The 144,179-nt window shown below is 40.9% G+C and overlaps 3 protein-coding genes across 8 annotated transcripts; all 3 read right to left on the reverse strand.

Annotated features, from left to right (window-relative positions):
* Positions 1-305: 305 nt before the first annotated feature.
* Positions 306-31,040, reverse strand: INTU (inturned planar cell polarity protein). Of its 4 annotated transcripts, none has more exons than XR_015947758.1 (16): positions 28,874-31,040; positions 23,368-23,954; positions 19,052-19,137; positions 17,944-18,147; positions 16,079-16,197; positions 15,573-15,662; positions 15,208-15,285; positions 13,656-13,845; positions 11,127-11,180; positions 9,953-10,015; positions 8,706-8,924; positions 7,633-8,250; positions 6,703-6,800; positions 4,597-4,786; positions 2,739-2,893; positions 306-2,389 (listed from the first exon to the last, which is right to left on the reverse strand). XR_015947758.1 is itself a non-coding variant. In XM_035112453.3 (16 exons), exons 1-16 carry the CDS (start codon positions 28,996-28,998, stop codon positions 2,278-2,280), a joined length of 2,826 nt encoding a protein of 941 aa, XP_034968344.3. In that variant the 5' UTR covers positions 28,999-31,040; the 3' UTR covers positions 306-2,277. The 4 variants fall into 4 exon arrangements, 2 of the variants coding, with proteins under 2 accessions (XP_034968344.3, XP_088516479.1); XM_035112453.3 differs by having other exon boundaries at positions 7,795-8,250; XR_004692425.3 differs by having other exon boundaries at positions 912-2,389; positions 4,597-4,739; positions 7,795-8,250.
* Positions 31,041-39,712: 8,672 nt separating this feature from the next.
* LOC118084570 (palmitoyltransferase ZDHHC12) lies at positions 39,713-61,011 on the reverse strand. 2 transcript variants are annotated; one of them, XM_088660354.1, is made up of 7 exons: positions 60,879-61,011; positions 60,285-60,451; positions 52,179-52,275; positions 46,767-46,919; positions 45,880-46,052; positions 44,171-44,336; positions 39,713-41,002 (listed from the first exon to the last, which is right to left on the reverse strand). In XM_088660354.1, the coding sequence occupies exons 2-7, from the start codon at positions 60,311-60,313 to the stop codon at positions 40,808-40,810; spliced, it is 813 nt and encodes a 270-aa protein (XP_088516480.1). In that variant the 5' UTR covers positions 60,314-60,451; positions 60,879-61,011; the 3' UTR covers positions 39,713-40,807. The 2 variants fall into 2 exon arrangements, with proteins under 2 accessions (XP_088516480.1, XP_088516481.1); XM_088660355.1 differs by lacking the exon at positions 52,179-52,275.
* Positions 61,012-134,808: 73,797 nt separating this feature from the next.
* LOC148687359 (uncharacterized) lies at positions 134,809-139,609 on the reverse strand. 2 transcript variants are annotated; one of them, XR_015947759.1, is made up of 2 exons: positions 135,142-139,609; positions 134,809-135,054 (listed from the first exon to the last, which is right to left on the reverse strand). XR_015947759.1 is itself a non-coding variant. In XM_088660356.1 (2 exons), the coding sequence occupies exon 2, from the start codon at positions 137,602-137,604 to the stop codon at positions 135,517-135,519; it is 2,088 nt and encodes a 695-aa protein (XP_088516482.1). In that variant the 5' UTR covers positions 137,605-138,835; positions 138,923-139,609; the 3' UTR covers positions 134,809-135,516. The 2 variants fall into 2 exon arrangements, 1 of the variants encoding a protein (XP_088516482.1); XM_088660356.1 differs by having other exon boundaries at positions 134,809-138,835; positions 138,923-139,609.
* Positions 139,610-144,179: the final 4,570 nt, after the last annotated feature.

A 144,179-nucleotide genomic window follows, 5' to 3' on the forward strand; every position in this document is an offset into this window, starting at 1 on the left:
ATCCCTGGCCTAGGAGATATTTCTGCAGTAAGAGAAGTGATGTTTCCAGTTAAGTTGCGTAATAATTAGTAAACATTAAGAATGAATGCAGTAACTGGGAATCTTGCGTGAATGGTGCAAGATTCTTCTGCCAGCCCCATAAGATCAGCCCACAATGTTAAGCAGATGCCCTTAACCCTCTGCAGAGGCTTTTGTGCATATAGGGAGCTTATGGGGAAGTGGAAATGCTGGTTGTGTGACCTTCCTCCTGCTTGTGAAATGTTGTATACAGTCCCATATGAGAGTATAAAAATATACGGGACACATTCTGCAAATATGTGTCTTTATTGTAAAAAAATAAAATAAAAATAGTTTATACAATTTTTTTGAAAGCAAAATGGTTATTTCCTTCTGATGTTTGCCGCAGAGCATCAATAAGGGCAATGTTACTTTATAACAAGTAATGTTTATTCATTCACATAATTATACATAACATCATTTATTGTATAAAATATTATAGCCCTTTAATGTAAGGTAGTCTTCCCCCCCCCCACTGTGTAAGAAAAAAATCAGAAAAAGTTCAGGTGTTGTTTCCCCCTCCCCCACTGATCTTTAATATATTCCATTGCATGTGTAGAATACTGTACACTATGTAATATATTAAGCACTAGCTGGCCCTGCACGCGTTGCTGTGCGTTAGTCTGTGAAATGGAGGGTAATAGCCCCCCTTCAGATCCCCCTGAGCCTCAGAGTCCCCCTGAGTCGAGGCGAGACACTGTGGAGAGGGCAGGTTTCATCCCTGTGTCTCCCTCCCCCCGTTCTGACCCATTACGTATCCCTGCCCTCTATTGCCCCCCACCTCCACTTGGCCTGGTCTGGAAAGCGGCCTAGTCTGCAAAGCCGAGGGGAGATATTGTAAATGGGGTGGGGGGGTGGCCACTGCAAATATCTGAGGACTTAAACTGGGGAGAGAAAGTGCATGGTTGTTGTTGTTTTTTTAAAAAAAGACACAGAGGCTTACAATCAGTTGTTTCTCCTAAAATAAGACATACCCATAAAATAAGCCATAGCAGGATTTCTAAGCATTACACAACGGCCACTAAATTATAAAGCGAAAACCCCTCTCTGTGCCCCCAAGTGTGTGTTAGGAGAAATGATGAACGACTGCCTAATGCTGCCAGGCGTTTATTAATGCAGCCGCCGGGAGAGGCTTTGGGCTTGGGGTGGAATGGCTGTTTCGGTGGCTGTTGGACAGTTGCTCCCCCCAACCTACGTCAGCCCATGTCCTATTTGGGCTTCTCCTCCCCCCACCTCCCACCCAGGGCTCCATTCGGGATAGTATTTAAAGGGCTGTAGAGCTGAGGCCTAGTCTGTAAAATGGAGCCAAGGCCTCCTGTTTTACAGGATCTCGTGGCGGAGGCGGGGTTTGTGGGTTATCTTACCCCCCCCCCAGGCCTAGTGGAGGCCTAGCAGCCTGGCAGGGCCTAGGGGTTTGATAATGGCCGACTTTCAGTTGCTTGGTTGATGATGTCATTTGATTTGTGGGTGTGGCTTAGATTTCACAGAAAGGGAGGGGGTGTACTGTGGGAGGAATTCCACTTGAGGGCGCTGTTTGACTTGGTGGAAAAGCGGGTCAAATCCTGCCAAGGTGTGTGATTTGAGGTTTTTCATGTCCCCTACAACCCTTGGGGAGTGGCCTGGATCGCTGTGTCAAAATTTCAGGACGATCGGTCAAGCGGCTACGGAGAACATAGCGGCCGCCAATTTCAAGATTTTTACATTTATATATATATAGATTACACTCCCTAAGTTGGAAGTCCAGAAGTGTGTGTGTGTGAAACTGAGTTCTTTACGGCTGTTCATTTTCACAAAGTGCCCCACAGATCGCTGCCCCTGCCCAACTGCATTTTTAACCTGAGGAAAGTGTAACAGATGTTTGGAGCTTTTAAACCTTGCAAAAAAAGAAACTCAGCTCTGAGAATGCAGATCTACATATGGTTCATGTGTACAGATTCTTCTTGATCACAGCGCTTATGTGCAAAATTTGTTGCAAGGCAGAAAAGAGAAAATCACAACTTGCTTATATTTTTTTTAAAATAAGTAATTTGAAAAGTCAGTCTACTCAGAATACTGTTGATGACACCAAAGTATTATTATAAACATTTGAAAAGTTATTCATCAAGGAGATTATTCTAGAGGAACACTTCAAAGAGCTTCAGAACAAAACCATAATTTAATTCTTATTTTTGTGCCTTAAGTGTGCTGGAAGGTTTATGATGGTCGTATAAGTAAACAAATTTACAGAGTTAAGCCAAAAGATAGCTTAAAAGCCAGTTCAACAGCAATCTCTGTAACTGAGTCATGAAAACAGACATAAAACTCCCGAGGCTTGGGATCTATGAAGAGTCTCCTGTAAAAAATAAAAAAACCTTTGTGTCAGAACAAGGTCTTTAGGCTATTCTAAAAACAGTCTGTGCTTTTGTAAGGGTTTAATAAAGAACTAAAAATGGAATAACTATACAGCAGTACACGCTGAGCTTTCAAGATGTTCTTTGCTTGGTATATTTATGCACATTGAATTGATCCTCTGCTATGTTTTCAATCCTTTGTGGTACAAAAGTTAAAAATAGATAGCTGCATTAGGGAAGGGACTAAGACCACCCATGTAAAAGTTGCTGAATTACAAACTTTGGAAAACAGAAGTTTTGAGGATTTGGGCAGTCCATAAAACAGGAAAAAAGGTATTATTGCTCACTTACCCCACAACCCAGTACATTATAGTTGGTGGAGGTTTCTTTTGGTCCGTCCAGTTGTCAGGAGAACATTCAAACAACACCCCATGTTCTTTCACTTGATGTAGGCCAGAATTTGCTTTTTTGCGATCTGAACTTCTAGTACCTGCAGTCTTTTTAGCCTGTAATGAAAAACAAGAAAGTAAGTGGGCAGTGAAATCTGAATTAGCATTATGAGCAAGGAATAGAAACCTTGCTTTCACTGTCTGTGATAAAACATAGATCAAATATTTTCTGAAATATTATGACTAAGGACATTTTTACACCTTTTGATAAACAGCTGTCCACACTGGCTGAAGTCACACATCAAATTCAACCATAGCTTGTTTTTAACTAAGGGTTAATGTGACCACACAGTGTTCTTGGTGCACACTCCTGAAAAGTGCTAATGTTGCGATGTCAGGAAACAAACCAGAGTCTGGCTTTTTGAGCTGTCTGAATATGGGCTCATTGTTTGTTTCTCTCCAAACAAACCATGAGCAGTAAGACAAGAACAAACCTTAGTTACTGCTCATGGATTGTTTGGAGAGAGCAACCATGCTCAGTACTACTTTTCTATAAAAGAGGTGCCAGAACTCACCATTACCACTTCCCTTGTTCTCTTATAATGGCAATGGCACCTACTTGAGAAGTGCTGGAACTGAGTTCCGGTAAGTTCCAGCTGAAAAAAGCCCTGACCATGCTGGACATTACAAAAATCCAGATTCTGGCTTGTTTCCTGGCAGTGCAGTACATTTCAGCAGCATGCATCAGCACAATGTGTCTTCACATTAAATCATAGTTTGTTTTAAACTATGGTTTAATGTGATGTGTGAACCAAGAAATAGCTGTCTACTCAGCTACAGCTAGAATTGAAAAGAAATTTTCAGACTTGGGAAGTATAACATTACAGTACTCTGATTTCTCTTCTAAGTTGAATGTTTGCTTCCAAAGCGACGTTGCTGCAGACATAAAGAATAAAACTAGGCATGGTGCCATAGCTAAGGAAATATAAATACTGAAGAAAATGGTCATTAAATATACTTCTCAGCTGGATTTTCTTACTAAAGTTAGCAGCTGAAAGAATTCGCTTAAATCACATTTTATCCACTTTGTTCGGCTCTCATCTTATACCAAAAAAGGTTATATCCGTGTTACATACATATAGTAAAGCTGATTTAATTTTCATACTGACCATTGTGCTAAAGCAGTCCTGATTAAAGAAAGTTGACAATGCAGCAGCCTGGTTCAGATGTAACATCAGACCATAATAATCAAATCCTCTCTTGATTTCATGAATGGTAGAATCAATCTTTCCTGGGAGCTTAAATTCTATGTCTCAACCTAACACAAATACCATAGTTTTTTGTTACAAGAACATGCCATAGCACGCTGCAGACTTAGTGCTCCCCTCTCTTCCTTGCTCCCCTCTCCTTGTACTTATGAACTGTAGAAGGGTGTGTGTAAGCCCAGTACTTGCTACAGCTCATTATTGTAACAAGAAACCATGGTTTGTTGTCATATCTGAATGAGACAGAGTGAATTACTTGGAAGTACTATACAGACTTTATAACTCTGCAAATTCTGGCTCTACCATTATTTAAATTGAGATTAGATTTCATTAATAAACAGTTAATTTTGCCATAGTAATGCGGTTAAGAAGTTAAATTTATTTTTAAAAGTGAATTTATCCCCATTTTAAGAGAAAAGAGTTATGCTGCAATCCTATACTCACTTATCTGGGAGAAAGTCCCATTGAATTCAGTAGGGCTTACTTCTGAGTAGCTATGTATTCCCTTGTTAGGAACAAAAGAGTTTCCCCATAATTAAAGATAATGATGCATACTTCACTTGTTATAGTTTGTTGAAAAATGGAACGGATGGAAAGGCAACAGCGATGGAAATTCTTGATGAGCTGGGGATGGATAGTTCCACTCAGCTGTGCGACTTCAGCATGTGTTGGAGTGATAAAAATTCCATGCATTGTTTCTAGAGAAATATAGTGGAAGAGAGTGTTTTCAGGACCAGATGTCAACCTTCAAGAGCAAAAGAAAATAGTTAATCAACCATCACCTTTTTACAATTAAGAACACAACCCCTACTGTGCAAAGCAAACACATCAGCTACAACATAGTAAGGCGTGGCTTGTTTCTATACAAATTAATTGTGAACATAGATGGTGCTTTATTGAAATAGTCATGGGCAATAGTAAATTAATTAAAAAACTAAATATTCAAGTGATATTTTCTAGATTGATATTCTACATCTAAAAGCTAACCTGTTCAATTAAAAAGTGATAACTGATAGGATATTTCAGTGTGTATGCTTAGAAGTACTCTCCCATCAATCTCTGTACTTATCAGCAGGGAAGAGAGATGGGCACTGTCTTTGGTGGCTTATAAAGACAGAGGAGAGCAGAATCAGCCTTTATAATCATTTTGGCTTGACTTCCATGTACAGTCAAACCTTTGTTCCCGAATGGCTTAGTTGCCAAACAAATAGGCTCCTGAACACCACAAACCCGGAAGCAAGTGTTCTGGTTTGTGAATGTTTTTTGGAAGTGCAGGAAGCTCCTGCAGCCAATTAGAAGCCACACCTTGGTTTTCGAACAGTTCCGGGAGTCGAACGGACTCCTGGAACACATTAAGTTCTAGAATCAAGGTACCACTTAGGTCTGAGATAAATTTTTGCTGCACTGCTGTGAAACACGGGAGGCATTTAGTGAGCTGAGATGAATTTGAGTTTTCATTAGCTGTTATATAATAATATAATATGGAAATGTTCAACACTACGCACCATGAAATATATTACAACATATTGCTATAAAGCACTCTTGCAGAACTATGTAAAAGTTTGTTTTCTTAGCTTGCTGAAGCACTCATTTTGTATGTTCTGTCCTAAGAAGCTGGTGACTTCTCTTAAGATTTCTGTTTAGCTGAAATTAAGTTAGATTTTTGTAGGTTTTGGCATTTGAACCTACCGGTACTTGTAGCAAGGTCACAATTTTATTCCTTACAGTTTCAAGGAATTTATTCGGTCAAATTAAGCAGGGACAATTTTGCTGATAGTCTACCTTCTGACAGTAGAAACAACCAGCTTTTTGGTTGGATTGGCTGTGGAGCAAGAGTGGCTTAAGACAGCAAATGAAATCAGCTGTTTATTCTACCTGTCATTATTAATAGGGGAGCAAAGGATGTCAGTCCATGTGTTGGACAGACCTTTGTGTCCAGACCCTCAAAATCCCTCTTTCTTCTCAGCAAGGCCACTCCTAAGCACATTATGGCCCATGCCCAAGCACAAGATGACAGTAAGAGCCACTTTTCACAACCTTCCACGCTAAGCATAAAAAGTTGCCGCAGCAAAAGTGCAGGGAACTGGGCTTAGCTCAAAAGGATTAGTTAAACAGTCAAGTTATTTAAAGCAAGAGTTTATAAGAAATGTGCAACAACAGCAAGAAACCTGTACCAGTAACAATTAACAAATATTTTGTGTGGGTTTTTTATTTATTTTTTTCAGATTCAGTCCTAAACAAATGTAATGAAATATTGCAATAGTTTGCACAAATAAATATATGCACACCAATGAAAAGCTTGTGTTTTTACACCAGATTCCCAAGGAAAGCCTAGCAAAGAGCTCTTCCTGCTGCCCCACATGGCTTAAGTGGGGAAGGTCAAGAAAGCATGGGGAAGTTCCCTGTGTGGAGGTGCATGGTTAGTGGAAATTCATTCTAAGGAAAAGTGTGTGCACTTGCATAGCACACTGGCTAACCTTAATGCAATTATAAAGATAGGCTTCCAGCCACAGAAGGACATTCAGAGCTTCAAAAACTGACCACTTTCCAATAGGCAGTCTAATAACTGGCATACCAGCCTTATTTTTTTATCTGCATACATCCACACACAAAATATTAATGTAGTCAGAAGCTAAAGAACAAAAGTTAATAACACCTTACTTCATAACATTATACAGCTCAGCTTCCTTATCTGTAAGGTTCTTTTTGAGGGTTCCTAAATTAAAAGGATTTGGAAGAATATTCTTCTTTTTAGCGATCTGAAAAACAAGCATAATTAAAAGCTCACAGTAGGTGTGTGATTCAGATTTTAACATACAAGTACCAAGGCTGTTATTAAAAATATTACGCTAGTTCAGCAATTCACATGCTTTCTGATCCTATGCTGAGCTATCAAGTGACAGGCTACATTATTTTTTGAAAGATTTACAGTTATTTTAAAAAATGTAATTGTTTTTCAAAACCAACTTGAACAAATCTTCTGTTACAAATTGTTTTGTGCTCTTTATTGGAGAGAGATGGAAGGTTGTAGCCAACAAAGTCATACTTTGAGTAAACCCAAAGAAATAATGGACAATACTAATGTGTGTTCACCGATTTCAAAGCGTCTAAATATAATTTAGTTGCATACAACCCATAGCTTTCAGCACAAAGACGTATTATTCAGTTTTAATAAATTATGCGGATCAGACTAAACTGATTTGATGCCAATCAGAATTAAAATTTCATGTTTGATTCTTGTTGTTTAGTTTGGAATTTAGAAGTACTGTACTACCAAATGGGTATTATTTTACACATACTTTTGGTTTAAGAAATGTGGAAAAACCTTTGTAGAAACATGGCTGTGGGGAAGCCATGTGAAAGAAAAAGGAACTCAGCTGGGTATTTATTGAATTCTGGCAAGAGAGAGGAACACTTTAGTAACCTCATCTTGCAATGACGGCATGCAAAGCACCCTTGAAACAGGGTTATACAACTATGACAAAAACCTTCCAATTAGAATACATGGCACACCCATATACATAACTCATTTTTGGCAACTCTCACTTCTCCAAGCTGTGCTTATGGATGGAAAATGATTTAGGAGTTTACCGAAAGGAAATAAGACTGGGAAGCTACATCAGGGACATGAACCACATCCTCCCCTTACACTCAGGAAGTTCTCCTGCAGCTTGCTTCTGCTGTTTGTGCCAACACATTACTATGTAGGAAACATAATTTTAAAAAATTATTTAGGGAAAGCAAGAGCATTACCGTAAACAGACTATTACTTCCATCAAGTCGTCCAGGACCTTTCAGTTGCACAGGATTTGTATTAAGGTTCCCACTTCCTGCTTCAGGGCTGTTGCTATCATTGTCAGGCACCCCACTATTTCTTAAGGGACTAGGCTTACGTGTCCTTAAGGAAGAATCACTAAATGGCACTTTTTTACTTGCGGGAGGGCCTGCTGTGTACTGCAGTTTGTTGAGAAAAGACAAGCTGGTCAAGCTTTCCAGTTTGTCCCGCGATGCAGGGAGGAACCAGTCTACACAGGATAGCAGCGGAGTGGAGGGCGATTCCAAACACTCATCTATGCTGAGATCTATTCCATCCAACTGAAGGATAGTTGCTTTCACCTGATCCACATATATGCAATCTGGCCCTGGATTTCCAATGGCCTTGGAAGCACAACCTCCCGCTTCCAACAAGACACTCAACATAAAGTGCCTCTGAAAGAAAAAGGGAAGAATATGTTTGTTAGTGGGATTCCATTTTTCAATGTCTGTGACATTCAAAAGAATTCGGAAAAGCCAGAACAAGCAAGAGTTAAAATCTCAGAACTCAAATCAGAGGGCAAAGCAACTACCAGACATAAAAAATAATGTAATTTACGATGACAGGGATGGTGGTAACCAAACTTTTCTAGTTGTATAGTACTGCAACTGAGAAGGTATTGTATCGTGTCAATACCCTGCTCAGTGGAGTATGTGTGCATGTGTTGTGGGTTATTTGAAACAGGACCTCCTTTGTTGACCTGACACAAAATATATTTCAAATAACTTGAGCAAAAAGGAAATGCTCATAAATGACATATATAGAACCTTAGCACGTGCTCATTACAGCATGCATTTTAACAGAAAAACAGCTGTAAATGTACCAACACCCCCCCTAAAAAAAAACTTACCAGACCAACTATGAGTAAAAAGTATCTTGCTCTGGGTTCTTCATACCCTTCAGAAGATGCTTCACATGCCTGAAGATGATGTTGTGGAAACACTTCTCGCCATATTACTAACTGACCAATGCGCTGTTCTGCTGCCAAGGGCAAGAGGCAATAATGCCTGCTATATAATGCAATATCAATTAAATCCTCCTTTGGCAAGTGATTACTAATTAAATATCCCTGAATTAAAAACAAAGAGACAGCACAGATTCAAGATATCATGTATAACCAGTTTCTTTATTCAAAGAGTTTTCCGCCTGCAAGGGTTTGGTTTTATTATCTCACCAGAGTGGTGCATGCTCTAGTTACCTCCCGCTTGGACTACTGAAATGCACTCTATGTGAGGTTACCTTTGAAGGTGACCTGGAAACTGCAATTTATCCAGAATGCGGCAGCTAGACTGGTGACTGGGAGTGGCCGCCGGGACCACATAACACCGGTCCTGAGAGATTTGCATAGGCTCCCAGTATGTTTCCGAGCACAATTCCAAGTGTTGGTGCTGACCCTTAAAGCCCTAAATGGCCTCAGCCCAGTATACCTGAAAGAGCGTCTCCAACCTCATTGTTCAGCCCAAACACTGAGGTCCAGCGCCGAGGGCCTTCTGGCAGTTTCCTCATTGTGAGAAGTGAGCTTACAGAGAACCAGGCAAAGGGCCTTCTCGGTAGTGGCGCTTGCCCTGTGGAACGTCCTCCCAGCAGATGTCAAGGAAATAAACAACTATCCAACTTTTAGAATACATCTGAAGGCAGCCCTGTTTAGGGAAGTTTTTAATATTTAATACAGTATTGTTTTTAACACTTGACTGGGAGCCACCCAGAGTGGCTGGGGAAACCCAGCTGGATGGGCTGGGTATAAATAAATTATTATTATTATTATTAGCGAAAGAAATCATAGCAACCAGGGAATGTTGCCACATAGCCTGTAACCAAGCAATGAATCCACTGGATTCCCAAGAAACCCAGCTTTAATTATATTTAAAGACAAAACATTTAACCCCAAAGGCTGCAAAGGTGAACTTTGAAAAGATGAAGCCATTGCTTCATAAAAGCTCTGACACTTTGAGGTCTAGTATAAAGTTTTGCCTTTTCATACCAAATTATTCCCACTTCCATGGACTTAGGGCTGCATTGCACACCATATATTCAAAGTACACGATTTCCCCCAAAGAATCCCAGGGACTGTATGTCGGTAAGGGGTTGATGTCTTACCTTGTAGAAGAGACATGAACCCAAAATTGTATATTGTCGTCTCATGTCATAGTAATCTTCCGACTGTAAAACAAAACAATTAAGGCACCATTTCAAATTTCAGCTGATCCAAGGTAAGCAATTTGAGCATTACACAATACAGTACTTTAATTCCTCAGGATACTTTCTTTAAATGGCCAGCAGATGTCTACATAGACATTGAAGAAATTTGAATCTTCTTTCTAGAAGTTCTAATTTGTTACAAAATTACTAGTTATTTTGCCAAGCTGATTATAACTAATATAATCAATCAATTTAGATTCATTTTCAAAAGCTATCTTTGTCAGAACAGAGTTCTTTTGGTTTCAAAGTTGTAACACTTTGTTAATTGAGCATAGCTCTTGCCACCAGAGGGACTTCTTCCAGCAAAAACAGCAAAACAGCAGAGCCTTTCATATGCATAGTACTGTATTTCTTGAAAACTCGCGAAATCATGTTTAGAATAAAAGCCACAAGGGGAGAAAGTGAGTGAAAGAGCTAGAATAATTGTTTTTTTATGCCTCAGATGTATATATTTACAGTTTACTAAATCAGATCTACTTTAATTAAAATGAGTATTAATCACATATTACATTTACTTCAGAATAACTAAATCACTTTTTGGCACATTCAAGTTCCCTAAAGCAAGTTTTAAAGTTTCCTGGAGAAACTGCAATACAGTACTATATTATTAGACAGAAATAATAAAATATGTCTAGAGCTCAAAAGAACGTATCACAATGATTACAGCAGGTACACACAGCTTCTGTCAGTATACGTAGCACAGGCACATACCGGTACTATTTACTAGTAATCTATTCTGCAGCAACCACTGTACAACAGATAGTTGTAATAATCCTCAGTTTTTAAAATTATATTTTCTTTTTTCTGTACTGTTTATAATGGCTTACAGATAAGTAAACACAGATAGCCTTGAAGTCAGGTTAGGGCCCAGAGGAAAGGGAACAAATGGGAGGTGGCTGGTCCTCCCCTTCTGAGTCAGAGGAAGAAAGCCGCAAGAAAGAACAGCTAGGCCATGGGGCTGCAGATCTTGGGCAGTCTTCCTGCTGTGACAGGGGTTTCAGTGGGCTTCCAGCAGGACTGTGGCCCTGAAAGAGCTAATGAGTTCGTGTAAAAAAAAAAAAAGGTTCCTTACCAGTTCTGCAAAGTCTGCCGCCTCCAACTCACTCAGAGCTGTATCAATTTCTACCTGAAAAACATTAGCAAATGAAAACATTAAAGCATTAAATTCATTCCAAATAACGATGAAGCTTCCTTGGCATCTCTCAGTACTAAGACAATAATACACAGTACACAGAATCACCAACAGATGCATATGACATTTCAGAACCAGAGCAAAATCAGTTTCCAAACTCTTGCAGATTGCTATAATCAGGGTCGAAAGAAAAGCACCCAGTAGTTGCATACTTCCCCCTTCAGAAATGAGAAAAATATTCTCTCTCAGTCTCCTAAACCCACTGTTTAATATAATAGACATGCCAATCTCACTATTTTCATGGATTAAAACAAGGCGCAAAGTTCCCTTGAAATCTGGCAAAGCTTTAGTATCCAGCTGAGTTATTATAAAAAATGTTTTTTACTCAGGATTCAGTTTTTTTGTCTCTATGGAAATTTTCCAAAACATTCTCACACATTACCATTGTTTCACCCAAGAAGTGTTAAACTTCAGCATCTAGTGTGTTACAGTAAGTTTCATTAAAAAAACCTTTTATTTATAGATCTTCGTAATCATTCCATATGGTACCAGCCAAAAATATGTTCCACAGTGAAAAGAGCTTAATTTGTAAGAAAGCACTTCCTGCAGAGTATGTGAACAAGATATCTTAGGGAGAAAAATTAGGTTTAAACCTGTGCTGCCAGAATTGCCAGCTACACAGTTGGTGTTCAAATAGTTAGTTTCTCTGTTCTTCCTAATCTCCAACTGAAAACACTTCCTGTCCCATGTAGGCAATCAATTTTTCTCAGTTTGTGGGTTTTTTTTTGTTTTTTGTTTTGAAACTGCTGCTAGCCTTCCACTTAATAATGGGATAAGTAACTTTTACGGCAAAATTACTCTTTTAACTGAATCTATTAAAAATATAAAACTTCACACTACAATTGTATCACTCCAAAAACTAGAAAAGGGGTATGCTTATAACAGACAGTATTATAGGAACCGAGTTGCGCATAGCAACCTTTTAAATAATTATTAGTGCATTCACTTCACAGGGCTAAGTACTCAGAAACACAAGCCCAAATATCCCCTGAGCTACACATTTATTTAGAGCTGCCCGTTAAACCTCGGATTTACTACTGAAATTCATACATACACTATGCTAGGTTGTGAGAATGAACAGTGCCTGATCTAGACATTTTGCTGTAGTGGGCAAAAGTCTGCCCTGCCACTCCCTCTTATGCAGGTTTGTGCCCCCCTGGCCACTGAGAGAAGCAAGGCTTCATGAACTTCCTTCTCTTGGTTGCTGGGGGGGGCACACCATGAGAGGGACCAAGTATTTCTCCCCTTTGTGTCTTATGCAGGGTTCCTTATCTCAGTGGCACCAGCAGAAGCCTTTATCCCTCCCTTGCTGCTGCAAAAAGGAAGCCTTACGTTCATGTTCCGGCTTCTTACCTTCCTCTTCCTGGGGCAGGGGAGGAGGCAGGCCTTTCTATGGCCACCCACCTATTCTAATAAGCAAAACTGTTCTGCTTATTAGAAGAGGCGGGTGGGCTATAGTCAGGCACACCACATCAGGGCCTGACCTCTCCTTTACGTTCTTGCTGGGCCAGCAGGAAAGTGAAAGAGGAGGAGTTTAATAATAATAATAATAATAATAATAATAATAATAATAATAATAATAAATTGTTTATACCCAGCCCATCCAGCTGGGTTTCCCCAGCCACTCTGGGCGGCTTCCAACTGAATATTAAAAACAATACAGCATCAAACATTAAAAACTCCCCTAAACAGGGCCACCTTCAGTTGTCTTTTAAAAGTAAAATAGTTGCTTATTGCCTTGACATCTGCTGGGAGGGCGTTCCACAGGGCAGGTGCCACTACCGAGAAGGCCCTCTGCCTGGTTCTCTGTAACCTCACTTCTTGCAGCAAGGGAACCACCAGAAGGCCCTCGGCGCTGGACCTCAGTGTTCGGGCTGAATGATGTGGGTGGAGACGCTCCTTCAGGTATACTGGGCTGAGGCCATTTAGGGCTTTAAAGGTCAGCACCAACACTTGGAATTGTGCTCGGAAACGTACTGGGAGCCAATGAAGATCTGATGAGTTGTGCAAGAGAAAGATGTACATGCTCAGAGAGTGATCCCTTACATTCTGGCTAGGTTGTGTTTATTAGAGAAGGTGGGTGGACAACCACACACATCTTATAATAAGCAGAACCTAGTTGGACCATAAGGAATGAATGAGCTTGTGATTCAGCTGTTGCTCCTCTCTACTCTTTCTCCCATGCCGTGGGTTTGTCATGACATGATGCTGTTTTGCCACTCCACTAATCATCCGTCGAAGGCACGTGCACCCTCTTACCCCCCTCACTCAATTTGGGCCTGAGAGTAAGATCACACCATTTTAGGCAAGAGTTGTGCCTTATAATATGTGTAATATATGCACCTTGGGTTCTTCAACCTTGGGTTCTCATCTGTTAATAATTCTCTAAAAAGCTGTGGTCAGGGTTACCTTAATTTCTTGTGGAAGGCACAACCACCGCACTCCTGGAAAGTTGTATAAAAGCAATGCACTGCAGTTATCATAGTGTTGAGAACTAGGGCTGTTATATGAGCTGAGTCTGGCAGGGTGAAGGGCTTGCTGGAAGAACAGGTTGAAAAAGTGATCCAACCGAGAAACATTTCCTATGTGACAAAAAGCACTGAACAAACATAAAGCAAAATTTAGAACAAGAAGAAATGTCCTTCCATAACCTGTGTGCACAGCAGAAATTGTTTTATGGCAGGATACCACAATTTGACTTAACTTTCTGGAAAGCAGAAGGAAGCACAAGACAGCAAACCATATTTCCCCTGTCATGTTATCTCAACTTCAATAGCGTTGTTTGCATGTCATGATAATTCACAGTTAAAACTCTAACTTAGATATATAATATACAGCAAGAAGGAGAAAAGTGGATGGGATAGGGGCATTCATGGCAAACCATTAACTATCCCATTTAGAGCATGAGATTCAAATGGTATAAAAAGGAAAGGAACTGGAACAAATTTCTGTTATGCACATTTCAGCATTTCACACACATTATTTTAGCCTTCATGTAAAATAAACTAAAATAAAACTAAAATTAAATCTTGGAAGACAATGACACATAATGTTTAATAGGAAAAAATACCACTTAAGGAAGTTTGACAATTAAGAGGTATATTAATAGTTGAAATATAAGAAGTGAATAAAATGTTTTCAAAAATTTACTGGTGAACATACTTTACAATGTTTTAGACACTGACTGTGATCCAAAGAACCATACAACAAGTTCTGCACATCTATGATACCTGCCTAGGGGAGGAGGGAGTTAGGCTTGGAAGAGCTCCTGGTTGAAAATATAAACCTCAAGCCCAGAAGCAGGTGATTTTTACCAGCCAAAATATGAAAAATGTGCACTCCTTTGGCCTCACCCCCTGCAGCAGCTTTTCTATGGTTACAGCATCCAACGACTTTGGGACTTGTGTTTCTCTAAGTCTAAGAGCACATCCCTAGGCCACATAGTGAAACATTCAAATTAAGTTTGAGCTATGGAATGGGGATGTACTGTTCAAAGAAAGTACGAACAATGTCACAGGGCATATGCAAGAATTTAAACAAGCATGGAATGTCTTTCATTCCAGTTTATTTATTTATTTATTATTATTAAGTAGCATCTGGAAATTAAAGTGAAATATGAGTAAGTTATTATGCTCAGAACACAAAATTCATCCTGTCACTGAGAACTGAAGTAGGATATCCTTTAGCAAATTATGTCAACGAAACACATAAATTACACATAGCCTGAAACTGCCCAACTAGTTCTGTACACAATAAAGCTTTGAAATTGAGTTTCTCACTATGCTGCTTCAAGGCAAATCAGTTTTGGAATTGCAAGTTTGCAAATAAAGGGACAGGGATTTGTGATCCAAAGGAAAATTCTCCTGAAATCAGGTTTCAAGCAACACAACATCATATCCAAATCCCAAATTTGCAAAAGGATTAGTAATTACAAAACAGTGTATATTTAGGAGTATTTTACCTGTCTAGAGAGCCATACATAAATTTCAAAGTCCGGACAACATCTGCAATCATGTTCCTTAGCTGAGAGAGAGGGACACTGTAAAACCAAAACAACTCCTCTAAGAATTGTGCTAACATAATACAATGAATACAGATATAGCTGAATGACAAAATGAGCACAATCCAGGAAAGGTTAATTAGTTGAAACTAAGTGTCACTGAAAGTAATTGAATGTGAGGTCTGAATTTAGGATTACCAGCTGTTACATAATGTCAGAAACTATCTACATTATCCAGCAACAAGATAAGAGAGCTAGTGGCTTATTTTAGGCATTACCACCACCATTTTAAAATGTCACTTAGAAAAAATATCTCGCAAATTTACCTTTCAGCTGGAAGGCCAATTACAAGGAGATTATCCGATTCCTTCCAGTAAGCGACATGGATCAGTTTTCCACATAAAAACATTGATGAACTACAAAACAAGGGAACACTTTATCATGAAAGCAGCTTATACAGAAATATATAGGCTAGAATACCTTCCCCCATAACTCTGATTAGCTGACCATAGTGGCTGCATAGTAAAGTCGTTAATTCTGTGATTTTGAGCTTATAATTAGAAGGAAGATTGAATAGAGGGGGGTGAACTTTATCATCACCAATAACAATTCAAGTTTCTTCTTCCTGATTGGCAATGCGGATGTTTTTGGCTACAAAGTTATATGATTTATTTTTTCAGTCAGTGTTTTATTATTTCTTTATTTGCAAATTCCACAAGCAGCATAAGTTATGTAAGACAGTTAAACATTACTGATGTGAAACTAGAATATCTATAAAATTTGTGCCCACAAGGCAAAGGAGAGAAAAAGGAAGGAAATAAAGGACTCTTACCTGATTATATGTGTTCCTGTCATGTTTTCCAGTATGTCACACAGCGTTAGAAATATTCCTCTTACACTTTTCATTTTTTGGGAAGCTTCTGATATGGGATATTGGTAAAGAATTTCTTGCTGCCAAAAATGCCAGTTTGTGTATCAGTTAAGAAAGGATATTTTAGCAGGTTTTAGCAGTCTCCCCCCCCCCGGAAATTTCCTATAATGAAAAACTGCAGATAATGTTGCCTTAAAAATATCTTTGTGAGAAAGCATATACTATCAATAGAGAGTTCTATTTTGTTTTCTTACAATCACAATTACTGTATGTATGAGTCGTAATGCTTAATTTTGTGGGCAATATTCAACGCTAGTTTGAAATAAACTGAAATATTATGTCACCTGTTTCAGGATACCATTGCATAATCATCTAAACCTTTTAAAACAAGACTCAAGATTCAGATTTCAGATTTAAAAGTCAATCTTAGGCATATTTACTTGGAAGTTAGTCCCACTGCATCCTAGTAAGCTCATTTAGAACTGCAGCCTTAATTATTAAAAAACTAATTTAACTGTGTCCTGGAGGCTCTTTCTCTTTTTCTTTCTAGGCAGTACCAAAACCCTGTTGGGAATTTTTTCTTTTCAAACTATTAAAAAGGACCTTCAATCTCACAACTGAGAGAACTGGCAAGTCTGTGCCACTTCCATTGAGTTTAATTATCTGTCTTTAAAACGCCCAACTAACAAGGATATTATGCATCAATCTGTCTCAACAAGGGGGGGGGAATGGGCTTGTCTTTTTATCACACTGCACAAAACGGAGAAAAAAACCTTATTCCTTTTTAATGAACAAAAATACTTTTACAAGGTTCATCTATGAAATATCTATATTTTCTATCCCAGGGAAAGAAAAGAAAATGCAAAACAAAGAACTTAGCAGCAGCTTTGCTTCTAAATATTAAGTGTTGGTAAGGTCTAACACGTATTGCTGCACCAGATTAGGCATCTTCAAAACAAACTGAAAGGAGTCTTGGGGTTTAATGGGTACAAAAGCCAGGGATAATGGACTTAATAAAAGAAAAGAAATTGTAGTTGTAAACGCAGCGGGTTTTTTCTAAACAGAGCAGCGTTCTATTAACTAGTTTGACAGTAAATAAATTACATTTTAATTTTGGTTGTTTCTAACGTAATGTACTTTTCCTCCAATCAACAGAGCTTGGGCATTATGAGAGCACTGAATGGAATTCTTGACATAGAACTGTGCAGCTGAAAGGCTGCCAGAGCCTCCAAGAACTGGATTCTTAAAAAGCACCCTTTGTTGAAGAGTGTCTTTTCTCAGGGAAAGGAGATAATAGTCTGCCGCTCTGTGGTAAACAAAAAACCCTAGCCTCTATGAAACTCATTCAAATTCATGGTATTAAATCGGGAGCTATCTTATGAAAACTTCAGAATTTGCATACCAGAAAGAGCTTAATGAAGCCCAAGTCCTTGGTTTAGGTAAGCACTAAAATTCTAATGATGTGGACAGCACTTGCTCTGTTAAGGCACACAGATCATATAAAGATGAAGCAAGCTCAGGTAAACCAAGCTGAAACAATGACATGTAGAAGTCATATTAATAGTGCAAGACAAGATTAAAAATAGCTGCAACAGTGATTTCATTGCAGATTAATTTCCTTCAGCACTTTCCCTGCGTACAAGGTATCAGTTGCCCATTCTAAAACATTTTAAAGCATTTTTTTCACAGCACTAAAGACTAGAAAGTTGCTATTTTAAAAAAAACCACAGCAGAAATTCAGACGGTTATGACTATTATATTTATTTATTGCTACTAGGTTCAGTATTAGTAATGGGTTTCAAAATTCTTACTTTAAGAATACATACCTCATCCTTAGATGTATCAGAATCCAGTTTGAGTGAGAGGTACATAATAATATGTGGTATACTTTGGATGGAGAACTGTGGATCATTGTAATGGTCTCTCCGTAACACTTTGAGCAGGTTATTCATGGAGGATTGTGTCTGCTTACATCTTTGTTGGGATGCATCTTTTGACTCAAAGAATGTTGTTTCAAACGTAAGCTTCACCTATTGTAAGAGTTAAAATAATTTAACAGCTTGTACCTGCTAGGTGAAGACCAGTTCTTTAAACTGCTTTTGAACTTAATTCCAAAGTGTGGCAGTGAGCAGGTTTCACAAAACAAGTGTTTGGCTTATTCAGGAATTTTTAGCATTAGCATTAGTTAATTTATGCTACAGTATAAGAATTAATTTCAATTGCAAAGCATCCAAGTTAAAGTTCTCCAGAGGTTTGCTTTAAGTGATCCTGCTTCTCTTTTGGCTCAGCTTGTTCAGTACATGAGGAACAAGTGAAATATAATGCAGCATTTTGGGAAACCTATGTGAGAAGCAATAAAAACTTTCTATTGAATACTATCCAATAGCTTTAGAAATGCAGGAAGCAATTAATTAATAGCAGCCATCTGCTATGAAAGTTTTATCTGGAATATTTGAGCAACATGCAAATCAATGCTCTACTAATAAATGGACAGGGAATTTACTAAACAAAATTGCCTATTCCTGTTCAAATGCCAGCATACTGCAGTAACTACAGCAACTCTGAGTCTGGCTAAAAGCAGCCAGTGAACTAGATTCTCATTGGATACCATCCAATGTTTAACATTAGTTTTAACTAACAAGTTCAGGCATAATACAATCTCTTATCCAAGGTCAAAAGACAAGGGGTGATATTCAATGTTAGTTAGACAGAATGAAATCAGTGGATTTATGTCTATTGGTTTCAATGGTTTATTCCAAGTATGACTTTGCCCTTGGGGTGCTTCTCCTCCCCCTAACTCCCCCCCACTCCGAAACAAAGGGATATGTTTTGAGGGGAGGCTGCATTTTATAGAGAAATGTACTTGTATAAATTACATGTAAAAACTCAGACTTCAAGTTTGTATGCTTTTCTTAAAACATTAGTATAGCATACCTGCATAGGACCAGGAATGCAAGACAAAACCCTTTCTATATTTTCAGAGTTTACATCAACATCATTTACTGCAACAAGAACATCTCCTGAAAGTTGAAACAAAAAATAAGATTAAAATAGCAGCAGGCAAGCAGAACAATAACAGAACACACTTTTTGATAAGAAAGTATGGCACAGAAGTTTTTCTGTTAAGAATTGGTTAAGCTACTGCTGAATACTGAGGGTTAATTTGGTCCACAGGCCGAAGGTTTCCCACCCCAATGTAAAGTAATTCTTGGAAGGCCCAGCGTAAAAAACAACAACTTCCTGTTCCCCTCAAATAACATTTTCTTATTCTGCCTGCTTAGCAGAAGTTTATATAGAAGTCTGACTGACTCTTGAATTCATCTGTCAATCACATTCCTAATCTAATTACACGGTCATCACTGGAAGCAACAGAGGAATTCTTCAGAACAGTATCTGTCCTAAGACAACTGAGAAGGAAGAGCACTGCCATGTTTGAACGTACCAATTCTAGGTTTCTCAGCAACAAGCAAGTTGCTATATGGCGATAGCAAGTTTCTCATTGAGACTGCATCCAGCTCAGCTTCTGCATTTCTCTATTTGCCCAGCACACACCTATTTTTACTAAATTCAAATCAGAAACCCTGGCCTCCCAAAAACAGCTAGAAGGGAGAGATGGGATTGTAGAGTGTCCCCTTGGGTTTGTTGGAAGATTAGCTCTGTCAGGCTTCTCCCTCATCAGCAGCCATTCTATTAGATGATGATTATAAAATTTCTACACCACCATAAACAGAACACCACCCCACAGTTTAAAAGGCAATAGATTATGTCATTAGCCAAAGGCTAATATAGGAGGGAAAGAGAGCTGGAACTGCAGAACCTCTCCACCTGCTCTGTAGAAAGACCAGCAACTTCTTGATCCTCCCCTCTGAAGAGAAATTACCACTAATCAATCAAACTAATCTCTCAAAAACTAGAGGGGGGGGGATACGGAAATAAAGTTTCCTGTACTCAGCTGTGGGATTCCATCTTTCTTTATTTTGTTCTTGCAGCTATAACATTAAAATTTTCCATTGTGGCTGGATAGAAACTGAATACCTAAAATCTAGCCACCAGGGTATCACCGTTATTACCTTTTCTTTAGGCAATTCCTTCATAATAATGCATTGCAGGAGTAAGCTGCTCAAAAATGTCATGATGACAGAAGTTGTAAGGGATGCCAATTTTCACTGAAAACTCACAATCTCGTTATTGTTAAGGGTCTTGTAGCTCCAAACCTCTTTACCCACCTGGCTAATATGCCAGGTGTCTTACTTGGAATACAGAAAAATTAATGGGGGGGGGGAATGTTGGATGGCAGGCAATAAAACAAAAGGTGAAAAAAGGAGTTTAGAATTTCTTGGCATGCTTTAGAAGTTAGCCAAAGTATAGGCCTGTACTAGCATAAGCTCATTTAAAGAAAGCTGGGCAAGCAAGAATACTTATCCACTTCACACTGTATTGGCAATGATTTAAAACTGCTGTTTTTAGCTCACATATAAAGCCTGAATAAAGAACCTCAATAGTTTTCTTAAAAATAAGGTGTGTGTGTGTGTGTGTGTGTGATACACCTGTTCAAAAATCAGAGAAAGGGAGAACAAAATGTCAATTTCCAGTAATTTAAAAAAAGCTGCACCTGTGGCATTTTTAAAAAATCAGATCAGTTTGAAATCTGGCACTTTCATGGACTTCATCAAGTAGCCCATATATGCCAAGCACAAGAATTTTAAGGCTTACAATTGCAGACCATTGTTTTTCTTACTTAAGTAAAAGGGCACTCCCATGCCCCTTTAATAAGGTACAGAAATAGATTCATAAATAAGGTGCACAACAGAAATATGCCATGCAAATTTCAGACAGCTGTCCTCTCAAAAATTATTTATTTATTTATTTACATACACTGCTTGATAGTAACAAAAGCTCTAAGCAGTTTAGGCCTATGATAAATATTAAAATTATTAAAAAAACAAGTCATTGGAAACATTCAGAAACAATTAAAATCAACAGTAAAGAAACTGAAAACATTTCAACATCAATGTGTTTGAATATGCTGGCCCAAACAAAAACAGTTTAGATGTTGGTTGACTTATGAATTCTACGGTGCTACTTTATATGCTAACAAATCTTACCAGTTACAATGATAGCTGAAGGTAGCTACCAAATATTCTTACTAAAGATGGCTAAACATATACACAGATTTCCATTAAATGAATCAATGTTGTAATTAGTCAATGTCACATTGTGCTTAGGGAATGACTTCCACGAGGTTCACTTGATAGTCTTGAGAAAGTCTTGCCTAGCCCATCTCAGAAAGTTGTATGGAAGCAATAAATGAGAATGATGTAGGCCCTGATCCAGCTAAGTCCCGTTGCTTTCAGCGGAACATAACCACAACTAACTGCATGCCAGGCACTCCTGTCTGCATTAAGGCCAGGAAATATAATTTAACCTACCGTTCAGATAAGGGAGGAAAGAAACAAGAATAAAGAAAAGGAGTAATTCAGGTTACAAATACACGAAATGATTAATTGGCAGAACCCTAGCTAGCAAGATGGGAAATACAATGAAGTGTTGCCATTTCCCAACAAACACTAGGCTAGATTACTGCCACAGGCTAACTCTTTACCCATAGCAGACCAAGTTTCATTATGTTCATAGCTATTTTATTATGGACTCTGGATCATTCCAAGGGTATCTGTCCTGCTGGTAGGTCAGGCAGGATTGGTGTTCCTTTAAGGGTTTTAGCACAGAGGCATACAGCATCCTAACCCCTTAATTTTAAGATGTACATGTATTTCCACTATAGCCTCCTCTGCTGTCCAGTTTCTTAAACAGCTTGCTTCTTTGGCAGTGAAAACTGCTATCGAAAGACACAAAACAAAACACCATCTGGTTGCATGATTTTCTCTTATGTATCCGTGCCTACTTCCATTTTTGGATTCCACTCAGGTCCTATCCTGACTTACGCCTGGAACAACATGGTAGAGAATTTAAAGTTTCAAAGTAAGTGGGGTTTTTGTTTGTTTGCTTGTTTTTATAAAACTTTGTGATCACATCAGTTTCTTAAAATTAAACCAAAGTGTTCATTTTAAAAGCAAGATGTACAGTTTGTTAAAAAAACTTTTCTAGTTCTAAATACACTACAACAACATATATATTTTTGCCCAAAAAGCAAAATTTGATCAAGATATTTGACTAAAAAGCAATGCATTTGTGCTTAATTACAAGTTATTTCTGCCAACTATAACAAAATTTGTAACATACACATTTTGCTGTATGCCACATTTAGATCTAAAAGTACCCAGTGTTCACTGCACATCTATAATTTTAAAGTACTTTATAAGGAAATTATATATCTGGATATGAGTTGGCAGAAGATGCAGCTCACTTACCAGTTCAAAGCCAAAGGACTGAAGTATGACAGAAAGAAAAACACAACATAATATAAAATAGCAGTTGGTAGCTTGGGATACTGCAAATATGCTTTTGTTCAATGCCAATATGCTTTTGAACAAAAATTAGTTTTAATTCTTCACTGCCATTTTCCCAAGTTGCCATATGCCTAAATGAACCTTCCATAAATATAAAGTTCATAACACTCAGTAGTGTTCATAATGGTTTCATTTCTGCTAACATTAATGAGATTAGGTATTACATAATACCAGTATAGCCAGAAGCAGAAGTGCCATTCAAGGAATTAAAAGGATACGTACACAAAAGGAAACCCTAACATTGTGTGTGTTTGCATGTAATTCTTTTTAAAGGAACAGTGTTTACTGGATGAGTATGTGTGCTTGAGAGCTATCACAACATACTTGCTCAGGAAGAAAAATAATATTGGAACCAAGAGAGATATTCTATTGGAGATGTTTCACATTGAAATTAGGAAAAATATTCAAACTGTGACCGACTCCCTAAAACTTACTGCTATGACTATACAGGCAACAACCATTTCAGGTGTGTCCAATTGACACGTGATTGCAGACACGCAGGTCCTTTTAGACGTGGAAGAAGGCAGCTCGGGGTGCGCTTATGCCTGCTCCGCCAGTGCACACAGGGGTCAGTAACGAAACCCTTGCACAATATGGTTGCCACCTGCACATGCCGCAGGGACAAGTCTATTGTCAAAATAGAGCTGAGATTCCTTGACCCATGGCAAGACCCTGAGCATGCCAACCAATTAAAAAGTTGTCACTTGGACTGAAATAAGTAACCCTTTCACCTCCCACAATACTGGGTTGCATGGCCAGAATTGCATAAATTGTGACACTTACCAATCAAGATGTGACCAGAGTTTATTGCTGAGCTGCCTGGTATCAAACCATTTACTACGAGTTTCTCTTCATTGGCACTTCTAGATTCAATACTGTGATTATGTTTTTCAGTTTTTCTCCATGGAGATTGATGGATAATCCCTATTAATGATTCCAGAAGCTTGAACTGCTCTCCTCTCTCAGCATTTGATAGCTTCTTCGGATTTACATAAAGGCAGACATCTTTGTAACATTGCTGGGCCACATCCTCCATCCTCTGACCAGAATGGTGTTTCAGTATGGATGCTGGGCCAGAGGCATGAACATCACATTTGTCACTTGACATCTTCTTACTAGAATGTTTTGATAAAAACCTTTTATATTTTAATATTTTAGTGAACTTTTCCAGCCTGTGTTCACTCTTTCTCTCTTTTTGAGATCGCTCACGAATAACCTCAGCTTCATTTTCACAAAACCTGACACGGTTCACCACAGGCATATCCAGAGAGGTGTCCCGAAGGAGAGTTTCTTCCTCATCTTCACTCAGCTCTAGATAGAATAATTCTCCATTTTTCTGTACACTATCTAACCATTCAGGTTCAAGGTCACTGTGAAAGACAAGAGCAGTTTTAGAATGACAGTGAAGACAGAATGACTTACAATGTGCTTAATTTTGCAGCCCTCTGGAGCTAGTTCATAATGAACATAAAAGCACTTACAAGGAGGGGGATGGGATGAACCACAGACCTCAGTCTAAAGCAGCTGCATTCAACAGAGACCTACTATTCAGACGCGGTGAAAGTATCTATCATAGAAACCAACATTATTGAAGCATTCTTTTTATACCTATGCATCAATAAGCAACCATACATTTCCAAGTGAGAGGTCTCCTTTTGATTAAAAGGACAAGGCAACCTGCCCCATCTCCCATTCAGTCTAAGCACATGGAAAGAAAAGTATTTGCTGTGGCATTATGAGTAGCATGCAAATTAAAACTATATTGCTGGCCTACATTAGAGAAGATTTTTTTGTTGTTACATCTAAAGATGTTCCCCATTTGACACTTCAGACTGATAAAAGCAAATCAAGAAAGCTACTTTTGCGTTTTAAACTTTTTTTTATTAGTTAAGCGATTTAGAAACAATAATGCAGATTCCCTGCAATTGAATTACAGTGGCACAGTTTGCATGTAATGCTAAATAATGGATTAATACAATATTTATGAACTGCAGAAAGCCTTGGGCTTGTGCATTGCCCCCTCTTATACTGTATCCTATGTGGCTGGAACAAAGACTTTGGAAATTTTTACTTTTGACTTCTTTTAAATACATGAGTTTGACTAAATTGCGGGAGGCAGTGGAAGACAGGAGTGCCTGGCGTGCTCTGGTCCATGGGGTCACGAAGAGTCAGACACAACTAAACGACTAAACAACAACAACAACAAATACATACAACCGGGGATCGTGGTTTATCCAATGCTTATTTTCAACAAGCTAGCTTCAGAAACGATGGTTTCACATTGGCTTGTTTTAAAGTTGACTATATTTGTGTTAAATTATCACCCTTGGTTCAGACTCAACAAGCAGCCATGTTTAAAGAAAACCAAAAGTTATTTTCCCAGCAAGTGGAGGAGAAGGGAGTGGACAAGCCCATGGTCTAGTAGGATGTGGCCAGATACGTGGGTGTGAGAGAGAAACTATACAACTCCATCACTATTAACCCCATTATTTCAGAAAGGATGTTACTGACACTCTGACCTTCAGTTGTCTCCCTATGTCTACAATCCACTATAAAATAGGTATGAAGCAAAACACTAACCTGCCCAGCTGTTTGCAAACACTGCATCACAACAACACAGGAGCTTTCTGCTTGTGCTCCTTCATGGACTGATCTTTTTCTCCCTAATATACTGGATACCATTCCCACTTTCTTCAACCAGTACTACAGAACTTTCTCACTTACCAGACAATTCTTAAAATGTTGCTACTCATAGCTTACCCAATTAAGTTGAATGGGTGCCTATCTAAAGTACCGAAACTGATCACTTGCCAAAATGGAAAGTGATAAAGATGGAGCAGGGGTAGGTTGGTGGGTACAATATATCCATCTGGCAGGCACAATTTTTTGTCAGACAGACACTACTCAGAAAGGTCTAACAAAAGCATACTATGACCAGGGGGTCCCAGCAGAAGATTGATACTATAATTTTAAGAAAATGGTGGAGGCAGCCTTTATGGTCAAATTTGAATTAACTTCTCAAAAGAGCTTCTAGCTCAAATTAGGTCCTGCATTTTTTTTAGTGCAGACTTGCAAATTAAGGGTTATAGCCAAATAACTCATACGCAGCACAGACCCATTGAAATCATGACTGAGTATGGGTTATGTGAGGGACAGAGGATATCGCGAAGTCCCTCCCCTCCTGAGTTCAAGCCCATCCCCGAGCACAGGGGAGAGCAGAGAGAGTTCCGATTCCAGTGGGGAAGCAGGAAGTCGTGTCCGAGGCTCAGGCAAGGTAGCGGAGCCAGGGTCCCAGGTGGGACAGGAAGGGGCAAATAAGGGGGGGGAGACCCATCCCCCCAACTCCGGAATTGCGCAGAAAGCGGAGAGGAAAGAGGATGGGTCTACCCAGGCTTTTGTGTTGGAGAAAGACGCGCCAAAAGCCATTCGGAGGTTCTGAACCCGACTGAACACATAGCTCCGTGTAAATAGCAATGACTTCAGCACTGTAAATACGCAGCACCAATAAAAAAATAAAATGCAGCGCTGTGTAGAGTCGTTACTCTGAAGTAGCCCGCTCCGGCCACTGTGACAGGTTAGTTGAATACAACTCTATGATTTGTACATAATTAGGAAATTAAGGCTGCAATCCCAACCCCACAACTGGGAGTAAATCCCAGGAAATTCAATAAGCCAATTTTCAGCAGATATGGTTAGGGTTGTACTGCAAACCAAGGCCTATTCTACCAGCTCCCTTCCAAGTCTTACGTTTCTGATTTTGACATAGTTAGTGGGATATGGTACTGGTCTGAGCACAAAATCAAGTTTCATATTTCCTTGCAATCTACAACTTATTGCATTATCCGACGACTCGTTTGATTTTATTCAGAGTCAGCAACTGAAACATCTGTACAAATTATGTGGTTTAAAATGTTACCAATAAAAAGGTACTGGAATTTAAGAGTTTATAATCTGTGTTCTGTCGCTAAAACCAGATAGAAAACTTCAGATGCATTAGGATGCTTTTCTATTTTTAAGAGCAAGAGCATGTCAGATTACCAGGAAAGGGTGGGAGGGACCTGACAGCAATTAAAATCCTACTCTGAATGGGGGAAAAAAATCACAGGACATCAGGCTGGCAGCCTACAAAAGCAAGTGGTTTTCTATGTGATAGAGAGAAAGAACAGGTTCGAAGGTAATAGCACTATTTAAATGTACACATTGCTTCTGAGAAAGCCAGACTTCTTTTATACACTCTATATGCTAAAAACCCTGGGGTCTAGCACTGCTGCTGGAAGAGCTGTATGCATTAAGTCTTGACATGGGAAGGCAAATAAAGGGAGATTGAATTTATATAAATTGTGATGGGGAAAATGGTTTGTGGGCCAAAGGTGCAGAAAAAGACAAGAGCACAATGGCTAAAAAACTTTCCTGCTACACTTTCCTACTCTTCCCCTATCTCAGACACTTTACAGGTTGAATACAAATAAATCACCATGCTCTAACCCAGGAGAGGCTGCTAACATTGCAAGCATTACTAGTACAGTATTAGTGCTTGTCTGAATGAGGTGCAAAAACTGCTTTGCAACATCAGGGTAGCTGTGTGCATAGAAATGCTGTGTGTATCTGGTACACATCAGAATCTCTATCCAAAGATTTTAGCAAAATAAGGTTGCACAAGTGGGTTTTTTAAACCAGCTAAACGGTCCAAGCAATTAGAAGTATAACTGGAGGAGCTTTCGGGTAAGAGGCAGATTGTACCTAGTATCGGGATCCAGCTGTGAGTGAATTTGGCTGAGGTGGAGGCTGAGGGAATTTAGCTTTCAGTAAAACCACTTAGAAGCTGGTGTCAGCAATAGTGGCTCTTGAGTCCTTAGAAACTGTCCAATACAAGTATGTCCCCAATGTATCAGTATTCCCTTACATACAAAATATTCATTTGATAAATAATCTTAGTTAACAGTTCATCCTATTTCCAGTGTCGGTATCAATCTCAAGCTTAAGCCTACAATACCAAGCTATTAGATGGATTTAAAAGCATTCTAAAGTAATTGGTGGCAGCAACAAAGGGATACACTGAAGAATTCTAAAGTGGCAAGGAGTTCCATAGATCCTGAAATATAAAATTTAAAGAGTCACAAATATCTAAACTTCTATGAAATAACAGCACCCCAATTACAGTACCTAGCTGCTGAAGGGCTTGAGGCTGAAGATGAACAGAGGGAGGACATGTAAACCACAGATGCTACAACTGGGGTAGAACATATTCAAAAACAGGGCCAGTGAGTGAAGGCTTACATTTTATACTTACACCCCAAAGGGAGGAATATCTGAATTTCTTCCCCAGGGTAACTGAACAATCAGCAGCCCTCTTTTCAGTAAGCCTAGCCAAGAATCAACAAAGTGAAGAATTCCCATCTATCCCATTCCAATATACAGTAGTTCATGTATACACCATATTTTTATTTTTTCCAAAAATCATTTTCTTCAAAGAATTGTGGGAACTGCAGTTTGTTAAGGGTGCTGGGAATTGTGGCTTTGTGGTGGGTAAACTACAGTTCCCAGTTGCTCCTTTACGTTCCCTCCCTTATAGTAGCTTTTAACTGTTTGTCCTTGTTTTTATCTTTTTAAGTTATGTATGGTATAATCACATTTTAATTACTCGTTTTTATCCCTTACCTGTTTTAAGTCTTATGTGTTCAGTTTATCTGTGTTTTACCTTATGCTGGCCTGTGACCAAAATAAATTTTGATATGGAGACTGAAATAGAGACAGTTCCCAGGATTCTTTGGGGGGAAGTAAACTGCTTTAAATGTACAGTGTGTACATAGCACTAGGAGGCATGAAGAGTGTCCAAATGAAGAGACAGGAAGCTTACTGCTGTTTAGAAAGGAGGGGCTCAGCGATTGTAAGCAGGTACATCCATCCATCATCAAAGATCCTAGTTCTGCAGTTTGGGAAAGCTCAGTCAGCAGAGCATGAAGATCTTAATCTTAGGGTTGTGGGTTCAAGTTCCAAGCTGGGCCAAAGATTTCTGCATTGCATGGGGTTGGACTAGATGCCCCTCGTGGGTCCTTCCAACTCCACAATTCTATTATCTGATGCGATGATTGAGGGGAGGTTGGGGTGGAAGGAAATATTTTATCTTTTCGGAGTAGCAAAGAATAACACATGGGCAGATTAAAAAACAAAACAAAAACAGCCTGAATCCCAGCATTTGAAAGTAAGAAACAGAAAACGCTGGGATAGCAGCAGGAGGAGGCCCCAATTACCCAGAGCTCCCCTCCCTCCACCCCCTTCTCTTCCTTACTCGGAGCCGCTGGACAGAGATGCAGAGCAAGAGCTTCCGCTGCCAGGCGAGAGGCGGCCTTCGCATTCCTCAGGCTGCTGCGGTTCTCGAGGAACCTCAAAGGGCAACGGCGACGCTTTCTTCATGCCGTCCGGAGAAAGCTTCCCCTCAGGAAGATCTGCAGCAGCCCGCCGCCATGACAGCGAACTCCGGAAGCCCGAGGCGCAGCACGTGACCCACAAGCGGCTCGCCGATTGGCGCAGGCTGCGGAAACCATGGCAACATAAGAAGCTCCCTGAGCCCAAACTCTCCTCGTTGCAAAGAGCTGCTCTGCTCTGGGTGTTAACAGGAAACGTTCTCTTTTATATACCCTTTTCATTCGTCGCCCTGCCTAATGATCTAGGGCCCACTCCGTTCAGTGGGCCAGGTACAGCCCACTTTACCTGCTCCGGGTCATTTGTCAGTAGGTTGCGTTGCAAGGCTACAGTCCTCGCGCTTTATCTGCTCCCAGGTAAGGTGCGAGAACTGTAGCCTTGCAACGCAATCTACTGACAGAGAAATTCAACTGGGTTCAACGGGTTCCCCTCCCTCTTGATGAAGTGGGTTTGGGCGCCCTGCAGCGCAATCCTGCCCACGTGCAAATTCAGTGGGACTTATTCCTAGGTGGAATGTGCTATGGATCATTGGCTTACAGCTCAATCCTACGCACGTTTATTCAAGTGCAAATTCAAATGCGTTCAGTGGGCTTACTCCCTAGTAAGTGAGTTCACAGTTGTGTTAACTCTCTGAGCAAACATGCCTAGGGTTGAACTATTAAGGCTGCAAGTCTTGGAAACCTTTCAGTTGCATCTTATCTGAGGCACTTCATAGGTCTGGATGAGGAGTAGGAAAGGTTCCCTCTCCAGCTTGAAAGCAGAGGAAGAGCCAAGCATAACTTCAATGAGGAGAGATATATTGTAATATCACGAAGAGTCGGACACGACTAAACGACTAAACAACAACATATTGTAATATGCAGTCAGGTGCTATTTGTCAGCAATTTATAGAGGAATTGCCTATCATGCAGGTAGTTCCTCCAAAAACTGCTAGCACGTAGCAGTCACTGGGTGCCATTTCAATTTTTCATTTTAGGTGCCATTCTCATTTTTTTGCACTAGAGATGCACAGCCAATGTTTTGACTAGTAAATATTTATCCCGTTCCTCTCCTGTATGCTACAGTTGGGGCTTACAGCCTCCACCTATACTTATTTACTTAGAAATAAGTCCCTCTTTTGAACTAAGCACATTTTTAAGAAGTAAGAAAGCACACATTAAAAAGAGTGCTCCAATCGTCAGTTTCTTGGATAAATCTCAAAAAGGAGTAAATGTAGATTGTGAGTCATCAGTGAAGAAATGGAGAAACAACGTGTAATTTTAACAACTGCCATTCTTGGCTTTAATTTCTTGTGGTTATGTTAAGCAATAGCAGTAGCCATGCTGAACTACTTGTATAAGCAACATTAAGTCTCCTGTTACAAAGAGGCTACCGTCTGCTCCTCAGCAGTATGTCCAGCACCAGGGTCTATAAATTAAGTTATATGAAAACAGCAGGAGATGATTTCTTTATTGCACAGTCTGTGAGTAAAACTCACTGGAGATATCCTGCAGTATTTTAAAGTCTTTTTTTGTTGTTGTTTTCTGTTCCGTCTAGATTAGGAATTAAAGGCAGGTTATTACAACACTACCATTTGCCATCTCGGTCAGGGAGACAAAGTGATGTGCATATCTTAATCAACAGAGTGAATACTACTCCCACTTATCTTTTGTTTCTGTGTTTGATATAGAAATACTAAACTGTGGAAAAGAAGCAATTATCCTTTACACAGAAATTATATTTACTGAGGCTACAGAAGAGGTAGACAACATGGTGCCCGTGCCCTCCAGATGTTACAGTCACTCTTGACCATTGAACAGACTGGCCAAAGCTGATGGGAGATGCAGTCTAGTAACATGGGACCACGTTGACTACCCATGACCTACAGCAACATTACACCAGTAAAGTGCGAAGGATGGATAGCTATTTTTACAATGTTTAATTTTGTGTATGAAGTAGATGGAGGAAAAGAAAGAGAGTCAACTATGTTTACCTTCAGAAGAATTAATAGTCTGTTAAATGATGCTTTCTCAGTAAGTAAAATAAAGATATATGTGATCATTCAGTCTTACAGATGTCTAGCTGCTGAAAAATAGGTTGATATAGACACAAAACATTTAAACCCAAAGGATATAAAAAATAAATCAATGCATTAAAATAGTTACATCATTCACTTGCAATTAATGCATGCACCACACTTCCCCCAACTTTCTCAGAAAGAGTGTGTATGGGGGGTGGGGGTGGGGACTTCATCTAAGCCGACAATTTTATGTATCTTAATAACGATCATTACCATAGTCACAAGTATTTGTATGTCTCACATTATAATGTGCAATGTGTTGGGCAGGCATAAGGGCAACATTAAGGCCTATGAGACCTGGTCAGTGCCCTATGAAAGCTAAGGGTACACCTTATAATATATCAGACTCCTCTGCTATATGCAGAATTATGACACTGAGCATTTTCTACATGGAAACTACAGTATAGAAGAATGTTTGAGAGCGAACTAAAAATAATAAATAAAATAATTAGAAGGGGTGGGTATGTGTGTGTAACCCCAGCTGTGTGTAGGAAAGAAAGTGAAGGCAACCCTATTTAGGGAAGTTTTTAATGTTTGATCGTGTTTTTAAACTGTTGGGAGCTGCCCAGAGCGGCTGGGGAAACCCAGACAGATGGGCAGGGTATAAATTATCATCACCATGATCAGAGAGGAGAGAAAAAATTGTAACACATCTCACATTCCAAGGGGAAGCATTAACTAAGGATGGGAAATCAGTGTGTGCGCTCCAGATGTTGTTGAACTCCAAGCTCTCATCATTCTTGAGTCTGGCGTGCCCAAACTTAGCCCTCCAGATGTTTCGGGACTACAAATCCCATCATCCCTAGCTAACAGGGCCAGTGGTCAGGGATGATGTGAATTGTAGTCCCAAAACATCTGGAGGGCTAAGTTTGGCCATGCCTGGGACCATTGGCCATGCTGGCTTGGGCAGATGGGAGCTTCAGTTCAGTAACATTTGGAGGGCTCCCGGCTCCTCATATGGCACTTTCCCTTAGTCCACAATGGTTCACACTGACCTGTGCAGGAGGATGCTCTGAACGGAATCCAGATCCTCCAGGTTCCTGGTGACAGGTCTGGGGATTCTGCGCTTGCTAACGCGGAACATGCTGCGGAAAGAGACGGCGCCTTTTCCTCCTCATTGCAGGGGTGCAAAGCCACGTCTGCAGAGTCCACCGGGATTCATGCACAATCTTGCAAAACCGCTCGTCCACTCCAGACAAGGTAAACAGCGCAGAGGAGGAGAGATGAGTCGTCGAAATCTACCAAGCTTAGTAGCCCTTGCGTCCGGGAGTTTACTTCCTAATCTTTGGCGCCTGTAGCACTCGGCGATCTCCACCTCCTTCGAAGATCTCACTTACCCACCTTCTTCCCGTGACCAGCTGCAATCGGGAGAGAGCCCTAACCTGCCGTTGCAACAGCAAACTACTTCTGCAGATGAAACTTCGCGGTTTGCTGCTCTAGCTTAGCAGAGCAGGTGGGACGCCTGTCCGCCCTCCTCCTCCCTTATTCCCCTGGGTCTTAAAGTCCCCTCAAACTCTGAAAATTAGGCAGGGCTCGTGACATTTTAAAATCGAGACACGAAAAAGCTGCAATTTTATGTAAACTTAGCCGGGCATCATCAGTGACACACACTTGGTTCTGAATAAACGTGCCAAAAAACGAGCTCTCTTGTGATATTTGTGTGCTTTGTTTCTGAAGGGTGTTCATGCAACACAGAAAACAGCATTACAAGTGGTTTAAGCAAAATTGATTTACTCCATATTGAAAATATAGCTGCTACCTGCGCTATACACTTGAAGCAGCATCGTACTACTTTTAAACAGACATGACTTCCTCCAAAGATTCCTGGAAACTGTAGTTTGTTAAAGGTGCTCAGAGTTGTTAGGAGGAGACCCCCTATTCCTCTCCCAGAGCTAAAATTCCCAGAGTTCCCTGGGAAGAGGGATTGGTTGTTAAACCACCCTGGGAAATGATACAAACGATAGCTTAAAAGGTAAAGGTACCCCTGACCATTAGGTCCAGTTGTGGACGACTCTGGGGTTGCGGCGCTCAACTCGCTTTACTGTCCGAGGGAGCCGGCGTTTGTCTGCAGACAGCTTCCGGGTCATGTGGCCAGCATGACTAAGCTGCTTCTGGCGAACCAGAGCAGCGCACGGAAACGCCGTTTACCTTCCTACTGGAGCGGTACCTATTTATCTACTAGCACTTTGACATGCTTTCGAACTGCTATATTTCCCAGGATTTTTTGGGGTGGGTGGAAGTTTTCACTCTTTACTGTATTTTTATTCAGTACCAAATGTACATTTGCTGAGATGGGTATCTGATCTCTGAGAGGAAAAGGGTCAGAAATATCATATAATGTTAACAATACCCAGTCCTTTGCACCTGATTGTGAAACAGCTGACAACTGGACTTCTATTGATACACACAGCGTTGGGGGAATACGACTGAAGAGAATTTGTTCACATAAAAAGACCCAGAACACAGCCTTAGGTGTTTTTGTAGGCACCAAAATAAAATAAAATAAAATAAAATAAAATAAAATAATTCAACAATTATCAAACACACTCCAGTTAACCTCAGACTCAGGAAACAGCTGCAAATGCCACTGGAGAAAAATGACTGCAGGTCATTTCAGGAAGCAACATGGAAATACATTTGGCCAAAAGGTCCTGTAAAGAAAATCAGCATAAAATTTTGTACAGCCAGTAAAAAGGTAAAGGTAAAGGACCCCTGGCAGTTAAGTCCAGTTGTGAACGACACTGGGGTTGTGGTGCTCATCTTGCTTTACTGGCCAAAGGAGCTGTTTGCCTGCAGACAGTTTTTCCAGGTCATATGGTCAGCATGACTAAGCCGCTTCTGGCGAAACCAGAGCAGTGCATGGAAACGCTGTTTACCTTCCCTGCCAGAACGGTACCTATTTATCTACTTGCTTGAACTGCTAGGTTGGCAGGAGCAGGGACCGAACAATGGGAGCTCACCCCATCGCGGGGATTTGAACTGCCAACCTTCCAATCGGCAAGCCCAAGGCTCAGTAGTTTAGACCACAGCGCCACCCGCGTCCAGTACTCCACCTCATATAGGTGAAATAAGAGGAGTTTGCTTAAGTGTAAGAGGGTGTGTTTTTACATACCAGAGATAATGAGATTAGTAGAAAGTTTCTACAAGCTAGGGCATTCCTTTTTGAGGGTATGGTGTAGTGTGAATTAACTCAAGGGGTAAAGTACTTGCATACAATGACATTGGATTCTAGGTTGACCTTATCTAATTCCCTTTTTCTCCATGCTGTAGATCTGCCCCCTACCCTGTCCCCATCCGTTCACTCAGACCAACTGAGGTAAATAATAATAATAATAATAATAATAATAATAATAATAATAATATTTATTTATTTCTGCCCCGTCCATCTGGTATTCATTCTTTCTGCAAATATTTAATCATTGCATACTTTTACAATGGAAAGAGTGGGGCATATTTGTGATCAGATCAGTAAAGGACAGATGGGTGGTGGTGCAGCCAAGCAGAGCCCATGGACCAAGCATATCAGCTGGCTGGCACTGCCATGTTAATGATACCAGGCAGGACTTGCACACTATGTGGACCTAGAGCTCCCATCAGCACCAGCACTACCCAACAAGGCCCCATCAGCTGTAGTAATGCCACTGACAGCTCAATGGCAACAGCAGTGGGCCCTGAATTCTCCCACCAATTGCCTGTGTGTGAGAGATTCAATGTTTCCTGAACAGTGGAGTCTCTATTGTTCAGAAGGTTCTGATGCTCACTTTTAAATTCTTGAATGGGTTGGAATAAAGTCACTAGAAAATCTCTTGCCTCCACATCAACATACCTGTATATTCAGACGGTCTCCTCTAGGTGACCCCACCATTTGAGGAGAGGCAGGTAGGAAGAACATCCAGAGCCACCTTAGCGGTAAAATATTCTTTCCAGAAAATATCACCTAGTACCTACTTAGTTATCACAATCATAAGAAACCTTTTTATTGTCCAAGGCCTTTTAATAACTTCTTAATCTGGATGGAATTATGGTAGATTTATGCAGCTTTATCTGCTGTTTTGACTGTTGCTGTTCTTTTTAAAAATTACAACCCATCCTTTCTATTGAATGTAATTCTCTCTCTCTCTCTCTCTCTCTCTCTCTCTCTCTCTCTCTCTCTGTGTGTGTGTAAAGTTTCTCTGTTAACCTTATTAAATCCCTTAATAAATTTATTAGACAAACCCCACAAAGATACGTTCTATGTTTGAATGTATAGCTTACAATCATCAATCTTGTTTGAATACCGATTATTACATATGGATTTCCTATATTAATTTACATGCTTAAGTCAAAATCATATGAGTGTGTGTTTTTTGAGCAGCAGATTTTAATTTATTTTTATTTTTTAAAAAACATCTTTATTCTTTTTAAAAAAGAAAATCATATGAGTGTTTTTATTGTTAATGTTAACTGACAATGTTTCTTTTTATGTTTTAGTTACAGAAATAAAATTAATTTAACCCCTCGACACATATTTCTTAGAAAAGAGTATTGACTTTGCAATGCTTGCAACTGCAATACTCGAACATGTGAAATTGGCTCAAGTTGCAATTAGAGCACTCAGCAGGTAAGAAACAGCAGGCCCCCTGCTTAATTTCTCCCAGAGAGTCTACAACCTGAAACATTTTTATTTAGAGAATCACTCAAAAAACAGTCACACAATATTGGCTGTTTAAGCAGGTGAAATACTTTTAACTCAGTAGGATTTACTTTGGAATAGACGTGACTAGAATTCAGCCAACACATCTGATCATGCTAACTTTGTATCTCTATTATTATTGGTTAAAAAGCAAGCCATTAATATATCCCATTTACAAATGCTTAAATACCCAACCGACCACTTGAAAATGGAATAATTTTGTAGATTCTCGCTTTGTAGATTTACCTTGCAGAAGGCCACCATTTTGCTAGCAAAACACCAATGCATATTTGAGAAGAAATGGCGCATAACATTTTCTTTGCCATGGCCTCATCATCTTCTCCAGAATGTCTATGATGATATAAGGTCTAAGATAGGAGTAGTCAATGTGTTGTCCTCCAGATGTTGTGGGACAACACTTCCCACCAGCCACCACTAGAATGGCTGATGGTCATCGCATTAGCTGCTAAGAGGTTTTCACACACGACATTTAAAATCTTTGTTTTCTTTGTTTGTCGTGTGAATGTGAAACTTATTCTGTTCTGGTACATTTCACAGTAAAAGAGTCTTGTCTGTTTTCTACCCGAAGCTGACTTTTATTTGCAGATGCAGATGTGTGATATAAGAAAGGTTTGAAGATACTTTCAGGGTCAAGTGAAGGTACCCAAATATATTCAAGGCTGGCTCAAGATAGTTTGCTACCTGAGTTGGAATAGCAAATGGTACTTTCCCTCCAAAACAAAACAAAACATGGCAAAACAAAACAAATTTGGGTGCATAGGACCCAAGATTGATCAAATTATTTTGCCACCTAAGGCAGAAAATCCTACAAGCATCTCTTGCCCCCCCCCGACAGTAAAAATACAACATAATTAAATATCTAACAATTTGCTGCCTTTGCATGAAACCCAAAATCAGCTGTTTGGGGCAGCGACCTCCCTGTGCCTAATGGCAGAGCCACATATACCAACCCTCAACTGCTAAAACTCATCTGACTCCCACTCCAGTCATTAGAAAATAGGCTCTTAATTGAGAGCAAGGTGAGATCTTTACTGAGGCAATGTAGAGGTATAGCTCAGCAACAGGTAGTGGGTCACAGCAGCCTTTAGGCTCAGGCTAGATGACAGGAAAGTCAAGACTATCTGGGCTAGAACCAGCAGTTCAAGTTTATGGAGACTGGGGCAAGGAGTTCAGAACTGTGCTGAAGCAACAGAGTTGTCCTAACGGGTTGGCCCGCCTGCCTACCAAGCTTTTAAAGACAGGCAAGGCAAACTTACTTGCAAGACTCTTGTGCCTTGCAATATTGCTGAGCATGTACATGCTCACTACATCAGGGAGGATGAATCTGTCCCCAGCAGTGGGAGTGTTGCTGGGTCCTGGGTGACCAGGCTGTGCCTCCTCTCCTGATTCTGCTTCCTCCACCCCTAGCGGTTGAATGATCCCCTTCCTGGATTATATTGCTTCCCTCTCTGGGAGGGAAGAGGGGAAATGGGAATCCTGTTTTCCCATCCAGAGCAGCCGTATCCTGGGAGAGGGGAGTACCTGCCTCCTCCAGCCTTTATTTCCCTGCCTCAGCTCACCACCATGTCCTCCCCTCGTCCCCCCACCTCATCTGTCTCAGCCTGCCACTCCACTTGGCAACGTCTCAGGGCTCACGACAAAAAACAAACTTAAGGGATTTGCTATGGTTGAGAAGGATTAGAAGAAGTTCGCCAGTACCTTTTCCCACAGATCTGTCTCACAGCTGTTTCCTGCAGACACCAAAATTGAGTACTCTCTTAACAAAAGACCAAACTTAAATATTGCTCAAGAGCAGTTTCATTAAAAACAAGCTTCACCAAAAGCTGTTTATGTTAAAATAATGGAGACAGCATAAAAGAGAGGAGGAAATTGACTGATCGGGGTCCTGGTACAAATACCGAATGCTGCTGATTTCATAAAGGTAAAGGTAAAGGGACCCCTGACAATTAGGTCCAGTCGTGACCGACTCTGGGGTTGCGCGCTCATCTCACATTATTGGCCGAGGGAGCCGGCGTATAGCTTCCAGGTCATGTGGCCAGCATGACAAAGCCACTTCTGGCAAACCAGAGCAGCACATGGAAACGCCGTTTACCTTCCCGCTGTAGCGGTTCCTATTTATCTACTTGCATTTTGACGTGCTTTCGAACTGCTAGGTTGATTTCATAGTATGCAATAATTTTTAGCTCAAATTTTGATGGAGGTTTCAACGGCGCCAGGGGCGCTTAAGACGGCCCTGATTTAAATCATGTTTTATTGGAGGCATTTTGCAAATGTCATGTTTTGAACAGCATTTTGTTAACTAGCTTGAGATCCTGCTTGGACAAATGGTGGTTTAAAAAGTGAAATGAATGAATGAATGAATGAATGAATGGTCTGTGTCTGTACAATTTCCCCAGAGTTATATGAGTCCAATCTCTTTTCTTGCCCAGTGAGCCTGGGACACTGCCCAAGAGCAAATATGATGGTATGTCTCTGTCTTCCTTCAAATCCCTCCTCACACCCTATCTTTTCAGCGAAACCCTATTTTTACATTGGCCAAGCCATGTAAGCTTGGAGCTAAGCATTCTTCCCTCATGGCCTGTGATTTTTCTGACTTCTCCTCCTCTTTATTATTTGTTGCTCCTGTGTCTCCTTTCCTTCTCTCTCATCTTCTCCTACTGTCCAGGTTGTCAGCTCCATGGGGCAGGGAGCTGTCTCTTTTGTTTATAGCTTTTTACAGGCGTGTATGTGTTTGTAGGCCAAGGGCAAAGCAACTGACCACATTCAGCATGTTCACTGAATGTGATTTGAAATGGTTGGAAGATACAATGTTAAAATAGGGTTGCCATTTGTCTGGAATTTCCTGGACATAGCTGGGATTCGGTTGTCAGAAGCAGTGTCCGGGTGGAAATCACTGAAATGTCTGAGAAAACCAGATGCATGGCAAACCATGTCGCAAGTGTAGATTTTGGCGAATTTCCTTAAAAATAGCTCGTTTTTTGTTGTTGAGCAAAAAAAAAAAAAGCTCAATAACTTTTGTGTCTGGATCTTTCATGTTTTGAAAGATGGCAACCCTATGTTAAAATATTCAGGTTCTCCGAAGGAATGTTGGTTGAAAAAGAGAGAGAGAAAAAAAACCAGAAATTGTGAAGCTTAGTCCCACTGCAATGTGGATTCAAAGCCTTAGCTTTACATCTGCACCTAGTGTCTTCTGCTATTTTGCCGAAGAGTAAGGTAAACATTAGGGACTCAGGTGGCGCTGTGGTTAAACCACTGAGCCTAGGGCTTGCTGATCAGAAGGTCGGCGGTTCGAATCCCTGTGACGGGGTGAGCTCTCGTTGCTTGGTCCCAGCTCCTGCCAACCTAGCAGTTCGAAAGCACATCAAAATGCAAGTAGATAAATAGGAACCGCTACAGCGGGAAGGTAAACGGCGTTTCCATGTGCTGCTCTGGTTTGCCAGAAGCGGCTTTGTCATGCTGGCCACATGACCTGGAAGCTATACGCCGGCTCCCTCGGCCAATAATGCGAGATGAGCGCGCAACCCCAGAGTCGGTCACGACTGGACCTAATGGTCAGGGGTTACCTTTTTAAGGTAAACATTAAACATGCTGTTTCTACCTTCAAAGCAGTCCCAAGAACGTACTTTTCCCCTCAGAGGTTTGGGTGTCTTTTTCAAGAATATTGCTGACTTTGTGGCACTGTGCAAAGTCAGAAAGAAATGGATGTGGAGGCTTTAACAGATGTAAATTAGTGAGAAAAGAAAAACATCCCAATGTTTACTCAGAAGTAAGACCCTCTGTGTTCTGTAGAACTGACTTTCCATCTCAATAAGTTCAAAGGTTTGCAGTCTGAACAAAAAAAGGGGGGGCACCATCACCACCTAGTCACATTAATTAACTGACTGATAAATAAATAGTTGAACAAGCACACTCTCAGGTACCCCACCCCTGACTGATAAGATGGGGACAAGTACAAAAAATAGATAACATTTAATACAACAAATGTGATACATAAAAAATATAATTGGTGTCAGGCCCTTTCTTATAAATATGTACAGAATATAAAATCCAGAACAAAAAAGACCAATCTAAAATAACATGGTGAATAGATTGAAGGGGGGGTGCTTTTTATTTTTTCATGCATATGTTTATATATCCCCCAGCTACAGAAAAGTTCATTGGAATGAAATAGAAGAAAGCTTCAAGCAAGTGAAAACAAACCCTCACAAATATTTCTTTCAAATCTTTTAACCTTTTGACACCGAGAAGAATTATATTTGTTGAGTCTTGAACATGCAGGCTTACGGTCACTAAGTCACAGTCAGCAACGGGGTGCTATTTTATTAAATTTGTGCAGGATATAACAGCATGCCTGCCAGCATAAGGGTGAAGGGTGCAGAAGTGCAAAATCTGAACTTGAAATTCAACCAGTTCTGTTGTGTTTGAACATTTACTCTATTAAGACATTCTAAGTCAGCTTCATAGTAAAAAAAGTAAGCCAGCACCATCTAGTGTTGAATAGAAATACAAAACTACAGTATAACACAGTATTTAGATTTTGAATTAAGAACTGCTGGGCAAATTTTATATCCTATGTTAGCTTTGTTGTAACTCCATCAGCATATTTGAATGGATAATAGACAATGAATATATTTAATACTGAATGAGGCAGAATGAAATGTGCACAGTGATTAATAGTGTTTGAAAAGGAAATGTGTATTGTACAATGATAATTTATTGCCCTTTCTCCTGAATTGTGGGTGGGAACAATGACTGAATTATGCAATTTTAAAAACGAACCAGCACAGTGTTGCTGTGCTGTGCTTAAGGTGATGTCCTGCACTTAAGGAGAAAGATCCATTTACTCCATACATATACCCACAATCTATACATGTTCAAAGGTCTGTCACATTCCATGCATATGCAAAGGTTTCTGTCAAGACATTTCTTTTCCCTAGGGAGAGGCCATGCTCAAAACCATACACTACATGCCACCAGTTTTACTGATACAGTAAAGTGATGTGCTGACGTCCTGGTATATTATACAGTACATGACTCTTCTATAATCTTTATACCAAAGTCAGTTCTGCTTTTTTCAGTTCCTCCTCTGTTAGAGGCTTGATGATATGAAGGAATTCCATAAAGTTTAGTACAATTCCTCTATCAAATGGATTGAAGAACTTCCCTTTATGGTCCAGGAGATATGCATACTTCGTTGTTTTGAGACATTCTGCGGTAGTTAAGTTGACTGCTGCCATATAAACCTTTAAAAGTGAAACACATAGAGATGACTTTCAGTTTTACATATAAACTGTTTGCATTGATGCTGTTACTACTCTCAGATGACACCGTACTGCAACTAAGATTCATTACACTACAAGCTGACCAGCTGAACTTTGTGAAATAATTCATCATTATAATAAATGTCTGACATGTACGTACCGTAACACCTGCAATTAAACTGAACTGTGGACACCAGAGGCAATAGACTCTTGGGTGTTTTGGTGTAATGGAGAAAGGATTGCAGCTGAATAATTTGAGTTTACCAACACATATAACAGCTGTTAGTTTACCGCCAAGAAGAGTCCTTGACAGAAAGGTTGTGTCTACACCAAGAAACAATATAGATTATTTCAATGGTCACTGAACTGAGAAAGCAGAGCAAATCTATACTTGAATCTGGACTAGGCTAAATGTCTCAGGAATAGATACAGGGAAAATCTGACAAGTTCTGCAGAAGCCAGTTTGGGACACTAGAAAAACTCTAACAGTAAATCATCTATCAAAAGTAGACAAACGAGAGTGTCAGGCAGGATGACGATAGCAGCCAAAGCTCTAAATTCAGTTCACAGGAAACTATGGTCTAACCCAGCAGTGGGAAACCTGCGGCTGGTAGTGGATGGCACTTACCTGACTTTCCTCCAGCTGAGTCACTGCTGCACACTGGAACAGAGAGGCCAACACAGTGGAAACATGGTTGTAGGACCACCAGATTGACTCTGCTGGTGTGCTTGCACCTGGCCAACCTCACCACTCTGTTGCCTCTCCACCCTGGTATACAGCAGCAACTTGGGCAGAGGAAAGTCACATAAGCAGTGCCACCCTCCCTCTGTGCCGTCTACTACTACCTGTGACCCTCTAGATGCTGTTGGACTTCCATCAGCACCAGCCAGCATGGTTAATGGTCAGGAATGGTGGGAGTTGTATTCCAGCAGTATCTGGAGGGCCACAGAATGACCATTCGTAGTCTAGTCTGTTGGAATCATCTCTACATTCCAGTGCTTATGACTGTGGGTGATGTATTCAAACATAAACAAAACGTATTTGTCCTTTTCCTGTTGGTACAGTAGCAGCCCGAGACCAGTTGCTTATCATACTGGGCAGCAGGATACAATTCTAGAGGGTCTTGGTTTTATCTCTGTTAACTCTACCATCAGTTTTGTGACTGGCTGTTTGGAGAAAGGTCACCAGTGGTTAGTGCCTATTTGGACTGGTAGGAAGACCAACAGCAGGTGATGCCAGAGCCAATGACAGTCAGAACCATCTGATTCTAGTTTTGTCCCCATCCTCCTCCCTCCACAGTTCTACAAGAGCAGACTTTTTTCCAGGGACAGTTCCAGATTTAAAGAAGGCATCTCGGAATGTCCCGCTTTTCCTTAGGATGTCCCTATTTTCATTGGAAAAATGTGGGAGGGGATGGAGTTATGTGACCCCCTGAGCCAAGGAGATAAGTAACTATACAATCTTTAGAATACACCTCAAGGCAACCCTGTATAGGGAAGTTATTTTATGTTGGAAGATGTCCAGAATGTCTGGGGCGGCCCAGTCAGGTCAGGGTATAAATAAAAATTATTGTTATTATGGTGATGATGATGATGAAATAAGACGTCCCTATTTTCATTGGATAAATGTTGGAGGGTATGCAAGAGCAGCACTGAAACTAAGAAGGAGGCCACTGTCAGGCAGTGCCACAAACCTAGGCTGGGTGGAAGTAAGAAAAGCAGGCTGGTCAAGAGCAGACTGAGCTTGATGTGGCAGTGCCCCATTCACCCTAATGGACCATCGTCCACTGGGAAAGGCCCTAGCTCAGTGGCAGAACAAGTCCTTTGCATGTGGAAGTCCAAAATTCAAGCTCTAGCCAAGTGGATCACAACTAGTGGAGATGCTGAGAGTCACTGGTCTGACTCGTATAGGGCAGTTTCCCGTGTTCAAGGAAGCAAGGACCATAAGGAACAAATAGTAGCGTAAGTGAACTACCAAATATTCTCTGCCCGTAATCTTAGTTAATGATTCTTCTTATGAGAGTTCATCCCACAATATCAGACTATCCTGTCATTGGGTAGTAGAAACTCCCAAACAGAAATAATACAAGCATACAATTTAATCATTTCTGTGGCCAGCTGTATTATTTAGGTGGTGTATCAAAACATAAATTATTCTTCAGTACATGTTACGAAGTTAATATCTGCTTATATGCTGATACCAGAACATTAAAAAACCATATATCCAAAGGGATTGGATACAACTTACACCCTTGCAAATTAAATGTATTTCCCATCAAGCATTCTATTGTTTTATTTTCAGTATGATCCCACTTGAAATCAGCCAGTCGAAAATAGTGCAGTTACTTACCGGTAGCATCCTATTTGAGTAAACTTTTTCTCTGTCTCTGGCTTTCAATAAAGAGACACTAGAGGGCATTAACAGTTCTATCTAAACTGAGCTGCTGTTCCCACTATACTATATATAACACACATTAACCTCATCTAGTTTTTCGTAACTTATCGCTCTCCCTCTTTGAGATGACTGTCTTTCTAACATTAGCATCCTGTGTGAATGGCTGAGAGAGAGAAGATTGCCCTTTATGTGACAAAGCTGATCCAGCATTTAAATACTATGAAATACTAAAATGATTGCCTCAGGCAGAATGCAGAAACCAGAAAGTAGGAGATCGGGACCACTTGGACCTCCAGATGTCCCTGAGCTACAACTCTCATCATTCCTGACTACTGACCATGCTGTCTGCAACATGTTTCAGGTTCACACAGTCTTTTCCCTTTGACTTGTCAATATGCAGTCTGGGATAAGAATGAGTGCTGTCTTACCACTCAGAGAGTCAGTGCCTTTTTAAAAATATTTTGGCTATGTGGGAAAATCCGAGCCTTGCCATCTCCGAGGGCAGCAGTGGCTACCCAGGGGCTCATAGCTTGCCCCCGAAGACCCCTCCCCCCAATTTGTCATTTAAAAGCCAACATTTTGGTTTCTATGAGTCCTCTGCTTCAATGCTGTGATGCTAAAAGGTGACCCTTTAAAAAGTTGCCATTTTTTACTTTAATTTTTAAATCCTTTTAATAAAAACAAATGGCTGATCCCATAGTTACCTGTGATGCCAAAAGCATGCTATAAAAATATGCATTCAAGATTATACATACACACAGTGAAGTCATCATTGCTGATGTTGTGGCAATGACGGAAAGAAAGAGAAATCCGATCCCGATGAAAATACTGCGTCCCATTACATTAAACCAATTCCAGCATAGATATATTCCAACAACAGAGTTCAGACACATAGTAGTGAGGAATCCTACAAAATAGGGCCTAGAATGAAGCAAAACAAAAACAAAGCAATGCTTCTACCGGTACTACGTAAAAAGCTAACAAAGCCTTTGCAAAGTTCAGTCAGTATCTAGAACAACCTCTCTCATATGCAGCTGATGTGGTGATTTAATTCATAAGAACATAGAATCAGGCCAATGGCCCATCTAATCCAGCATCCTGTTCTCACAGTGGCCAACCAGATATCCGTGAGCAGCCTAGAAGCAGAAGCTAAGCAAAACTGCACTCTCTTTACCCACAATTCCCAGCAGCTGGAGGTACTGATTACTCTGTGAGTTTAGTCCTCGGATCCTGCTGTGTCACCACTTTTTAAAAATGAAGTTGGATCGCATTAAAAACAAACTCTGGCAGAAAAGAACCTCAAATGGTAGCAGAGTGTGCTCGAGGTCACATTTCATAAATATGCCCTTAAAAGATGATGTGGGGAGATAACTGTGGTAGTGCCTTCTGAGAGCAGCTTATCTGTGAGGAAATGTCTCTTGTGTGACTTGGATGCATATATGATTAAAAATGATCAGCAAAGCAAGCAGTTGATAATACAGGCCATCAACTGGCCTTCAGTGGGTTTTAACATGAGCTTAATTGTCGTGTCTTCAGCACTAAATACTGGTCTCGGTTTCTAAGTATGGCATTGACAATTTTCTCCTTTACAGAAAATCAATTCCCCCATTGTTTCATGGGGTGGAGGAAGGAGCCACGACCATTTTATCAGTTTAAATCTGTTTTGTGTACCACAATTTTGGCTTTGCCAAATAAATAAGTTTATGACTTATTTATCAATTAATTAAATGTATATCTCACACCCTGCTCCAAATGAGTCAAGCACAGCACACATTTCAATACTAAAATAACACAATTAAAAATGATAAAAAAACAGTTAAGAACAACTTTCTAAAAAACAGTTAAAATCTCCTGAAGGCAATAATCTACCCTTAAACCATTACAGTAATTTCAGTGGTATCAGGGACAGAGCTTTCAACCATCAAAACTTTACAATTTTTCTAAGTATCAATAAGTATTTTATTTAAAAAACTATTTTTTCCCTTAAAAATTATAAGGAGGGAGGCTGATGCAGCTCACTAGAAAGGGCATTTCACAAATGGGGAGCCGCTACTGAGAAGGCCCTGACACAAGACACCACCCGCTGGGTATACCCCAAGTAGGGTGACACCAACAGGGTCCACCTGCTGATTGTAGGGCCACAGATGGCTGACAGATACAGTGGTGATCCAAAGACTTATTGTGTCACATGTTAATGTTTCTGATGAGAGATATCAACAGTGCAACATCTGACGGTGTTGTGAAAAGGGGGAAAAAAAGAACGCTTAGTTACTAATGACTTATAGACGAGCAAAAATATCTTGAACAATCTTTCCCAAACCTGTTGCCCTCCAGATGTTGTGGTTCACAACTCCCATCATGTCGCTGGCAATGCTGGCTGGAACTGATGACATATCTGAAAGGTAATGGGTTGCGGAAGGCTATCTTAAATGCTGCAGGAAAAATCTCTTTTCCACATCTGTACCTGTTCCTGTATCCCACGCTGTTGTAGATAAAAGGACAATAATGATCAAAGCCAGAGACACAACGATTGATGATACGACAATGTTTAGCTCGAAGAGGTTTCACAAGGTGGCACACATGACACAGTCTAGGCAACAGGATTTTGCCCTCTTCCCAATAATTAAGATAATCCACCTTAGAAAGAAGAAGATATCCAGGATGGAATCTAAAATGCAATGGGAGAATCTAAGAACCAACTAACCTAATGCTTTTGTATATGTGCTTTAAACAATAGCATCATTTCAGACAACCAGGTGATACAGCTGCTGTTCATGCATTTATGTTCTAATTGAAGGTGGACTTGTGTGAGTTTACCCATCTCCAGGGCAAATGCCTCAGCAAAAAGTGCAATTTCTTCCTTCCAAAGCAGGAAGTATGTAGAACAGTGGTTCTCACACACTTGTGTGACAGGCGAGGATGACAAGTGTGGCAGGAAGATTCAATCCGTATTATATTTTGTGAATGGTTCATATTGTTATGTAGCTGCATTGTTTTATACTATTGGGATGTCCCTTGATCATATTATAAAACATGACTTCTTAGATAGTGGAAAACAAAATCAGTCACCAAAACAGCACAATTCTATACTTGTCTACTCAGAAGTTAAGTCAATGGGACTTAATCCCAGATATGTGCGCAGAAGCACTGAAGCCTTTCTTTGCTAGCTGCCTGCATTAATTGAATTTTCTTATCTTCAACATTTAGGCATCTATAAAAATGATGACAAAAGAAGGATGCTTTCAATTCAGCAACAGCATTTGCTTAATTCCAGAGGTGATTATTGCCAAAGAGAATTATTACTAATGTGCGAGAGATGGTTGCATATGCGAAGGTGTATGGGAGAAATACCTGTCTGATGGCCTGGTAATATTCATCAGTGTGTTGAGGAAGCAAACCTGGGTTCATCATAGAAGCTTTTAAGAAGAGGAACCACATCAGAGCATTGCCAAGGAGAAAGGTAGCATGGGCATTCCACAGGGTGTTAAAAGACAACGGCATAATCTGTGCAATGAAAATAGACAAATGTCTTAACACTTTGATACACAAAACTAATCTGGCACACTGGCACACAAACCGAAACATCATGCAAATCATTGTACAAAAGCAGCAGTCATATACTTGACCTCTGGCTGGCTGGCTGCCTAGGTATGTATACTGTTTACATGAAATCTCTCTCTGCTTCCCCAACCTCTCTGCTATCTACGCTATCCCACTCTTCTAGTGCCCATGTACTACTCAAGGTGGCTTTAAACAGTTAGGGACTGACAAATCCATAACTGGGGATAAAGAAACGAGAATTGGATGGAAATGGAGGAGCAGATCTTGAGAGATTGGATGGAATTGGAATTGGAGTAGCAGTTTTTGAGAGATTTCTCAACATGAGAGGTGAAAGAGACACAGAATATTATAGGCAAGCAGTATGAGGGGACATGGGTGGCCCTGTGGGTTAAACCACTGAGCCTAGGGCTTGCTGATCAGAAGGTTGGCAGTTTGAATCCCCGCGGTGGGGTGAGCTCCTGTTGCTCAGTCCCTGCTCCTGCCAACCTAGCAGTTCGAAAGCACATAGTGCAAGTAGATAAATAGGTACCACTCCGGCGGGAAGGTAAATGGCGTTTCTGTACACTGCTCTGGTTCACCAGAAAGCGGCTTAGTCATGCTGGCCACATGACCCAGAAGCTGTACGCTGGCTCCCTCGGCCAATAACGCGAGATGAGCACCGCAACCCCAGAGTCGGTCACGACTGGACCTAACGGTAAGGGGTCCCTTTACCTTTATGAGCAAGCAGAAGGAGCTAACAGTAGGCAAGCTTATTGAGAAGAGATAACACAAGGAGGTGTGTAAGAAGGGAAGCCAACTTGGCATGGCCAAGTTTAAGGCTTCTGTGGGCCACAGGCAAGAAACCTGCTGTGGGTTTTCCAAATACACACATGACTCTCTCCTCAGAGACACAGACGCACACAACACCTGGCCTGTTGACCACCAAGCTTCTTGTGGATGGGTGGGGTGGTTGAAAGCTGTAATAAATGCTACTGCATAGCTGGCAGTCTTGCCTGGAGCTCACTTCTTCTCAGGCCTCCCTGCCCTTGCCCATGCAGGTGGTAGGGAGCAGCAGCAGGCTGGGAGGACTTATGGCTTCTGTTGGGGCAGCTGCTGCATAGTTCACACTGCATGTCCTCCCCACTAGGGGTAAGAACACTGATGGGACTGATATTGCAATTGAAATACCACCACCATTCCTGTGTCACCAGGCTTATGAGAAATAAGCAGTGTTAGGGTTTGAGGGCATGAGGTAACTTGCACCCGATTCATATTGGCTGCCTGTTGGCTTCTGGGGCAACTAATAAACTGTTGTTGTTGTTGTTGTTAAATAATGGAGCTTTGTGTCTAAACATATGCAGGTGGCCTAACAAAGATGGAGGTGCTTGGAGTGGTGCTTTGCAATGGGCCTTTTGCTAGGTCAGAGAATCCAGCACCTGCTCAACTATGCCAACTCCTGACATTGGGCCTATAGATAGGAGTCACAGACACCCTCAAAATGAGGGCTTAGTCATTAGCAACCTTTTTCAGCTGTGGCCGATCCACTGTCCCTCAGCCCATGTGGTGGGCCGGACTATATTTTTTTTGGGAGAATGAACGAATTCCTATGCCCCACAAATAACCCAGAGATGCATTTTAAATAAAAGGACACATTCTACTCATGTAAAAACATGCTGATTCCCAGACCGTCCGTGGGCCAGATTGAAAAGGCGATTGGGCTGCATCCGGCCCACGGGCCTTAGGTTGACTACCCCTGGCTTAGTCTAACCCATCAGTTTTCCAAATGACAAAGTGAAAATTCATATGTTATGGAATTGCATATTTTCCTGCATTGCAGGGGGTTGGACTACATGATCCCCAGGGTCCCTTCCGACTCTACGGTTCTATGATTCTATGTGTGCGCTGCTTACATGTAGATTTTCCATTAAAGTCTTTAGGAAGGAACCATATGGGTTGGGCAGATTATATGTTTCCTTCCCGGGTCAGTATTGTCCACTGATAAGTAATCCACCTGTTCCATCTTATTCCTTCTACAGATATTGCCAAAGCAACATGAGGTCCAGACATAAGAAACTGGCTCCCATGTTTCTACATGAATCATTGCTTAGGCTTCATTACAAACTGAGTGTAAAAGCATCTTGGGACTTCAAATAATGTTAATCAGGCAATTGCTTAGTTGAGAGGAGCAGTGGAGATCTTTAAATAGTAAGGACCAGAAATATGGCCATGCCAGGAAGTCAGTTTAATTATACATAGCCACTATAATGAGCTATGGAGATGCATTTATAATCCCATAAATACGTGGTCCTGTGTCATTATTCCGCTCGGGGCTGCCCTGGGGACCGGAGGGGGGGGGGACTCCGCCTGACTGTGCAATGACCGCTTCCCCAACATAAAGGGGAGGCGCATTTTGCGCAGCCGCGTGCAGCCCCCCCTGGGATCCCTGAGGCAGTCCTGGAAGTTTGGAGGCTGGCACTGCCTTCCTGAGGCTGGAGGCTGGAGTCACCGCCCACTCAGTCAGCCGACCAATCCGGCCGAAGGGAGGCGTGCCAGGGGGATCAGCCAGGTAGGATCAGGTAGGCTTACCTGCACACAAAGAAGAGGAGCCATTCTTTGGAAGCAGCCGACGGATTCAGAGCTTTCCCACCCTCCACTCCCTAACTTTATTCTTGCTTTACAGGTTATTTACTTCCACAGGTTTCTTGCTTTTCAGGTTTTTTCTTCCACAGGCGTACACGCATGCAGACGCTGCTACGACCGGTCGCTGTTAAAGGGCTGGAAAGGAATTTCCCTGCATTGGCAGGTTTCGCCTTTCCCGTAGCAATTCGTCACAACTTTGGCGGATGCAGGCCTTGGGCGGAATCCTTTAGTCATTTACATAAAGAGGAGGGGCGTGGGGGCGGTGACCCCCACCCTATTGCTGCGGCGATTACAGGGTTCCCGTAAACGGGCCTCAAGGGGGGTGCATTTGGCGATGCCACTTGGCTGTTTATTGCCCTCCCCTTCCAGCGGCGGCGATCGGGGGGGGGGGCGGGCTATCTGCTTGAACATATGTTCTCCAGAGTTAGCCCAACCCCCACTCATGCTGGACAACCCTGAAGATAACCCCACCCCCGGCTGGGGGCTGGGAGGGATATACGCCCAATGCCTGCGCCAAGGTCTTCCTACATCTGAATTTTAATAAAGTTGTGGCTAATTTTTAATCCCATAAATACGTGGTCCTGTGTCATTATTCCGCTTGGTGCTGCCCTGGGGACCGGGGGGGGGGACTCCGCCTGACTGCGCAAAGGCGTCTTGCAGAGATGCTTTGAATCATTAGGCAGAGAAACCACTGTAGCAGGAGAAGCAAACAAAGGGGAGATTACTGTTGAATTCCTGCTTTTCTTTCCCCCCTTGCCTTGGAAAGAAACTGTTTTAAAACTTCACTTCTCATGAAAATATGATTATTTCATTTTGTAAATGTAGGTATCAAAGCCTAGAGATTGTAAAAGCCACTCTGAAAATCGATCCTGTGACAACTGTATTCATCTATTCACATAAATGCAAAGATATTTCCCCTTTCTCCTTTCATGAAATATAATAAAGTGAAAGATGCTAGTAAATTACAGCTAAGTACTGTTCTAGAATATATTTCTGATCTTTGTTTTCAATTTAGCTTGGCAATTTAGCTCTGTATAGATAAAATACTACCATTTGTTCCATAATGCTCCCGCCAGCTGACTGAAGAATTATGCTCAGATTAAGGAATTAAAGATGCAATCCTGATCCAATGAAGTCAATGACAGAAGTGCCTTTGACTTAAACTGAGCCAAGGATTGCACACTAAAGCTTTGGGAAAAGTTCCAGCCTCCCATAAAAAGAGCAATGGGGAATATAAACAGAATAATGTATTAGTACTGTATTGTATAGATTAAAGTCCAGAAAATGCAGAGCCTTCCACCTTCTCAGGTCAGTGAGAAACAGATATCCATATGATATGGCATGTCTATCATTTATTTAAATAAAAGCATATTGATGGAATGCAACAGTTTGATATCACACTAGATAACAAGTACCATAAACTTTCTAATATTGGCTGCATTTCATGGAGTCAGTTGAGATAAACTCTTTTCAGGATTTCTTTTTGTCTATTCCTTTCTTCTCTGTAAACCAAGGGGAATTGCCTAGAATCTGGGATCTTGGCCAAGTAATAATAGACATATATTGGCCTGAAATAACCATTTGTACATTATTATTCAGCATTGATGTGAATAATATGAATCAACTGCATCATTATCATACTGTTAAGAGCAGTTGCTTGGATGTAATTCCAAAGAAATTTGTTCTTAATAACAGTTTCAGGATCAGAGTGTAATGGTTTATCAATTCTTACCTTTATTTTCCAGAAATATTGGTAGCCCTGGATTATATTGGTACCAACTACTCTTCTTCTAACTCCGTATTACAATGATATTTTATATAATCTAGTTTGGCAAGGTGTCCTAGTTTACAGAGGCTAGTCCTCTATTTGTGGGTCTGCCAAATTCAAGTTCAGTTTAAAGAAAGTAACATAAAAAGGAGAGCCAGGGTAGGGGGCTTGTAGTTGTCCACCAGCAGTTAGAAGCTGGGCAGCAGACTGATCAAGGTCGCCTGATCACAATATTCACAATATTCCCATCTATAGTGAGATACATTTCTATTCAACTTACAGAAATTATTTCTAAATCTGCATCTATACATATAAAGTGTCATTTGCATAAGATGTGCACATCTGTGCCCCCTTTCATCTTGATGTATTATGTGTGTGATGCATTTCCTCTTTTTTGGCTTTGTGTAAGTGGCCATCCTAATGCAATTCTTAGCATGCTACTACTAATATATTCCTCCAGTCTGAAAGCAGGAGGTCAACGACACTACCAAAATGGTTTGCTCAATCATGAGACATAAGAATAAGCCTTTGCAGGATTGAATTCTAATTCTGATTCAATAAATTATATCTCTATCTCTATCTCTATCTAATCTATATCTATATCCATATCTATAAAATGATTAGAGTTCTTCATTTTACCACCTCTCTTGTAGGGAAAATTCAGTCCCTTAAATAGAGAGCATTGGTATATGTGGGGCTAATTGCCATATGATACCAAGGCTTTCATGGAAAGCAACTCTTTTCCTTTTCACTACTATTCTATACAACGGGCACAAGGAAGAGCCATATTTTGAACAAGACCATGATTGCCTTACCCAAAACAGGTAAGTTGGGTAACCCCACAGAAATGTGCAACTATAAAAGAAAAGGACGGCCACTTTTGATTCACCAGGAGAGCTAAACTTCCATGATCTGAAAATAAAACACAATGACAAATATGATAATGGTCACAGTATCTCAATCACATAGCAATAGTGTTGTGTCCAATGCTGCTGTTACACAAGCAGAAAGTTCTAGTATAAATAAAGCCATGAAGGGCCCTGGAACCTTAACACCCATGACTGAAAACCTTAGAAAGACATCCTTATGGATCCTGAGACTGCAGCACAAACTTTCATGCATATCTTCAATGCCTTAAGAAGTGGAAACTTTTTTTTTAAATGAAAAATGGCACTAATGAAGTATTTCCTCCTGATGAAATAACAGTGAGGTATAGTAAGGTGGGGAGGTTTAAACTCTTCTGTCATGACTCAGAGACCATGCACTGTGCAATGGACTCAGAGCAGGATGACCTTCAATGGGGGAAAAGCTACCAGGACCATCTTCAAGGCTCTCTTCACTTGATAACACAGCCTTGCCGCCTTACTTTGATTCAGAGGAGGAGTCTCCCAGGGTGCTTTTGTCTCCTCAGCCCTACAGGAAACTGACTGCAGTATAAGGCAAGGCCCTCTAAAAGCCAGCTCCTCTGTGGAGGTGGAGTTTACTGCACCACAGTTCAGCCAATGTATACAAGTGTCAGGAGCTGGCAGGACAACAGGGAGGAGGAAAAGGATCTCAGCGAGGGACTGGGACATATGGGCGCAAGCAGAGGATGGGGAAGGAAGTACTCACAGGGTAACAGAGGGTGGCAAGGAGATTGGGGTCAATGCACAGGAACAAGGGCAGCAGGACCCATCACCAGAGCCAGAGGGGCCCCTGTCTCCATGATCACGATGGGCTCTGAGGCATAGGGAGCAGCAGGAAGGACGCTCCAGAAGGCAGAGGCAGGCAAGGGCCCACAGCCCAGCTCCCTAGCTGGTCAGGTGGGGCTTGCTAGCTCTGGGAGGAGGTGTGTGATTCCTCAGCTGGAGTAGGCTTAGAACAGGTGAGGGTCCCATGCCTCATCAAGCCCAGATGCTGCAATCAGCATGCAAAGTACAAAAGGGAAGCTGAGTTGAGGTGCTTTGTCTATGCCAGTGTTTCCCAAACCTGGGCCTCCAGCTGTTTTTGAACTACAACTCCCATCATCCCTAACTAGCAAGACCAGTGGCCAGGGATGATGGGAATTGTAGTCCAAAAACAGCTGGAGAACCAAGGTTGGGAAACACTGGTCTATGCAACTGTCTATGTCAGGCATGGCCAAACTTGGCCCTCCAGATGTTTTGGGACTACAATTCCCATCATCCCTGACCACTGGTCCTGTTAGCTAGGGATGAAGGGAGTTGTAGTCCCAAAACATCTGGAGGGCCAAGTTTGGCCATGCCTGATCTATGCTGATGTACCTTGGCTTGGATGCTCCTGGACCTCTATGGGACTGTGCTGTGTGTTTGACTCTGGACTTATTCCGCCTGCTGGGCTTTGGACTTGGCTACTTGGATTGACCCTGGACTGCATTTCCTGACCTTTGAACTTGACTTGTGTGGGTTGACCCCCAGACTTTGAACTTTGGACTTGACATACTGACTTGCTGCCAGGTAGGCCTTAGGAATTCTCCAAGGTGCTGTAGGTAATCTGGGTGACTCAGTCTTGTGATGGGACACTGCTTGGCTTTTCATGTAAGCATAGAGCTCTTGTAGAACAGGACACCTGCCTTCTGCTGTTTTGGTGCTGCTCAGGTTCCCTGCTGTGGCTATTTACAGGAAGCAATTAATGTCACATCTTGTTTGCTTTCCAGCCTCACTCTTTCTTTGTGACAGGAGAAGTTCTGTGTTTCAACACACAATATTGCTATCATAACGTCTCATAACTATCAGGTAATAACTTGTTTGAGCATAAATTGCAGGTGCTCTTTTACTGAAGGCTTTGCAAAGTCAACTGGGAATCTCAGAATATGTACCTCCCCTCCCTGTGTCTGTTATTTTTGTGAATAATTTGCAAAATGTTTAGCTTGTAAATGACAAGATTCTTGGTTGGGTCACAGATGTTTGCTGTCCTGAGAAGATCTCTTTAAAATAGTCAAGTAAGCAAGCAAGCAAGCAAAAACTGTTTTTTTGTACTAAGAGATATCAAAACACTGCCAAATCAGCAAAATTAGGAATAATTAAAAAAAACCCATTTAGTAGGAATGATAACTAAAAGTCTAAAACACACACAGATTAAATATATTGTAGACCCCCCCCCAAAAAAAAACCCTGAAAGGAAAACACAATTAGAAATAAACCAACAGGCCCTTTTCAGTGGTGATGCCATGGCTTTGGAAAATTGTTCCAGCTGAGTTGCATCAGGTCTCCTTTCTAAGCTCCTATGGAAAGAATCTGAGGCTGTGAAGGCCAGTACAAGGGGACATGGCTTGTGGAGAGGGGCTGTGCCTGGGAGGGCGTAAGGTGTGGGGAGCCCTGGATTATATTGGTACAAACCAATCTTCTTCTAACTCCATATTACAATGATATTTTATATAATCTAGGTTGGCAAGGTGTCCTATTTTACAGAGGCTAGTCCTCTATTTGGGACCAGTTAGAGAGGCTTGGAGGGCAGCATTTGGTCCCTGAGCCTGAGGCTCCTGCCCTTGCATCATGGCATTTTCATAGACTCCATGAGAGCAAGGAATGAGCAGCACTGCAATACTGTAAGGTTTTCAAAATAACACTATTTGAAAATGTAGCAATTGGGTGGACTGTATTTCATAGTTCACTAGGAAGGGCAACCCCCAAATGGCAAGGAGCTACACCGGTGCATGGATAACACTTCTGTATTTCTACACTATGCCATGTGTGATAAGAAAACATGTGCCTATTTTGACACATATCTATTGTGTCCGGAAGCTATTGATCAACTATGGTGTCCCAATGGGTGTATACACAGCTAAATTGGCATGTGTATGCTAATAGCACATGTGATGTTCATGAGGGTGTTATGTACTAAGATTGGATCCTAGAACAATAGGCAAGTAGGATCCTAGAATGCAACAACTGATTGGCTTGCAGGAGAAGACCAATCAGGCTCCAGGAAGAAGTTAATCAGCCTATTAGGCTGGTAGGATCGTAGAAGAAGAAGAAGAGTTTGGATTTGATATCCCACTTTATCACTACCCGAAGGAGTCTCAAAGCGGCTAACAATCTCCTTTCCCCTCCTCTCCCACAACAAACACCCTGTGAGGTAGGTGGGGCTGAGAGACTTCAGAGAAGTGTGACTAGCCCAAGGTCACCCAGCAGCTGCATATGGAGGAGCGGAGACGCGAACCCGGTTCCCCAGATTAGGAGTCTACCGCTCTTAACCACTACACCACAACTGATTGGCCTGCAGGAAAAGACCAATCAGGCTCCAGGAGAGAAGCAGAATCAGCCAATCAGACGGGATTCATTGTGTAAATAATGTTTATAAAAGCCTGAGGTTTCGGGGGTATTTCATTCAATGTTTTACAAGCTGCAATAAAGAACATGAAGTCACTACAGGACTCCGAGTATATTTCAGAGATGTTAACCTGAAGGTTAAATCCATTAGGAAACTGTGGTATGTAAAGACTGCCTTAGGGTGAATTTAAATGACTGCTTTTGGGGGCTGACATTTTTATGTGACATTTTTATGTGATGAATGGTCATATGAATAGGTTTCTCACATGCTTTTCCTTCTTAAATTCCATGTCCAAATATCTACGAATTTTGACCACCATTAGTAGACAGCCATGATTAGTGCTGAACACTGATCCTGTCCCTCACCCAATTTAGGGAGGGATTGAGTCTTGTGTCTGAAGTAGCTTTGGAGAAACTGAAAGCTTCTGTGGTTCAGACTGATGTTAGGAGACTACTACCGGTAGATCTTCTCCTGAACATGGAGAAGAAAGGTAAGGACTCTCTCTGACCTCCTACTGGACAATCTCCCCAGATTAAAAGATGTTCTTACCACCGGTGAGCTGACAAGTGCTGTTGGGACCCTCAGCCATGCTGCCTTTTAAATAAGTTTGCAAAGTTAACAGAAGAGGTGCTAATGATACCTTCCAGCATTGAGCTCAATGGGCTAGTCATGGTTCAAACTCCATTCAGACATATAAATGAATGATGACTCCTTATATTTCCATTTAACAGTCCTTAATACAATCATGTATAGTTAATACTTCTTACTTTGTACAGCCAGGTGATTTATGTGCACAGAAAACCATCCCCCCCCCTTATATTGTCATCTGGACACAATATATAGATTTAGGTTCCTTTCGTCTTTCCCTTTAATCTTTTAATCTCTCCTCATAATCTCTTAATATTTGCCAGTGATTAATCTCCATGTTACAGCACACTCCTTTCTCCCAGCCCTTGAGAAGACAGCTCAGCTCTGTTACTAATATATGGCTTAGTTTATGCTTGTACAGCCATTATAATGAAATATAATCACTATGTTTTTCCTTTGAAAATGGAGGGATTTTCTTCCACTTTGCCTATTCATATTCTCAGCGCGGTCACTCATCCTCTTCTTAGACCTTACCAAAAAATCAACATAAGCTTTATTTCCTGTCAAATACACCCCTGCCCCCACCTCCGAATCCTGACAGCTGTAATGCTTTCAGACTATTTGGCTGGATATTCCTTGGCACTTTTTAATAGCCCCCAACCAATTGATTGTTTTTGTGTGCAAAGAACAATGATTCCAAGTATAAAGGTGATTCTAAGCAGAAGGACTGTTATTCTACTATTGTTATGAAGCTCTGTGGCTTGAGCTACCTTTTTTTAAAGCTGACCTTCTATGTATTTCACAGCAGTCTTTGCTCAACTATTGGTGAGAACAGAACGATCCTCTATTTCTGTGGTATTCCTGTGGGACGGGAGAGGATTGTGATGATGAAAAGGTGAAAACCACTACAAATTTACTCACTTTAAAGTCAATGCGGGTTTTTGTGTGTGAAGTATTATGATGGAGGGCTTTCACTGGCCATCATGAGTATTTAGAGATGAGAAAGTAGCATAATATAGCCCCCTCGTGCCCAGGAGATGATAGTCTAGTTTAGACAGCCTTTTTAGTTTATAAGAAGAGGCTCAGAGCTTTCATTCAGTTGAGGAGCAGGATGATACTGCAGGGACTCTGTGATATGCTCCTGAACATCTTTTTAGTCAGAGGGAAGCAGGGGTAGCTCAGTTGAACTGGGTCGCTGCTGGAGGGGGAGGGTCTGCTTTTACCCTTCAAAGAGCTGAGGCCCCACCACCCTCTGCCATCTGGAGATCCCTTGTTCTCTTAAAAGCCTCCACCCTTTCTACCTTGTTGCCCCATCGGTTGGAATCGCCCCCCCCCAACCCCCTGTGAATGCTACCTCTCTCACCTCCATAAAGTCCACTTTTCCTGTGGAGTCTTTGACACAATCCCTTCCTTCCTTCCCACACCCTAATGTAAGTATGCCTAAGCACTTACAACTGAAACAACCAGAGTGTGATGATTCAATTGTCCAGCAGTGACCAGGACACCATCAGAGCTAATGTGTCAATGGCTTAGGAACCAGTCTGGGTACCTGGCTCTCAGCCTTATGCCGGTAATCAGGGGAGCCCTGAACCTGAGGCTGGTAGGCAGGAATCCACTGAACCTGATGGCATGGCACCAGGCTCTGTAAAAAAATCCTATAGCTGCCTTCCCCTGGGCTTGAGGAATCAAATGCCTCATATATTAACAGTACAGGGAGTTCACCAGGAGGGAGGCCATGGAATGCAAGAAGTGCCCATCTTATGGCCAGATTCTGAAAATGTTTCTCACACAGATTGTGCATAATGCATGCACTTAAAACTGGGTCTAGGCTAGCAAAGAAGTGAGTACCACTGAATTTGGTATGGCTTGGTTTTTTTAAAAAAATGTGTTTAGGTTTCGTAATGTTCCTTCCCCCCCTGCAGTTCTAGGCACAGACCATCCAAGTGTCCCTATTTTCCAGGGACTTCCCTGATTTAGAGAAGCCGCCCCGGTTTCTGATTTGATCCCAGAATGTCCCACTTTTCCTTAGGATGCCCTATTTTCATTGGAGAAATGTTGGAGGATATGGAGTTATCCAACCCCTGAGCTGTCTAAAGGCAATCCTGTATAGGGCAGGTTTTGTTTTTTAATGTTTCATGTTCTATTATGATTTTATATATGTCCGAAGCTGCCCAGAGTGGCTGGGGCAACCCAGTAAGATGTGTGGGGTATAAATAGTAAAGTTATCATTATGTAATGGGACACCCTATTTTCACTGGAAAATTGTTGTAGGGTATGCAAATGCCAACCCAGGCTTGAATGCAATCTTGGCAAGGAACCACATGTGGCTTTGAGTCCTGAGTTCTGTGCAGCTATTTGATCACTGAACAGTGCAATGGATGTAAGGGAACACAAGAAAAATGGAAAAGATAACACAGGAGTGAGTGTGTGAGACTGCTTGTTGCTGACAAAGATCAAAACCAGAATATTTTTGGAGACGAATCAAGGGAAAACAAAGTTTGTTTGTAAAAGAGGATAACCAAAGGAAGCATGCAAGAGAAAGGGTCAAGAGGAAGTTAAAAGAAAGGTGACTTGTGTCTAGGGTTTCTGAGAACCTTGAATTAGCACATTAAGGCTTAATATTAATGCAAAGTGCCATCTGCTTTATGAAACACATCCTATTGGGCTACATGTTTACAAGCAGTTGAGAAATTCTAGCCAAACCTGCTAGGCTCCAGCTTCCACCCCCCTCCCCAGTTTCTGCTTTGCTTTATTTCCAGCTCTCTAGCATCTGGCTTGCTCCATCCTGATTCTCTTTGTGCCCTTTCAGTGCTGCCTCACCCAACCTGGTGCTCTCCAGATGTTTGGGATTACAATTCCCATCAGCCCCTGCTAAGCACAGCACCCAACACACCTGGAGGGCCCCAGGTCGGGGAAGGCTACTCCAAATTGTCACTTATTGTCACCGCTGTCAAGTTTTCCCTTTTCTCGCGAGGAAGCCTATTCAGCATAAGGGAATTTCCCTTAAAAAAAGAACTTGACAGCTATGCTTATTGTCCTAAAGAACTGGGTTCTCTTATAAGGGGTCAGGCCTCAGTAGTGGGTTATTCCCAGTTGTTGTCCAACCACAGGGAAGGTCAACAAGGGAGCAAGACCTGGATAAGCCCCTGCCTCCTGGTGATCTGCTTGCTCCTCATTTATACATGCAGAGCCTGGGTGAACCCTGGCTCAAAGGAAGCTATGCAGTATGAGATCCAAAGCTGTTCAAACCAATGAGGGCAAACAAAGGCATTGTTAGTGAGTAGCACAGGGCCCTCTTATCTGCTGCCCCTGCCCCTTCCCTTTCCCCCTTTTAAATTTGCTTTAAAATGGCTGGGTGGGCAGCAAAGTGCAGTGCTAATGAGAGCCATATTAATTTTTCTAGGGGCATGCTATATATCAATGCAAGTGTGTGTTGTGGGTCTCTGCCCAGAATCCTTTAAGTACCTCACAGTCACCCTGGCAGCAAGTCATTTCATTCCTGACAACTACCTTACTTTCATTGCATTGTAATAGCCAGTTCCCCCCCCCCCCCGGGTGATGACAACAACTCCAAATACCAAGATAGTCATCTTCTTTTTTTAATCTGGACTTCTGGCTGCCTGAAATGCTCGGAATCCCAAAGCTGAAATGTTTTGCCAATGTTATGCAAATGTTATGCCACCCTTTGTGTTTTTAGGTACTCAGATGAGTTTTAAATATATTCATTTGCTCTGAAAATGTCATGATGCAACCAAATAATATAAAGGTTGTAACGAAAGAAAAACAAATGAGATACATAGCTACTCTGTTTGCAAGGCTCTGTTACTATTCCCATTGGGAATTCTGAATTAGAAAGTTATTTGATTTCCAGCACACTTGATTTGTATAATGAATCCATGAACATGCATGGGTACATGAATCAAAACAAACCATCTGATTGTAAATTTTCATTACCATTCTCTCCCCACCCTCCATTTAATTTTCACCTATCATAATACGAAGCACCTGAAACTTTAGGAACATAACTGATGAAATTTGCTTTGTATTTTGGTTCAGTATCTTACCTCCTCCAGACTTGCTGGGACATTTCCATGTGTGGTTTCCTGAGGGACACAGGCAGTTTGTAGCTCCATTAGCAGATCCACTGGAATGACAAGCTGCTGTGGCGTTAGAGCAGGATTAGTGGCTGCTGCTGCTGCTACTTCCTCTGCTATCGTTGATGCTTCAGCTCCTGGGTGCAATCCAAAGGTTGCATTCCCATGTTAATTCTTGTCTTGCTCCAGTTCCACAGAACCAATTGCTTGTATATACTCCATTGTGTGTATATGGAAATAAAAGGGATTGTGATCCTGCAGGCCTGTGGGCTGACATCTGTGAATTTCTAGTATTGTACGGCATATAGCATACTTCCAGGCACATTTTTTTTTGCTTCTGTTATCTTATTAAAGCTTTCAGCAAATACTTGACAACTTTTGCATGAACAGAAAAAATAAACAGTTTTCTGTATCTACCTCTTCCTGCACACACATCCTCCTCCCCTCTGTTCTACTAAGTTCCTCTTCCTCATCAAATCAACCTTTCAATAACATGGATGATAACAACACAAGTCTATACACATTCTAAAATATTTTGTACGCACACAAGTCACTATCCCATACCTCTCTGGATTTATCCTCATTGTCAGATATTGAATGATGAAGAAGAGAGATTCATGGATGTTAACACAAAGGAGACTCCTACCTCCTTCTGCATTTCACTTGGTGCAGCTACCAATATACATTGACATTGCCAGCGCCTGACCCTCAGTAAACTCCTGTGCTTTAAATAGCTGCAGAACTCAAAGATGGTTGGCAGGTGCAATTTTTTTCAGGGCAGTGCAGTGTGGCAGAGACCAGGAAAAGGGAGGTCTCTCTCTCTCTCTCTCTTTCTCTCTTTCTCTCTTTCTCTCTCTCTCCTTTCCTTGCTATTCACATCTGTGAATTGTGAGTATGAATCTGGGAAAAGGGTACATTTGGGATTTTCCAAAACTGGAAAGCCTACCAACCCACATTTGGGCAATATTTTTAGACGGATTTTTTTAAAAAAACGTATATAGGGTGAGGTTTCGGTAAAACAGAATATGTATAAGGGCTAGAAAGCATGCATCCAAGCAAATTTCCACTTGTCCCATGCTTTCTAGGCAAGGGTCTGAGTGGTTTTGCCTTTGTCCCACAACTTTCCCATGGAAAACCCGCTCTTTTGTGCTAAATCGGAACAAACAGCAATCTGTGAAAAACCCAATTGCCATTTGTTTTGATTCAGTGCTAAACCATGGGTTTTCCTGGGGGAAAGCGGTGGGGCGAATGGAAGTGTTGACGAGCCCTAAGAAGAGTTCAGTTTTTCTAAAACAGCTTCTTAAATGTAAAACATCTGGTAATATTTCTCTCATAGGCAGAGAAAGTAGATCGCTACTATATATATATCAGATAAACCACACACTAGTACCAAATATGTATTTGTTCATGTACACGTGGTCCGCACAAGCAAAACTAGTCTACCAATGATGTATTGTGGTCTGTCTTTTTTTTTTGGACAACCCTTTGTTTTTGCACTTTTAGGCAGGGGCAGTTTGGGGGTGGGAGTGGGGCTGAGATTTTGGCTCTTTTGCAGCGGGTCCTACATCTCTCACCCATCCCCACTGGTGGGGCAGAGGGCAGGGAGGACCAAACAGTAGGTGGAGCAAGAGGCAATGACAGTCAGAGCCATCTAATTCTAGCTTTGTCCTCGGCCTCCTCTCTGTTGAGTTCTACAAGAGCAACATGCCAAACTGTGGTTTAGGGCCACGATGATATGCACGAACCTGGGATGTCTGTTCTGTCAGCAGGAGGAGTGTACTCAGTCTTTTAAGCACTGCACATGCCTATTGGATAATGCTGCTTGGAGATAACTGTTTGAATAAGTAATAAAACAAATTAGTCTAATTATGATGTGGAATTATGAGGCAAATAACATAGCTGCCAAGTTCTCCCTTTTTTAAAGGGAAATTCCCTTATGCTGAATAGGCTTCCTCGCGAGAAAAGGGAAAACTTGGCAGCTATGAAATAAGGGGTTGCCAAATTTGTGTTCATCTAAAAATATTAAAGCGGGGGTGGAGGGCATCCAGGGGAGAACAGGTAGTTGGGAGGCAAACTTTTCCCCACCTACTGATTTCTCTCATAACTCCTTCTTTCAAACAGGTCTCCCTGCCACCCCAGTGTTAGCAAATTCACTCCTCCGATGCTGCATTTTGTGATTGGTATAATTCACATGCCTGTCTGAGAAGACTGTGGGAACTGAAGACAGCCTTATCTCTCTTCCGCTGTCTGTACTTCTGCTTTTACTTCGTTTTGTTTGTTCTCTGAGAGTTGGAGAGAACAGACGCCATTATGCCTTTGTCTGTACATAGTGTGTAAATAAATACAGTGGTACCTCTACTTACGAATAACTCTACTTACGAATGTTTCTACTTACGAATGGAGCTCTGTCCGCCATCTTGGATGCAGTTTAGATAGGATTTTTTCTACTTACGAATTTTTAGATAGGGTTGCTTCGACTTATGAATTTTTTCTCCCAATGCATTCCTATGGGATTCGACTTACAATTTTTTTCGACTTACAAATGTGTGTTTGGAACGCATTAATTTCGTAAGTAGAGGTACCACTGTAGTAGATTAGACTATGATGTTTCACACTTCTTGCTGTGTTAAACTAGAAGATTAGTGTGCATAAATAATCTGATTTATGTCGCTGAGCGCACTGGAGAACGGGGGAGATGCCTTTTCCTGGGTTGTGCATACCGGAGGACGCTTGGAGTTCCGGGGGTTTGCCGGCACCCCTGGGCATTTTCCAACACCCAGTGGGTTGCAAAATTGGAAATAAGCCACCTGATTAAAGAAACAAGACCTTGGGTTGTGGTGCGTGTGGCATATGGAAAAGGTTACCATTAACTGGCGAATACTTACTCGGTTACAAGTGTTTCCCAAAGTATTGTACCAGTGATATATTAAGATGATCTGGAACAATGGTACAATCAAAATGAAAGAGAAAAAATAAATGAAAAACTCTGGATGTTTTCAAAAACAGATGCATCATCCATTTGCGCGGTTGAAAACCCACACTGTGGACAAAAGAGGCTTCTCATAATTGATGAGCATCCTTGTTACAGCATTGGGCCTCTGTGGAGTTACTAAAAATAGAAGATAGAAGATAAAAGGAAAAGAAGAGGGCAGAAGGGTGGAACACTGAGTTCGGTGTCAACTAGAAAAGGAGTTGGATAAAAAATTAGGTCAGGGATAGTCAACGTGATGCTCACTATATGTTGATGGACTATACTTCCAACTCCCAAGAGACTGTGCTCTACTCCCAGTATAAAAAAGATGGAGGGAGGATGAGTGTGCATGGGGTGGGTTGCCCAGTGTTGTTGAGCTTTTTTGGGGGAGGGGCCAGCGTTCTTAAAATTCTTTTAGGGAGGTATGCAGAAAATAGATTACCAGCCATACCTGCGCTGCCACTTGCACATGTTGCGCTTACTTGTGCTTGCTGCCTAGCAAAGCTTCCCCTGCAGCTGCAGCGGAGGGACCGATTGTCGGGGGCCACGACATTCCTTGCCCACTTTATTTAATCCTGCAATCAACCAGAATCACCCTGGGGATCTACCTGTCGATCATGGTCGATCGGTTGAACATGTCTGGACTATAGCATCCATTATTTTGGAGCATTGCCCATACTGGATGGAGCTGATGGGGGTTGGACTCCAAGAACATGTTCCAATGTGCCAAACTCAGGACTGAACCCTGATATCCCAAACAGGCTCTGAGGTACGTTCTATTGAGCTGGGTTCAAAATAAGCCATGGTAAAGGGAGCCTTGGTTGGATAAACTCATTGGACAGCCTCACACAGGTACAGCACCTTCCTGCTACTTTTTCTCCTGAGATTGGAGAAACTGAAGAATCTAAGTTTTTGCAGGCTGGAGAGATGACACTTTGTTAACTATACCTCCCACTATGATTGATCACAAGAACAGCATGATTGTTTGTTGAAACTTGAACATTTAAAGTTCAAATCAAGCTCCATTGTTAAATAATTCACTTGATAAATGGTTACCAGATGAAACCTTGTTTTTGGTATTGTCGTTTGTAAATTAAATATATTAATTTCCCAAACCTTACTCTATCCTCATAGCAGCCACTAGCATTATATGCCTAATTACTCACATAGAGAAATGTGTCTGATTTCAGAGCACTCTGATGAATATTGTAAAAGTCCATGAACAGCCTGATGAATAATCCTATCTATCATAATTAAATACATTTATTCACAGTGTATGGTATTGCTGTTCCGAAAACTTCCTACTGTTTCTTCATCTAAACAGAAATTGGCTCCATGTGGTAAGATTACTCTGAAGAGAAAAATGTGTTATGATTACTATTTTACTGGCCAATTAATTTTAATATCTGTCTACACAGGTCTATCTACCAACTGCGGAACCCTAATATAACTTGCTAAGAGACAGCAGTTTTCCTTAGGGAAAACTGTGGCATTTCTCACTTCTCTGAAATAGTTCATTTTATTACTTTTTCCTTTGGAAAATGCTGAGGAAAAAGAATGAGGTTCTGGCTGAAATCTGCAAACCAGTCTGTAGGACTCTGCTTTGACTTCCCATGATAATTTAAAAACAAATATTCTGTTTTCCATTTCAGGATTGGGGATGGCTGGACGTGTCTGGTTGAGAACGCTTGGCATTGTTTTGGCCTATAGGGATGACACTTCGTCTGTTTCAATGATGAATGCTTATAGAACATTCAGGTTCTCTTAGGAACCATTGTTACATAGCTGACGTTTATGAAGGACACCTGTGTTATGTTTGACCATTACAGTAGTCTCTGCACTGCCACATTTGTCATTCCTGTTTGCATTTAGGTCTGCAGTATAACCAGTGAAATGAGAGAGCATTTTTCTCAACAGCAAGACAAATGTTACAAGTGCTTTGGTTTTTAAGTCCTTTTAAGATTTGTTACACAGCATTGGCTACTGGCTTCTTCCTCACTTGATTCGGTGAGACAAGGTAGTGTTTAAAATGGCTGCTTTGAACATACCTGTAAGTCATGGGAAGATTGCCAGACCACTGACACCCCTGCTAAATGCACTTGGGGATAAGAGAATAAGTCGTTTATCCTCTCAGGTCCAGGAGTTGGAACTAACATGGGAATTCAAAACCGTGCTTGGAATGAACTAGTTCAAAAATCTCTGAAATGCATCTGAAAGTAGTCCTCATCATTATAAAAAAACTAAATTTCAATTAAGTTCATTTCGGGGTAGAACTTTGAACACTTTGTAGTTCATCTTCACTTTCATCCCCTACCTAACTAACCCCACCCCACCCCCACCCCCGCAACAGAAGGGCTAGACTCTTAGCTTTCTTTCTTATTATTTTTTAAAAATGACATCTATAAAGAAAGTTAGAAAACAAAGCATGGAGGCTGCATTCTAAGGTAACGGTCCCCAAACAGGTTCTTGGTGGACCACATAAAGATTTTTCTGCTGGTTGTAGCAATTGTAATGCACTTTGCTAGGTTCTGCATGATCTTTCATTTTATTTTTACAGAAGTGTTGTGGACCACTGGAATGAAGTTGGTGGGCCACAGTTTGGGAACCCCTGTTCCAAGGCTTATTAGGCTGATATGGAAATGCTGTTGTTGCTAAGGAAACTTAGCGACTTAATCATGGTTGCTAAGCAATTGGAAGGAAGGAATGTGAAGCATTTCCTGTACCTTCCCTTTTGAGGAGATTTGTTCTCTTCCAATTGGAGCAGCTTGCAGCAAGAAGTTGTCGTGTCTGACTTTTCGTGACTCCATGGAGTCTTTTCCAGGGAGTCTTCTCTTCTCATGAGGTGGCCAAAGTATTGGAGCCTCAGCTTCAGGATCTGTCCTTCCAGTGAGCACTCAGGGCTGATTTCCTTCAGCATGGATAGGTTTGATCTTCTTGCAGTGAGAAGTACAGGAATACAAAACTATAATTAGTTGGCTTTTCTTCTCCTTGGCCCTGACTCATCCACCGCTGGCCTCCCTGCCTTGTGCCCTATGAGTCCTAATGCAGTGTTTCTCAACCTTTTTTGGGCCACGGCACACTTGTTCCGTGAAAAAAACCACGAGGCACACCACCATTAAAAAAGTTAAAAAAATTAACTCTGTGCCGCCCTATATTATAATTATGACTGTAAGAAACACTTGCCAAATATTGCTTTCCAGCGGGTCAGTGTTGTTTATTGGCGGCCGCCAGGAACATGACAATGCAAATCGCCCTTCTCGTCGCTGCACGTCGCGGCACACCAGCCAGCGTCTTGCGGCACACTAGTGTGCCACGGAACAGCGGTTGAGAAACGCTGTCCTAATGGACACCAGGTGACACACATTGGTGACATTCCTTAGTAGAGTTAAATAGTGTGGGCACAGCATGATCTGAGATGCTGAAAGAAAGTAAAATGTTGAGAGAGAGAGAGAGAGAGAGAGAGAGAATTCCGCTCAAAGTACTGACTGTGACCCCTTGCTTGCCGGCATGTAATGAAACCACTGATGGTATAATGTAGTCACTGGTGGTGTGAGCAGTAGTTAGAAGCAGAGAGCCGCCAGTGGGGAAATGCAAGCTACTTTACATTTAACTCAATCCCAGTTGCCTTGTATTAGCCTACACCCACATACATATTTATTCAGACATTCTTTTCACAGACTTTCTTCCTTTTTATAGCCTAACCCTTCCTTCCTTCCTTGTCTCTACTGACAAACCACTATGACATCTGTGGTGGTGGACTGGAGCCGGCTGAGATGCAATATATGGGTTCAGGCTTCCTTCCAAGCGGGATTGCTATTACAGGGACTTCCAGTTAGTGGTTCAGATTTCTCCTTCTCTGAATGCAATCACCGGAAGAGTAAACTCCTTGTGAAGACGTGTATAGAAACTTACTCTGACAGCAGAGTCAGTAATAAACATTCACTGCACTCCAAAGGAATACAGTAGTTCCTGCACCCTCGGTCTTTCATCTGCAAGCTAAATATAGTAAATATTTTACTGTAGGCGATATCTTAGAAAGCAAGGTTGGCTTTTGCAAGTTTCTATTAAAAAATATTATTGTGAGTTGTAAAGAGGAAATCTCAAATCTAAATGTAAAACCCATGTTTTACCATCTCCTTGATACTGTGGTTGTGGCGGGGAGGTGTTGCACATGATGGGAATTGAGACACATTGATACTTTACTATTAAATAAAAGTCATTGATATATTGGCGTAAGAAATTCCTCCAGTTTGGATTCTATTACCAATGAAAAACCAGTTCAACATTCCAGATTTTTCTTCAGGCAGTGAATATATGTTGCCCCAAGGAGACATTTTGGCATGCTTCTCCCTTGCCTGCTAAGGGAAGACATGGCTACCACTCAAATAGGTATCATGAGGAAGTGGCTAAAATTAAATTCAGGCAAAACTGGAATACACTGCTGCCTTGGGGTGTCAGATGTGAAGAAGGCACTGAAGCCAGTTAGGTGTGCAGGCTAAGGCAGTGCTTTTAAGTACTTCTCTATAACAAGTGTGCTACATGTGAAATCATTCCGAAATTTTACAGCACTGTTCTTCAATTTGAGTGCTGAAACAATGTTAAGTTGGCTAGGGAAGATGGGAGTTGTAGTCCAACAGCATCTAGAGGCCCAATGCTGAAGAACACTGTCTTGAATAATCCAGTGCATATTATGTAAATAATTTATCTGAACTGATACTTCAAATAGGCCATTTTGATAAATGAGATTGTACTGTAGTACTAAAAATGGTAAAGCAACCATTGGTGGAATGATATATAAGAGGAATGATACATAAGAGGAATAAATGACTGCCTCCAAGTATCAAATAATTTAACCATTAAACAATTTAAAAACATTTTATGCAGTTACAAAGCAGTGTAAAACATAGCAGAGCAAATAAAGGTGAACATTAATACTCACAGTCTGAAAAGCTGAACATTTTCCTTGGTCTGCAAATTGAATCCAAGCACATGAACTCCACCAATTTCAACTCAAATCATTGATTTCTGATTCTCAAGAAATAAATAAGCTTCTTCATCACGATTGCTTTCCATATGTGGATTTTGGATTTGAACAGTGGTATATTCAGTTGCTGATACAGACTTGGCCTCGAACATTTAACTACAGTACTGCTTTCAGTGTCCAGTTAGAGGATTTACTTTCAGTATGATGATTATGACTTAAAATTTGCATGTTTTTGGTGCAAAGTTAATTTAAAGACATTAAAAATATGACAAAATTAATCCACAATTCCAATAAAAGTCTCTCTCTTTTCCAGGACTCCAAACGAATACCTTAGGGCTTATTCACACTTCTGCTTCACCCACTGTTTTCCCCTGGAAAAAAACCCATGGTTTAGTACTGTATTGGAACAAACAGCAAGAGGATTTTCTGTGGATTACCGTTTGTTTCAGTTTAGTGATAAAGAGAAAGTTTTCTGGGGGAAAGCAGCAGCAAAGGCAAAACCACTGGGACTTGTGCCTAGAAAGCACAGGACAAGTGGAAAACAGCTTTGACTCGTGCTTCCTAGGCATGGGATGAGTAGAACTATGGATGAGCCCTTAGTCTTTACTGTTAATATATAGTGGGGAAATTATCAGCCCCTTTGGCAGATTGGTTTGGGGAGAAGGGGCTCAGACTTGAGAAAGCCAGCACAGAACTATTTATTCATACCATAGCCTGCATCATGTGTTGTTTGATTAAATGGATAAGTATCATGAATAAGGTTCTTGTCTTGACTGCAAACGGTAAAGATTGAAACCATATTTCTCTTTCACATACAGAATACACATATACAGTAAGGATGATGATCAGTAGCCTTGGATCCTTAAACATGCTTAGACAATCTTTCCCATGATTTATTGAGGAATATGCTTTGTGGTTTTTCAGTCTGCATTTGATTAGTCATGGTTTGTCTCGATGGGTGTTTTTTTGTCTAGTCTTGCCCCAAACCTCTGACCTGGAATCTATTTTAGCTGTTGATGGAAGGAACTGAGCTGGGGACCTTCAGCATGCAAGAGATGGGCAGCACTAATACTTTGTGTAAGGTTGCTTCCAGGCCACCTGCCTAGTGAGCATTCAGCCTGGCTGGTCTGCAGAGAGATTAGATGATGTCCGCTATTTAATGAGCATTCATCCTGATTTGTTTGTGGGGAGATTAGATGAAGTTGTATCAAGAAAGAGTTACCCTACATTTTTTAGTGCATTTCTCTATCACTTTCCTTATCTCAAAAAGGACTCCAGTGTTTTGGGGGAACTCCAAGTGAGCTTTAATTGTGCAGTCTGAATTGGCTGAAATATGGCAGTCTGGAAATGCACGAGGTCAAGTGTGGTGCCTGCTCTACCCACCAGAGATGTACTCTATAAATATTGGAGCATTTGGGGAGTGCACTGCAAGTTGCCATTTGGCAATTGGATGTGTGCTGTGCTGCTTCCTTATCTTGACCTTTGCTATCCACTTTGTAAATAAATCTGCCGTAAGTCTCCCCATGCTCTCTCAATGAAAAGATACTAAACCCTGAAAGGCAGCCCCTGGAACTTCATTTGGAAGTAGGGAGTGTGAAACAAAACCAGGCAGTATAAAGATATCTCATTCTCTCATTAATTCTCCTCCTCGGCTACAAAAGCCACACATTTTTCTCTCCTTCCTAACCAAACTATTTCAATAAAGCAGGAAAGTTATAAATCTGCCACCTGGATTTCACTCAAAAGAAACATTACCAATAGGCCCCCCTGGGTTTCATAAATGGTGAATACTTGTTTGGCACATAAATTATGGTAAGTATATTATTCATATTGTCTTTTTACACAAATGTGTCGTGATGATTTGTTATCTGTCTCCATTTAAAAACAAAGCTGAAGACAGATGCTTACCAGTAAATGTCTGTTCATGAGTGAAATTTCATTAAAATGTAATATATTTTGACACGCAAGTCTTAATTAAATACTTGGGTTGCAAAGAGGGTTTCCGAATAGGGCTCACTGTCCAACTTAACCCTCATACACTTACCTATTCCTGTTTCACCTTAGTGCTCTGGTATTTTATTGCTCTGAAGTTCTCTAATAAATGTCTCTACAATATGGAAAGCTGATGGTTTCCCATAAATTCCTGATTTTACTTTGCCGGAGATAGAAGAATAGCTAGCTCCACCTATTGGTGAAAACATAAATCTGAGAATTGCTCTTGTTAATTTCCATAAAACAAGAAAAAAGGGGAGTAAACAAACAAAACCTCAAAGCTTTCCTGCTTCTTCTATTTCTGAAATTCATGAAACACATCTCTGTCTGTCTGTCTGTCTGTCTGTCTGTCTGTCTGTCTGTCTGATCTATTCAAGGTTAGAGGATATGTTAAATGTAAGAACATAATAAGAGACTGGTGGGTCAGGCTAATGGACCATCTAGTCTGGCATCCTGTTCTCACAGTGGCCAACCAGATGCTTGTGGGAAGCCTGCAAGCAGGATCTGAACACAAGAACACTCTCCTCTACTGTGATTTCCAGCAATTGGCTTCCAACTGTGGAGGCAGAGCATAACCATTATGGCTAGCAGCCATTGATAACCTTCTCTGTGAATTTGTCTAATTCTCTTTTAAAGCCATCCAAGTTGGTGGCCACCACTTCCTCCTGTGGAAGAGAGTTCCATAGTTTAACTACGCACTGCATGAAGAAGTTCTTTCTTTATGTGTCCTGAATCTTTCAACATTCAGTTTCACTGGATTAAAAGGTAGACTGCAGGGCTGTATGGAGCATATGCATCACCGGGGTGCAAAGATCCACCTGGAGGACCACCCCCCCAGGTTGCCCAGTCTCAGGTGCACAAGATGGCGGAGCCGGCTGGCTGCCTCAGGGTCTCACTGGCTCAGTCGCCCTTGAACTCGTGGTACAGAGCTGCCCACAGCAGAAGAGCCTGTCGCAGCACTCTGACCAATGGGCATGCTCTTCCCTGGACTCTCGGGCCCCAGACTCTTGACCTGGTGCCCCTGAGAGCCTGGTGCCCTGCACCCCTACTACCTATGGGTAAGACGGCCCTGGTAGACTGTGATCCATTTGGTGGACACAATGCCTGTTGAGGCTAGTGTTTTCAGCATAAAAGCTTGTCAAGTATAAAACAGGTTCTTACATGGAATGCTGGACTAGTTAGCGGCAGTTTTACAGCCAAATGCTTATTGCTCATAAGCAATCAGGTTGACTGTACTTTTGAGTGCAAGATCAGTCAGACAGCGCAAGGAATACACCAGGTGGGAGGTCATGGAGCACAGGAGAAGTCACCATCTTCAGGCCAGATAGTTGGCCCTTTAGGAGGCTGCAGTTGTCCGAAAGGGGCCAAGCCTAGGAGAGGTGGACTTAGGCAGAAGTTCAAAATGCCTCGATTCACTTCCGACTCTCTTTGGAGCAAGTTACTCACTAGGTACTCACGGACTCACTGTTAAAACCGTGTTCATGGAAGACAGTCTTACTTGGCTACAAGTGATCACCAAAGAAAAAAGAAGCTGTTCTTTCTCCAAGGCTGTTCGAAGACACTGGAAGCTACTGAGGCAGCACCCCCCTTGACCTCCTCTGCCAATGTAAATTGGCGAGATCTTACCTCAAATCGGCACCAATGCTGGTGCTGCTTTTCCAACAGCAGTGGAGGTGGCAGGGTGGGTGGTGCTGGCGGCAGCAGCAGCAGTGGCAGGTCGATACTTCCTGTTTCACGTCAAACGTCAAACGCTGGGCCACAGGTTAGTCACCCCTGACCTAAACTACTGTAGAGGAAAATATGGTTCTGTGGGTTCCTTAGAGGAAGGGATGACTAGAAAGATAGGTCAAATGACAGATCACACACAGTTACCTGGAAGTAAGTCTCAAGCATGGGATTAAATGTTTGGAACCAATATAAAAGTTGAGAGATAGATACGTGAAGGAGTTGTACTCTTGTTTGGTGTTATGCTTAATCTATTTATACTTGGAACATGAATGCTCTCTTTGGGCTGGTTTGTGGCATTCTGGTTAAATATTTGCTGGGCGTGGTCCTGTATTGTATTTCATTGATGGAAACAAAGCATTGTGAGAGTCCCTATTTCTTGCTTTTCTGTTAGTCTTCCAGTGTATTTCTGAGAAATCAGACCATAAAGTTTGCCCGGGGATTTTTTTTTTTTGTATGTGGCTGAGACCCTTGTTTATGTCTTTTCAATGAAAGAATACCTAATAGGCTGTTCCATTTCACACAAATTACCCCCAGAAGGTATTTATATCCCGCCACTCTCCCCCCACAAAAGCCTTGGCAGTTGATGACATATTAAATCAGTGGTTTATAATTCATCCAGAAAGGTCACTTGGGACTGGAAGGTTTGAGTTTCAGACTGTGCTCCTCCTTAGAGTCAGATTCAGTTTTACATTTGGTTGAATTTCCCTTCATCCGGGAGGGAGTTCATGTGTAGCTTCTTGCTGGTTTCGGGCACATGAATCTTTACATTCGGTGGCAATGGGCTTAGAATTGTGGGAAGTTATCCTATGGTGGGAAAAGCTATACATTAGCAATATGGGCTAGAGCCCGGCTTTATTCATGGACCTTTCCTCTTGTTTCTGCTTTTTAGCTTTTGCTTTCCAGTAGCAAAGCTGCACGATCCTTGGAGTTTCTTCTGCAGTTGCTTTCCCTTATTCGCAGCTTAATGAAAACTCAAGGCCAACACATACATCTTAGTTGAGAGCCCAAGAGGGCCAGAATACAAGCTCCTGCGCATTAGCGGAATAGTGCATGTGCTTCAATCTGCATAGCCAAGCTTTTCTGTCTAAGGTATGTGTGGGTCTCCTGCCCAAATGTGATTTTGTGTACTAGATATAATATTCAAAAGGGGCTGGGGCTGGGAGGGAAGAGAGGATGTGGCCAAAAGAAAGAAAATCTACTTGGCACTATGCACAGGGCTACAAATTTGTATGACTAAGATTGAAAAATAGCCACATAAGACTGAGAGAAGATAGATGGGTCTTGTTAGAGGGTTACACAGAGTGTTTATCTGGGAGGGGAGAGGTTGGCAAGCCCTGACCTTGAAACAGTGCTTAGCACTGTTGTCTAATCTACCTTGGAATGGGCTTTCTCACACTGGAGAAGCCTGCTCAACAGTGTAATTCTACCAAGTATGGTGGAGAATATTATTCTGAGTTCTCCGGAGCTCATCATCCAGCTGAATGCTAACAAAGCAGAGATTCTGTTGGCTTTGGAACTTAAGAAGAGTCTGCTGGTTCAGGCCAGTGACCCATTTAGTTGAGCACCATGTTTTCACAGTGACTGGCCAAATCCTTGTCAGAAACCCACAAGCAAGATACAAGCACAAAAGCACTCCCTGCCCCCTGGACTTTCCAGCAACTGGTATTCAGAAGTATCACTGCCTCTGACCACGAAGGCATAGCACAGCCCTCATGCCTAGTAGCAATGGATGGCTCTATCCTCCGAGAATTTGAGCTCCTTAGTATACTTAGTTTAAGCAGTGTACTCTGTGCAGTCTCTAGTTTTGTTAACATAAGTACTCCCATGTTGCTATCTAGTTCTGTTCTCTGTCCCGCAAAGGTCTTTCATCTAGGGCTGCAGATAGCTCTGATTTAACACTCAGAGCATAAGGTTAGTAACTAGGCTTTCAGTTGGGATAGCTGTCGGTAAAACATGAGACTTTTAATCTCAGGTCCTGCATTGCAGGGGGTTGGACTAGATGACCCTCGTGGTCCCTTGCAACTCTACTATTATTTGATTCTATGAAATATATTTTTATGTGCAACTAATTTTGGACTTTAAGTCATTCTAGAAACTTGAGCTATGGTGTATTTTCATAGCACCTTAATAGTTATGTTCTGCAACTATGAAAGAAAAAACACATTTCAAAAGATTTAGCCTTTTCAGCAGTTCATAATATTTTTTGTTGCCCTGTGTTATGGTATACAGTATAGAAAACTCTTTTTGTCTTCTTGTGGAAAGAAACAAAAAGGTTTACCACTAGAGGGCAGTCTGGTAATTTAAATCCTTCAACTGGAGGTTTCATTTTAGGAGAAGCTCGAGTCTTTTAAAAAATTAAATCTTATTAGTCTTCTAATTTCAAGCAAAGAGAAGATAAAAGATAATCACCAGACAACAAAGGAATATAGCTAATTAAGAATCTCTGTTTATCAAGAGCCACAAGACAATTGTCTTTACATACATAATAGAACTCCAGAAGTATCAAATTCCAGAAAGTTGAGGCAATCACTACAACAAAATTTTACAAAACATAAAAACATGTTTCCTGGCTCTACAGAATATGCATGTCTTAAGATAATTTTGCTGCCCATTGAGCCTTCATTTGTATTTACATTTTAACTGTTTTATGTTTTGTAAATCTTCATGGTAACAACTTAAGAGTCATGTTCTATATATTGTTGGCCTGACAAATATTACATAACAAGGTTTAAAATTTAAGCTAAGTATTTAAGAGCTTTAAAGAAATAAACATTTACATGATGGGCAAAATACAATAGTTGTTAGCCTTTGTTGATTCATCTTGTGTTGCTATACATATAGGGCTTGGAAAGTTATATATAATTCTTCATAGGGAAGATATATATGTATGTGAAATATTTCAATATTTATTTAACAACACAAGGTGTCCCCAAAATGGTTTACCTGGATGATACCTACTTTGTTGTTCTTTCAGTTCCACATGAAGGCTGTTTTATTTTCCCAAAAATTCCCTTAGATGCATTTTAATCATGTTGATGGTTTTATGCTGCTTTTACATTTTTATGGCTTTTACCTTTTTTGCATTTAATTTGTAATTATTTTATTTTTTTGTATGAATAGCCTTGAGAATATAATTGAATGGCAGTATAAAAAATAGGGCTGGGCAGAACCCCCCTTTCATATAATAATAATTTTAAATTTTTTTATTTGTACCCCACCCCTCTGACTGGGTTGCACACACACACACACAGACACCCTTGTGAAAATTACTAACTCCTATGAAGATGGGGAGATAATATTGGTGACTTTCAGAGGATGGGTGAAAGTGGCAATATTTTCAAGTGGTGAGTACATTTACATTTGATGAGGTAGCTCAAATGTAAGAAAACAACCCTGTTATAATGATTCATTTCTTTTTCTTTTTTTCCAGCATGGGGCTCTTCTAGATGACTTATTTATTGGGTGTTCAACCTGATTTGCTTGCACAAAGCTTACAAGGAGGTTAGATTATATTCAAGCTTTACTGAGCATCCGTTAAGATTTTTTTGCCAGACAGTTAAATGACAATGCACATTCACCCAGCATTCATCCTGATTTGTGTGCAAGTTAGCCACTGGATAAACCCCACAATTTCCAATGCACTTTCCCATCACTTTCCTAACCGCGAGAAGTCAGATTCTTTTAAAAATAAAATAAAATAAATAGAATAAAGTGGCCTTGTTAGGCTATGGTTACAGAGTGCTTTAATCTCAATTGCTCAGAATCATTTCCATGGGGCATTCTGGCTCATTTGCAAATGGCAGCCAGTCAACTGCTTGGAGTGGTCACTTTTCTCAAAGTTAAAAACAGGAAGGAAGAAACATCTGCTAGCTCATCAAAGTGTAAGCTCCAACTATCACCCTATAGTACTGTGATTTCCATCACTTCTCTGTGCCCCCCACCCCAGATTCATACAACCTTTGAAGAAGCTTTTGCCACCTCATCCCCCAAAGTGCTGAAAAAACAACAACCCTGGACTGTGTACTCCTGCCCAGCACTAAAAATAAATAAATATTGTGGCACATCTATTGTGTCTTTTGAGCCCTTGGCTTTTTAAGCTTTCCTTGACCTACAATTCTCAGTCCCTTCACCCGGTGTGCCTTGCCAGGAAGACTTACATTGTCTTACAAGAAGAGCACACGAACAGATACCTGTAGTTTAATTCCATTCACAGGCTTTCTGAGCTTTTTGATCTCATGCACTGTGCGCAAGCCAATCAAAGTGTACATTGCGCAACTTGATTTTTTAAAAAACACACAAGTGCAATTTTAGTGCACAGTTAATGATTCTTAATTCTTAATTTTCACCGGACTGAATTTGTGGGCAGTACTTCACCGCATAGGGGGCTTAAGTGTGTGCCTAGCTCTGTATTGGATTGTGGTCAATGGACGAATGAGACCATTCATAATTCATAATTGTGGAACCCCAGTGAAATCGGTGCTATTCACTTACGGGGGACTAAGCCCCATTTAACTCAATGTTCTAAGTAGACATGATTTTCAACCTAACAGCCATGCAGATGCTACTGTGGCATTATGGCTTCTACCCTGCAAAGCCTTTTTGTGATCTTCTGTTGGTGTGCTGGTGCTTGAGCCTAAAACTCCCTGTTGCATTCACTCTGGGCTTATCCACACTTGCATTTTTCCCTGACTTCCCCCACCCCACCCCAGGAAAATCCGTGATTTAGTGCTGATTTGGAACGAATGACAACCGGGTATTCTGTGGATTCTCCTTTGTTTTGATTTATCACTAAAGAACAGGAGGGGTTTTTTTGGGGGGGAGAGGCAAAACTACTTGGAGGTGGACCCATGCCTAGAAAACATGGGTCAAGTGGGGAAGCACTCAGACCCATGTTTTCTAGGCATGGGACAAGCAGAACTGTGGATGAGGCCTCTGTGTTTATCAACCCCCCACCACAAGCATCCTCCAAGTGCCAGCATATGCTTGCTTCAGAGTATACTGAGTGGGGGGCCAGTGCTACAAGAGTGCAAACTTACTTCTCATCATTGGATTCCTTCCCTAGGCTTGTCCTTTATCATGTGTCCTATACCGACTTTCCTTACGTTCCAGTCTCCTGTTAAAGGTTCTCCACTAGGACTTTTTGTCCCAACCCCTGACTCCAATATTTCTCTTTCTTGTTGTCTTCTCATTTGTTCAAAGTGTGAGGGCTTCTCCCTCCCGATCCTCTTTCTGCTCTCATTTTTCTTCAGATGCTGCTTTAGAGGGCTCTACCCACTTAGCTTTGTCCCCACATTTGTCCCCTGCTCATTGTGCCAGCAGGATGAAATGTTCTCTTACAATTCCTCTCCACCTTCTCTCCCCTTTTCTGCTTCTCTAATACTTCTGATTCCTCATCAAGTCCACACCTCCTCCTCTGTGTTTCTGCTTTATCTCTCATGCTGAGAGGTGAGGCGAAGACTGTAGCCTGACCTGATTTATTGCTGTGGCCTCCTCCCACTCCCACCTGCACTGAAATAAACAAACAAACCTGAAACACAAATAAGATGGAATCCAGTTGAATGTCTTCCATTAAGATGGCGGTACACTCAGTATAATGAGATACAAGTGGTTCTCTGTGTGCAATTGTATAAGCATGACACAAGCACCCACAGACGTGAAAAGTATCTAAAACTAAGAACATGTTTGCCAAGTTTAATCCTGGAAAGACTTTTTAGAAAATAAGGCCAAATTACAAACTCCTTTTAAGTTTCCCCAGAAGGGGCTGAGGATCAATTTTCAATACTGGGATAATGTAAGAGAAGGACTCTTCACACCAAAGCATAGGATGCAGTGATATGGTTGGTGAAATAAGCAGTCCCCTGAGCTCTTACAATATTGAGTAGAATCCCAGGCTGAGTAGAGATTTGTTCAAAGTCAAGGAGGACTGTTGACTGCAGGCTTTTCTTACTCCCAGATAAGAGAGATGAAAATTCAACCCTACTTGAATTACTCAGTTAAATGGGAAGTTTAGTGAGAAATTTAGACAAGTTCTGGAAATATGACAAGGTTCTTAAAAGTCTGTGGAGCTTCTAGAAGATATGCAGTGAGGAAATACTTACTGCGAAGCTTCTTAGTCTAAGAGATTTCCAAATAGCTATTTCTTCCCTTGACTGACCCGGTGATTCAAAAGAGGAATGAGTTAGCATCTCATGTATTCTATTTACTAGATTTGTCTTCTTTCACCAGCAGTTCCTTCCTTGTAAATTCAATGTTTTGGTAATAAAGAGTAGCTGCCATCACCCCAACACCATTGTGGTATTCAATGCTAGTCCTACTAGATCCATTGAAGTTAATGGACTCGACTAACAAAGGTTCCTTAATGTGCACATGTTCATCCTTGTGCCCAATGTGAACACCATTTATGAGCTGGAACTCTGTGTTTTCCATCCTCAGAAGGCAAAGCACACAAATCATTGCTTTGTAGTTTAATGACCCCATAGTATATATTGTTTGGTTTGTACTTCGGTGTCCTGAAATAGGTTTGGAGGGCTTTAGCTCCACCTGAATATTCAGATTTCTTTCACTAAAGCTGTCTACACCCTAACAAGGAATTAAGTGGGACTTCTAAGTAAACTGAGTTGGGGTAAAGCACTAGTTGTCCCACTAGGAGATGCTTTTGTTCTGGGTTAGAGAATATCACCAACCATATTCATAGCTGCATTGCTCTGGTACCTGGCTTTTACTAGGGCATCATCCAAAAGAGAGCCAAACATAGGAGTCTGTGACTCTGAACAGAATACATAGCTCAACTGTGATTTGTAGAAAATGAAGCAATGTCAGAAGCCATCAGAGAATGATAACTATATTTTCTGCAGGGCTTCTAAACTTTAGAATGGCTCAACTCTAAACAATCGTGGACTGAGGCATTGGGCAATGCCAGAACACAGTTGGATAAGTCAGTTACTTCTATTCCAGAAAGCAATTGTTTGAGTAAATCAGATAATTACACACCAGAACTTTCTATCCAAAACCTAGGACCACTGCTGGGTTAAGCCAAGTTTTTCATGCTATAACTAAATTGTTGTGTGTTATACAATTATAGCTAGAAGAGAGTAACTTCTTTGCATCAAGCCTAACCCCTTCCCAAATTTGTGAGGCTTCCCAGAGGCCACTGTTGGAGACAGAATTCTGGACTAAACGAGCCTTGTTCTGATAAAACACAGCAGTACTTATTCTCTTATCATTTTCTTTACTCTATTTTTGTATCATGACTTGACCTTTGGGAAATTGCTAAGTACTGTAGTGCAAACTCGTACCACAGCAGCAATTTAATCATAAGCATCACCTGACTTTTTTAAACTGAAAAGTATTTTTGATGAACAGCGCATGTGCATCATAACTATCTCAATCCAGTCCAGAGGTACTTTTTTGTATTGATCTTTTGGATGTTCAGAGAATTAAAAAATGTGTTTGTTGTCTCCTGGTTTTTATGTTACCCACTGAAGGAAGAGGTTGGGTAAAGCTAGCTGCATTATTTTTGTTGAAGAAGCTTCACAATCAAATAACTATTTGCTCAAAATAACAGCAACAGCAACAACAAAAACTTCCCATGGCCATTGAAAGTCAGCCCAGGCAAGAAGGTACCCTAAATGTTTGTTCTGCAAAAGAAACCAGGTTTTGATTGGGATGGGTTTCCAAAGTAAGATACACATACAGCGGATTTGAGCATGCCATGTTCATGTTCTTATACTATTTTCGCTAGTTGTTGAGTCTTGTTGCAAGGAAGGCACCAATCAAGCCATGAGTCCTTTGACTGAAGACTGAAGTCATTAGGGCTCTTTTCCATACAAACATGGAGATGGTGACAAACCTACCTTCCCTGATATTTGTGAATTGAAATTCATGTCTGCAACATGCTCCCATATATACAAGCACATGTGCATAGGTAACGGGAACCCCTGAAAAAATGGGAGCTTAGCCACCTTGTGTATGCTTGGAGGTGAGCTTTTAACATATGGATGGCAACGCAGGAGGAGTCTGAGTACAATATTCATTGTGTGCATTGAGAAGGGCACTAGCAACTGATAAGATTATCACGAGAAGTGGCCTCTTAAGTATTTAACAAGCATGCAACTTTTCCCAATCTGCAGAAAACTCTGTTGATCTGAATCCTATTTGTTCTCTACTATTGAAAAAGAATTTTTTTTTAATGTGGGGGAGGTTTGAATATAAAACCTTACACTCTAAAAGCAAATTACATGATGCTTAATATTACATAGCATAGCGAATTAAAGGTAGTTTTCAGTCATCAAGCAGCTTTGAGGCCAAGGCTTTTAAAATAATTTTTCCAGCCACCACATGGCTTAAACCATTTCTTTTCCATTCTTTACGTTGTTCTGTAAGTATTAATCATTTTAAATTAAAAAATTATTTCCTTTTTTCAAATTGTTAAGCATACAACATTTCTAGTTTATTCATACAAGTAAATGGAAAACTCCACCGGCTTCAGCCAACACTGGTTCATATTTTTCTTTCAGTGAAAGTCTTGACACTTAAAAAACACTAGTTAATAAATTAGGTTTTTTATTAAGCAATTTAACAGAGTATTAAGATTTCATAATTTAAAAAACTGCTGTGGAGAAAGAGAAAGCAGCCTGGCCTCGGAGAGCTTACCAACTAGCTGTGTTAGTCCAAATGCTATGGCAACCTTCATGAAAAGTGCCTGTATTCGTAAGGAAAATTGGCAGGGTTTCATCCTGTTTAATATGGTGCTGCACTGATTGCTAGTGTGTTAGAGGGCCCAAACCATCTTCAGAGGCAGCCCCATGTATAATGTGTTGTAGTAATCTACTCTAAAGATGTTGTCCATGTAGAAAACCCACTTGCAGAGGAAAGAAGAGCTCTAGTTCACTGATGAGTTAGTTTTCTCTGTACAGTGAATTCAGGAATCCATTTTGGTTCTAGTTTTTGATGCTCTTTCAAATTTCAGTTGGTTCCTGCTATTTTGCAGTTTGTGAAATGTAATCAATTTCCCCTTAAGATAAGACCATGGAGACCCATGTCTATGTAAAGTAGAGATTTGGTTGATGTCACAGGATGAGTTTAGAGGAAATGATTTAATGCAAATGGATTAAGAAGGAGGGAGAATGCAGATGTTTTGGCATGAAACAATTAAACAGAGAAAAGACTATGCATAGAGATGCAAACAAAAGATTTTGTGGATAAATTCAAGTGTTAGTGTATCACAGAACCCCTCACTTCTGTCTCTCTCTTCCTTATCTGTCACTGCAGTGGCTTCTAGACAACCTGTTAATTGAACATTCATACTCCGCTCCATCCTCTCTGATCTCAATGTCTGAGCTGGGGCACCAGGGCTCAGGCAGTCCTTAAGGCAGATATGGAATTGTTCAGTGCTCTGTATAGCAGCACAAGAACCTTGAACCCAGAGTATACCTGACTAACTGGAACAGTAAACAGGAACACAGCACACAGCAACATTATGTTGCATGTCCCACTTTATTATTTTGTGCACAAATGCCACACACATGAGATACACAGACCTAACTTCTGCTGATCATTGAAGGTCAGCTGAGATGGTAGGTTATGGCCCTCTCCCTGCCCATCAGATGAATAGTCCGATGACTGGGAATGAGATAGTTTGCATTCCCATTAGGGCACTGAGTTGGGCAGATAGGTTTAAACCTCTTTGACCTGTCCAGTGGTCTCTCTCTCCCTCCCCACCCCTCTCTCTCTCTGTGTAGATAGATAGATAGTTTTGGTGATGCTGTTAAAATCAGTTAAGTCTTGTGAGGTCTGAAAAAATCGCTTGGGAGGGGAGGTCAGATTAAACCCTCAGGTGGAGGCGTCAGATAATTCTGTTTCAGAAATCCCCCCAAACAATCTACTAAAAATCACCCAGTGATCTACCAATAAACCCTGATTTATATTTGGCCCACACTCACTGTAGGCACTGTCCCACCTTCCTCCATTCCCCTACTCTGCATCTGAAATATAGGAATAATACCATGGATTGCAGCATTTAATTACAAGTGATTACAGCAACACAACTGACGTGATGCCCAGTGAGCACTTCAAAGTGGTATATAAATGCTAAATTTTATTGTAACTAATGAGCATGTGCACTTCTCTTACCAGTGCCTGTTGTGTTGTGAGGTTGTCATGGATAGGCTGACTGGCTTTCCAAGCCTCGGCAAGCTCCCAGCACTAAGATGCCCTGAACGGACTGCTGTTTGCTGCATCAGGCTTGTGAAACTTGAGTAGATGTCAGAGTGAATTTGCATGTAAATCAAGCCTGTATATCAGTCCTGTCTGTCTGTAGCTGCTTGGCCCAGAAGAGGGAATATGAGTAGCCCTCTGACCTCCTAAAAACCCCCAATGAATTTCTGGCAGCTGAAGTCCTGGGAGGGAGGTAGCCTCTGAACCGGGTCCATGCTCAGGATATGGTCATACCAGCCCACCGGTTAAGCAGAGACAGCTGTGTGGGTTATGTGATCTCAAGAACTGATTTGTTCACCATTCCAAAGGACCCACTGTGAAGGGCTAGAAATGATCCATGTTCACGAAGGAGGTGGCTGTGCCCTATTAAAAACAAAAAGCAAAAAAAAAACCTCCAGCAAGACACTTTGAAACGATATTCCCTTTTCAGAGTGTTTAAGAGGTGTGAGCCCAGCTGGAGTTGGCGCACAAGCATCTCCCAGTGCCATTTCCCCCTCTGGCAGTGAAGTATAAATTATCCAACCTGTTCTGCAGTTCTTGGAATGCTGCCCCAAAGAAAGCTCAGCGTGGTAGACCAGGGTTCACAGTGCTGCATAATAGGCCAGCACTCACAGGACATCAGATAATATGCAGCAGTAGTGAAGCATGAAATAATTTGGTGCAATTTAGTCTGCGAGCACAGTAAGAAATCTGGGCTTCTTTCCATCTCAAATCTATCTGGCCCAGAAATTTGGATGTGAGAGGGCTTTTCTTTTCTTTTCTTTTTTTGGAGAGGGTTTTTCTTTATTTCAGGGAGTCCAACTTGCAGAGTGCAATTACCGCCATGCATTTCAGATATTTCTTCCTAAGGATCTTAAGAGATAAAACCCAACAGAGGGTGCAACAAGGCGTTCAGCTGAAGTGCAGGTCTGGGAACCAAAGGTTCTGCCAAACAGCTGCAAAGCAGCAGGGGAGGAGGTTGTTTGAAAAGGAGAAGTGTCAGGTGGGAGGGAGGTGTGCTTAACCCTTCTTTTGCCCAGGGCTTATCCGTTTTCAAGATATCACCTTTGCCAGAGATATGAACTTGTGTTTGCCATATTGCATAGAAAAGCAGCTTACGCATGAAAGCTTTACCTGGGATTGAATATGGACTTAGGTCATATTGACACTATACATTTAAAATATTCTTATAACACTTTATTAGTTATGACTTTCAGAATCTTGGGAGCCGTGCTTGATAAGGGTGCTAAGAATTAGGAGCCGCTCACAGAACTATGGCTCCCAGCACTCTTAAACTACAGTTGCCAGATTCTTTTTGAGGGGGGGAGCCATAACTATTAAAGTGGCAAAAGAATGCTTTCAATATAGGATGTGAATGTGGAATTAGTCATTCTTATAGCATTCTTATAACTATTGAAATCAGTGAGACATAAGTTACTAAGAGAACAATCCTAAACATGTCTACTCAGAAGTCCTATTGAATTCAGTGAGCCTTAATCAGGCACAGGCAACTTTGGCTCTCCAGATGTTTTGGAACTACAACTCCCATGATCCCTGACCACTGACCCTGTTAGCTAGGGATCATGGGAGTTGTAGTTCCAAAACATCTGGAGGGCCAAGGTTGCCTATGCCTGGCCTTAATCCCAGGTAAAAAGGGTAGGATTATAGCATATAATAATGCTATAATTAAGTCCCATTAATTTCAGTGGTGTTACCCTAAGTCTGGATTTAACTTAATTCTACCCTAACACTAGAATTCTATGTGTACTTGTTTGGCAGTGAGTTCCATTCAACACAGTTGACCTTATTTCTGAGTAAATGTTTTGAGGTTCACAGTGTGCAGGACAGGCCTTACAAGAGCCAGGGGTGAGGATACACAAACACATACATTCAGTAAAAAAATTCCTTCCAGTAGCACCTTAGAGACCAACTAAGTTTGTTATTGGTATGAGCTTTCGTGTGCATGCACACTTCTTCAGAAGTATCTGAAGAAAGCTCATACCAATAACAAACTTAGTTGGTCTCTAAGGTACTACTGGAAGGATTTTTTATATTTTGTTTCGACTACGGCAGACCAGCATGGCTACCTACCTGTAACATACACTCATGTTACGTTAAGAACAAATTAAGAAATTTGTTTTCTAGAATATTCTGATATATGGTCCAGTGCAAACACAATCACGTACAATGTAAATTACTCAGGGGGACAGAGAGAAATCACATGGTGGTGAACCTCTACCTCAGATGGTTGTGCTATACCGGTATATATATATATATATATATATATATATATATATATATATATATATATGTATGTATATATATGTATGTATATATATATATATAAATAATAAGTCTGGTATGGTGGGATCTGGATGCGGGTGGCACTGTGGTCTAAACCACTGAGCCTCTTGGGCTTGCCAATCAGAAGGTTGCTGGTTTGAATTTCCACGACTGGGTGAGCTCCCATTGCTCGGTCCCAGCTCCTGCCAACCTAGCAGTTTGAAAGCACACCAAAAAAGTGCAAGTAGATAAATAGGCGGAAAGGTAAATGGTGTTTCTGTGCGCTGCTCTGGTTTCGGCGTTCTGTTGCGCCCAAAGCGGCTTAGTCATGTTGGCCACATGACCCAGAAAAACTGTCTGCGGGCAAACGCTGGCTCCCTTGGCCTGTAAAGTGAGATGAGCGCTGCAACCCCAGAGTCGTCTGCGACTGGATTTGACTGTCAGGGGTCCTTTACCTTTACCTTTTATGACAGGATCTGTAATGAATGTTGGGGACACTTCTGGACATTGATTTTACTCAGTTTAATTTGCTAAAGAGATCAATGTGCAAATCTATTACTTCTTTGCATGTATTCATATATGGTGAAAATAAATCTGCCATAAGATTGGAATAGTTTACAAGAGGACGCAGCCCCATATATGGAAGGATCCAGGAATAAGAAAATGTTGTTTTGTACAAATGTACTTTTTATGACAAGTGCTGAGTTGACCATTTTCCACCCCTGTTGCCAGGCCCTATAATGTTACCGCATGTGGCTTAACACTCAACGAACCTAGATTGTCTCTCTTTGGGGGAAAAGGGCACCTGTGGCCAGCTGTGGATTCTGAACAGTATTCCATATCCATTTCTTGCTTGCTGGAAGTATTCTGTGTGGCTAAGTGAAAACCATATTCCTCTCTCTGCCGGTTCTTCCTTCATCATTATTACTAAAAATACACCACTCAAGCAGCTCAAGCTTGCAACAAATTTGCAGCAACGTATTTGTAACTTTCCACTTGCTCCCAACTTTGCTAGTATGGAAGGCGCCATAGCCTTAATAAATCCCGACCCTTGGAGTTAAATGTTGGAAAACAGAGTAAGTGCAGCATATTGTATCAGTTAAAACTTATTGCTAGTTCATTTCCAGTACTGTAATGTGACAGTCTTAGTTCCTCATGTCATGCTATCCTATACATCTACTTTTGTCTTAGTTTTGCTGATCCTACGGTTGTATTTGCCCGTGAAGGGCTTGATCTTGTATTCTGACCTAGTTTAAATAGAAATGACCGTGCCAACAAAGCAGAATGGAATAAAGATATAGAGTGAGGTCGGTTTGGAAGCTGGTCTGAAGACAGGAACTATTTGTTTCAAGTTAGGGACTATGAGAATGGTGCTTAGCAGCGATCCTTATACCAACTCCATCTAGTTCTGTGCTGACTACCCTGATTAGGAGCAGATTCCCAACATTTTAGGCAGAGATCTTTGTCAGCGGTATTGTTAGGGTAGGCAGAGGTAAATTTATGGGACCGCAACTGGTTTGGTCTTGGTCGGCATGGAGACATGGAGGCGCCACATTTTGACATTGCACAGGATGCCACTGAAATATCAGACCCCATGGTCTGCCACTGGGGTAGGATTTGGTGGCAAAGGTACAGGGCCCCATTCATCAGAGGGCCCCCAAATGCAGTTGGACTGGCTTGCCACATTTTGAAGCTACTGAAGAAATTCACATCACCATTCAAACATAAGCCCACCAAATCCAGACTCTAAAATTACCAATTTTCATCACTGTCAGCACCTGTGTGACCCCCCAGATGCTGGGGACTAAATTTGAGACCTTCTGTCTGCAAAACATGTTTCTACCACTAAGCTGAGGTGATTCTTTCTGTGAAAGCTTTGCTAGGCTCTGTGTTTCTGCGATCATTTTATAAAAAAGTATCTGAACTTCAACTTTTGATTAAATGAATTTTTATTTGCTTTATTCCCTTCAAAGAAATGCTAAGTTGTGCAGAAAAAGGGATTTTGTCAGGTACAGCTTGTCATGAAGCGCTAAGACAAAGCTGTATTTGCCTGAAATTTGATCGAGATCTGTCCTCCTTTGGACCTGCTCATTACAAAAACTGGTATGCCCCCAAATCCAATAGGTGTGCCCTATTTCTTAGGACCGACATACCGTCATAGGCTAAACTAGCCCTGGCATAAACTGGAGAAGACTGCAACATTCAAGTAAACTTTAACTGAGAACTGTGGTCCCATTTGCAGCCTCCTGGACCTAGGAAGCATTCCAGCTGAACCAGTAAGATCAGGGAGGGGATCTGGCCTGGAAAGTCCCAAGGGCCAGGCAGAGAGGCATGGAGGGCCACACCCAGCCCAGAGGCTGGATATTCCCCACCTCTGCAACAGGGGAAGAAACCTGCTGTTTTTCTAGCTGTCACTGAGATTTTACATTTATTGTTTGATTATGCAGAATTGTACAAACGTTATTGTTTGATTATGCAGAATTGTACAAACCTTATGGCCAGAACAGAACTGGCAAAAGTACACTAGCATAACTACGGTTGCCATATTTTAAAAAGTGAAAACCAGGACACCCCGAAAGTTGTTGAGCTTTCTATTTTTAGACAAACCCTAAACGTATGGCAGCCCTAAGCATAACATGATTAACATTATTATGCAGATAAGATATGATGAAAATTCATTCATTCTTGGTGCATGCCCTTGTGTGTGACTACATCTGTGACCACAGATTTAAGCTGTGAATTTAAAAATGCACCGTGCAGGAGAAAAACAAACATTTGGGGACAATGGAAAACCATACTGACTTCCTCTCCATTTTATCCTTTTCTGTTAGTTTCCTCTTAGAAAGCAATGAGACTGTTCTGACATTTCTCAAGCTGCCACCCCTGCAAGGCGCCATTGGAATTATTTCTGTCCCTCCAAAAGCAAATGAGGGTGATCACTTAGACATCTTTTCTGGTGGATGGCTTACTTTCCAAGTGGAAATAACACATGTAGGGAACATAGTACGTCACAAACAAACCATGAGTTGGGGAACAATTTCCCCCCCAAACATGATGCATCATAAAGTGAGCAAAGATGGCAATCATGCATAATAAAAACTACATACCCACAGAGGAAATTGATTAGCTGAGGAGAAAATGTAACGTGTTTTCTGTGAATGCAAGAGCAGTACGGAGACTTTTTTTTTTTGGAACAATGGCTTGGAAAAAAATCTGGCCACAGTACAACCTGGGGTTCACTATTGTCCCGTAGAGGAAATTGTTTTTCCATAAAATTTCAGTATATATGGTCAGTTTATTCCTCCCCTGCTTTCCTCTCATTTGTTTCCATCTTTGTTTTTATGCTTCTCTGTGACTGTGGTTCCGTACCTACAGGCAAGCGAACAAGTGAGAAGCAAACCCTTTGTCATAAATCATCTCACTATTCCTGTGCTATCATGCTGCCATCTAAGCGGTTAGGTGGCCTCTTTTTCTCCTGCTGTGATTAGTGGTACACACTGCTGAAGGAGTCTCAGTTGGCAGCTAGAGAGAGAGAGAGAGAGAGAGAGAGAGAGAGAGAGACTATAGTGGAGACGACAGCCAAGGTTTTCTCTCTGCATCAAAGGAGATGTGCATTTATGCATTCAAGAATCCCCCTAGTATGTTTTTCCTTTATATGCTAATAAGTGTTGCTACACTGACCTAATTTTTTATTGTGCCAGTTGGGGATATGACTCAGAATGTAAAACATCTTGTGCTCCAAGGGCTACATCAGAAATGCAGTCAATCTGAGGGCAGGAGCTAATGCTAGTCAAGAGTGAAATCTGCATTATGATTTCATTTTCAGTTTCATTTTGGGGGCCCAGGCAGTGGATGTTGGTGGCAATTTATAGGCTGCTTTAGATTTTGGCAGATGCTAGTTGCACTTGCATTGCTTCAGTAGTTTCACTGTAGGCCACACTGTACTGTGAATTTTAGAGTCTTCTAACTAAGAACATATCATTTTCATCCATGCATACCTATTGTCTGCATTTGATATAATAGATTTTTGCAGGAGGTGGTTTTGGCTACTACTACTACTACCACCACTACTACTATTATTATTATTTAATTTACTAACTAACTATTCTATACTCCCCTTCATCCAAAGATCACATGGAAATGCAGATATTGTGAAAATCAATGCCAGTTGATTATGTTAAGTGCAACCATGGTGATTGCGTCCTCTTTTAAGTGTTACAGATTTATCAAATCATAATTCACTATAGTTTTCACCAGAATTCCTGGAAGCAAAAAGTTGCGTTCAAATATCAGTTTTTATGAAATTTAGTGAAAAATCTTTATTTTTGTCGGTGTAAAACTGAAGGGCATCTACAAGACTTATCATGGCCTTTCCCCCCCAGCTTTAAACAAAAATTTGAATGTCTTATTTCTCTCACCCAACCCCCAGTCTCTCCCCCCCCCCATTGCACAGACATTTATTCATTTAAACATTCACTCAGTTGTGGGGAAGCTGTGACTCTCCAGATTGTTGAACTACAACTCCCACTACCTCTGGCCTTTGGCCATGCTTGCTAGAGCTGATGAAAGTTACAATTGAAGAACATCTATAGGGTTGCCATATTTAAAAAAGTGAAAATCGGGACAGAAAAGTTGTTGAGCATTTTGTTTTTACCAAACCTTTTTTTTTTGCAACGTTGCAAAGAAGTTGGAGGTTTTTGAGCTTTTTCTGAGGAAAATTGGCAAAATCAACACTGCCGGCACCGGCTGCCATACCTCCGGATTTTCCTGGACATTTTGCCGATTTTCGCCCAGACACTGCTTGCAGCCAAAGGGTACCCACATCAGCCTTAACTGGATATGCAAGGGATCAAAACTACCAACCTTTACATAAAACACATGTTTTCTGCCCTGGAGGTATGGACCAGAATGGAAATTATGGGTGTTGAAAAATTATATATTTGCCTTCCAGTTTCTTCTGATTTTTTAAATCTTTGCCCAAACTATTACAAAATTATAGGGGCCATATATGAAGTTGTATATAGAAGGTATGGACATTTAGAAAAGGATTTAGCACAGATTTGGTGCCAGCTGCTATAGCTGTTTCCCTCACTGCTTGTTTCCAGCTCCTGGCCCTTCTATGTACATGTTTGTTTTCCTTGTGGCAGTCATTTTAACATGCTGCACATGCATGGACCCTCCATGTGTCCTTATTTTCCAGGGACGTCCTGCTTTTCCTTAGGACATCCCTATTTTCATTGGAGAAATGTTGGAGGGTATGGAGTCATCTGACCCCTGAGCCATATTAAAGGCAATCCTGTATAGGGATGGTTGTTTTTTTTAATTTTTTAAAATGTTTTATTATGTTTTTATATATGTTGGAAGCTGCCCAGAGTGGCTGGAGCAACCCAGTAAGATTTGGGGGGTATAAATAGTAAAATTATCATTATGTAATGGGGGCGTCCCTATTTTCATTGGAGAAATGTTGAAGGGTATGTTGACATTACATTGCCATTGCTTCTGGTTAAAAAGAAATAAATGTCAGCACAGAGAGGAAAGGGTAACGAATGGATGGCACTGGTTGATTCTTGGTGGCAAAGGTCCAAACTGCTTCAAATTGTTTCAGAGCTTCATTTGGGAGTCATCTTAGATACACACAGAGCAGGAATCGAAACATACTTTAAAAAACTGAAGCTGGGATTCCCTGGATTATAAAGCACTCCTGTTGAATACACAGAAGTGCCTTGGGCCTGGATTTGGCCCATGGGCTACATCTATTGCCTCTTCCAGCTATGAAAAGTGATGGAAGATATATATGTTAATAAAAGACACAGATGAAACTGAAGCAGAAAAATATTGAAGATCAGGAAGTTCTATTTACATAACTCGATGCAGTGTTCAGTCTCTGTTCCAGGAAATTATTTTCTCCTGAGACAGCGGAACAATAGTAGCACTTTGATAGGATTTGAGCTGTGGTTTCAGTCGTATAACACTTTCTTCCACTCCACGTACAACGAAAATTTGAATCATGGGGGTAGCAGCTACTTTATGTTGACATCTCTTGGGACAGTTTCTCACTTGTATGTTTTTTAGATTCATGCCGGATTTTCTTGTGAGAACTGTGTTTGGAAGCTCAGCAGATGTCGTTTGTAGCATTGCTTATCTCGTGTCTGTGTGCGTTTGTTTTTAAATACATTCATTGAATGAAGTGGTTAAATGGTACATATTAATTAAAAAGGAAGTTATTCTAATTTGGTGGGATCCGCATGGAAGCTTAATGGAAAGAAACTTTCCTTATTTTCAGCAGCTAATAATCATAACAATTTGACATTGCATCCAGAGGGAGCCAAAAATATGGAAGCAATTATTTAGCAGAAAAGAAAGAAAATACATATTTTCTTGTATTTTGAAGATAAACTCAGGTTTTCAGAGTTCAATTGATGGAAATATATATATATATATATATATATAGAGAGAGAGAGAGAGAGAGAGAGAGAGAGAGAGCGCTATTAAAAGAAAACGAGCCAGAAATGGTCTGGAAAAGCAAACAAATGTGTTGAGAACAAGTGGAAAGTTGTAAGGGTCTTTTTCCTATCCTATCACATGATAAATTTCAGCTCCAGTGCTGACATTTGAAGTGTGCCACTGAAATGGTGAGCAATATGTTCACTGGCACACTCACAGCAGAAGTTGGTTTTATGAAGATGGCTGCTGGTCTGCTAACGTACCCCCGTCACTCTGAATGGATAATCTAGTCTACAGTGGTTGTTGGACTACAACTTCCATTATCCCTGACCACTGGTCCTGCTAGCTAGGGGTGATGGGAGTTGTAGTCCAACAACTGCTGGAGAAACACTGATTATTAAGTGATATACTGTACAGGGATTTCACCTTGAGTCAGATACTCCTTAGATTCTAAACTGTTTGTAAGTTGCCTTGGGTTGTCCTGAGCCAGATAAAGCAACTAACAAATTAAACAACACCAACAACTGTTTGCATTGTGATTTTTAGATGAAGGGCAGTATATAAATTCAATAAATCAATCAAGAATATTAATGGGACTTGTCATGTATATGAATTCTTTTTCTTCTCTATGATAGAACAGGGGATTGGAAAGGGAGGATGAAGACAAATGGCTTTGTTTTTCTTGCTTGCATTTCTAGCACCATGTGTTGACTGACTCAACACATTTACATGCACATGCACACACCATTTCTCTCTGAAACACATGTGGTGGTGGGGGGATTGGCCTGTTATTTTGGCACTGTGACTTATGTTCAATGGTAGTAACTTACAAATAAGCGTGCTTGGAATCATAACCTCATTTCCATAATTCTGTGTACTGGTTACTTTGAAGATGTCATACTTGGCAAAGCAACTTCCCAGACCGAGACCAAACATGGAAAGCTTCTGTCTTAAAGAAGAGATTTGCCAAAGATATAGCTGTCAGGAGAGAAAAAACTGGTGTTTTTTAATAGAACAAAAAGCCTTGTTTGTTGACCTTGACTGTTAATATTTCTAATGAATTTTTTAAAAAGTCTTGTTTGCCTTGACTTGTTTGTAAGTCCATCCACTCAAATGCAACGTATATTTTGGCAGTAATTTAAAATGATAGCCGATATGTTAACATTAACGCAAATTTAATGTGATATGCTGCAGATGTAAAGTAACTTCATCACTGAAATATTTTAAATGCTACCAACAGGGAATCAAGCACACACCCTTCAAAGCCATGGTGGGAAGGCAGTTGCTATATTTCATTGTTAGTATTGATTGCGTCCCAAGTAATTTCTGACCATGCTTTTCCTGCCTAGCAGATGAATGTTTGTTATTTAAACCACTTTAACTGCACTGAGTTGAAATTCCCCGTATATTCTCTGTGAGCTGTCTGTTTTTTGGCCAGCGGGGCCTAGTGAGATCAGCACAGATTACTAAGTGAAACTAAGTGAACACCTGAAATGCAGTACATAAATGCTGCCTCAACAGCTGTTCATGGTAGAAAGAGGTGAAATATACAAGGTAGGCATTTTAAAGCTCATGTTGAAAGAGATGGGAAGAAGCTTGGAAGCAGCTGAATAGAAGCTCAATATCTATCTATCTATCTATCTATCTATCTATCTATCTATCTATCTATCATCTATCTATCTATCTATCTATCATCTATCATCTATCATCTATCTATCATCTATCTATCTATCTATCTATCTATCTATCTATATCTATCTATCTATATCTATCTATCTATCTATCTATATCTATCTATCTATCTATCTATCTATCATCATTCATCATTCATCATTCATCTCTCTCTCTCTTTCTCTCTATCATCTTTCATCTATGTATATCTATCTACCTACCTACCTATCTATCTATCTATCTATGACCTTGTATTATTGTATTGGCCTCCAATGGTGGACCAACCTACCAAGTCATCTGCCCTTGCAGAGGCTGGTAGTCTCTGTAAGAATAAGTCAACAGCTCATCACCTAGTAAAGGAAGTAGCCCTAAAGCCAGCTGGCTACTCAGTCTAATCATTAGGACTTGCTTCTTTTACGGACTAGTGCAGCAATCTCCATATACCACACATTGACCTACACATGGGAATGAGCCCTGTAGGTAAGTAGATAACCTCAGAGGGTGCAAGAAGAAGAAAGTCATCTCTTACAGTCATTGAGCTAAAGCAGGGGTGGGGAACCTGTGGCTCTTCACTGTTGGACTCCAGTTCCCATCAGCTCCAGCTAGCATGGTCAGTGCTCAAGGATGATGGAAGCTGTTGCCTAGCAACATTTGGATGGTAGATTCCCCACCTCTGATCTCAAGCAAATGAGCAAGTGGTAGTTAAGAACAGAATACAGTGTGGAGGAAACAAGAAATCTCAGATGTTTGTAGACTGGGGGATTACCAAGTCAGTCTACAGTACTTCATTTCAGATTCTTTTATTTTGCGAGAGCTCTCTGTGCTGGCTTTGGGTCAAGTTATTTGCCAGTCTCAGCTACCCCTAATTAGCTTTCAGTTGGCAGTACCACTCCGAACTCCTGCTGGGGTCCAGTTAGCTCAACAAATTATGGGCTGCGCCTCCTAGGAGAACCTCAGAGAGTGGGACACAGCTCGAGCCTTCCAAGACGAGCCCCAAAGGGCTGTATGAGTGGTCACGTTTCAGAAGTAGCCAAAGGAAATAGCCATCTTTCCAGCTGGATTGAAATGATTACAAGGTAGTCGGTGGATAGGTTTCAAAATAGCACTGCCAACTGGCTGTTCTTCTGCAGCGGGCAGTGTATTTATTTGAGAAAAGCTGTAGAGTAGCATGAAAGGACAGAAAAGAAACCAGAGCCTGCAGCAATTCATGTTCCCTCTATTGTTTATAGAAATCAGAGTCAGCAATCCTTCCCACTGGCTCAACTCTATACTTTTCCTGATACTAAGAATGCCTCGCCATCACCGAAGATAGAATAATACAGTACTCAGAAATCTCTAGGACAACAGATGCTTTACGTTAACTCACATTTCAATCATGCAAGGAGATATAACTATATATCACAAGGAGATATAACTCTGTGCTGAATTCTTGCTTTGACTCATCCTTTAAAATGCACAAAGTTTTCAGTCCACATAGTCTTCTCTTTTGGAAATAGTTATTTATTTAGGGTTTTATATGGAGATTAGTTATGGATATCGTGCTTGTAGCTTGTTACCAAGACACGGAATCCCTTTATTCCATGAAAATATTTAATATTAGAGGAACAAGTGTAACAAAAGGAAATGGCTTAGCTATTGGCAGAAGCACTACAGAGCTATTTAGAAACATGTTTGCAATTAGTGCCACTTGGGGTATGTCTGTGCTGTAATTTAGCTTTCCTGTAGTTGGTGGGCAGTGCTAGTTCACAGCATTTGGTTCTGTGCTGAAAACAACCATCTGATTGTTTGTTCTTGAATACTGTTCCCCTTTTTAAATTTCTACCAATGATTGCACACATCTGGATTATATCCACAAAGGAAGCTGCTTTATACTTGGTCAGATTATTTGCCTGTCAATCCCAGTATTGTCTACTCTTACTGGTATCACCCAGATCCCTGGCAGAGCTCTCTCCCGTCACCTGCTACCTGACCATGTAACTGGAGATGCCAAGGATTGAACTTGGGACAGTCTGCGCACAAAGCCATTTGGTCTACCACCAATGAGCTATGCCCTCAGTGGAATTTTCATCACTCCATCTTTAGACTTTCCTTACTTCATTATAAGTAAATACCATGGGGAGAAGTTTGGGGCTGGTTTGTGCAATTACATAGAATTAAGTTATGCAATTATACCGCAACCCACAACTGTGACTGAACCATCCTGGATTATTATAGTTCAGTTGGTTAGAGTATGGTGCTGATATACCAAGGATACAGGTTCAATCCCCATATGAGACAACTGCCTATTCCTACATTGCAGGTGGTTGGACTAGAGGATCCTTAGGTTCCCTTCCAGCTCTACAATTCTATGATTCTGTGATTCTATTTACTGTCCCCATTTCTGTATACTCATATCAGACATTATTTGCACCCCCCTCCCAAATTACTTCCCATAACTATGCTCCTTAAAAAAAAATCAAAATCAAATGTCTTGCACAACTTTTCATGTTGCAGGCTGAATTCATTTTATTCTGGAAAAGATTTCCAACTTCTGGGTCTTCTTTTGGTTTTGATTTGCTGCTGTTACTTTATTTTATTTTTTCAGGGCAGTTATTCAGGTTGGCACTGGTACCACAACATTTTCCATGTTCAAAGGGTGGCTTGACATGCATGTACAGATGTTTCTTTTGTACATTTCTCCTTGTTATTGTGCCTCTGTATTGTGACCCAAAAGTGAAAGGATGATATCAGGGTTGAAAGAAGATATAATGGATTATATCCAAATTACCATTCTCCTCATCCTGAAATGGTTCCAAATGGACCACATGCAGATGGAGAGCTGGGTTTGTTTTTGTCGATGCCAACAATGAGTTTAACATTTAAAGGTGTAATGAGTTTAACATTAAAAGTAGTGAGTCTAATATTGAAAGATGCAGTGGAAATGTTGGGATCTGCTTTAAAAATAAGCTTCCAATTAAAAATCAAAACAGCGTGTGGCATACCAACATTTCACAATAGCATTCCATGTAGGACACAGGGCTCTGATTCAGAATAACAAAAACATATATTTATGCTCCTTACATCTTCATAGTGTTAGGCTTTATTTGCTTTATGTCTTTAAAGCACATTGAAACACAGTTCCCTGCTCGAAGAATTCAACTCCTTACAGAGTTACAATTCTCAGTAATCCTTGACAAACTACAACAACTAGAATTCTTTGAAGGAGGGAGGAAATGTGCTTCAAATGTGCTTCAAGGGTATAGTACTCCACAGCCCCAGTGGAGACAAAGCCTGGAACAAGATACACATAAATGTATACCTTGTGATACAGAAATGCTTCTACAGGAGGGGCAGTGGCACTGCAGATGTTGTTGAACTCCAACTCCCATCAGCTCCAGCCAGGATCTGTAGTCAGGGATGATGGGAGTTGTAGTTCCATAACAGCTGAAGGGCCAAAATTTCTACAAAAATGGAGGATAATTTCCTTGTTGATAGGCTGTCCTTAATAAAAACTCAGTGGGTTTTAGGCCTTTTTAAAAGGCTTTTGACTGCACCTAGAGAAAGACGTCAACTGAACCAGAAGGAGAGCCCATTTGACCTAAAGGAATGTTACTTTCAGGTTTTATTGGCCCACCATGAGTCTTCCTCTTACCTCAGCAACAGAACCTGGGGGTAGTTTGATGGCTTCTTACATTGTGCTGCTTAAAGGCATCATTTAAAATGATTCATTCTTTTCTTATTGATTTAGGGATTGACCACAGCTTTGAAATTAGCCCCATATGTTTTGAAATCTGAGTCCAAAGACTGTTGCAGAGCCCACGCAGGCTGTACATTGTATTGTTCACCTTTGCCATTTGGGGACCACCAGCTGCGGGAATTTTTTTTTTTTTGACTGTTGCTTTGTGCTGAGACAAGGTGTTGCTGCAATATTCTAAGTTATGAGACTTGACAAAGAGTACTGTTCTGTTTGAAGGGATGTAGGTGGTTTTCACATTTACATCAGCCCTGTTATAAAAGGATTAACGAGCTTGTGGGACGCACAGAGTGTGGGAAAGAAAGATGAGCGCAGGATGCAGAATGCCTGTATTCTACCTATAACTGGCACTACAGAATTTTCTCGGTTGGAATAAGATGCACACAAAATGCAAATGTGTATGAAAGCAAATACAGTGTAGTGATTAGAGTAGCAGACTAGGATCTGGAAGATCAGGTCCCAGGTTTATTCCCTGGCATCGCCAGGTAGGACTGGTAATGTCCCATTTTTGAAACCCTGGAGAGCCACTTCCGGTCAGTGTAGGCAATACTGACTCAGTATTTGTACAACTCCGGAAAGCTTTTACAGAGTTATGATTAAATACAATAAACTCTGCTTATAGAGATGGGAGACGGAGGCATACCAGTAATTGAACGTGTTTGTCTTAGGGGATGCCCTGAATTAGAGGACCTTACGTATTATGTCTCGCGCTGCCCCTTATATAATGAAGCAAGAGAACGTTTTTTGACACCTGTAATGATAAGGTCCCCTGACCAGAATCCTTCTGACATGATTCTATATCTCCTTGCAGACATTGATAAGTATGGGACCTGGCGTGTAGCGCTTCTTGCAACTTCCACCAGGAAAATTAGAAAAAATTATATAGCTGAGGTAGCTATCAACTGTAAAGGAGATGAATTTATTTGACCCCCATCTACACCAAGCTGTATTTTTCTCACTAAACTTTGTAGATAATTGTTATTTAACATGACTTTCAATATATTAGTGGCCCCGTGGTGATTTTAGCTTATAAATTTTATTGTCTAATGTTTCAGTTTGTATATTAAGGAGTTTCTATAGCTTTGTGCAGATTAGGTCATGTTTTGACAATATAAATGTTTCTAAGTTTTTGTATCAAATTAGTATATATTCTGTTGAATGATATTGTATACATTGCAGCAGCCTTTGGCTATAAGCAATAAATTTGACTGACTGACTGACTCAGTATAAGGCAGCTTCCTATGTTCCTATGTGATTGGGAGCCCTGGCTTCCCAGAGTTCCTGATCACAAGGAACTTGATAGACTGTTCTGGCAAACATGCCTGCAAACCCCTTTAAGACCCTTTGTAATAAACACATGAAGATGGAGTCAGTGTACTTAGAGACACTGGAGGTGTGTGTGTGTGTGTGGGACACTTCGGGGGTAGAGTGAGGGCATGGGCCAGCCCCCTTGTGCTAAAATCATTGTTTTAATGGGGGGTTAACTTGGCTGGGGGTTGTTTTATTTGGGTGGTGATGTTGCTTTAAATTGTTTTTAAATGTTATATGGTAATTTGGATTTTTGTATTTGTGGGCTGGGGGATTGTTTAGCGGCTTTTGTCGAGGAGTCTACTTTTTATTAGTTTTTATAATTAGTATTGTTAATTGTTTTAATTATTTTTATTATGTATTTTGTGTTTTTATATTGTAACTTGGTGAACCACCCTGAAACCTACAGGTATAGGGCGGTATACTACTACTACTACTACTAGCAAACCACCTCTTGAAATGTGAAAAATTCTGGCAATGAATATAATCCTCGTCTGCTGAAAGATCCATATATAATCTCAAGTCCACACATACATGTGGGAGGGGTGTAGTTTAGCAAGAAGTTCTCATTCATTAACCCATAGCTTTAAGCAAATATTAGCTTAATCGTCCCAAGTTTTTCTGCATAAAACATTTAAGTCACCCATTAGCAATGCAATAGGCAAGGCTGCTGTTTTAATTAATCTCAATGGGGCAATGTGCTGTTCACTCAGGCTGAATATTTCAAGTTATGTGACAATGTAAAGCAAAACTCATTTATTTGGTTTTTTTTTAAACAAAATGTAATTTAAATTAGCAACCTCCCACCATCTCTGCACTTTGCAAACATTCAGATCCTTGGAATTCTGTACAAGTTTAACCTTACCCTCAGTGCAACCAGTTCTTTTTATTAATGTTCCAATCAAGTCCTTTTTGACATGCTTCCAGATTTGTGTCCCCCTTTTTATTGCTGCAAAGTATTTGCATTACGGTTGTCCAGCTTGGGAGAAGTCATATCAGGTGACAAGCTTTCATCTGGATATCATTTAATCGATATATCAGTACTAAGGATCTTGCCATGTTAAAAGCCAAAAGCTCCTTAGAACACTAGGAGCAGCATCACGTAACTAGAATCACAAGTCATCATGCAAGTGGGTGTAGTCTCTGGTGAGCCCTTCAAATACCCATGATAGGGATAGTTCTGTGTACCATGAATCTAGCCCCAGCATCTCCTCCTTCTGTAAAACTGGACCCGACTCCATCCCTTGCATAGGGGCAAAGTATCATTAGAGCTACAAAAGTTATCCTTACAAATTTCATCATTTAAAAAAAACACGCTAATGGTTGTCCTTTTTGGACGATTTCTAATGCTTGTGGTATTATATTGCCACAGGTGCTGATGTGCTGTGATGCATGTTAACTTTTTCATTTGTGTCCCCAGACAGCGGGCCCAGACATGGGACTTCTTCTTCTTCTTCTTCTTCTTCTTCTTCTTCTTCTTCTTCTTCTTCTTCTTCTTCTTCTTCTTCTTCTTCTTCTTCTTCTTCCTCCTCCTCCTCCTCCTCCTCCTCCTCCTCTTCCTCTTCCTCTTCCTCTTCTTCAAGTCTGTAGCCCTCCTACAAAGAAAGTTATGGACAAAATGTGCAGGTGCCCTTGTAAGATATTTTTGTGAAATTAGTCAATAGAGGGTACAGGACCGCAGCCTAGGCTTTGGCTTAGGGCTAACATTGGAGAAACACATGGTTATTTTGCCTTTAAGAGCTGCGTGGCAGACAGAAATTCAACAGGCTTAGCATTTTCTAATATGGAAATAGAATTACAGAGAAAACTTGTTCACATTATTTCTATGTAGACATTAATACAAATTTAATAAATAATAATCATAATAATCATAATCCACTCCACCAATTTCTTCCAGGCATTCACACACCAGTTATTAAAGCAAAAGAAACAAACCTAAGCAGACAAGAAAGTTGTTGGAGGGACTGTTGTTGCTGGAAGGAAAAACTAATAGATCTCTACAAGGGACTGAATAATATTATTATTAATTTAACCATATACCATAATGAATTGCTATGTCCATTTAGACTTTTGAATCCATAGATAAATGTGGTCATTGCTGTAAATGTTTTACTAGCTGAGCAGAAATTCCTTTCAGAAGATTTTGAGCACAACGTTGTTATTATTTTCCCCCATCCCTGTGCACATATGTTTAAATGATTATGTAAAAGGATTCCTGCAGTGTGTCTTCAGCTCCTTCAGAAGACGACTCACTTGATTCATTCGCAGAACATACATTCTGGCTTAATCGAACCTTACTGTTATGTATTTAATGTGGCCTTTGACCAACTCTTCAGCTACTAAATGGCTGGTTACTAATTGCTAACAGATAGACCCAAAATACAGTCATGGGGAATAGAAAGGTAAGTGGGAAAAAGATTTTGGCAGTCACTAGTTTGGGAAGAATAGGAGTATCTGTTACTTCACTTGGTTAGGTGTGTACAAAAGAAAGATTCGAGCCCAGTTTATGAGACTGCAAACCTCCTCCATGTGTTCCTCAGCTCTACTGCAAAGAAGCTACTTGGGTATAAGTTGCACAGAATAACTGACAGGTGCCTGGAGACTGGGGTATGGGCTGCCACACCAATCCTAACATCCTACTTTATTTTTACTCTGTCTTGTTGGCTCACATAAACAGGGCAATGGCAACCAGCCTCCGAAATGCAACCTACTGTTCAACATTTGTGATTAGGCCTCATATTCACCTTCACAATTTGTAAAAAACAAACAAACCCAAAGGCAGGGAAGCACCAGGAAAGCTACAGAGGGCACTTCAAGACTTCCATCATTTTGGGCTAGGATTCATTCACACACTGGCAAATTCAGAAAACACAGCTGTAGTCGACTGGGAAGTCTTGCACAACAATTCATCTTCCCCCAAAGTTCAGATTTTTGCAATGAGAAAAGTGTTAGGAAAATGCACTGGAGAGTGTGGGATCACATTTGTTTTGTCACAACTGCATCCAACCTCCTCACAAACACATCAGAATGAATGCCTATTAAAAAGCCAAGGTGGTCTAATCTTCCTCAACCAAATCGGGATGAAGTCTTCTGGAAGCACCCATAGTTTTACAGTTTCATTAAAACTATTTAGAGTGATGCAGTTGCGTTTCTTCCTCTCAGGTGCTCAAGTACTTGGAACAGAAAGGCAGGTTATGGTTAGTTAGACAGCAGGCTGTACAGAGCCAAACACACACACACACACACACACACCCCTTAAGCAACAGGCTGCCCAGAATGAGGGAAGGCGTCTTATCTCTATTGTAAGCAGTGACACAGGATGGGTTGTCTCATATCACCTACTCCTCAAGAGCATAGGAATACTGAGGTGTCCCCATCTGAGCAGCTTAGAGTTCCCCCTGTTTCAGCAAATGGATTGCGGTGGTGCAGGAATCAAAGCTAGAAATTTAAGATAGATTGGAAATTTGAGAAATGGAGAGAACTGGAAATTGACATGTCCTTCCATCCCTGCATTCCAGATTTCTGTTTGATATGGTGTGAATGCAATGGGAGAATATTTCACCATGCCTCCAAATAGTCACGCTATTGCCCTCATGTTTTGCTTCTGGGCTTCCCACAGGCATCTGGTTGGAAAAAGAGAGTAGCTGGGCTTTTGGCCTGCTTATCTTGCATTTTGATGTTCATTTAAATAACAGCGTGAATACTTCATTCTGAGTTGTCATAAGCATAGTATTCAAATGGGCAGCCGCTCCATACACAAAAGCCATGTTGGGGTGACTTCCATACATTAACCAATACCTTAAATGTCCTCAACCTAAAACTTGCACTTATGCTAAGAAGGTAACCTAAAAGGCCCATGACATCATTTCTCCTCAATATTAGGTTAAGGATGGCATTGCATTCAAAGGGAAATGAGTGCAAGAACCCACCAATTCACTGTTATACTGCTGCAGTTCTCAAAGATGTATTCATACATTTCTTGTGAATATATTGGTCATGTGATGCAGGAATATATGTAACACTGTGGAATTCCCAATAGGGTAATCCTGAAATGCTGCTTTAGTGGAGCCAAAAGAACTATTGACTCCTCACTAAAATATCAAAACACTTTGACACAGGAGTCTTTTTCAGAAGCTTTTATTGAGGGAGCTAGACATGATTGCCAAAGGAAATTAAATTTAATAACCACAGGTACCTGAAAATAACTTAAAATTGCCTAAATTATCACTAGTGGGATTTCTGCCTCCCTACAATACACATTTTCTTTCATTTTATGTTGGAAGGTTGTTTCATGTTGGATGTTAACATTTCCCTTGTTTGCTAAGGTTGTCGGATGTGTCCCAGCTGCCCCCCCCCAACAAAACCCCTCATTATATTCTGAGGAGGCAGGTCTCATTATGGCCAAGTGTAACAGTGGGATCATACTGGGGGCTTGAAATCCTGTCTTTAGTTCTGAATTAAGCAGTATTCCACCCCAAGACACCAGCAATTACTGGTCTGTAATTTTCTTCCATCACCACGATCATTGGTATGTCCCTCCTTGTGGAACTTTTCACCAAAGACCAATGGAAAGTCTTTCTTCTTTTCAGCTTGCCCTGCAGGCTATGCGTAAATCACCACTCCTCCCTCTTTTGTAGCAATTTGTCCACAATTGGATTGTTTTGCACTCATTCCTCACAACCAGTGACATTTCCATTTGCAAATGTAATTCTTAACCCTCTCTCTGCTTCACAGGAAGAGAATGGCTTTGCAGCTGCTGATTTAATTACATTTTATTTATTTATATTAGCTATTGGATCTTTAGGTAGCCATTTTGAACTAGGATTGCAACCTTCTTAACCTTGCAAATTATGACTAGATCAGCCATTCGCTGCATCAGTTCCCGTTATTATAAGGTAGGTTAGCCAGATGCCTACCGGTACTGAATCAGGTGCAAAATAGCTACAGTGGTACCTCTGGTTAAGAACTTAATTCATTCCGGAGGTCTGTTCTTAACCTAAAACTGTTCTTAACCTGAAGCATCACTTTAGCTAATGGGGCCTCCTGCTGCCGGTGCGCTGCCGGAGCACGCTTTGTGTTCTCATCCTGAAGCAAAGTTCTTAACCTGAGGTACTATTCCTGGGTTAGCGGAGTTTGTAACTTGAAGCGTTTGTAACCTGAAGCGTTTGTGACCCGAGGTACCACTGTGTCTTTGTTTGCCTATTCTGCAATGTAACATTGGGAGCTAGGTTTGGTTGCATTTTAATCTGGTTGTAAGGTCCTTTAAATAGGTGACAGCATGCAGCATCAGAGCAAATTAAGGGGCGGTATGACTGGTGAACAAGGCATCACCAATTGAGGATGGAGGAATTTCCCCTAAGCCGGCTTCTCGGGGCTATACCAAAACCCTCATTGGGCCATTTCACTTTTCCAAGGCTTCTTAGTTGGAGAGGTGGATATGGCTCAGCCTGGCTTTCCTCAGCAAGTTTCTGATGTGTGGGCTGTAGAACGCTAGGAGGAGAACTGGATGCTGTTCCATGGCAGAATTACCCAGATATGGAAATGAGGAGGGCGAAGGGTCCCCATCCTCAGCTCATCCCACAAGGAATCTATGATTCTGTGATTAGATACTGCCAGAAATGGCAGGGAAGGAACTAATACAAATTAAGATGAAAGTTTAGCTTATTTCATGTTCTGTTAATAATTAATAAAGTTGGTGTCCTCATTTAATCTAAAAATGTAATGTATCATCTCTCCATTCCTGGGTCTTTGCTCAACAGAAACCACTGCCCTTTGAGACAGCCAATTTTTAGATTTTATTTGTTTTGGTAAACGTCGAGAAGAAGCTCAAAATGGTCATCCATGGCTCGCGAAAATTTGCCACAGCTGTTGCAAAAAAAAAGTAAGGAAAAAAAGTGCCTATTCCAGTTCCACAGGAAACCCACAAGACTGGCAACTTTTGCTTAACAACAAGTTCTTCCAAACAACTTGAAACTCGTGATTCCAGAAGAAGTGTAGAACAAAGCAGATGTGGTTTTTATTTTTTATATTTTTTATTCCATACAGCAGCCTTCACTGACCATGTTGGCTGGGTTGATAAGATCTGTAGTCCACATTGTGGCTCTTTATTGCACTGGCTTCATCAGTAACAGGTCCATTGGGCATACAACAGCTATGCAATGAAACATAACTTTTTAAAAGACTCTGGAAAATACAAAGCTTCTTGCAAATATGTGTGTGTGTGAGCACACCTAGGTGGGGCACACCTAGCTGGAGCAGCAGGTGTTTCCAATGCTGACTGATCTCCCAAGGTCCTTGCTAGCAGTCAAGCAAGAGTTATATAAAATCAAGTATTTTTTTAAAATAAATCTAAAAATGTTGGCTTAACCTCTTCTCCTGTGTCCTTCCTGCACTCTCTTGAGCCCCTCTATACTGATGTTTTATTGTGGGTGTATTCCACAACATGCTGTTGACAAGATACCAGTCCATTGGTGCTGGATTTATTCTGCTTTAGTTTCTTCTGTGATGCTTCCCCAATGCTATGGCAGTACAGTGGAACCTCGGTTTATGAACACCTCGGTTTATGAATTTTCGGTTTATGAACGCCGTGGACCCATCTGGATTGGATTAATTCATTTTCCATTACTTTCAATGGGAAAGTTCGCTTCAGTTTATGAACGCTTCAGTTTATGAACAAACTTCTGGAACCAATTACACCCATGCTTCAGTTTATGAACGCTTCAGTTTAAGTACTCCGCGGACCCGTCTGGAACGGATTAACCCACTTTCCATTACTTTCAATGGGAAAGTTCGCTTCAGTTTATGAACGCTTCAGTTTAAGTACTCCGCGGACTGTCTGGAACAGATTAATCCACTTTCCATTACTTTCAATGGGAAAGTTCGCTTCAGTTTATGAACGCTTCAGTTTATGAACAGACTTCCGGAACCAATTGTGTTCATAAACCGAGGTACCACTGTATTGCTGTCCAGAGGGACTGTAGCGAAACAAAAGCAGCAGAAAAACAAATTAGAACATTTCCAGGATACAAAGTTACAAAATTTCAGCAGGAAATTACAGAATATGTACTGCTTGGAAATGAGGCAGCATGCATTAGTATAGTATATAAAGCAGGATTGTGTATGACAGCCCCAATAGCATCATGAGCACAAATCATCACACATGTGCAATAAAAGGGATATTTGGAAGCCCCGCTCCTGCCTCATTTTTTTGCTGTTGTGCTGAGTCACTTCCTTTGTGACCTAAGGGCACTTCCAAATTGTTGCTATTTTTAGGTGGCATTTACTTATACTGGCAAATTCAGGTTGGGCAATTAATTGAAGGTGATTTGGAATTCTTGCACAACAAACTTGTTTCCACCCCTCCCAATCAGACTTTTGCAATAAGGAAAGATGAACTAGAAAGTGTGGGACAACATTTGTTTGCTGCAACTTCCCCACAAGCAAATCATGATAAATGTTCAATGAACAAGCTGTTTGGAAGCAACGTCAATTTTAGTCTTTCCTCTGTGTCTCTGTGGGCCAATCTATGCAGTATGTTAAATGTGTCTAGCTTTTTTACTTAAAAAACCAAAACCCAGGGGGATCCCATTCAATATGATGCCTGTGTCATGCAAATATGCATTTTTTCCTCCGCCCCTCCTATTGAACTGGTGCAGAACACACATCACAACTACTATTTCCCTCAGGATGGAAGTGCCCATTGGAACCAATGATAGCTTCTGTCCCAGGACACTTACTTTGAAAGTGAAGAAAAAGAAAATTAAATGCATACACACATTTTTAATACTCTATAGTTTATCCCTTTGTTCACAGCAGTGCCCACCAGACCTCCCTTTTCTGTGACTATTCACAGTTGACGAAACCAGACATCTGTGTGCACCCATTGGTGCATAAACAGCTGCTGTATATACAGAATAACTTCTATCAATGGACTAGTATAGTTCAGGTCACACAAATGAAGGAGGCCTACAGCAACCAGGAAACAGGTGAGGAAGTTCTAGTAGGCTGAAGAGCTTCATGTATATTTTAGGATGTCTGCATCTGTAGCAATGTCTGCACAGGGACAATTGCTTTCTCCACTAAAACCCCTGTTCATCCCTTTGCTCTCAAAACTGCTTCTCAGTCACACACACACACACACACACTGCAGTTTGAATAATTAACAAACTGACTGTATGCTGACATGCCTGATATTCATAGGATTTGACAGAGAAATTTGGTGGCGGTGGCCTTATTGCACCATTATTTTCTGTTGCATACATGTTGATGCTTGGTTGTAATCCCCACTTCCTACCTCAGCAGGCCTTGGTTGAGAAAGTGCAGCAGACTCAGTGTGAGTTCTTGAAGTGATATATCCGGACTGCACACTTTGTGAGGTTCAGATATGCCTAAAACACTTATTGTAAGCAGGGAATCGTTTTCCTTAATGCCAAGACTGTTTCAAGGAAGGTGATGAGGCCGAACAAAGGAGGTGTGAGATGAGAAATCTTGCTTGAACTGCAAATTTTGCAAAGGGCCAATGGCACTGGGAGTGTCTCAGCCCTTTCACACCTAATGGTAGATATTTGATTTTATATTTGCCACTTAAGCCACACTGTGGCTAAACTCCTTTTGAAAAAAGAGGACCACCCATAGCTTCTGAAAAGAAAAGGAAAGAACTTACGATCAACAGAGCTTTGTCAGCATTAGATTTCCCATATATTTCCACCCGGCACTCAATTTTTGGCATCTTTTCCCATATATTTCATAAGGCTTCTCTGCTCTTGTTGGCTCTTAGGGGAATACCAAGTATTATGAATGAAAAACAAATGAATATGTTTTGAATTGCCCATGGAGAATGTGAAAGTTAGAACATATATAACCAGATGGTTAGAACTATGTTTATATTATTTCTTTATTCTAAAGCCTGGTCTTTGAGCTGATGTACATGCTACTCTTGCCATGGGGCCATGGTGAGTTTTCCCTTTTCCCACTGAAACATTTACAACCTCTTGCTATATGGCTTGCAGGCACAATGTAATGTATATCCCTGTCCCCATTCCACATCTCTGGCCGCTAATGATGGGAATCAGCATACTCACTATGTGATTTCTGTTCTCCCTAAAAAAGCTCATTCAGTGTATAATATTGGCCTCCACAATTCAGACCAGGAGAGGGAGGCCTTGACACAGGGATAACATTTTTGGTGATATTACTTGTGGCAAGAGTAACATGTAGAGTGCATTTATGCACGCATGGGTTTGAGAACTGCATGTCTGTTGCAACACAATATATCAGGGAAGTCCAACTCCCAATAGACTGCAATCTACTCACAGTAGGAAAAAACTGGCAGTCATCTACCCATTGTCGTTGGGTGGACCAAAGTTGTTGAGCTTTTCTGGGAAAGGCAAAGTTGTTGGGCTTTTTAAAGGAAGCCACAGTTGTTGTTTCCCCCCTTTTTTTGGGGGGGGAAGGACATCACGGAGGGACCATAGATCTACCAGGAACACCCCGCGATCTACCAGTAGATCACAATCTACCTGTTGGACATGCCTGCAATATATGATCTGTCTCCTTTGAAATTATTGGCTTCTGGGGAGCCAGAATATCTCCTCAATTATACAGTATAGTGAATCAAAATTCACTATATTCACTATGGGAAAGTGCATTGGTTTTGGAACGCTTTGGTTTTGGAACGTACCTCCGGAACGGATTAAGTTTGAGAACCTAGGTACCACTGTACATGCTTTGCTGGGTGCAGAAGGAGACCATGGTGCAACTAGATGGATATGATAGCATCTAGAAGCTTTCCTTTCACAATGATGGAGAGACTATTGGATGCACTACAATGATCTAGGCATTGGCAAAAATTATTCACTACTTGCAATAAGTATTTTGGGTATAACCTGGAGCCAACAAAGTAGGGGAAGGCATCATAGTGCCATCCAGATGTTTTGGACTGCAACAGCCAGGGCTGATGGGAGTTGCTCACCACACTGGCTACTTCTGCAGTTCAGATGCATTGGTATGCAGCCCAGATGTATTTGTTTGAGAACTAGCACTGAGTTTTCACTCCTCCTACTTTCTGAAGTATTGGGTTACAATCAGGCTGTTACATGTTGGTACTGAAAAATGAAACACTCTTCTGTTTATGTGAGTTATTATAGAAGAAGCTACTGCAATCAACTTTCAAAAGGAGGAAGGGACTTTGCCCCGCCACACATTGGCCAAATCACTTGTTCCTTTTTTTTAGTTTGTTATTTAGTGTGTAATATTGGACTCTTGCCTCTGCATCCAATAGAAAAAGTATGTGTGTCCAATAATCTGCACCAGGAGGACTGTGATAGCAACCACATGCCACGACGGATTGGTTCCGTCTCGTTCAGTTTATCAGTGATATGTAATGTAAGCTGGGAATGATGTTTGCATTACTAATGTGATTCAGTCCTAGCTCCTTCACATTTTGCTTTGTTTTTGCTTTTATAGCTTTTTTAAAAATAAGATACGCAAAACTTCAAAGACCAAAAGGTTCGCTTTGAAGAGGAAAATTGAATTATAAAATGTAAACAAAATTTAATTGGGTAAATTTCTTAAAAATGTCACACTAAAAGTACCCCCACCAGGGGAGGTGGACTGTGTGGGAAATGCTTTATACAGGGAACTTCGTCACAATTCAGGTACAATGCTTTTAAATTGATACCAATAGCTCGTTTATAGAAGTATTACGTGTGGTGAGAGATGAGGAAATGAGGAAATTGTGAATGCTACAAAGAGTCCACCTGGTTTACTAGAAAAAATGCCTAGGTAGGAGGTCACTACATCACTACTCAACTCATTTTATAAAGTTTACAGGGCTATAGGTAAGCCATGACTTAAGTGCATGAGAAAGCAAACAGACTATTACTTTGATGTGGATTCACTGCTCACCATTTGCTAAGAAACCAATCTCACTATGCTAAAATGCATATGAATCAGTTGTCACGCTTGCAAAAGCCATAGCTGCCAAGTTTTCCCTTTTCTCACAAGGAAGCCTATTCAGCATAATGGAATTTCCCTTAAAAAAAGGGATAACTTGGCAGCTATGGCAAAAGCAGATCCTGGACTGTATTCAAGATAACATGTTGAGATCCTTTAGAAACCCATCCATTGCCATTGAAGGGCCACTTTAAATAAAGCTTAACATCTAAGATTCTTATTCTTGATCTTCCATTTGGAACATGTGTTTCAATATCCGCACATTTCTGTGGAACTTTGCTGTACCATTTTTATGGCATGACCTTTGTGGTACAAATAAAAGTCATGGGTGCGGTTTGGGTAGGTCTGGCTGTTGTGGTAGTGTGATGGCACCAGATGGAACAAATGAGATGCTGTGTTTTTCAGAAGAGACCAACATGATATCTTTACATGAGTTTGGGGTTGTTGGTCCCCCCCCCCCCCCGGTTGCCGTTTAGTTAATTGGCTTGTTCGTTAACATGATTTTTCTTTGCCCTCATGTTTTATGTGGTTTTGCATAACATTTATGCAAAGATTTATTTCAGAGCATAGTGAACATAATTGTACCCAAAACTCCATTTTGTAATAGTGTTATAATTAGAGGCAGCGACAACAACGAAAGGATAGAAAAGAGTACCCATCAATATTTATTTCAAAAGAAGTAATCTCTTTTTAAAAATAACTGATTATATTGATGAATGCATTGTACGTGTCACAATTTTGCCAAAATTAGAAAATAGCAATTATCAGTAGATAAGTATATTTAGAAGAATATTTCATCCGGGTTATATACCAGCATTTTGAACTCAAATTACTATTGTCAATTAGAGCAGAGTTATTTAACATGAATAAAAAAGTGTTGCCTTTTAAGTGTGATATATGGAAATCTTAAAATGGGCCTTCATCTTTTGTCCACTGAAAAATTGAGTCATGTAAACAGTCAGTAACATTCATCCAGTCTAGTGGAGTAGACGAGGTTTTTTTACTCTAAAATAAAGTTTAAAATGGGGGGGGGGTTCAGTCTTGTACGTGGATAGTGTAGAGCAGGCATCCCCAAAATTCAGCCCTCCTTTGGACTACAATTCCCATCTTCCCTGACCACTGGTCCTGTTAGTTAGGGATCATGGGAGTTGTAGGCCAAAACATCTGGAGGGCCGCAGTTTGGGGATGCCTGGTGTAAAGGGGGGACGGGCGATTGGTTGCAACCGCAAGCAGGATTTAGCGATTGGGTGGGTGAATGGTGTCTGCATCAAGGGCTGCTTTGGATTAGCTGCTGCTTTGTCAAGTGGGTGGGTTATTTGCGGATGTGTCAAGAGCTGCTTTGGATTAGCTGCCACTTCAGCAATTTGGTGTGCGTTGCTTGCGATTGTTAGTGTTTGTCAGTTGGGTGAATGATTTTCTGCACCCGCCTGAATAGCTCAACAGCTATTGGGCCATCTCCCCCCATTTTCTTTAATTTTAATCCCCCAAAACAGGGGGTGTCTTATACATTGGGGTGTCTTATAGACTGAAAGGTACGGTAATTTCTGATAATCTCCAAGCAGTAAAGTATTGCTGTGACATTTCGTGAGTAGAGCACAAGATGCCACTCTTCCTCTTGTGACAGGCAATTAACTTCAGTGTCAGATACTTAACAAGTCTGCATGCAAATGATAGAGTAAAATACAACTTATTTCCTGAGGGAGAACTGTAGAATGCACAGTCACTTAGACATTTTTTTAAAAATAATGACTATATGCTTGAAGGTCTGTAGGATTCTAGACTTTTTTCTTCCTTTCTTACTCTTTTCCATTTTTTCTTCTATAGAATGCATAACACTGTGTACACCAAAGCTTTTCTAGACACCAAAGGATCTAAAGCTGTTTCAGTAATCATTAAGATTATTACCACCATAGCACAGTGAGCACATGCCAGACACTTGACCTCTAAAGGGGGGGCGTAGGCCATGCCATACTCAAACACAGCAAATACTGTAGTTAGAAGCCAGCGTGCAGTCGAACAAATGTGCATTGTTGTTACAATTGAAACCAGATGCTGAGAAATGTAACAAAGGTGAGACTTTCTTGAGAATGTGTGGACAATTGGAAATGTTAATGTATTTCTTTTTAAAAGTATGTTATGTCTGTGTGTCTCGAGGCTCTTTTACTTCGTCTTCTTAGTGAACCTCAGCTACATCAGCCACTCTGAATTGATGGGCTTGGACATTGACTGATCAGATATGGCCCAGCTGCACAGATTGTGGAAGAATCGAATCTGAATCTAGCTATGTTCTCTCCAAGTGTTCAAATGCCATGATGGGTCTCTAAGGAGTGCTATCTTGTAACCTAGTCAAATGTTTGTATACCTTAAGGAAGGGGTGGGGTGGGGGGGTCTTAACAACAGTTTGCTGAGCCAAACTGTGTTTGAACACAACCCCATTTTAGTGGTTGTTTATGACTTTGTGGAAAATTCAGTCACATACAATTGCCTTGAGAGGTTCCCCAGCAAATGAAACTTCATTTTTACATGAAATAACACATGTTGCTTGTAGCAAGTTCCAACTGTTCGAAACCGGTGCATCGATTTCTTGTTTATTGGCAAATGGAATGAGCACAGGATAAATATAAAGCTAAATTTTCTTCTCAGGAGAAAGCAGGATGGAAACTAGGCCTGAATGATTTATTTGATTACCCTCTGTAAACATGAATGAGCCAGGAGCTCTCTCACAGATATTTTTTTACAAAACACACACAAATCCTTACATTACTACAGAGAAGTCATATGGTTTATTTTTTTATACCTGTTATAGATTATAAACTCCGTGGGGGCATGGAGTGTTTCTTTTGAAATGGCTCCGAACTGCTGCACACATCATGGTGCCAAGTAAATAAACAGAATTAATAATACTTAAACAGAGGTGAGAGTGATTTCAGAAGTGCTGAGTCTCCTATAGTGAAGTTTGCCATTTTTAAAAGTCTGTTCACATATGGTAAAGACAAAGGGATAATGTAAAAAGTTTTCCAAGGCAGGAAGAGAGAGGCGATGGGGGAAGGGAAGAGAGATGTTCTTTTCTACTTGACCGTTTATTGCACTATTTGGAAAACTCCCTTCAGAATGCCCAGGAGAAAGGCAAATTAATAGTCCCTGTAGATCCTTCTCCTAGTGGAGACCACCAATGCTCTTGGGTTTCTGTCAACCTTATAAATAAACTTTTGGCATCAGAAAATGTTTCCTTTGTCACACGGCTGCAAACAAGGTTGTACAATCCAGTGACTGAATGCTGGCCATTCATGCACAGAGGAAGCATGTAATTTTCCTTTATTTCAAATAATACTTGGGGAAAAAACTCAAACTTGAGTTAACACCACACTTTGCTGCCACTGACCTTTCATTCCCTTTAACAACTCTATTATCCTCTTAATAAATCTGCTAGCTGTTTCCTTCTTTGGCTCCTTCCTTCGTCCCATTTGCATGATTTTTGACTGTTCTTTACCATCAAAGGGCTTGAGTGAAATGTGGTTGGAAGTACAAGGCTTGGATCCTGAAGCTGAAGTTAAGGAAACATTGATCAAAACCTAACGTGGAAACATATAATGTGGTCTATAGAGCAACAAAATGTGAGAGCTAAACAAAAATACCTAACAATGGGTTACATACAATAAATATTGACAATAAGTTAGACAAACTAACAATAAAATGTGTATGATGGTAAATTTATGAGAAGTCTTGAAACTGTATTAAAGTTTGCTAGGAAAAAAGTTTGCCATGTTGCAGCAGGAGCCTTAATGTTTCAGTATTTGAGGTTGTTAAGTAAAGATGAACCAAACTTCAGAAAAAAACATGGTGGTGATAATTAGGAAGGGTGGCCATATTGACTTCTGAAATGGGGGAGAGAGAAAATTCACAAACTGAATTTAGAAGGGATATGTTTATGGAAGAGATTTTGCCTCTTGCTCTTGAATTTTGGCCATCATTCCCTCCTGTAACTGAGATTAGAATGTTAAAACTTTGGTGTTGGCAAAGTGCATGAGATACTAAGCTTTGCTGGGCACACATCAAAATCTGACATCACTCGTGGATTTACTTTTTATTTTACATGCTGGGAAGGAACATTAGAGGGAGATTATTGTGACACCAGCTTGTAAAATCATCATAGAACGGGGAAGACTGGATACATAGAATTTGTTAGTCACAGTTGGAGCTGTATTGCAGGATGTTAATTATTCTTCATTTCCTGACAGACTTATATTTTCTCATTAAAGTTGCTACTTTATAATTTGCTACTTTATAAAGTTGCTACTTTATAATAGCCCCCCCTCTCATTTTAATTCTGTCAATGTTTTATATTTATAAAATTTTAGCTGTTCTTATTTTTATCTGTAAGCTGCATTTAGTCACTGTCAGGGGAAAAGGCAGGGTATAAACAACCAACCAACCAACCAACCAACCAACCAACCAACCAACCAACCAACCAACAATGAGGCACCATTATTCACTGCTTGCTAAGGGTTTCTTCAAAACACACATGTATCTTGTCATACACAACTAATGCTTGGACTTACTGTGTTTTTCTTTATGTTCACATGGTAAGGAGGAGCCACCAGGCACAGGGGGTGGGGGAGTGGACTGTCCTCACAACAGCATGCAAGGAAGAGCTTTCCTTCTTTACCAACAAACTGAGCAAAAATTGCCTCCCATCAATTTATGACAACTCCCATCAATTTATGACAACTAACCTCCTCTTCATTCTTTCAGAAAACATGGGACGGTTAGTGCTAGAGGAACTGTGCAGTATTTGGGGGCCCTCCCCCACCCCATCCACCCTACTACACTTTGAATCCAAGTTCTATAGCAGGCATCCCCAAACTCAGCCCTCCAGATGTTTTGGGACTACAACTCCCATAAAAGGTAAAGGGGCCATCAGGTCCAGTCGTGTCTGTCTCTGGGGTTGCGGCGCTCATCTCGCTCTATAGGCCGAGGGAGCCAGCATTTGTCCGCAGACAGCTTCCGGGTCATGTGGCCAGCATGACAAAGCTGCTTCTGGCGAACCAGAGCAGCGCATGGAAATGCCGTTTACCTTCCCGCCGGAGCGGTCCCTATTTATCTACTTGCACTTTGATGTGCTTTCGAAATGCTAGGTGGGCAGGAGCTGGGACCGAACAATAGGAGCTCACCCCATTGTAGGGATTTGAACAGCAGACCTTCTGATCAGCAAGCCCTAGACTCTGTGGTTTAACCCATAGCGCCACCTGGGTCCCTACAACTCCCATAATCCTTAGCTAACAGGACAAGTGGTCAGGGATGATGGGAATTGTAGTCCTAAAACATCTGGAGGGCCGAGTTTGGGGATGCCTGTTCTATAGTTTTCCCCACAACAGGGAGTTGCAGGTAGGCAAAGTAAGATTACAGTTACTCACAAATAAAGCAAACTAAAAGCTGCTTCTTCTTCTTTCGTTGGTGACCACTCATAGCTGAGTAAGTGTCAGAGACATGGCCAGCAGAGAGGTATCTGCAGAGAGGGAGGAAGAGGCAGAGGAAAACAGGAGCTTGATTCGTTCACACCACGAAACTGAGATAAGCCCTTCTTGCTCTGGATTGCTGCCTGTAAGTTTTCACAGCAGCCCAGAGATGAAGGAGCAGGATGCAGGTGGTGGTAGGGGGTTGAATTCAACTCCAGAGGAGGAAGAATTGGCGGCACCTGAGTCTCCAAGAAGTAGGAGGTGGAGCAAGCGATTAGCACAAAAGAAGACCAGCAGGAAGCGGGGGTAGGCTTGGCGTATATCTGGCCTTGGAAGGGACCGGAAGCCAGTTGAGTCAACTGACTCCGACAGTGAGGAATGAGTTGTGGGAAGCTCGGATTGCTGTAAGCCTGTCATTGATAAATAAACCTCAACTAGTTGAGCTGCCAACGTGTCATGTCTTGTGTGAGAGAAATGCTGAACCTGACAGTAAGATTGTCTTCCATGAACACGGTCTTAATGGTGTGTCTGTAGGTGATTGTGGAGGCCAATTCTGGATCCACATGTCCTTCCACAGTGGGGACATACCGGTAGGTTTCCGGGTGGGAGTGGATCATGGTGAGGATTTTCTTCTTAGCACAAATGTCACCACACTGATATGCTGCCAGCTGTAGGTGTTACTTCCCAGGAGTTCTTCATCTTCCCAGCTCTTTTCAGACTTGCTCAAGGAAATACAGGCATACCTCGGTTTAAGTATGCCTCGGGTTGAGTATTTTCAGTTTAAGTACTCCGCGGACCCATCTGGAACGGATTAATCCACTTTCCATTACTTTCAACGGGAAAGTTCGCTTCCAGTTAAGTACAGACTTCCGGAACCAATTGTGTTTGTAAACCGAGGTACCACTGTAGTAGAAGAGGCGAAGTCAAGGATGGATCTTTCCAAAGAATGATAATTGCAATCCCGAATCCCTTGTGTAAGGGTAGCCAACTTTGATCCTCTGATTCAAGATCTGTAGTAAAAGTTATGGGTTTTTTCAGTGGTAAAAGGAGCTTACGGTAGCTTGGTGTATTTAGAATCTTGGTCTCTTTTCAAGAGAGAAAAGAGAGGCAAATACAATATTGTTTGGGTTCAAACAGGGATTCCTGACGTTTTATTTTTGGCTGACATTCCCTACAGAGTCTGAGGCTTTTTAAAATTAAAACATACACCATCCCACTCATCCTAGGGCAATGGAAAATCCACAATTTTCTTACAGTGTGAAGGCTGGACAGCACATGCTGCACAGACAGAATGGGAGATATGTAACTGGTGCTCTTTGGATGAATAAATGTGAATTTTATAAAAACTTGGGAGCGGAACATGCACAGGACTGGTCTATAAGGTTTTTGTTTTTTTAAATTATTACAGTATTACTATGATGTTTTCACAGCAAGGCCACTAATGGTCTGAAATTAGCCACAATTATTCTGTGTAGATGGATTTGTCCGGGTTCCCCTTCAGATAAGTTGGTATTATAAAGTAACTAATATTTCAGTAAAGCTTTTTATACAAAACTATAGTGTCACAGCAGTCTCACCATATCAGTATAGCAAATTGAAGAGTATCATTATTAAGAGAAAGTAGACCAAACATGTATCAGAGCTGTAAAATTTGAAACCTCTGGTAGACAGTTTTAAAAAAAAGAACAGAGCATCATAATGCATGTACCCGTGAAAGAAACATACTGGAAAGAATATGGGTGTTCTCCATCTTCACTGTCTAGGTTGGGATTTAGGAAGTCCTAATGGTTCTTTAATCGAGTGAGAATTAAGTGTTAGATTTAGCGGAGGGCACAGAGGCTGCTATAAATGACTCCAGTAGAACTACTCTGTAGGTAAAGCATGCAGTTAATTGCTTTCTAAAGTACTTTGAGATATAGTGGACTAAAAAAGGGTTTTGTGAGTGCCGGTAGCATACAATAAATCTCTGAATTCTTGCTGCACCATGTTGAGGTAGCTCAGTTACAGACTCAGCCACCCTGAATGCTAAGTAAGGACATTTGGATTTAGAGCTAAGCCATAAGCTTAGGCCTTAGGTGTGCGTCTCTTTTTAAATGTCTGTTTTTGTTTGTGCAACTGCAGGATGAGTGCCCCCCCCCCCGGTGCTTTGGGAAGTGAATAGATGAAAGCGGGACAGAGGCAGCTATGGCTGCGAGTTGAAATGAAGCTGAAATGAAACTCAGGTTGGCTCGGGAGTAAGCACCTCTTTGTCAGCCATAGCTCTTAACCAGCCATGGTTTAAAAGGCCTGCTCTCTTTTTATATCCAAACCAAAGTACTGTACTGTACATGAAATGTACAAAGACATGTTGTGCAATGAATTCTGGTTCCTACATTACCGTTATAGGGAAATGAAAATTCCATACAGCTCATCACAAAGCAGATCGATTCAACATGCATACATTGAAACTAAGTTGATATTTCTCCCAAACCCTCATTTGAAAACAAACTCCCCAGTGGATTATGTAAATCAGCTTATAGATAAAAAAAATCAAATTTACAATGATGTTCCACATGAATACAGATTTTCTACTGTGGTTATATTTCATCGCATTTTCCCTAGTATTTCCACCAGTTGAGGAGGCAGCAACAAGAGGAAGGGCTTCCTGGTGGTGGCACCTTGGTTTTATGGAAAGATCTTACTAGGTTGATGTGCCTGGCAGCAACACTGGTATCTTTCTGGTGCTTTTAATCTCCATTTTTATTTTTCTGGTTCTAGTTCCTGACATGAAAAGGAAATCATTTTTAGTTTCATGAGATCCATTGTTCAAACTCTCACTGCTGGTAGCTGTGTAAATTTCCCATAGGTCTCGTGCAACCTGATGGTGTATCAGTTAAGGAATCAAAGTGTGTATAAGTGGCAGCTACTTTGATTTAATAGAAGAAATGGATTGGAGCCCTTAGCATTCAGTATCATAGACCTTGGTTGAGACCAAACCTCTGAGTACATTTTCTTATCTGTAACACTATTGCAAGCAATGCTGAAAATTGAAAATTAACATGGTCAGAAGAATCCTAGTGGCCCAGTTCACATGTACTGCTAAGTAAAAGGAGGGCCTAGCATGAACAAGAGGTATGTAGGTTCCCTGATAGAAAATTTTACTTGCTTTGCCCCCTGCTCCAGTCTTGCTGCTGACAAGATGCTGTAGCCCAATGGATTCTCAACCACACAGATGTGATTCAGTAGAAGCCAGACTGCTAAGAGAACATTTCTAGAGCCCTAGACAAGCCTGAGCGAAAGCACAAGAAATGTTTTCAAAATGTAGACCCTGAGTGAGAAAAGTGGGAAATCTGAGTGGGAGAGACGGATTCTGACAGGTTTATTGCATTTGGAATTTGAAAGTGTTTTTTAAATTGTCTGAAGGATCAGGAAGGCTGCAATTCCTCTTTTTTTATGTTTAAGTTTAAAGTTGCTGGCAACAGCACTCCCACTACAAAGAATGGAAGAAAGAAGGGCTTTGTCAGCTACACAGACAGTAGAATGCAAGGCTACTAGAATAACTAGCACTGCTTGCAATGTATGCCCCAGTCCTGTTAGTGATGATGAGATTAAAGGTCTCCGAATTAGTTTCAGAAAACTTGTCACACCATGGCTGTGAATTAGAGACCGCTTGTGACATTGGGTGAGGTAAAACTACTGTTATGCATTGGATATTCAATTATTTTTCCCTTTTAATTTGCACATTGCCAAAGCAATTAATCTGCTCTCATTAGTGATACCTTTGCTTGATTTGGAAATAGGCTCCACAAAGCCATCTTTGAAAATAGGGAACTTGTGCTCTGGTCTGATGCTGGATCCCATGAAGAAGGCAGCGGATAGCTCTGAGGGAGTAACATGCTTTAACAAAAGTTGAGCCTTTATAGGCATCTGCCCCAGACCACTTCTGTTGGACTCTGCCCTTTTGTGGATAACTTAAGATTCTTAAAGGGCCAGACCTCCATCATGAGGATGGGCATTCCTCCTGCATTCCATAGTCTCCCCCCTTCTAATATGCTCCCTGCCCTATCAACTTGTCCTGTCCTTCCTGAACTCTAGCTTAAAAGGAGGGAACAGCTATAATCACTACCTGATTGGTTTCCATGACTGCAAACACTTCACTCGCAGTGTATCACTTGAAACACTGGAAGAAAAAGGTAAAATTAAGGGGAAACTTGATCAGGGATTTTTGTTTTGACTTTACAGTTGAATTTGTTAGAAGTACTGGGAGAAATTGGAAACAAAAGCATGAGATGTTAACATTATCCTATCTAGGTGAAGTCAAATGATGATGTTTCAATAATTCTGCTGCTCTTTTCTGCCCAAAATAGCAGATCGGTAAATTAAATAGCAGGTAAAGGGGATGAAATTCTTTGATGAATAAGGGTTTGTTTGTTTTTTGCTGGGGGGAGGGGGAATAAGTAAAATGAAACTTACTTTGTCTTGTTATAAATGAGGACAGCTGAAAAAGGAGAAATTATATTTTTGTCTTGGATTCATAGCAGAATTAAAGTAAGTCCTCTTACTTTAAATCAGACGTAGTCAGTGTAGTGCGCTCCCAATGTGGGACTTGAACTCTCATTATCCCTTACAATTGGCCATGCTGGCTGGGAATGATGAGAGTTGAAGCCCAACAACATCTGGAGAGCACCTTGTTGGCTATCACTGCTTTAAATAGTTTATATATTGCTGGGTTTTTGACGGAAGGAAGAATGAGACAGTCTAACAGCTCTGTAATTTAGTTAGACACATATGGAGAATCACATTTCTAGAAAGCTTGTTATCTAGCCTGGTTTTCATGAGATGGCAGATTGGAGAAGCCCTTTAGCTTCACAGACATAAAGATAAAAAGCTGTAAACAAGGTCAAAAAGGGATGATATGCTTTTGAGATCACATGTCTCAAAAAATAATATGGAACCTGGCATCCATTCTCCTTTGATACGCTACAAAAGGTAATCTATACCCTGCTAGCTCAGAATGCAATAATATTTATGCTGGCTTATCAACATTGCCCTTTAGTACTAATGAAAATCTCCCTGGAACTGCTCCCAGGACACTTAAAAGCTACTGTGGTTACAGTCCTTGGCAGTATTTTATCAGTGAGCATCAAGATGCAGTCTATGCTACAAAGGGGCCTGTTTTGCTGAGGTGTGGGGTTTGCAAGAGGTCACAGAATTTCAGTGGACCTCCATGCACCAGTGTGTATTTATTTTAAACTGACCTTTTGGCTTGTTTCAGGTCATGGAAGAGGTCAATGGTCTACTCTACATGAAAACTGCAACCCTCATAGAGCAAGATGGAGCATGTTTGGCCAAAGACCCCCAAATATGCATTGTTCTGGGGCCAAGTGCCTACAACTTAATTTGGGAAGCTGAATGGTCTTGCTACAAAGCTCTGTTGAAGGATAAAAGTGTAGTTGCCTATTGCCTGCAGGGTGAAATATTTAATGCCCCTAAAATTTGGACATAAATCATGCTGACAAATTAATCTGTGCCCTTTTGCCAAGAAGACCATTTGATTCAATGAGCAGACAACAAAATTAATCCCTTTTCATGGCACGCTGCATAAATGTGCTAGATAAGTTTACTGTGGTGCTAATGGGCAAATTGTGTCTCTCATTACAGGATATGATGGCTTTTGGCACCAGGGTTTCAAATGATGATTCCATTTGTTTCTGAGCTAGCGAACTGATTCCGATAAACATTGTGGAGCAGTGTAAGGAAGAGCTATGGGCAAGGAGCCAAAGAACAAAATCTGAAACATAAAATGAGAGCAGAATTAACAGTTATTCAACACATGTGGTAAATCAATTATTAAAAAATAAATTGGGTCCTCCCTCAAAGAGGGCACGTGTTGCAGTGAGACCTGGAGACCGACCGCTGTGGAGCATCTTTCTGTTCCACCGTAGCCTTGCAGGGAAGGAGCCTTTCTGTGCATGATGTAAACAGCTTCTGAACTTGGTTACATGTTGACTCCTTGACATGTTTCAGATAAGGATGCTTGCAGAAAATAAATAATACACAGATCTAAGAACAGAATGTTCCTGAACTTTCCTGGTGAACTCATCACAAAGAAAGATAAAGAAATTAATGTAAGACAATGCCTGAATTAAAAAGGTCTGCTCGTTTACCCAGAGTTTAATTACTTTGCTGGTTTACCTTAGTGTAAGTGAGAGCAAAAAAACAAGCCAAAACCATCAAAGCCTTAGTTAGGTGTTGCACCATAGAGCCTGGGTCTGTCTAGTCGTGTGTCTGCTGTTGAGGTGGTGGGGAGGAGCCTTAAGTGGTGTCTGGCAAGCTGACTCCCCATGCAAACATACTGCAGTGGGACATTTGTTCCACCCATCAGCAGTGCTTGAGCAAAGCACATTCTCAGCCAGTTTTAAAATTTAATAAAGATGGAGGTGGGTGTTTTATTGGTATTAGGTTACATGAGCAATTACAATGGCAAACTGCTTCAATTTGCTGGGGGAAAAAAATCATGAAAGATGAGACTGAACTTCTTCCAGAATTAAATAATCCCTAATATTTCATTTACTCCTCAGACCTTTCTACTCCCCATACCATACCAACCCCTAGTGAGTGACAAATACATTTTTAAAAGGTAAAAATACTCTGTATTTAATGAGGAAAATAAATGATTCAGTGTTCATGGAATACATTTGTGTCTAGGAAGTAAAATGTTACAAGAGGAAGACTGGAACCATGAAGGGGGGAGCAGGGAGAGCTGGCCTAGAAAAATGAAGCCCTCATGGGTAGAATCTTATTCAAAGGGTAACTGATAAATATTTTCCATTTTCCAGTAATACATTATAGGCTGTGGCTTGGAAAGCTTTGAGACACTGTTGGCCCATCTAGTCTACGGGCTTCCAAGCTGAAGTCGTGAACTCTGCCCATTTTTAATGGCTAAATAGTAGAGTGGTCCCGCTGGACTGTACTAATGTAACTATAGCATAGGATAAGACAGACTCATTCCAGAAAGGAGCAACCTCTCTTAGGTTTCTTTTCAGCTTCTCTTTCATCATTCCCACTTCACAGGGTACCCTATTACCTGCCCTGCCTCACAATCACTTAACAGGTGCAGTACCTGTTCTTCTTTCTCCCTGCTGTGATTTCATGTTTTTAAGCAAAAAAAAAAAAGCACTTCTAATTAAGCCTTAATTAGCTGTATTGACAGAGAACAAACTCATGATATATAGCAATTAATTGCTTCAGGGAATGTTGTTAAATAAATGCTAAAATGATTACAAAGTTAAGCTTCACCAAAAAGCTTCCTTCCTTCCTTCCCCCGCCCCCCTATACATGGAAAGAATGACTCTCACATTAAGTGTCCTTCAGAGTCTTCCCTTGCCAATTTATATTGATTTAGATTGGAGCTGTCAAACTTGCATTCCTTAGGTTTGGGGCTACAAATACAAGGGACTTATCAAGCACCTGGCAAGCTGCAATACAATTCTAGAGTGCCAGGCATTGCCCTTGGACTGAGCTTTTGATTGGCACAAATTACTATCATTGCATTTAATAATAATAATAATAATAATAATAATAATAATAATAATAATAATTTATTATTTATACCCCGCCCATCTGGCTGGGTTTCCCCAGCCACTCTGGGCAGCTTCCAACAGAAAAAATAAAACATAAATTGTGTGATCCAAGGAAATTTTGTGTGTGTGTTTTAAATTGCCCTCTCTCTGCAAACTAGAACTTTTGGGTGGCTTAATGATACTGAGAAATCAACAATCAAAACATTTGTGACCTCATAGGCACAACTCTTTGTTTCTTTTGCCTTATTCTGTTCTCTGTAGAAACCTGTAATTTTCTCTGTGGCATCTGTGGTTTCCTAAATATGCAAAATATACTATATCCATACATCCTGGAGAAGCAGTTTAAAATCTCCTTGTACCACAAGTGTCAGTTTAATGGTCTCCAGCCTACAGTTATACAAATGTGTCAAGCACACTCAAGTTTGGGTGCACTTTTCTTCACAAAAAGGTTTATGTTGGCATAAACAAAATGCACCTTCTGGGATGGAAAATAGTTATGCCCTGCTCGTTATGTAGCCATCTGGCCTTGGGCCGTGGTTTTTGAATGGTGGGATTTTCATACTCTAGAGGGTGTGGCTACGCATGCCATCTTTATATTGGAGAAACAAATTGTAAGCATATGTTACTCAAGGTGTGAGATGAGATCCTCTAGGAAGGTACTGGATTTTGCCTGGAGAGGTACAAGTAGAAACAACAGTGCTGGAGAAAGCGAAGAGAGAAGAACAGAGGAATGAAATCCAAAAAGACATCAGGAATAAAAGTGAAAATAAAGTCATGACAAAGAAGAGCTCTGCTGGAACAGTTCAAAGGCATATCTCATTCAGTATCCCGTGGCTAGCCAGGTGACAACATCTGGAGGGCACTTTCACTAGTACTTCTACATGTTAACTATGTAACTAAATTAAGGATTAGGAATTTATGGCCCTCCCGATGTTGGACTACAACTATCCTTATCCCTGACTATTGGCCATGCTGGCTAGGCTTGATAGAAGCTGGAATCCAGCATTTGGAGGTTGCACACTGGTTCTTTGCCACACAAACATAATCAAGTTCATTTTTGATTATGGTATATAGTCAAACCTCATTGTGTGACCGCCTCCGTTTGCGACCGCTTCGGTTTCTGACCACCGTGAACCCGGAAGTGTTTACATCCGGGTTATGTGGTGCTCGGATGCACAGAAGTGATCTGCGCAGCGCATGCGTGTGCAGAAGTGCTCTATCGGCGCTTCGCGCATGTGCAGAAGCGTGCCTCAGGGAGCGACAAACTCGGGGAGCAACCGGCTTCCCGGAACCAATTGTGGTCGTAAACGGAGGTATGACTGTACAAGAATTTTCTTATGTATCCTGCCTATCAAAATTTTATTTGTATTCACAAATCCAATGTGGGAATGAGATCTTGGAGATGCATGCAGGACTGTCCTCCTCACTAAGACTCTCCCATGCAAATCAAAAGGAGGAACTCCCAGAACTGGTCTATCTAGGATGAATGGATAAACCTGCTTATGCTCAGGGTTCCAAACTGGATGAAATTCCACTTCATATGCAGAATGAGCCTACTGGAGGCAACTTTAAATTGTCAGGTTTTCAGGATCCTAGAATGAAATTGGAATGGGCCAGGGAGATGTCATGCAATAATATCTGAATATGGCTGTTATGTGAGACTAAATAACACAACATAGATATATCCAACATAGTTCTTGGGCTCTTAAATTGCTCTGTAAACTGAACATATATGAAGCAAACTTGAGATCCTATTCCAATTTCTTAATAAGAATTTGTTTTTAAGAGCTACACAGAAAGAGGCCTAGACGAATGTAGAAATAAGAATTTGAAGGCTGAAGACTTAAACACACACACACACACACACACACACACAAATTGTCATGTGAACTTGATATCTGGTCCCTAATCAGTTAATTCTGTCATTTTTGAAATTGTTGGATCTCAGTGCTTGGAAAGTTTATTTTTAAATGAACTAGTTATAGTTCAAGTTCATAATTTTACAAAAGGAACTAGTTCAGTACAAGCTCATCCCGCTGAAGTTTTTAATGCATGAAAAGTTTGTCCTTGTGATCAAGTGATAAAGGGACTAAGCATCCTGAGCAACAGCAGGTCCTCCCTATCTGCCTAATAAGCCTTAGAAAGTTGCTCCCACACTTTGCTTTCTAACTTTCCATCTAGATTGACCCATTGACTTACTTTTGTTTTTAAAATGAAAGGGTCTGGGCCTTCTGCTGGGGGAAGGCAGGAGGGAGGGAGATGGAATGTATGTGAAAATGAACTAGAAATAATTTGGATATTATCAGTCCCCCAAGAATCTTGATTATTTTTGCTGGTTTGCTGGTTAGCTAAAGATATTCTTCTAAGTAAGTGCAAATCCAAGCATGCCACAACCCCTCTGCAGGCATTATAAAATTGAAGGCATGTTTCATGGGACCATACATACCACCCCATTCAGCAACAAGGTCTGAAGCGGTCTTACAAGTGTATTCACTAGAACATACTTACAAGCATGAAGGGTCCCTGACTATGAGGTGGAGTGTAAGTGTGTTCATGTAAATATGTTTAGAAGTACCTTCAGACTTTACAATTGAGTGAGGCCTGGTTTAGTGTGGAAAGGGCAGACTCAGTTTGCATGATCCTATGCCTCGCACATACTGGTACTTGCAGGTTTATAATGCCTGAAGAAGGCTTACGTCTGGATCCAACTCTAAATTTAGATTGTGTTATGTTAGCTACTATGGATCCCCCCCCCCCCGCATAACGGCTTGTAAAAGGAAACTAGCAAAATTCTTTCTTCAGAGGAGAAATAAATCATACAGTTGCTGATCCAGAATCTAACTTTAAGGGTCTGATGAGATCTCCATTACTTTCAAAAATGTCCTCCCTTTGTTACTGCTATGTCTAGCCTGAATAGAAAAGTGATGTTTTATTCTATTGCTTTCATAACAGTCATTTCTCATGTAATAGAAGTTCTCAAAGTAGCAGTAGGGGCTTTGGCTTTTGCTATTGGTAGGATTGCTGCATATGTTTCTCTTTTGAGGTCTTTTGAGTTGCTGCATTGTGTACAGTATACACATTAACAACTTGCAACTAATTTACTGATGCATGCATCCCAAACATCTAAGGCAAAACCAGCTGAGCAATAGCAGTGTTAAATTACTTCTGTATGATCCAAGCAACACTATAAAAAGCAGAAAAGAAATAGTATGGGAAGTATTGGTGATTACTTCTGTCCTTCTGAACTGGAAAATACCATGTTCCCCCCCAAAGAGCAGGCCTACCCAACTGAGCCACCATTTTGCACAAAGTAAAATAAGTGGTTCATCTTCCAAGCTTGAGGTCTGCCCACCCTTGCCCTAGCATAACAGTAAATATGTAATGGCTGATCAAAGATAATAATAGTAAACTATTGTTTGAAAAGCTAAGAATGCAAAGTACAACCTTGGGTTGATTGTAAGACTAACGATTGACTGGGGCCATCTCTTTAATTGTCAGTTGGCATGTGATTATCAACTTTTAGCTTGGGTTCTGGTTTCATAAACTTGGCGAATTCCATGAAAAACTGAAAATAAAATTAAAGCCTGGTTACAGTGTCTTTACATTTACATGCTGGGTTTTGTTAAGAGAAGATGAGCCATCTTTCTGCCGAATGCAAATTGCGCCCTGGCCCTAACAGTGAACCAATGAAAATTGTGGAAGAAGCAATTCCCTTCCCACCTCATCTTCAGCCTAAAAAGTCATAAAGATAATTTCACTTAAATGAATTTGTTTATAGAGCATTTGCATTGATTCAGACTTTAAGCTGTTTAACAGACTGTTTTGCTTTTAAGGTGCCAAACTCATTTTTTTCGCTGACATGCAGGATTTTATGATGTGATTGACCACATCTGCCAGTTGTCAAGGTCCAAAAGATGTTCCAAGTTGGCAGTCCCCAAAGAACATGAATAGATCAATCTGAACAGAAGGAGAGGATCAGGCAATGGGAAGAGCCAGAATCCACTCAATTAATAGGCTTGATTTTTTTTTAAAAAAAACCTTGACCAGAGAAATGCTTATTCTGTGAAAACAGAATCAAAAGTGGCTATGTGGATTGATCATACTTCATTTCCTTTAGCATTTTGCTTTTTATTTAATTTTCTAAGATAAATGTGTATTTGTGGCAAAATAAATAAAAATTCAAGTGCTTGGGTTTATTTCCACCACTGTTCCTAATCCATATAAGGAGTATATTTAATGTTTGAATATAAACAGTGTGCACAGTTAAGGCATAAATCGGGTCCTCCCTTAAAGAGGGCACATGTTGCGGTGAGACCTGGAACCCGATCTCCTGTGTTGTGGGTGGGTTCGATTGGTCAGCCACAACACCCGATTGGTAGGTCCCTCGTTGCTGGGTTCAATCTGGCCAACGGAACGCAGTCCAAACTGATCGAGGGACCTATATATGCCCATGCACATGACCCAGAGCTTCCTCTTTCGACACGTGCATTCAGAACACCCGCCCACCTCTCCCTAATTTTAGGGCTTTTGCTCTTGACCTTGCTATGCAGTTGTGTGTCATCTGTCGTTGGGACAGGGGCACGGCAGGAATTTTCCCCACTTGACTGATTGGCTGGTGCCATTTGGGTTTTGCCTGCCACTTAGCAAATCGTCACAACTTGTAAGGTTGCAGATAGGCTCTGGTTCAGGTGATGGGGTGGCCGAAGGGTCTCCCTATCCCTATGTGAAGTGTATTTCGTTAAAGGAATCCAGGGACTCAGATGGTGTGGTCAACCCCTGAGAGGGTGTTGTGCCCATGCCTGGACTATTTTCCCTTTGACATGTGTGCACATCAGGGTAAGCAGGTCTGTCTGGGAAGTGGGCTGTCTCTGGAAGATGTTTGTTCATGCAGAGTGCCTGCCCCCATTTCACCGCAACACTGGGGAGTGCACTGACAACCTTTCAGCGTATAGCCAGTGACTTCCCTCTGACTCAGTCCCTTTAATGGAGAACCCTGGGATCGCCACCGCGGGGGACGCACATCACTGCTTCATGCACCCCCTCACCATTTAGGGAAGATAGACTAAAGACCCAAGGCCTAAAAACGCCAAAGTTGTGACATCTGCTACAGGAAAAGCAAAACCTGCCAATGCAGTGAAATTCCTTCCCGCTCCCTTAACAGCAACCTTCCTAAGGCTGTAGCAGCGCCCACATAGGCTACCTGTAAAAGAAGTTAACCTGTGCGCTCTCAGGTAGGCTCCACTGCTTTTATCTACACGAAGAGCTCCGCCTCCACCCACCAGATAGGTTCATTAGAACGGAGGTTTGGTGGGAACCTCAAAGGGCTGTGACGTGGGGAGGCGGACCAGGAACTTCTGCCGTTGTCTCAGGGATCAGGGTGCTGCATATGGCCACGCAAAGGGCACCTTCCGGTTGATGGGAGAGTGGCCATTCTGCATCCGTCAGCACTAAATAGCTTTGGTATAGTACTTGTTTGATATGTTTTGCCTTGTTGCTGCCTGACTCTATTGTTACAGAACAGTTAATGGATCTCAAAAGCTAGAGAACATTGCCTAACCACAATTTGCAAGCTTAGGACACAAAGCCATTTGGAAATGGCTTCAAAACCCATATGCTTGATGCGTCCAGATGACTGTAATTGGAGAATGCAATACACAGGCACTTCATGTGAAGGCAAAGTCAGGCCAGATATGCATATTCAGAGTCCAACTAAAGCTCAAAGAAACAGGCCTGTAAGAGCTTAAGACACATGTTGTGCTTTGGCCTGGGAAGCGGACAACAGTTCAAAGGAATATGAGACCCCTAAATAATGAATACAGGTATGAGGTCTCCATAAGTCAGTCAAAGACAAATATTTCCCAGATATGTTCTCAATGAAAAAAATGCTTCTTACTGTGTGATCACATTCAAAAGCAAAGTGCAAAGTGAGGCCTCTTCCCCAAAGAGTCAATTATGTCCAGGAAGAAATGAACAGATGTTGTGTGTGCACTGTACAGTTCATAAGTGCTTCTTGCTTTATTCCCTTATAGGCTGAGGTGGATATAATATTGGGGTTTAATAGTATTATTGCAAATGCCCTTTTTATAGATAGTACCTCTAATAAAACATAAGCCTGTGGGGCTCCCAAGCACACCCAATTATCTTAACCCACATTTCTTTATTCATTTCAGAGACTGAGCTCTCTAAAGGCAATTGTTGTGAATGCCCGGCACTGAGGATCTTACATTTACAATGTAAAACTTACTGTAATCACTACACCACCCAGCCTCTTCACTATCCTGAAATATTGCCCAGAAATTTGTGCTTTTCTTTTCTTTTTACCTTTTTTTTACAGGTAACAAACTGCATCATGAAATTTAAAGAAGTGCATTTTCTTGCAGGTTTTCATGCTTCATTCCACATATTAGATAAATTTGGTTCACTTTGAAATGAAAATGAAATGAGATCTTCTAGCATTTTTACAATGACACCAGATAATTTACAGGATAGGTGGTTTCATCATTGCCAACAGCTTCAACCCCATGTCCACAACCACCTGACTGATGCTGATACTGCACCAGTTGCACAGCTGGAATCATCTGGAACATAAAACAGGTGGTTTTTTTTTTTAAAAAAGACAAGTGCATGGTGAAAGTGAGTTGAACACAGCTGCTGATGTGGAAGTGGGTCAGATGCTGGGGTTAGCAGCATCAGGCTCCAATCAGAAAGAGAACAAATTGAAAATTAAGTTGGCTTTTTACCCTTTATTTTTCACCTGGGCCTTGACACATGTGTCCATGTGTGTATCTATATATCTGTCACCCCTCTGCACTATACATTTAAAGCAGTGCCAATTGAACTGTCATGGATTTCCCTCAAAGTATCCTGGGAACTGTACTTTGTTAAGAGTACTGAGAGTTAGGAGACTCCTATTCCTATCAGAGTTCCCTGGGGTGTTAAGCTACTCTTCTCTGGTTCCAGAAATATGTATCTCTCTCCTTCTCCCCATCTATCTGAAAGTTTATCTCAGCAAATGCACTCAAAATGCATTGGAATCCCAGGAAGAGTTTTAGATCTCACTCCAAATATAGGCTCTGTTCTGTTTGATGTGAAGAGGAAAATTCACTTGAATGCTAAGCTGTTGCCGCATCTACAAATGGAGCCGATCTAGGTAATTTGTTTAGGAATATGTTGCCGGAAACCGGATGTCAGACTGAACAGAGCCATTAGCTCTGTAGGAAAAAACTATTATCTATGTTCAAGTTATGTACAACACCATTCATCAAGTCCACACAAAACGGAAAATTGAGCTCTTTTAAATGAATTGCTAAGCTAATGAGAAAGATTGTGCTTTCTGATGGGTTTGTTTGTTTTTTATATATATATATATATAAACCATAGGGGTAAAAACAGCTTTAGAGCCCCCTCCCTTTTGCACAATAATGTTCTAAGAAAATCGTTCTTTTGATGCCTTGATTTGAAACTCATGCTTCTCATTATCACAAGCTGCAGGGCGCCTGAAGATCTGTCACTGAGAAAGATCTGCTGTAACTGGAAGAACAGTGTGAATCCACCGCATGGTTGTGTATGCAGGCCAAAAGCAAATGAGTGAGAGAAGCAAACGATTGATATCATGCGTCTGTTCATGATTTAGTATAAAATAGAGTAGCTTAAAAACAGAGTAGCGGTGTGCTCATCTTCAGGAAGCTGGCAATCCTAAAAGATTGTCCAGTGTTATAGGATCTTGTCTTTCCATTTGAAAATGTTAACTTATTTATTTCTTCTCTACATTTCTAGATGGTGCTGAGCTACAACTCCCCCATCCCTAGCAGGCATGGCCAATGGCAAGGGATGCTGGGAGTTGTAGTTCCAACAACAGACAACACGGTGATGTTGGCGAAACAATGAAAAGGTAAACCACCGTGAGGTGCAAATATATGTATAAACAACCTTCACATATACAAGGAGATTCAAAAATGTGTGCAAAATCTCATGCTTGAAGTCATAAAAGTCCAGTATAACATGCAATAATCAAGTCCGACAATAAAGTGCTATGATGTATCATGCGTTCTTATCTCTTCGCATATGTTCTTATCTCATCCGACGGGTGGCCAGCTTCTTGCCCGTTTCACAGGAATGGTTTCCTCAGGGGGGCGGACTCTTTCAAAGGTTCATGTGTGAAGGCTTAACAAGACTGCCAAAGCTCACAATTCTCAAAGATCTGTACATCACCTTCATAGACCTGACTAAGGCCTCTGATCTTGTCTGCCGAAAAGGACTCTTTACACTGCTCAACAAGATAGGATGCCCATATAAGCTTCACAAGATTATTGTGTCTTTCCATGAAAACACGTGTGACATTGTGGATATTCCTCAGGTGCCTTCCCTATAAAGAGCGGCATGAAACAGGGCTGTGTTCTCTCCCCAACTCTCTTTGGCATATTCTTCTCCCCCCGTTAGTCTCATATACCTCCAGCTTGACTGAAGATGGTGTTTTTTTCCATTTAAGGAGCAATGGGGGTCTGTTCAACCTGGTACATCTCCATGCCAAGACAAAAGTGTGGAGGGTCCTTATCCAAGAGATGTTCTTTCCAGATGTTGCAGCCTTGGTAGCACACCCAGAGAAAGCTCTACATAGACTCATCAACCATTTTGCCCAAGCTTGCAGGGAGTTCGGCCTTACCGACAGCCTGACGAAGACCAACATCCTTGGTCAAGATGTTGTCAGCACTCCACGGATCAGCACTGGTGGCCACATGCTTGCGGTGGTAGATAATTTTGTATACCTGGGTTCCACAATAACTAGCAACCTCTCCATCAAAGCTGTGGTGGAAAAGTGTATTGGCAAGGCAGCTACAGCAATGGCTCAATGCTATGAGAGAACATGCATTGCATGAGGAAGAGGACAGAGGTCTCTGAGGACAGAGTCTCAAAGATGTATGTACTTTCCCAAGCCCAGGTTCCCAGCATATTCACACTCCTGTCTCAGGGAAGTCTATGCTGGCTTGGTCATGTTCACGGAATGGAGGATGGCAGTATCCCCAAGGACATGGTCTATGGGGAGCTGGCTTCAGACACAGGGGCCATTGGCAGACCAACTCTGCATTTCAAAGATGTCTGAAATGTGACATGAAGGCTGGCAACATCAATACTGCCATGTGGGAATCTCCTGCAGATGACTGCAGTGCCTGGAGACAGGCAGTCAGGTCATGATGCATCCATAGCAGTGACCAGAGGATAGATGACCACTGGGAGGAGAGCAGAGAGAAGCAATGTCATGGTGCATCTGCAGCAGTAGACACCTTCATCTGCCCCAGCTGCAACATTGGTCTTTACAGCCACAGCAGGCACTGTAACCTTCCAACAGCTTGGCTTCACCTCCAAAGGTGCACTCTTCCATTGTCTCCCGAGACAGATGGATAGCAACAATCTGGAGGAGAGAAAGAAAGCTACGTTAACAAATACATTGTTATACTGTATACCAGATCCGTGAGCCAGCTGAAGACTGGTTGTAGTAATTTTTTTTTGGGGGGGGTATAGCTTCCAGTACCAAAAATGATAATTTCCATGTCTGCAATAGTGTTGAGCCAAGACAATAGGCTGATGATAGAACAGTGATCTCACTTGGTTTAAGCCAGCTTCCATGATTTTCCTATATGTGAAAACGCCCTCTTTACAAGAGTCTTCAAAGAACAGAACAGTCTTCAGGAACAACAATGGAGCATAAATCAGAACTCTCACTTCTTTCCTTTGCCAAATCTGTTTTGGGTCCTGCATTGCCATTCCTTTCTGGTTGTAAGTCAATCAATTAATTTAGCCCTGCATGACTGCCAGCTGGGGCCACTGAAACAAGAAGTATGTTACTCAGCTAATGAGGGTTTTATTTTATGAGTTTCTGCAGCTTGTTCCTTTCTTTGCCAGCTCTAATTGCCTTCGATTTTTCTTTAATGCTAATCACTGGCATAATGATTATATTTTCTTTCTAATTTACACTCCTTTGATCTCTTGTATGATCAGACTGCAACCCCAAGAGGACTTTACCGATTCATTTAAAATATCTGAAATTATGAGTAGCTTTAAACCAATATAATACTCAAATCACTGCATGCTATTTCTTTGTGTTTCCTGTGTTTTTCAATTAAAAAGATACCTTAAATATTTGTAAGACCCTTATAATACTGTTTAAAGTGGTAAAGAGTATGGGATTGCTCTTTTCTGAATTTTAGATGTATTTCTTGTTTAAGCACAAACATACATTTGTTTTCATTATACAATGCAAATTAGGGTACTTTGAGTTCACCCTTAGGGAAACCATTCACCATGGTTTGATGGAGAAAATATCATTTGAATAAAATAAAAACCAAGTAAATAGGATAGGGGCTTGTGTGCTGATGGGCTTGATCTTAAACAATGGAATTTTTCCAGTCATTCCTGTACTTTCTTTGCAGAACTGCATGCAGAATTGATAGTGATCTCCTGGAAAAATAAAAATTCAAATGATGAGACAGGGACTATGAACAGAATGAGGCAAAAACTTTGATAGTGGGTCAGACACACATATATGAGTGGTGCTGTAGTCTAAACCACTGAGCCTCTTGGGTTTGCTGATCAGAAGGTTGGTGGTTTGAAACCCCGCAACAGTGGTGAGCTCCTGTTGTTCTGTCCCAGCTCCTGCCAACCTAGCAGTTTGAAAGCACGCCAGTGCAAGTAGATAAATCAGTACCGCTGTGGCGGGAAGGTAAATGGCATTTCCATGTGCTCTGGTTTCCATCATGGTGTTCCATTGTGAAGCAGTTTAATCATGCTGGCCACATGACCCGGAAAGCTGTCTGTGGACAAACGCTGGCTCCCTCGGCCTGAAAGTGAGATGAGCGCCGCAACCCCACAGTCGCCTTTGACTGGGTTTAACCGTCCAGGGGTCCTTTACTTCTTTTTTTAAAAAAAACCTTTTATATTTATATATGTCAACACAATGAACACAGAAACAATAGATCAAGCCAAGGCCACAAATCTTGTGGTAATATCCACAGAACTGAGATATAATTCTGTGGCATGTACGTGGCCAACAAATAGGCTAGGAAGTGGAATTAATGAGGGGAAGGTAGCCAGAGTACATTTCTCTGGTGGAATGTTTCAGAAGTAACTTCAGTCAGCAAGTAGCTAATTGACCCAAGACTAGAAGCGAAGCCAGTCATGACATGCCTTCTGAAACCATTTGCTGAATATTTTAGGAAACACAACAATCTTTCTATAGCATTTTTTGTCTCACATAATATTGCAGAGTCGTTCATTCTGTGTTTTTACCCCATATTTTAGAGGATCCTAAGTAGATACAAGCTGGTACATTCAAGGCTTTATCCTGCAACAGAAATACAAGGGCCAATTGGTGAAGATTAGTATGGTTTATCTGTATGGTGACCTGAGACAGTGCTTGTTTACAAAGCTATTGTACTACCAACCTTACTATATGCTTGTGAAACATGGACCACTTATAAACACCATTTCCACTCCTTGAAAGATTCCATCAACGGTGTCTCCGAAAAATTGTACACATCACGGGCGAACTGGAAGAAGCAAAGGTCACCAGTGTCGAAGCAACGATTCTTCAACATCAACTTCGTTGGACTGGTCATGTTGTGCGGATGCCTGATGATCGTCTTCCAAAGCAATTACTCTATTCCGAACTTAAAAATGGAAAGCATAATGCTGGTAGTCAACAAAAGAGGTTTAAAGACTGTCTCAAGGCAAATCTAAAAAAATGTAGTATAAACACTGACAACTGGGAAACACTGGCCTGTGAACGCTCCAGTTGGAGAACAGCCTTCACTAAAGGTGTCTTGCGCTTTGAAGAAACTCGATCTCAGGACGCAAGGGAAAGACATGCTAAGAGGAAGGCACGCTTGGCAAATCCACACCGTGATCAACTCCCACCTGGAAACCAATGTCCCCACTGTGGAAGGATGTGTGGATCCAGAATTGGCCTCCACAGTCACTTATGGACCCATTGTTAAAATCGTGTTTATGGAAGACAATCTTACTCGGCTACGAGTGATCACCGAAGAAAGAAAGAAAGAAGAAGAAGAAGAAGATTAAGAAGACACTCACCAATAGGTTGAACCTCTTAGATCAGCCTTCCCTAATCTGATAATAATAATAATAATCTGATATAATAATAATAATAATAATAATAATAATAATAATAATAATACTTTTATTTATACCCCACCCTTCCCAGTCAAGACTGGGCTCAGGGCGGCTAACAACAAAAATATAAGCCCCCAGCAGCTTTGGACCACATCAACCTCACATGGCCAATAGTCAACACTGGGGAAGGCTGCTTTACAGCATGAAGTATCAGCACATGCTATGCTTAAGGTTCTGAGTACATCTGTCTCTCAGTAGACATATAGGTGACACAGTTTGATCAGGAGAAAAGTCAAGACCAAGCAGCAGTGAACAGCTACACAGACTAGGCAAGGTTCAGTGAGTAACAGGGTGAGTCAAAGAGATAAGGAAGGCTTAGCAAGTCAGCTCAGGCCATAGGATGCAAACCCTTGACAAGCTTTTGATTAGCCTTGTTCCATGAAGAATATCATAACAGCAATTTTTGAGCATCCCTTGAAGTGAAAAATAATACCGTTACTTGCTTCCCACTTGTCCAAGCAATCAGGAGCCTAGAGGTTATGCTAAATGGTTTAATTTTCTTTGGATGAAAAAGCAGTTGAGATATATGGTATATTTTAAATATTTATTTTATTAGAAACATATAAGCAAGCACAAGCAGACTCCAGTAAGCAGGCAGCAGAGCCACTGTTCCTACCTCGGATTCCCAAATAAAGCTTCTGCACATCAAGGCATATTATCATCAGCCAAACCATATTTTTCCAGCTCTCCTTCCCTCCACTAGATAAAGGGTGCCACATTGTAGTACCAGACCCACTTACTTTGGAGGATGAGAGAGGAATGACTATGCCTTTATTTAGTCGTCATCATGTTCCTTCAAACCTTTCCTTCTATTTCACCAAGTCAATGTAAACATGCTATGGTCTAATGAGCTAAAGAGTTCAGCCTCCTCCAACCTGGTGAATTGAATTGTTTTGGACTGCAACTTCCACCAGCTCCAGTCAGAATTGGCCATTAGTCCAAAACATCTGGAGGGCACCAGGTTTGGGGAGGCTGGAATAGTCCATTACTGTGAGACTTCGATTTTATATGTCTTATTGTTCATGGAGAAAACAATAAGAGAACCATATACAAGTGCTGACACAAGAGCCAAAATCAAACGTTAAACAGATAGCATGTACAAATTAAAGGCAAACCAGTCTTTATAGTCTTTGAGGCTATCTAGCGGTCAGCAAGTGGCAGCAGGTCGAACGAGGTGTCAATGGTAGTAGACAGGCTGCCGGCGTTTTTTTGCCTGTTTCGCCCATATGACGGGCTTCTTCAGTAGTTCTCCTTGTACTTTTATGTTTAGTGCATTCACTGGTGGTATAAACCAGGTCTTATTAGTATTCGAATTAAGACACTAATATACATATAAACAGAACAAATATCAAAAACAGTACTTACAATTTGTATGAAACCACTTATCTTGGCTTAGGCCACAATGCTCAGGTGTTTTTTCAAAAGGTTCTCTCATTTACATATTCACTGGTAATACAAATCAAATTCTAATTATTGTTTGAAATAATACAGTAATACAATTTCTAAAATACATGTACACAAAAAGAGATACTTACATTTCTTGTATTCAGAGTATTTTTGGTTTGAGCATGTATTGACTAAGCAAATATCCTGTGTTTGGAGCACACTTATATACAAAAAGTTGGTTCACAGGTGATAATAATTAAAGATGACAATTAGGAGGGGGCAGAAGAATGTGAGTACTGATAACACTTACAGTATCTCTATGATTACTGTATGTTATACTGCTAGTGTGTTCGTTTAAATGAATACAGAAAGGTCAAGATCTGAGTTTAAACCGTCCGGTTGTAATGTCTTAAACATAAAAATCAATTTAGTTTCTTGTTGTCTCAATATTTTTAGGATATCCTGCTTGTGGTATTTCTTGGGTGTGTACTGCCATAAGCCAAAAAACATTAAATCGGAGTCACTGTGTTTCATTTGTAAAAAATGAGGTGTAAGAGGGGCTTCCATCACTTTATTGCGGATGCGTGATCTGTGTTCTCCTATACGTACCTTTAGTGCCCGCGTGGTGCTGCCTATATACAGTTTGTTGCAAGGGCACCGTATGCAATAAACTACGTTCTTGGAGTTGCATGTGGTCATGGAGTTGATTTTAAAAGTGAACTGCATATGTTCACTTTTTATTTCTTTTACTTGTAAACTGTAGGGGCACATATTGCATGAGCCGCATCTATAGTGGCCTTTAGTGACAATGGATGGTGATTCCAAACAATCAGCTTTGACCAATTGATTGCGCAAAGTTCCTTTCTTCCTCAACCCTAAAAGGGGGGGATCTTTACAGCCAGGTATGTCTTCCACAATATGCCAATGTTTATATATAATATTTCTAATGTGGCTGGCCAGGGGTGTGAAATCCATCCCCATGACCAGGCGGCTGGGTTTTCTGTTTTTAATGCTATCAGACCGTGTTTCAAGCAAATTTTTTCGATTGCGACCGTCTACACGTCTGTATGCGTCCTGTATGATACAATTAGGGTAGCCCCGGTTAACGAGAGCTTTTTCTAGCTGATGAGCCGCATTTCTATAGTCTCTCTTGTCTGTAGCATTCCTTTTCAGTCTGATTAACTGTCCGTATGGTAAATTTCTTTTTAAATGAGAAGGGTGACTTGAAGAGTAATGGAGTAGGGAGTAACAATCCGTTAATTTCTTATATGGTTTGAATGCCAAGGTGTTTCTATTTGAAATGTAGACCACTACATCCAAAAATGGAATTTCTTTTTTGTGATACTGACAAGTAAATTTTAGATGGGAATCCAATGTGTTCACCCATTCTTGGAATGCAATACATGTTGCTTCAGATTTAAAAATTATGAGCAAATCATCAATGTATCTTTTAATCAGAATGATGTCATTTGTAAAGGGGTTAGATTCAGAAAAAAAATGTTTGTTTTCAAAGTCAATCATGTGAATGTTTGCTACCGATGGGGCCAATGCCGCGCCCATAGCAACCCCCTTGGTTTGGATGTAGAAGTCATTTTTATACCTGAAGAAATTATTTTCAAAAACAATATCCAGTAATTGGATTAAAAAATAATAAGGAGGGGTTTGTTCTTGTCTGGAACGTAGTAAATTTTCAATGGTCCCTCTTATGGTCTCTAGTGGGATATTAGTGTAGAGAGAACCTACATCGAGTGTTGCCAGGATCGCTCCTCTAGGCACGGGAAGGTCTTCCAGTTTAGCAATAAGATCTTTAGTGTCTCGGATATATGTGGTGGTGGCAGTGGAGTATTCAAATATAAATGAGTCTAGGTACTTGGATAAGGGTTCAGTGAGTGAACCAACAGCTGAGACAATAGGACGGCCCGGGGGTGGTGTGATATTTTTATGGATCTTGGGGAGAGTGTAAAAGATAGGGACCCGTGGATTTTTACAAAGTAGGAACTCGGCGGTTTGTATAGAAATATAATCTAGCGCTAGAGCCTCATTGACCGTGATACGAATAAGGTTAGAAACTTTCTGAGTGGGATCATAACTAAGAGGTAAATAATATCTTCTGTCGGCCAATTGCCTGTTTATTTCCCGTTCATAAGTGACTGTGTCCATTAAGACAATAGCCCCTCCTTTGTCCGCAGGTTTAATTGTGATGGAGCGGTCATTCGCCAAGTTATGAATTAGCTCTTGTTGTTCTCTAGTTATATTATGTCTAGTAGGGATATGACGTTTTTCCAATCTGTCTAAGTCTTTTATAATTTCATGATGAAAAGCTTCTATCCTAAAATCCTGGTTATGGGGGATGAAGGTTGATTTGGTTTTAAAAGGAGTACTAGTGTCCAAGGTATCAGTGTTGGACTGAAATAATAATTTTAGTTTCAGTTGACGAATCATTTTATACACATCAATGCGAGTGCTTAGGGCTGAATATTTTTGGGTGGGAGCAAAATTTAAGCCTAAACTGAGTACTCTCAACTCATCCGAGGAGAGTATCCGGCTTGACAGATTAACGACAGTTATCTGTTCTTCCCTCTGCCCCTGCGCCTGTGAGGGTCATACTGTGTATGTTGTCTGGGTCTTAATTGTCTAAACTCAGATGTTGATTCTGATGATCCTCTGCTAGAAATGCTACTGTTCTCATCTGGAATAGTAGTGTCGTTTTTTGTTTGTGGATATTTGGTTTTTCTGTCAAAAAACCTATTGTTTCTATTTTCATATTTAGACCAATTGTACACTCTATTGTTTGCATAATCATCTTTATCTCTATTGAATTTTTTCCTTTTGTATAATTTTAACTCTTTACTAAATTCATTAATAGAATCTTCAAAATTTTTTATTTCTCTATCAAATGTGGTTTTGTCACTTTCCTTCTTGAAATCTTTTTTAATCCTCTCTATTTCATGGTCAAATTTGTTCATTTCGGACTTAGATTTTTCGATGATTAGTAACATTAAATCAATGGCGCATCTATTGAGTATACCAGTCCATTTCATGACAAATTCTTCATCTCCTTTGTAAAGACTGGGTTGTTTAAGAACCCTTAATCCCCTTGGAATCATATTGGATCTAACATATTCCGAGAGCGTAGATGCATGTGAATATGCTCTAGTTCTTTTCCTCCCCAAGTCCATTAAATCCTCTAAAACATTCACCATGTCCCTCCCTTCTTCCTCATCTAAGGGAAAATCCCCTACAATGCGGGATTGTTCTTCTTCAGTGTAACCAAACACATGAGTGCCAGAAGCCATAGGTACAACAAAAACAAAGATGATGGGCTAATGCTGCCAATTTCTTCAAAAGTCCAAAATAAAACAAGCAGCACGCAAAGGCACCAAATTCAATCCAGTTTCAATCAAGTATTATTAATCCAAAGAGAAAACAATAAGAGAACCATATACAAGTGCTGACACAAGAGCCAAAATCAAACGTTAAACAGATAGCATGTACAAATTAAAGGCAAACCAGTCTTTATAGTCTTTGAGGCTATCTAGCGGTCAGCAAGTGGCAGCAGGTCGAACGAGGTGTCAATGGTAGTAGACAGGCTGCCGGCGTTTTTTTGCCTGTTTCGCCCATATGACGGGCTTCTTCAGTAGTTCTCCTTGTACTTTTATGTTTAGTGCATTCACTGGTGGTATAAACCAGGTCTTATTAGTATTCGAATTAAGACACTAATATACATATAAACAGAACAAATATCAAAAACAGTACTTACAATTTGTATGAAACCACTTATCTTGGCTTAGGCCACAATGCTCAGGTGTTTTTTCAAAAGGTTCTCTCATTTACATATTCACTGGTAATACAAATCAAATTCTAATTATTGTTTGAAATAATACAGTAATACAATTTCTAAAATACATGTACACAAAAAGAGATACTTACATTTCTTGTATTCAGAGTATTTTTGGTTTGAGCATGTATTGACTAAGCAAATATCCTGTGTTTGGAGCACACTTATATACAAAAAGTTGGTTCACAGGTGATAATAATTAAAGATGACAATTAGGAGGGGGCAGAAGAATGTGAGTACTGATAACACTTACAGTATCTCTATGATTACTGTATGTTATACTGCTAGTGTGTTCGTTTAAATGAATACAGAAAGGTCAAGATCTGAGTTTAAACCGTCCGGTTGTAATGTCTTAAACATAAAAATCAATTTAGTTTCTTGTTGTCTCAATATTTTTAGGATATCCTGCTTGTGGTATTTCTTGGGTGTGTACTGCCATAAGCCAAAAAACATTAAATCGGAGTCACTGTGTTTCATTTGTAAAAAATGAGGTGTAAGAGGGGCTTCCATCACTTTATTGCGGATGCGTGATCTGTGTTCTCCTATACGTACCTTTAGTGCCCGCGTGGTGCTGCCTATATACAGTTTGTTGCAAGGGCACCGTATGCAATAAACTACGTTCTTGGAGTTGCATAATAATAATAATAATAATAATAATAATAATAATAATAATACTTTTATTTATACCCCACCCTTCCCAGTCAAGACTGGGCTCAGGGCGGCTAACAACAAAAATATAAGCCCCCAGCAGCTTTGGACCACATCAACCTCACATGGCCAATAGTCAACACTGGGGAAGGCTGCTTTACAGCATGAAGTATCAGCACATGCTATGCTTAAGGTTCTGAGTACATCTGTCTCTCAGTAGACATATAGGTGACACAGTTTGATCAGGAGAAAAGTCAAGACCAAGCAGCAGTGAACAGCTACACAGACTAGGCAAGGTTCAGTGAGTAACAGGGTGAGTCAAAGAGATAAGGAAGGCTTAGCAAGTCAGCTCAGGCCATAGGATGCAAACCCTTGACAAGCTTTTGATTAGCCTTGTTCCATGAAGAATATCATAACAGCAATTTTTGAGCATCCCTTGAAGTGAAAAATAATACCGTTACTTGCTTCCCACTTGTCCAAGCAATCAGGAGCCTAGAGGTTATGCTAAATGGTTTAATTTTCTTTGGATGAAAAAGCAGTTGAGATATATGGTATATTTTAAATATTTATTTTATTAGAAACATATAAGCAAGCACAAGCAGACTCCAGTAAGCAGGCAGCAGAGCCACTGTTCCTACCTCGGATTCCCAAATAAAGCTTCTGCACATCAAGGCATATTATCATCAGCCAAACCATATTTTTCCAGCTCTCCTTCCCTCCACTAGATAAAGGGTGCCACATTGTAGTACCAGACCCACTTACTTTGGAGGATGAGAGAGGAATGACTATGCCTTTATTTAGTCGTCATCATGTTCCTTCAAACCTTTCCTTCTATTTCACCAAGTCAATGTAAACATGCTATGGTCTAATGAGCTAAAGAGTTCAGCCTCCTCCAACCTGGTGAATTGAATTGTTTTGGACTGCAACTTCCACCAGCTCCAGTCAGAATTGGCCATTAGTCCAAAACATCTGGAGGGCACCAGGTTTGGGGAGGCTGGAATAGTCCATTACTGTGAGACTTCGATTTTATATGTCTTATTGTTCATGGAAGCAACCAACATTAGTTAACTTAACTCCATGTTAATTTCAATTATCAGGCCTTGTCAATTGTTCAAAACAAACAAACCCCAATATATGTCAGTCTATGGGTAGAGGCACCTCAGAACATTGAGTCCCTGCCTAAGTCTTCAGATGAGTTCTCGTCTGTTTTCTGTTATTGAGCAATTGTTGGGTTTTGGCCAGTCTTGTTATAAAAGAAATCTACACTGGGAGAGAGCAGTGTCTTGGCTCATCTGATATTCTCTCTGGGCTACCAACCAAGACATCAGATGTTCCAAAGATAAGGTAGAATAATTATCCAGCAGTCTGGTTTACTAGCAGGTTAAATGAGGCAAAAGCAATCCCTTGTTGCTTCTGAAACCACTGAGATTAAAAGTGAATTAAGAGCAAAATCACTGAGACCAAATAAGCAGGGAGAATATTACTGTGGAGAAAAGAACAGAAGTAGAGGGCCCACAAGCAACCTCTTTTTTATTTTTATTTTGGGGGCTCTTCTTGTTTCAGTGTTTGTTTGGTCAACATGGCTGGTGATTATTAAAAGCAATTTGTTGTGATATGTGATCAGGGGAGGGCCATAGTTCAACAGTAGAACATGTGCCTTGCATGCAACAGGTTCCAGGGTCAATCCCCAGCATCTCCAGGACTCAGAGAGATTTCTGCCTAAAACCCTAGAAAACCACTGCCAGCCAGTGTAGATGATACTTTTCTTCTGTTCCTGTGATTACACCAGCCTTTACTCTTGCTAATGAAAAGTATTGGCGAAAGAGTACTGCAAATACTTGCATGTAGTTATTCTGCTATTTCTTTTCCTTGTTAGGCTGCTTGTCGGATTGGTGCTCCTCATGTATGCAAGCTTTTTGCAGCATCCATATGACATCATTGGTATCAAAATGTGAGCCCATATCCCCTTCCTTTATGTGAGTATTTCTGATAGATATAGTAAAGATGGCAATATTAATAAGTTAATAAAATACCCGTTTTATAAGATTACTGTACATTATTTAAAAAGTTAATCGATAAAATTTTCTGTGTAAATGCATTAAAATGCTCATACTTTGAGGAAGTGCTACCATATTCTCTACCATATTCAAAGTTTTATTGGGCAAGGAGGAGGGCGAGGAAGGCAAGAAGGGACAGTCTTCCTCTGCAATGGCTACTTATACTTGCTCTGCACAGGAAACAGTCACATAGCCATGATAACTAGTTGTTGGTAAACTTATGTTCTGCGAATTTGTCTAATCTCCTTCCAAAGTCATATAAACCAAAAGCCATCACCACATATTGTGGCAACAAATCCTCTATATTAATGGTGTGTTGCATAAAGAAGCGTTCTGTTTCGTGTTTCCTAGATCTATTGCCAATTGGATGATCCCAAATTATAGCGTTTTCAGAGAGAAAGAAAAACTTATCTCTGTCTGCTTTCTCCATATCATGCATCATTTTATAAACCAAGATATTGTTTCTTGCCTTCCCACTTTAAGTCCCTTCCCCTAAATTAAAAATCCCCGAATGTTTCATTTGTTGGTTGTTGGAAAGATGCATGTGAACAGCTTCCCCAGAATTTTCAAATATACCCTGGCTCACTTTGAAACACAAGAGAAAACTTTCACAAAGCAGTTCATCTTTAAATTGCTACAGGACCCTTATGCTGAAATCCCATGAAAACTTACATGGAATGCCTCCCATTGAACTCCCATTGTGATTTCTGTGTAGTTATGTGCAAGATTGCTTGTGTTAGTTGCTTCTGCTAGAGCAGGCTAAGCAAGGAGACAGCTTAATCATGAGCCCAGGTTCAGACAACATCTTAAGTCAAACTCTAGCTTAGCTCAAGGCAGCAAATGAGTGAAGAAGACAGGGGAGGGGCAATGTGGCTGTAAGCTCTCCTCTGGGACCATAGGTGATTTGTGTGGTTCCTCTAAGCCATAGTTTGGCTTAGTATGTTGTGCAACCCAGCTCACTGTAGGAATGCAAAAATAACACCTCACAATAACACGAATTCAGGATGAAGTCATGAAGGATTTCATTTTCTTTCATTGCCAGTGAAAACAAGAGCCACGAAATTGCTTTCCCTGACCTATACTGTTTCACAGGGAACATAGCACTCATTTGCCAATACTTTTCCAAAATAAAGCAATTATGGTTAGCTAATCACATTGGTTGAGGCCCCTCAATATCCCCATTCCTTGTTCATTTTGGTCCAACACTTCGCCTCTTTAATTCTCCTCTGCCACTTCTTTTCCAACATGTAAAAAGCAACACCGTGAGCCTGCCATAGCTGGTTATAATAATAAAAATTAATTTTAAAAAACAGACTGTAATAGTACAAAGAACCATCTAATGATTTGCTGGATAAAATAGTGGAGCTGAATGTCTTTCATGGGGAGGCCAAAGCATCAATATGGCAATGCCAAGTTATTTGCTAACAGTGGCAACTTTGGACTCACATATAGCAACAACAATACCACAATTATTAAAAGTAAGATCTTTTAAGTTATACTTTTACCTCATTGTTACGAAGGAATGTGCTCGTGCAATGTACCGTTGAGCATTTGGGGTGTTAAACTGGGTGCCATAGCCCTGTAATCCCTGAATCCAGCAAGTGTTAGAATTTAATCCAGGCTCCTAATTATTGGAATAGCCAAGCTAGCCTCCTAGTGAGGCGATAGCCTGGGTGATGTGCCATTAAGGGAGATGAGTAAGACAAATGAGTGGAGCCCCCTCCCTCAACAGGTAAAGCCAGAGTTTAGAGTAGAGAAGGTTTTTGTTTTTGCAGTGATGTGAACTAGAATCAAAGTAGCAAGCAGGAGACAGAGCAGTGTTTGGTGTCTGTTTGAATCCAGACAAACAAGACCTTTTGGGGGGTGTTAATGAAATGAACCCCACCATCGTAGGCTTGGGTTGCATATATATGTAAATAGACCATATCTGTCTCTGTGCTGTGCCTCATTCAAAAAGCAAACATGAACCCTGGCTAAGTGCCTGGACCCCTGAAATCTCGCACTGCCCAGAGACTGAGGTGGTTTGCAACAGTATGAAGCTTTTCTTTGACAAGTTTAAGACAAAGTAATGAAACAGTTGCATGTGTGAAGCTGATAAAGTAATCCATTAAAAGAAATCAGATTTATTGCCTACCAATTCTTAGGTTTAAAAGCTAGAACTATGAAAATTTAACTAAAAATCTCACAGGTTGGGTGCTCCTTCTCTCTCCCTGGGTATATTGCATGCAGCTTGCATTCTTGTCTGCCATAATGTTCTATAGCAGGGATAGGAAATTTGTGGCTCTTCAATGTTGTTGGAGTACAACTTCCATCATCCCTGTGCGTTGGCCATGCTGATCCACAGCATAACCACAGCGGAAAGTCTCTCCCCCCCCCCAGTGTAACAGACACCCATCATTCTGTACACCAATGAGACAATCTTGTTAATCAGGCTCATAAGCTGTAATTATAGTGTATTTCCTTGGGTTCATGAT

The sequence above is a fragment of the Zootoca vivipara genome, chromosome Z1 (genome assembly GCF_965207765.1).
Source record: "Zootoca vivipara chromosome Z1, rZooViv2.hap1.1, whole genome shotgun sequence".
NCBI classification, from domain to species: Eukaryota; Metazoa; Chordata; class Lepidosauria; order Squamata; family Lacertidae; genus Zootoca; species Zootoca vivipara.

Coding starts and splice junctions, on each gene's coding strand:
- LOC118084570 (XM_088660354.1), bottom strand. CDS start 60,313: ATGGAAATGTCCCAGCAAGTCTGGAGGAG. Junction 46,053..46,766: donor ATTACCAGGCCATCAGACAG/GTATTTCTCCCA, acceptor CTTCTTTCTAAG/GTGGATTATCTTAATTATTG. Junction 44,337..45,879: donor AGCGTGGGATACAGGAACAG/GTACAGATGTGG, acceptor GCTTCATTCTAG/GCCCTATTTTGTAGGATTCC.
- LOC148687359 (XM_088660356.1), bottom strand. CDS start 137,604: ATGATTCGTCAACTGAAACTAAAATTATTATTTCAGTCCAACACTGAT.
- INTU (XM_035112453.3), bottom strand. CDS start 28,998: ATGAAGAAAGCGTCGCCGTTGCCCTTTGAGGTTCCTCGAGAACCGCAG. Junction 18,148..19,051: donor GCATTCCTGGTCCTATGCAG/GTATGCTATACT, acceptor CTCTTACAATAG/GTGAAGCTTACGTTTGAAAC. Junction 11,181..13,655: donor GCCTTCCACAAGAAATTAAG/GTAACCCTGACC, acceptor AATGTTTTTCAG/GTAGAAATTGATACAGCTCT.